General features: G+C 31.3%; 14 protein-coding genes and 1 long non-coding RNA gene across 21 annotated transcripts; 9 read left to right on the forward strand and 6 right to left on the reverse strand.

Moving 5' to 3' along the window:
• Positions 1-5,489: 5,489 nt before the first annotated feature.
• On the reverse strand, positions 5,490-7,260 carry LOC126843509 (uncharacterized). Its single transcript, XM_050581071.1, has 5 exons — positions 7,143-7,260; positions 6,827-6,983; positions 6,213-6,271; positions 5,908-6,094; positions 5,490-5,552 (listed from the first exon to the last, which is right to left on the reverse strand). Exons 1-5 carry the CDS (start codon positions 7,254-7,256, stop codon positions 5,500-5,502), a joined length of 570 nt encoding a protein of 189 aa, XP_050437028.1. The 5' UTR covers positions 7,257-7,260; the 3' UTR covers positions 5,490-5,499.
• A 5,285-nt stretch (positions 7,261-12,545) lies between these two features.
• Positions 12,546-14,632, forward strand: LOC126843330 (protein abrupt-like). Its single transcript, XM_050580773.1, has 4 exons — positions 12,546-12,940; positions 13,051-13,233; positions 13,353-13,487; positions 13,552-14,632. Exons 1-4 carry the CDS (start codon positions 12,755-12,757, stop codon positions 13,972-13,974), a joined length of 927 nt encoding a protein of 308 aa, XP_050436730.1. The 5' UTR covers positions 12,546-12,754; the 3' UTR covers positions 13,975-14,632.
• Positions 14,633-15,223: 591 nt separating this feature from the next.
• On the reverse strand, positions 15,224-18,296 carry LOC126843331 (CD82 antigen-like). The gene is made up of 5 exons (XM_050580774.1): positions 18,054-18,296; positions 17,290-17,484; positions 17,039-17,212; positions 16,746-16,967; positions 15,224-16,676 (listed from the first exon to the last, which is right to left on the reverse strand). The coding sequence occupies exons 1-5, from the start codon at positions 18,117-18,119 to the stop codon at positions 16,524-16,526; spliced, it is 810 nt and encodes a 269-aa protein (XP_050436731.1). The 5' UTR covers positions 18,120-18,296; the 3' UTR covers positions 15,224-16,523.
• A 168-nt stretch (positions 18,297-18,464) lies between these two features.
• Positions 18,465-19,764, forward strand: LOC126843031 (ubiquitin-conjugating enzyme E2-17 kDa). Its single transcript, XM_050580328.1, has 4 exons — positions 18,465-18,801; positions 18,879-18,959; positions 19,031-19,235; positions 19,308-19,764. The coding sequence occupies exons 1-4, from the start codon at positions 18,758-18,760 to the stop codon at positions 19,431-19,433; spliced, it is 456 nt and encodes a 151-aa protein (XP_050436285.1). The 5' UTR covers positions 18,465-18,757; the 3' UTR covers positions 19,434-19,764.
• Positions 19,765-20,497: 733 nt separating this feature from the next.
• On the reverse strand, positions 20,498-24,071 carry LOC126843095 (condensin-2 complex subunit H2-like). Its single transcript, XM_050580413.1, is given in 15 exon segments — positions 20,498-20,944; positions 21,021-21,124; positions 21,127-21,232; positions 21,328-21,476; positions 21,543-21,581; positions 21,728-21,751; positions 21,913-22,084; positions 22,193-22,334; positions 22,405-22,529; positions 22,624-22,735; positions 22,800-22,959; positions 23,057-23,205; positions 23,270-23,433; positions 23,498-23,613; positions 23,687-24,071. Coding segments are annotated over 15 exon segments (1,782 nt in total). The 5' UTR covers positions 23,769-24,071; the 3' UTR covers positions 20,498-20,806.
• A 3,938-nt stretch (positions 24,072-28,009) lies between these two features.
• LOC126843088 (uncharacterized) lies at positions 28,010-29,948 on the forward strand. 4 transcript variants are annotated; one of them, XM_050580403.1, is made up of 5 exons: positions 28,010-28,251; positions 28,428-28,502; positions 28,819-28,979; positions 29,213-29,625; positions 29,686-29,948. In XM_050580403.1, the coding sequence occupies exons 2-5, from the start codon at positions 28,433-28,435 to the stop codon at positions 29,906-29,908; spliced, it is 867 nt and encodes a 288-aa protein (XP_050436360.1). In that variant the 5' UTR covers positions 28,010-28,251; positions 28,428-28,432; the 3' UTR covers positions 29,909-29,948. The 4 variants fall into 4 exon arrangements, with proteins under 4 accessions (XP_050436360.1, XP_050436359.1, XP_050436361.1 ...); XM_050580402.1 differs by having other exon boundaries at positions 28,011-28,251; positions 28,350-28,502; XM_050580404.1 differs by lacking the exon at positions 28,010-28,251 and adding an exon at positions 28,297-28,315.
• A 526-nt stretch (positions 29,949-30,474) lies between these two features.
• On the forward strand, positions 30,475-32,456 carry LOC126842716 (uncharacterized). 2 transcript variants are annotated; one of them, XM_050579829.1, is made up of 7 exons: positions 30,596-30,610; positions 30,969-31,085; positions 31,174-31,353; positions 31,431-31,544; positions 31,621-31,752; positions 31,834-31,976; positions 32,060-32,456. In XM_050579829.1, the coding sequence occupies exons 2-7, from the start codon at positions 31,008-31,010 to the stop codon at positions 32,226-32,228; spliced, it is 816 nt and encodes a 271-aa protein (XP_050435786.1). In that variant the 5' UTR covers positions 30,596-30,610; positions 30,969-31,007; the 3' UTR covers positions 32,229-32,456. The 2 variants fall into 2 exon arrangements, with proteins under 2 accessions (XP_050435787.1, XP_050435786.1); XM_050579830.1 differs by lacking the exon at positions 30,969-31,085 and having other exon boundaries at positions 30,475-30,610.
• LOC126842715 (DNA polymerase epsilon catalytic subunit 1) lies at positions 31,931-47,919 on the reverse strand. Its single transcript, XM_050579828.1, has 29 exons — positions 47,681-47,919; positions 47,470-47,602; positions 47,179-47,397; positions 46,878-47,107; positions 46,221-46,543; positions 45,920-46,157; positions 44,898-45,144; positions 39,997-40,549; positions 39,474-39,915; positions 39,157-39,394; positions 38,426-38,628; positions 38,189-38,339; positions 37,622-38,020; positions 37,258-37,560; positions 36,277-36,710; positions 36,001-36,202; positions 35,756-35,928; positions 35,516-35,682; positions 35,043-35,382; positions 34,826-34,965; positions 34,421-34,631; positions 34,258-34,342; positions 33,979-34,182; positions 33,619-33,753; positions 33,288-33,550; positions 33,089-33,218; positions 32,809-33,020; positions 32,580-32,712; positions 31,931-32,487 (listed from the first exon to the last, which is right to left on the reverse strand). The coding sequence occupies exons 1-29, from the start codon at positions 47,734-47,736 to the stop codon at positions 32,326-32,328; spliced, it is 6,726 nt and encodes a 2,241-aa protein (XP_050435785.1). The 5' UTR covers positions 47,737-47,919; the 3' UTR covers positions 31,931-32,325.
• On the forward strand, positions 42,261-44,877 carry LOC126842717 (LIRP-like). Its single transcript, XM_050579831.1, has 3 exons — positions 42,261-42,420; positions 42,585-42,750; positions 44,629-44,877. Exons 2-3 carry the CDS (start codon positions 42,591-42,593, stop codon positions 44,820-44,822), a joined length of 354 nt encoding a protein of 117 aa, XP_050435788.1. The 5' UTR covers positions 42,261-42,420; positions 42,585-42,590; the 3' UTR covers positions 44,823-44,877.
• A 6,242-nt stretch (positions 47,920-54,161) lies between the features above and the next one.
• Positions 54,162-59,391, forward strand: LOC126842893 (uncharacterized). 2 transcript variants are annotated; one of them, XR_007686381.1, is made up of 3 exons: positions 54,162-54,365; positions 58,419-58,533; positions 58,627-59,391. It is a non-coding gene; the product is annotated as an uncharacterized LOC126842893 (long non-coding RNA). The 2 variants fall into 2 exon arrangements; XR_007686382.1 differs by having other exon boundaries at positions 58,422-58,533.
• On the reverse strand, positions 59,322-62,448 carry LOC126842892 (NADH dehydrogenase [ubiquinone] 1 beta subcomplex subunit 7). Its single transcript, XM_050580107.1, has 4 exons — positions 62,174-62,448; positions 61,915-62,083; positions 60,807-60,948; positions 59,322-59,501 (listed from the first exon to the last, which is right to left on the reverse strand). The coding sequence occupies exons 1-3, from the start codon at positions 62,280-62,282 to the stop codon at positions 60,837-60,839; spliced, it is 390 nt and encodes a 129-aa protein (XP_050436064.1). The 5' UTR covers positions 62,283-62,448; the 3' UTR covers positions 59,322-59,501; positions 60,807-60,836.
• A 136-nt stretch (positions 62,449-62,584) lies between these two features.
• LOC126842888 (acyl-coenzyme A thioesterase 9, mitochondrial-like) lies at positions 62,585-66,612 on the forward strand. The gene is made up of 10 exons (XM_050580104.1): positions 62,585-63,007; positions 63,572-63,684; positions 63,746-63,864; positions 63,971-64,091; positions 64,155-64,267; positions 64,346-64,568; positions 64,726-64,928; positions 65,009-65,182; positions 65,545-65,695; positions 65,787-66,612. The coding sequence occupies exons 1-10, from the start codon at positions 62,961-62,963 to the stop codon at positions 65,843-65,845; spliced, it is 1,323 nt and encodes a 440-aa protein (XP_050436061.1). The 5' UTR covers positions 62,585-62,960; the 3' UTR covers positions 65,846-66,612.
• Positions 65,809-74,907, reverse strand: LOC126842886 (sodium leak channel NALCN). 2 transcript variants are annotated; one of them, XM_050580102.1, is made up of 28 exons: positions 74,547-74,907; positions 74,294-74,479; positions 74,012-74,235; positions 73,826-73,954; positions 73,611-73,756; positions 73,272-73,519; positions 72,943-73,164; positions 72,707-72,874; positions 72,275-72,466; positions 72,067-72,204; positions 71,782-71,988; positions 71,513-71,715; positions 71,096-71,227; positions 70,681-71,028; positions 70,352-70,604; positions 69,830-69,997; positions 69,547-69,755; positions 69,325-69,445; positions 68,809-68,942; positions 68,566-68,731; positions 68,298-68,492; positions 67,998-68,215; positions 67,393-67,616; positions 67,173-67,309; positions 66,968-67,104; positions 66,752-66,908; positions 66,563-66,679; positions 65,814-66,431 (listed from the first exon to the last, which is right to left on the reverse strand). In XM_050580102.1, exons 1-28 carry the CDS (start codon positions 74,676-74,678, stop codon positions 66,111-66,113), a joined length of 5,232 nt encoding a protein of 1,743 aa, XP_050436059.1. In that variant the 5' UTR covers positions 74,679-74,907; the 3' UTR covers positions 65,814-66,110. The 2 variants fall into 2 exon arrangements, with proteins under 2 accessions (XP_050436058.1, XP_050436059.1); XM_050580101.1 differs by having other exon boundaries at positions 65,809-66,431; positions 73,611-73,954.
• A 224-nt stretch (positions 74,908-75,131) lies between these two features.
• LOC126842887 (nitric oxide-associated protein 1) lies at positions 75,132-77,776 on the forward strand. The gene is made up of 5 exons (XM_050580103.1): positions 75,132-75,676; positions 75,808-76,595; positions 76,665-76,815; positions 76,877-77,449; positions 77,514-77,776. Exons 1-5 carry the CDS (start codon positions 75,289-75,291, stop codon positions 77,675-77,677), a joined length of 2,064 nt encoding a protein of 687 aa, XP_050436060.1. The 5' UTR covers positions 75,132-75,288; the 3' UTR covers positions 77,678-77,776.
• Positions 77,777-98,941: 21,165 nt separating this feature from the next.
• Positions 98,942-118,306, forward strand: LOC126842890 (elongation of very long chain fatty acids protein-like). The gene is made up of 7 exons (XM_050580105.1): positions 98,942-99,215; positions 114,209-114,307; positions 114,409-114,680; positions 114,830-114,886; positions 114,978-115,220; positions 115,460-115,609; positions 116,701-118,306. Exons 2-7 carry the CDS (start codon positions 114,253-114,255, stop codon positions 117,001-117,003), a joined length of 1,080 nt encoding a protein of 359 aa, XP_050436062.1. The 5' UTR covers positions 98,942-99,215; positions 114,209-114,252; the 3' UTR covers positions 117,004-118,306.
• The last annotated feature ends 24,808 nt before the right edge of the window (positions 118,307-143,114 follow it).

Raw genomic sequence — 143,114 nt, forward strand, 5'->3', positions numbered from 1 at the left:
ATATTACAATTAACGAAAATGTGTAAGGCTAAAAAATTACTTGCCTTAGGGCTGCAAATGTTTAAATCCACCACCGGCTTATTTTGTAGCGTATAAATCATTGTTTAAAAATCATTATTCTATAAAATGTGTCCCACGACATATGATGATCTAGAAATCATTTAAAAAGTATTTACATAAAAATCTATGATATTAGTACATACTGCTTATGTTCTCTCATTAAGTAATTTTTAACTCTTTTCTTGGTGACTCTACGGAATGTGTACGCAACTTTATAACCTTTAACCTTTATTTTTTTTTGAGACTCACGAACTATGTCATTATAAATTTTTTGGATTTACTAAAATCATAAAATTTTGTTTTTAATACACGATGTGAAAACTACTATTATAGAAATAATTATTCTAGAATTATAACTATTATATTATTCACTAAGCGTATAGAGTATTTAATTATTATACATTTTTATTTTTAATTCGTCATAAATTAGGAAAAATCATAATTACATAATAAGTTAGTTTTGATGTTATTAATGATATAAATTCATTTTCTGACATTTCTCCTAGAAATCATTATAAAAGTACTCACATTAAAATTTACCAAAACTACACAGGGTGATCCACTTATCGTAAACCACTCAATATCTTATAGGGTTTAAGAATTTAATAAGAGAAGGTAGAGTTTATTTATGTACTTCTTTACTGTTCTCTCGGTAACACCCTTTTTCCAACCTTGTAACAAAATGGTATTTTTTTCCTTTATTTAAACAAAATTTTTTTTCAGATAAATTATTCTTTTTTTTAAATCACTTTCAAATCATTATTTTTATTTTGGACACATAGCTGATACTAGTGAGCTAACTCAAGTCAAGTTAGAAGTATTTGATTTATATCCACTGTTTTTATTTACACCAATGAATCAAGGTTCAAACATAATATCTTTGAATAATAGTTTCGTATTATACTGGTGACATCATATGGAAGATACAACAAAAAAACATTCACCTATATAATTGGTTAGGAAATTTAGCCGATTTCCAATTTACAATACAATTTAAATGAAGAAATTTAAAAATATTTTGTTGTTTTTGCAGAATTCGATTTTAAAATCATATGAAAAATACAACATAAAATTATTCATGTAAAACATTTTGCCAATTTCCAATGTACAGTTCAAATTTGAATTAGAATATTGAAAAAAAGATTTAAATTCCTGAAGAGTTCTAGTTTAAATAATTATAACATCTTCAACATTTCTGATAACCCATTTCATATAAATATAATCTTTAAAATTATCACATTATTTATAAATTACGAAATCAATACATTTGAAATTCAAGTAGTATAAATGTATGTATAACTATTATGGTGATGGACAGTGTAAAGCGTATAAAAGATGTTTAAACGCATATGTATTTTGTTTTTTCAATGTAGTTTAAAATTTATTCTTTAAATAAATAATCGTGGCTATAGCCTATGAATTTAAAAAAAAAATAGTAGTTGTTTTGCGTTTGACAAACAAGACGAATATAGCCCTATATATTTACCCTATTACCTACTCAATTATCAAACCTGGCTACGACACTTTAAGCTTTAATTACCATTTACATTTACATTTACATTTTATTTATTTCAAGCCGAGAATCGAATATGTCACAAAGCTAAGACTTGCATTATTTATTATAGGTACAAAAAAAGTTAATATCCTAACGAGAAGTATTTGTATAGTATATTAAATAAGATTCAAATCGATTAAATCATGTTCAGATGACCTTCATATTTTTTAGTTCAATATGAAAACATGATATTATTTGAACAATACTCGTGCAAAAACAATGTTCTGTTTATGTACTACAACTTGATAATGGATTTCAATTCCAGACGAGTTATTTTAAAATAATGATAACAACATAAAATGTACATTATTTTTAACACTACAACGTCAAAATGTTATAATATACTGATGGCTTAACGGAAATTGACCTTGTAAAAAAAGTTAATTAGAAACGTTTGGATGTTAAGTTATGCCATTTGAGCGATATTAAAAACTCGTTGCCGGAACAGTAGTATTATACAATATATATGGTTTACATTGCTTAATATAATATAGTTTTGGGGTAAAGTAAAATTTGTTTTTTGTTAATATCCTATCAAGAAGTATTCGTATATTATAATAAATCAGATAGATTAGTATCGTTTTTATAAAATGTATACTAGTAACATAGTACCTCTTGCTTTTTGTTTTTCAAAATGATTAATTCATATATAGGTCGTTGTCTAACATGGGCACAGCTGCGGCGGCCCAAAAATGCAATGTCCTGAGTTCTCTGTATTGTTTTTTTTGTCTTTTATGCCTTGTCGAAGCATGGTTGATAGTAAATGTTTATAAAATTTATAATAATAATAGTAATACACTTGCCTTCGCCGCTGTACAAACTTATCAGGCAATGACTTAAGATCTATGGGAGGAATCTGTTTCAAGGAATTTGTTAATTCACCCCATACAAGTTTCATCCATACGCAGAATTTAATTTATCTTAATAGATTTCAATTGAGTCGTATAACACTTCAAGTGCCGTTTTCATATAATTGTACACACAATTACTCAATTACTTTATAGCTAAAGTACCACTTTGGAGGCATTAAACCTAATAGTTTAAAATGGTTAAAAACGGTTGATTGTTTTTGCATTTGAGCATTGATTCACTTTTCCTAAATCTTTGAGTTTTCGTTTTGAATGCACAATATATTTTTTGATCAATGTAATATAAATAAAAACGTATTCAGATTAGACCTACACACACAGTCACAAAAGTTTTAAGACTGATTTTTTAAAAAGTTTACTGGTAGTGCTATCTAGCCGCTTACACTTGAGCCATATAAAAAAAACCAGTACAGTGGTGTCGAGGCATAGTGGGGACGGGGAGGTCACAGGTTTACAGGAATTTTTTAATTTGAAAGTGATGAAATCACTTTCGAAAAAACGCTTTGATGCAAATCGGTAGTTGGTATTTTCAAGCCAGTACAGTCCAAACCAAGCACAGTAGAAACCAGCAAAGTTAGAAAGTATTAAATTGAGGTGCTGTATTTACAAATAAGCATCAAAGCGTTTATTTGAAAGTGATTTTATTCAATTTTATCACTTTTATTTTTAATAATTCCTGTAGACCTGTGACCTCTTTGTCCCCTCGTTGCTTTGATTCCATTATGCCTATACTCTACTGTACTAGTCCTTTCGGATAAAATCAATCTGTTCAAATTAAAATGAAAAACAACTATAGTATAAACCGCTCATGTTATCATTTTTCGCGAAATCGCTGTAAATTTAGAGTTACTTATATTAAATTCAGTCAATCCGCAACAAGTACAGTTCTGTTCAAATCAACCTAATATCAACTGTAACTTAATAAAATCCATATCCAGTTGATTATATTATGTTGAAAAATTGTTGTTTAATTAAATAATAAAAATTGATAAAGTAAACATCAAACTACGTCATAAATTTTTACTCCGCAATACAAGTTACAACCAAAAAAAAAACTAGCGTTTTTATAGACAAGATTTAGAAATAATATTTGAAACAATATACAGTATTTTGTATCAACTGATTTCATATTTTCATTACATAGCAGATAGGAGCGCTCAACAACATGGCGTTCATACACACGATGATGCCAATAGAACAAAAAATAACACTATTTTTTTCGTTTCTCACATCTGATACATCACGTTTGTACTTGATTGGGAAATAGGTTTAATTTTAATTTAATACAACTGACGTGTGCGGGTATACCAAATAAATATTCCTTAAAAATTTCAACTCGATCCGACTTTTTTTTATCGAAATTATAGCCTTTAAAAGTTTTAACTTAAAAACTCGTACGGTTTTTTTTCAAATTTGGACTGTGAAGAAATAAACTTTTTCAACATTTACCCCCCCCCCCCCCCCAAAAAAAGTACCAATTAGATGAAATTTGTGATTTGTAGAGTTGCTACTCGAAGGAATTGGTTTAGTATTAAAAAAGTTACAGTGTATACAGATCGAAAAAAAGCCCACATCAGAGTAAAACCAATACCTTCGCCGCTCTACATCGAAGCTAAAAGCTTCCCTGTATCGATGTGACATTTTTTATCGATGTACATATCGTAGTTTAGGAGTTGTAACGGGGTTTTGTTTGTTATTTTACTGTGTATATCTCCAGTCTAATTTTCTAATCTTAAATCTTCATGAAATTCTTTTTTTTTTTTTATATTACTCTCAAATTTACAGTTAAAATTAAATACTATACTCATTTTTAAATGTAATTTTTTAATATCAGAAACAAAACTCAGGTTCATTTATATTTTTAATAAGCTGAAAACTAATTATATAACATTTTTATAAATTCATATTGTTTAAAACTAAAATTTACAATACACCCAAATAGTACATTAATCGATTTAAAACAAAAAAAAACACACACCCGTTAGGTTTTTAAGAATTAATACATAAACCTTGAATTTTTATTTTAATAAACTTAAATTTAACACTTGAAAAAGTTTGACTTTTTGGATACAGCTAATGGCGATAAGATGTTGTAATAAATTTGTAGCCCTGAAATATTGATATAAAAAAACAAATTTACAATGCGATAATAGTACATTATGTAAAACTTTATAAAATGTAATATCCTTCAGTTGAGGAAGTCAGGAGTCCTAAAGAATAATAGATAGGTGTAGTCAAAAGTGATAAAATTACTCCAAAAATAATTCTTTAGAAGATAGTAATAAGCATATAATTGTAATTTTGTACTTCTATATTTTTAGGGTTGATCGTGTGTTTACAAATATTGTTACTATGTTGTTACTATTCTCAGATATTTGTTGACCATTTATCTATTCTAACAAAACAACCCGAAATTTACCACGATTAAAAGGTAATTTTCCTCTTTTTCTCATTAGATACTATAAACTTGTTTACTCATTTGGATTAATTTTTTTCTTGATATTTGTTTAATTTGTCAATGCACACATAACGGTAGAGTAATATTATAGAGTTCAGACTCCATAGCTTAAAGAATATTTCATAAAACAATTTGCAATTAGTTGACTTTTTTTCAAAAAGCACGTTATTGTTTTAAGATGAAAAATATGTCATGTTTCGAGACGTTTTTTCGAATTTAAAAGATAGGAGTGTTTTTTTTAAAATAAAAAACAAAACATTTTTTAAATCTTAAACTTAAAATAACAGCGCGCTACGAAATGATTTAAAAATTATTTTTGTTCCATCTCCGTGATGCCCGGTACCTCTGTACTCGCTTTTAATTTTTGTATTCTCTATTTGGACACCTAATCATTAACTTAAAACGCCTAAATCATGTTCACTATTTTTATTTTTATTTATCACACTAAAACAAGTTATCAGCCAAAACAATATATTATAACTAAAACGGTATTGTGTAAGGGTGAAAAATTACTTGCCTACGGCTGCAAATGTTAAAATCCACCACCGGCTGACGTTTTAGTATTTAAAAATCATTAATTTATAAAATGCTTCCCAAGTCATATTGTAATCTAGAATTAATTTTAAAATTATTCACATTAAAATGTAACAAACTTTACAATGATGTAACGAATTGAGTGGTTGCAAATATTATTATTGTGTTTTTATGTACACTGTTTGGCCATAACGGTTATTATGAAAAGAAATCTAAAATCAATAATTTTGTCTGTCCGCTTATTCAGTTAAATAATTTTAAATCGTGCTTAAAAAAAATGTCATACGCAGTGTTATAAAATTAATATTTTGATATTAATTAAAATCAGTCTAATCGTCATTAAATTTTTTTTAATAAATTTTTGTAACATATTTCGTTAAAAAAGTGGACAAAAGCTTTTTACATTTTTAAAACTTGTACTGTCTACGTACCCTCTAATGGTTCAGTTATATTTTCGACATCCGTTACACTTAGATTATATTGTTCTTTTTCCCTCATCAAGTAACTCCTAACAATTTTCTTGGTAATTGGAAAATGGACAGCGAATAATTTAAGACTACCAATTTTCATTGGTTTTGCAGACTCATCATCAATGTCATTATAAATTTTTGCGAGTTGCTAAAATCATAAAATGTTAGTTTTTTAATACAAAATGTGAAAAATACTATTATAGAAATAATTTATCTATAATTATAACTATTATATTATTCACTAGGTTAAAAAAAATTATAATTACACGATAAGTAAATTTTGATGTTACTAATGCTACAAATTCCCTTTCTGTCATTTCTCCAACTAGAAATCATTAAATAAAAGTACGGACATTAAAATTTATCAAACTATATTTATTATACTGTAACGGAAGGAGGGGTTTTAATTATTATTATTTCGTTTTTATGAACAATATATGGCCATTAAGGGTACTACACCTAAAAACAATAATTTTATATGTCCGCTAGTCAGTTTTCTAACAAACTACAATCGCGTTAAAAATACAATTTCTTGGGGATTGTCGTAAAATGAATATTTCAATATTAACTACAATTAGTGTCGCCGTTATAAAAAGTTTAACACTCCAACACGAATTGTAAAAAACAAGATAAAAGCGTTTTATATTTTTATTGTAACTAGTTCTACCTAACAACCTTTACAGACGCCTTCTACATTTTTTTATCCTCGACGCATTTTTCATAATAGTATTAATACTCCGCAGAAATGCAGGAAAAAACAAACTACCCAATACTAATGGACATTTATTTATGTTACAACATCAAAGTGATTATTAGTTTTCACATTTCATATTTATATGTTTTACAATATGTATTAATGAATTAATATTATTCAACGTACCATACACGGAATCGATTATCTTTTTGGCATCCTCATTACTAAATCCAAATCTCTTGCGCGCCTCTGGTTTATTTATGTACTTCGTTACTGTAGCCTCGGTAACACTGTCAGATTGCGAACTATCATATAAAACCGCTCTAAAAAGATCCCTCAATCTCTAAAATTATTACATTCCTATTTTTAATACACAATGTGAATACTACTGTTATAGAATTAATGTGTCTCGATTTTTTATTATTATATTAATCAATAGATTTAAAGAGAATTACATTTTTCGAGTAAATCATATAATTAGATAGAAAAAATTTAAAATTACCCATGGATTTTCGCAAATTCCTGCATTAGCTGTATTAAAGTGAACAAACAAATGTAAAAACAATACACAAATTTTAAAATCCATTATTGTTTTTTTTTTCAGTGCATAAAACATTCGACTACTGTTTCTCAGTTGTTTAAAACTTAGAATGGCTTCTGTTATAGCAAATTCAGTGTAAAGCGTATAAAAGATGTATAAACGCATATGTATTTTGTTTGTTCAATATAGTTTAAAATTTATTTTTTAAATAAATAATCGTGGCTATAGCCTATGAGTTTAAAAAAAAAATAGTAGTTGTTTTGCGTTTGACAAACACAACAAATTTAGCTATTACCTGTTTACTCATCAAAAACAACAATACAAAACGGTATTTTTTAGCTTTATTATAACTAAATTTTTGTATGGACAAATTATTCTTTTTCTTAAATCACTTCCATAAAATTATTTTTATTTTGGACAGTTAATATTTGTATTAGGTTTCTAATACACATAGCTGATACTAGTGAGCTAACTCAAGTCAAGTTAGAAATATTTGATTTATTTCCACTATTGTCAAACTGTTTTTCTTTAAACCAATGAATCAAGGTTCATTTATAATTTCTTTGAATAACAGTTTAGTATTATACTGGTGACATATAAAAAAAGAACATAAAATTATTTTTAAAACTTTCTTGTTACTATAACATAATTAAGATATTATCGTATTTGCCGTGGCTAATTTCAAATTTGGTAGTTCAAGTTGGCATTGAAGTTACAGAATGTTAAATTTTGTTAAAATAAATCATTAATTTAAATTATGTACATAACGACAAATTTCTTTTAAGCAATAGAATTATATTTATACTAGTTGACCATTTTAAAATGATCCACTCACTATCTTATAGGGCTTAAACAGTTATTGATATTTTTTTTCCTAAAAGTTTCTATTTTCTGTTACCTTAACATTTATTTGTTTTTAATATAAAACATGTTAACAAGCTAAAACTTACATTATTTGTTACTACAAAAAGTAGTCAACTTTTGATAATGACAATGTTTTAATTAATAAAAAATTATATTTTAGATTAAAACACTTGGGTCTTAAAAAAACAACAACGGTTGTAAAACAACCAAAATGTTATTTCAAAAAAACTCTTGTGATTTGGTCGATAACACTTGTGTTTGTATCTTGCCAGGCATAACATTTTTAATTCCTGGCAAAATACAAAGCTAAACCTTATATTATTTGTTATAACTACAAAAAATGTTAATATTTAAACGTGAAGTATTCATACAGTATATTAAATAAAATATTTAAAACATGTTTTTGTTTGAACAGTACTCTTGCAATAAAATTTCTGCTTATGTACTACAACTTGATAGTGGATTTCAATTCCTGACAAGTTATTCAAAAAAAATGTATCACATCATTTCATTTACATTATTATTGAACACTACAAACAACGTTGATTAAAACGTTCATCATTTTTTGATCAATGTAATAAAAAAAAAGTATTCAGATTAGACAAATATATCCAGTCTAATTTTCTATTCTTAAATCTTCAAGAAATTAACTTTTTTTGGATTTTGGTAATATTCTTAACGTTCCAGTTAAAATTAAATATTATATTTATTAATATATGTATTTTTTTATTATCAGAAATAGAGACAGCAGCTTAGGTTAATTAGATGAATACTAATAATAATCAGAAAACGATTTATTTAACATTTTTATAAATTTATAACATTTAAAAATAAAATTAACAAGTCATAAAATAGTACAGTAATTAATTTAAAAAAATTGATACGCCCTTTAGAGTTTTATGAATTAATGAATAAATATTTAATTTTTATTTAAATAAACTTAAAATGAATACTTTAAAATGTTGACATTTTTAATACAGAAAACGGCGATATGATTTTGTAGTAAATTTGTAGCTCTGAAATTTTGATATAAAAATAAATTTACAATGCGATAATAATACAATATGTAAAATGATATAAAATATAATATTCTTTAGTTTCAATTCCTGAGGAGTTACTTAAAAAATATTTATCCGTCTACATAATTTATAAAAGTCATATTATATCATCTGATTTAAATATATGTTTATTTAAACTCATTTAAGGTGGTAAACGGTCTTCCAAAATAAGTAAATATTGTGTGTACAATTATAAGAAAACGGCTCTTAAAATGTCGAAAGACTTAATTGATCTCTGTTAAGATAATTCAAATTTTGCGCATGTATGAAACTCGTATGGGGTGAATGAAGATGTCAAACTCTAAGAGACAGGTGCCTCATATAGACGTAAAGTTGTAGTACATAAGCAGAACAATATTTTACACGTGTATTGTTAAAATAATAACATGTTTTCATATTAAACTAAAAAATATGTAAGTTACAGTCATTGCTAGATAAGTTTGTACAGCGGCGAAGGCAAGTGTATTACTATTATTATTATAAATTTTATAAACATTTACTATCAACCATGCTTCGACAAGGCATAATAAACAAAATAAAATACAGAGAACCCAGGGCTTTACGAATTTATCAATTTGAAAAGAAAAAGCAGCAGATATTATGTTACCAGTGCACATTTTATAAAAGCGATACCAAACTATCTGATATAATATAATGTACGAATGTTTCTTGATAGGATATTAGCAAAAACCATATTATACTTAACCCCAAAACTATATATTAAGCAACGTAAATCATGTATATTGTATAATACTATTCTACAACTCGTCGGGAATTGAAATCCATTATCAAGTTGTAGTACAAAAGCAGAAATTTAGTTTTGCACGAATATTGTTCAAATAATATCATGTTTTCATATTAAACTAAAAAATATGAAGGTCATCTGAACACGATTAAATCGATTTGAATCTTATTTAATATAAAATTGTAGTGTTTATTATCTGGCCAAAAGTAACTTAACATAGAGAATTAAACTATTTTGAATTTATTATTTAGTTCTAATTTGAGCGTTGAACGTACAACATATCTCTTATCTCATATCAGATAACAGCGTAACAGATTAATATTCGAAATGGATCCGATAATTGTCTTTCGTCGTCGCTTCGTAGTTTTTGTTACCTTGCGGCGCGTGACAGCGTAACGCTTTTTTGGTAACACTTTTTTTTGGTTATTTACCGGCTGATTCTCACCCCCAACCCCATTCCCATTCCCACCCCTAACCTCATCTTCAACCCTATTTCTTTTTTGGTAACGCTTTTTTGATAACGCTTTTTTCGGTTATGTGCCAGAGCTAAGACATGAAAATGTCAAAAACAGACGATCAACCTCAAAGGTATTGAAGTACTAGAAATACAAATATATGCTTTATACTATCTTCTACAAAGTTTTTTTAGAGTAATTTTATCACTGTTGGTTACACCTTGTTGCTCTTGAAGACTGCTGACTTCCCCTACTGAAGGATATTAGATTTTATATAATTTTACATATTGTACTATTATCGCATTATAAATTTATTTTTATATCAATATTTCAGGGCTACAACATCTTATCGCCGTTCGCTGTATTCAAAATGTTACACATTTTAAAGTATTAAATTTAAGTTAATTTAAATAAAAATTCAAGGTATATGTATTAATTCTTAAAATTCTAAAGGGTGTGTGTGTTTTTTTCTTGTTTTAATCGATTACTGTTATATTTGGGTGAATTGTAAATGTTTTTTTTAAACATTATAAATTTATAAAAATGTTGAATAACTAGATTTTAGCTTATAAAAAATATAAACTAACCTTAGCAGTTATGTCTTTGTTTCTGATAATAAAAAAGACATATCCAAAAATATATAGTCTATTATTTTAACTGTAAAGTCGAGAGTATTATCAAAATCGGAAAAAATTAAATTTTTTGAAGATTTTAGAGCTGAAAATTAGATTGGAGATATAGGTCTATTCTAAATACTTTTTTATTAATACTACATTGATAAAAAATTATATTGTACATTCAAAACAAAAACACAAAGATTTAGGAAAAGTCAATCAATGCTGAAATGCAAAAACAAAAGTCAACTATGTTTAACCATTTTAGGCTATTAGGTTTAATGCCTCCGAAGTGGCATTAACTTTTGGCTTTTGGCACTGTAGGTACGTTTAATTATTTGTATATTATTAGTATAATATTTTTAAGTTTCTTTCATATGATTACACTAGCGAACCAACTCAAGTTAAGTTAGGAATATTTTATTTATTTCCACTGTTGTTAAACTGATTTTTTTTTTAAACGAATGAATCAAGGTTCAAACATAACATACCTTGTACTTATAATATTACTATACCTTATATCCCACTATTTATTTTAAAGAACACAAAATTAATACCTTCTTAGCTTAGCATCGAAGCTAAAATATTTTTAAAACTATCTTGTTACAATAAAGGTATCACATTTTATGTGTTTGCCATAGCAAATTCCGAATTTGGTATTGGTTTTCAATTTTACCCTATACTTTTGGGGCGTGGTCCATTTAATACCTTCTCAGATTGGCATTTTACAGAATGTTCAATCATGTTAATTCGTTTAAATAAATCATTAATTTAAATTATGTACATAACGGCGTAGGTTGACTTGAAAATATTATATTATATTGCTGTTAAAACGAAATTTTTTTTCCAAAAATATTATAAATTAATGTCATAAAGTATAAACCACTAGCACTGGCATGTCTGTTATTGTCTCTTATTATATTTTATACCCATTTTACACTATTTTCACATATAAATTAAGCTAACAATTTTATATTTTTTGCTTTAAAAGTTGTATCAAGCGATATCACTCTATTTAGATTGTTTCTCTACTGTTTTAGACTAGATACACTAGAGTTGTTCCAAAATCTAAAATCCACATAATATAAACTACATGACAACTCGCTTGAGAATATTCTGCAACTTTTAAAACAATTTCCAGCTCTCTAGGAACTATATTTTAGCAATTATAAGGGTTTTAATGCATTTTTTTACTATCATTCCGGTTTTAGCGTGACAACAGTTGACAATAAATCCTATTGAGTAATTATAAAAATAGTCTAACAGTGTTTATTATACAAATGGATATGAATTCTTTTTTTTTTTTTTGTTATCCAATTATATTACTCCGTTATAATATGTAGTGTAGGCCGCACAACATACACGAACAATAACCGTGCATTTTCAAATAAAATACATATCGTATATTATGTTGGTACCCCTTCGAGTGGCTCTGTGTCGTGCACTTGGCAGTGTTGCCTGACGTACGGTAATTACCGTACGGTCTTATTAATGATAGTACATTACCGTACCTCCCACTCACCGTATTTGGTCGGCTTCCTTAACCACGGTTTTCGTATTCGAGTCTGAGAAAATAATATATTTTGATAAATGATTAACGATAGTAGTTATCTAAGAGATTTGATTGTTTGAACTTCTAAGTTCGAATTTTGTTATAATAATAATCTATATTTTGCTAACGAGAAAAAAATATAATATTGTATTAAATTATTATTATTATTATTACACATGACGTATAGAATAATACATTTATTTATAATAACTACTAGCTGTTAATAATCGTTGCACGTTTTGATACTATTTATTTACAACCGACTGTATTTGATTTGGCAGTCAAATGGAAACTTCTAGCCAGTATAGCATGCGATGGAAAGATTTCCCATCACATTTCATGTGTGAATTCGAATCTTTGCGCAATGACGAACGGTTTGTGGACGTGACGCTGTGCTGCGACGATCAGTTCATAAAAGCCCACAAAATTATTTTGTCCGCATGCAGTTCTTATTTTAAAAAAATATTATTGGTAGGCATATTACTCAGATTTGTTATTTAACAATTTTCAGCAGCTTTTTTAGAATTTATTGTTCAATCAATATAATATAATAATAGCTTTGCACGATTGCTTTTTTCCAGATGAATCCGTCAAAACACGTTACAGTCATAATGCACAATGTCGAATATGAACTTATGAAAATGCTGATAGATTTTATGTACTTGGGAGAGGTTCACGTCAACCAAAACAACGTCGACAGGTTTTTCAAATTGGCCAAAACGTTCAACGTACAAGGATTTCAGAACGATGTAAACAAAAACGAGGTACCCAGTAGACACATAATAATAATACTAATGACAGAACAGATATTTTCAACAAACGAGCCAACTTTTGGAACTTGTTAATCTTGCCAACTATCTTGTACTTTCATAATATATTTTAGAGTTCGGTTTCGCCTTCGCTGTGTGAAGCTATAGAACAAGACGTACCGAAAAATGAAATTGTCGATCCGGTAGACGGACACAGTAATGGATTGTTTTCTGGATTTAATCAGCTCGTCGACACTAATGAAACTGCTGTATGTTAATTATTTGATTTATTAAACCCTTTATAATGACCGACTTAAATTTATTTTCACTTAGAAACGAAGGAAAGTGGAAGGCAGTTATTGGCCATCGTCGGTTGAAGCGGCTCCAATGTCAACACCCGACAAGCAAAAATTCCATTCGTTGGACCCGAGGCCTTGTCCCGAGTGCGGACGACAGTATAGTAGCTTGTCGAATTTGAGGCAACACATTGAACTGATTCATAAACCAGGTTGTGTCGTCTGTCCTTTGTGTGGTAAAACATTCAAGAACAAGTTATATTTACGACGTCACTTTATAAGTTTTCACGAAATGTTACCATCTAAAGTTCAAAACCCATCCGATCCAAACATACCGTACACGTCAAATACTATCCATTATCAATCGGATTCGACAGAACGATTACAGTTAAAGCCCCAAACCAGTAGCCAGCAACAAATTACAGCATCTTGTTTTGATCAGAGTCTGCATCCCCATTAGTTGTGAAGAAAAATTAATATAAAAAAAAGTTTTGTAAAATCAAATTTTCGTTGACTATTTCTATTATTTTCCAAAATTGTTTTCAACTTGTAAATCAATTCAGTGCATTTATTGATTAAGCTGAGTTTTATCAAGTCAATATTTGATCACCGCAATTAATTATTGTTATGTGTAAATAGATACACAGTTTGATAATTAATTTCCAACACAACTATATCATATTGTACTAATAAAAACTAGATTTGTCTTCCAAAAATGTATGTGTTTTAGAGGCTATTTTGTTGTCTCCCTAAAACCGCCACTAACTATGTGCAATAAAAAACAAATTGAAAAGATCACACAAATTTTATTTTATTTTTGTTAGTAATTTGTATTTTTAATTTTATAATTTTTTTGATCTCGGAATATAAACTTAAATGTTTTGTTTTAATACACAATAATACGAATAACCTACATAAGTGACGACTACTGTTTAAACTACGGTCTAAAAATGTTTAGTTGTTGTTAAGACTGTTGGATTTGTAGTAGAGTATTTTCTATATTATTTATCTTGTAATTATTATTGTTTACTTGTAAAAGTTTATTTTTTAATATGTTGTTGTTGTAAAAAAAAAAACTAATAATGTACAAATATAATATATATTGTGTATATAAAAATTCGCGTTGTTGTCGTGTGGAAGATTTGGTTAAATATAAATTTAAGTTTCTCAAATCTTCTTTCTTTAGTTGTACTCATGTTTTATGGCGTATTTCATAGGTCGAGACATTTCTGTCGGTACGGTGATGATACTGACGACAAGATTTTGGAGACGATATATATTTTGAATAAAAACTTTTTTTACAAAACCCAGTCACAGTTTGAATATTACATTGTTGTCGACGCCTAATGTAGGTGCTGCATCATCATCATCATCATTAGAATGTCATCATCATCATCATCATCATTAGAATGTCATCATCATCATTATAAAGTCATTACCATTAGTGTAGCTTATATAGGCATAATCCAACCTAAACATGGGTTGAGAAACAATTTGATAAATGAACGGTTTTTTTGTGTTAGCTACAGAGTACAACTTTGATCCCAAAAAATAAACAGTATTGTATTTCACATCCATGTCAAGTTATCGAGAAGTCCAGTGCGTACTCAAAAATGGAAACAAAACCGCTCGATAATTAAGGATGAAGGTTGCGACTCGCAATCTGTCAGATGATATAATGAAATTCCAAGTACACTCGTTGTTTCTTATAAATTAGATATTATTAAATGTTTATTATGATAAAGCGGTATTATCGTTCAATGATTGTGTACAGTACACCATTGTAACTTAAAATACAATTTGGGTAATAATTACTCAACGACTCGGCTAAAAGTCTAGTTGTTGTTAACTCTAGTAAAATAATGTACATAATTAAGACTAGGAACTAGTGTTAGCTGAAATTAGCGATTATTATACAAAATAATAAAAATTAAAATTAAATGACTAATGTCTGCTATTTTAAATAATTATCAAGACTTAAAATATGACACGTGACTCGTGCGTTACACTGGCAAACATGAAATACGAACAAACAGTATAAAAATAATAAAAAAAATATTTAAAAACCACAATACATATTAGACAGCATTATAAATAATTATTAGTGCCTAATCTATTTTCTAAAAAATAACAATATAAATTATATAATAATAAAAAAAAACACACGAACACATTTGTGAATATTTATAGTTATAGTAATTAATAATAATAATAGTAATACAATTTTAATAACAGTCATGGAATTCTTACTTAAGAAAATTAAAGTATTTGTATTTCGTTTATAGAAATTTTACGGGGGGGGGGGGGGAAATAGGATAAAACTGTTTTATTACAAACTTTTAATAACTAAATTTAGTTATTACAAGCTGCTAGATAAAGATCAAAACCGTATCAGTACTACTAATAACAATGAAATAAATATTGTTCGACTAAAATTGTAATAATATAATAAACATCAAATAGAACACAAATCAGTGTTTATGTAAAACAAAAATAAAACGACGTAATACCTTTAAAAAATTGTAAACACGATATTTGACTCGTACGATATTTTTAATTTAAGCAAAACACAGATGCGATAATATATTGTAAAAACTCAAAATGTGATGTAACGTAAATAGGAGATTCTAGAATTGTTTAAAAACGTTTTCAGGCACAATAGATATAATTTACACACGTATGTTATCTTATATACATCGGAGGAATAATTTGATCTGATTTGTCATTTGTTTGCATTGATGTTAACCCGATCGGTCACAATTCGCAGTGTGTTGAACACTTTTTTTTAGACCAATTTTTTTTAATTGGTCTAAAAAAAAAGAAAAAGTTTTTACCAACTCCCGGTTAACAAATTTGTTTATCGGTCATAAACCTATCTACCATAATTCATAATATTATGATGGATAGAATTTGTTGTCTTGCTGTCTTATGATATTGACCACATAGTGTTCCAAGACTTATACAAGAGGGCGAGCGGACCGATTGGGTTGTTGTTGTTGTCTTCGGGTTTTAATTTTTGTAAGTATTAACAGCCCGTATGGCACAACACAGTATCAGCGCCAACACTAGGCCGAAGAACTCGACCGAACCGATTGCAACCAAAACCACTAAGAACATAATCATGCTTTTACGCGAGGTGTACAACAGCTTTTCGGTGCAACCCTAAAAACATGAATACAAAATTATAACTCGACCGTAATTGTAAACAAATGTTTTGCGCCTGTATAATACCTCGGAATAAATTAAATTTGACACCGGTCCAGAGGCCACGGCAGTTTGCGCTTCTGAACATTGTTTCGGTACAGCAGTGGCTTTACAACAGGACGCCGGTATTTTATACGACTGTTGCGGAGAGCTAATTGCTAGTTGAAGACTTTCCATTTTATCCGTCTCCGGATTATTATACTTGCTTCCAGCCCAATCAAAAGGTCCCGATCCGCCGCAACATTCAAGCTGAAATTAAATAACGATATTTGTTTACAATGCGTGTCATCAAGTATTGCTGCATCAAGGCTCAAACTTACACCACTTTGGATAGCGTCAAATGTTTCGGTACGACCCGGTATGACACCGTATTCTGATTGAACAGTTGTTTTTACAGTGTGTTTGACCAATTCTTCTAGTTTGTAGTTGTTGGCATACATCCAAATAGCAGCTGATATTTGGGCCACAAGAACGGTGAGCAATAAGCAAAAGTACTGAAAACCAAAGTCGAAAGAATATTGTAAAATAAAATACATTTACGTGAGTAATATAACTTGACAGCGGATGTTACCAGGACAAGTGAACACTGAGATTCACTGATGGCAGCGGCGCAACCGAGGAAGCCGACGATTAACAGCAAAGCACCCACAAATAGAATCAAATATACACCAGTATAGTAACTCGCTTCGTCCTGGGTCATACTTATCGAAAAAGTCGGATCCACCCACATCCATATTGCTAGCACCATCAACAGAAATCCGCATAGCTAAAATGACAAGAAAGGTTTTAATCACACAAATATTTTATTGTCGTTATTTATTTCCTCCCGTCGGTGAAATCTGCCTAAGACGGAATCACTCGAGCCAGTTAAAAAAAAAAAAACCGTATTAAGCAGTCGCTCGTCTTGTTCAATAAAAATATGTGCCAAGTGGTTATTACAGTTTTTAAAAAACCTGATAACCAATTGCAAGTTGTATTATTATAAATTACTGTTTTTCCAACAGATGGTACAACGTTTTAGAGCAAAATTTTTGTTTAGCCTATATTAATAACATTTGTTAGGTAAAATTATACAATTTAACGTAAGACACTGAATTTCAGCCATTGCATTCCAGCGTCACGACCTGACCGATTTATACGATTAACGCTTCTCCTAGGAGGAAACATATTATTATTTTTAAACGATTTTAGTGCGAATGCTATAATATTATCAGGACAGGCGGTCACCGTAATAATAATGAAACAATTTTCATAAAAAAAAAAAAAAAAAGTCAGCAGATGGTGGCCAGATGTCGGAACGGCTCGAGTCCTGCCCAATAATAGGCCGATACTTACCAAATAAAGAATATTGAGCAGTGTAACTACGTGCTTCATAAACGCATAACATCCGGTCAAAGCCATTTTCAATGTAATTTTCTCGTACCACAAAAACGAATAAAAACGTACGGCGGCGGGGGTCGAGCAAACTTTTGCTACTTTGACAGCTTTGCGCTTTCCTTAAATGGTCATGTCGTTGTCAGAACTGTCTAAGTTACGAGTACACAACTACAGTTTACTACACTACCCACGTCGATCTCATATTATTATTATCACTATATGTATACAACAACAACAAAAACAACACGCCCGTTATCACGCAACCGTTCGTCGGTTGGCTACACTGCGGGCGCGCCCGGGGCGGTCTCAGCGGCTGGCAGCACTGGCAGCGACGATATTTTCCAATATTAGTCTTGTGTGATAAATGAAAATATCATCGCTGCCCAGGATGACAATAACAACCTTGGGTCGTTTCCAATTTCCAAATAATATATTGTAGCAATAATAATAATAATAATAATACTAGAAAAAGAAAAGCAGAGGACAGCCGAGTTACATTTTTTTTTTTCATTTAGATTCAACTTGACAAAAGGTTATTACGGCAAAATGTCCGTTTGCAGTTGACATCGTCGTTGGTTTTTTCTCAGTCGCGTCGCACGTCACATTTCCATTGCACTATTGTTGTAGTTGTCGTAAAAGCCTTTCAGAGGAATCGCACGACAATGTCTACGCCAGCCAGGAGAAGGTTGATGAGAGATTTCAAACGGTAAGTACCTTTTTTTTGCAGTAGTAGTGGTAGATTTGCTGCAAATCTCTACCAGTGTTGTGTGTGCCCCTTTTTAGATTGCAGGAAGATCCGCCGACCGGAGTGAGCGGAGCGCCGACAGACAACAATATTATGATTTGGAACGCCGTAATATTTGGGTAACGTTCAATAGATTTCATTTGTTGTCGTCTTCAACATTGACTAATCAATTAATTGCATTGCATTACAGTCCTCACGATACACCGTTCGAGGACGGTACGTTCAAATTGACGATCGAGTTCACCGAAGAATACCCAAATAAGGCGCCGACCGTCAGGTTCGTGTCGAAAATGTTTCATCCAAACGTCTATGCCGACGGCGGTATATGTTTAGATATTCTACAAAACAGATGGAGTCCTACTTACGACGTCTCGGCCATACTAACTTCGATTCAAGTGAGTCATAAATCTAAATGTGGAAAATAGTATTATATTAACTTTGTTACGCTGTGCTTGTTTTTTTTTCAGTCTTTACTTAGTGACCCGAACCCGAATTCACCTGCCAATTCAATGGCTGCCCAACTATACAAGGAGAATCGACGCGAATACGAGAAAAGAGTAAAAGCTTGTGTAGAACAGAGTTTTATAGATTGATTTGTCGGTTTTAAATGTCTACAGCATTATTCACTTTTCATCTTTAGTAACTTCTGTATAATATGAAAAAAACTAAATATATATGCATACTTATATATTCACACATTTCCCGAAAAAGTCGATGTTTTCATTTGATGAATATGAATACATTATAATTATTGATTTGGCGAACCTTCGTTATTTTTTGTCGCTTAAAGTAACATAATACAAACCTAATTTAATACAAAAGAAAAATGTTTGTGATAGTTAATGTAAAAAAAAAAAATCACTTGTTGTTTTAATTTTTAATTTTATTTTTTAAGTTAATAATACCTAGTCTTGTATAAATAAAAAGTTGATAGTGACGGCAATAAGTCACTTTAGAACCAATTTTTTTTTTAATTATATATATATATATATTTTTATCATTATTAACGTTTTATTGGAAAAGTTATTTAATTAATACGCTCTATTACAAAGAAAAAAAAACTGTTCGACTTTGTTAAAAATTTTAGATATGAATAAACACTTAGTACACGAACATATATATTTTTTTCTTTTTTTTGACCTAACTATTATTATTTGACACTCGTCAAAACTTTCGGATAACATAACATTCCGATAAAATACGTTTAAAAAAAAAAATCTTTTACTTGTGAACAATTACTAAAATTGGAGATTGAAAAAGTTGGCAAGATTACACACGAGAACAAAGCGGTTAACATATTTATGAACCTTTTTTTAATCGAGTATTCAGTGTAATAGTTTATTTCAGTTCGAGAAATATATCCAGTGGTGAGCAATATCTAAATTATTTAATAGTTGGTAATTAATATTCAATTACAAATTACTTTTTATGAACTATTGCAAGTCCAATTCCTCTTCAAACAGGATGTTTTTTTAACAATTGCTACAACTAAATTCAACTTGTAAAGGGATTTTTAAAGAACCACCCAGTGTATTTGATCACAATGGTTTCTCGTCGTCGTCGATGGGATCGAAAACTAATAATATAATAACTAATTATTAAAAAATATTTATTATATTGGTAACAATATCAATTGTATTTACTCAAAGTTGTAACTTATAAAATGATTCATGTATGGCTTTTACGTTCAAGTGTTGTTTTTTTCTTATATAATACATAATATATACACACAATCGTCAAAAATGTATGCTTAAGTACATTTTTTGTCTTTTTATATCAAAAGTAAATTGTAAAACTCACAGAATTATAATTATATGACAATTTCTGACAATAATTATCTGAAAGGTATTCTTGATATGTAAATATTAATAAATATAATACATATGTAAAAAAAAAAAAAAAAAATGTTTACAAGAACCGGCAGTGTACACAAACAATTCGACCAAACACTAGTTCGGTTTATCGCTCATTGATTTACTTGGTTTCCAATATTGACTTGGAGTTCTTCGTGATGTCTTTCTTTTTTAAGTAGTTCTATGTCCATCAAGCCGACGGTCAAAGGATCGTCGGTGGGTTTCGTTATGCTCAAGTTATACGTATTGGCCTGCAGAATTTAAATATTTAAATTAAAAACAAACATTATTAGTTAAGTCACATGTATATATATATATATAATTTACCAGCATTAAAGAAGATAAAAAATATCTAGCCACTTCGCCCTGCATCAGTCCAGAAACTAGTTGCTCAAACGATTTCTTCACTCCTTTTTCTTCGAAACAGTCGAGTATTCGTGTATGTCGAACGCGGTCCTCCTCTCTTCGTCTTCCAAAATCGGTCGCAGATTATCGTGCCAAGCTTGCACGCGTTTTCGCATTTCCAGTTGTTCGTTCATCTAAACAATCAAAAGCCGTTTCACACAATATTAGTAAATATTATACATTGTGTTTTCCATTCTTGTCACATTAAATCAATTTTTTTTCTTCATACATGTTCAATTTGATTTTGCTCGTGTTTTTTCATATCTTCAATGTTTTTTTTGTACGTCTGGAAATCTTCAACCGCTACGTCGGGTTCTTGTAAGTCTGGTTCCCCGTTGTTTTCGTTGTCGACTATGTCGTAGAAACCTTCGAAACCGCCTAAAAAACACAAATGTTAAGTAAGAAATAATTATCTTATTAAAAAAATAAAAACACAAATTTTACCACCGTTCAATAAATTGTCGTATAAATCTTCATTGTGATCTGAAATGACAAATATAACATTGCATAAGTAATGAACAAAACTCGTAACGAGTCGAAAAATAACATATTAGTCTAAAACATTATCCGTAACCGTGCGACACAAATGTAGTCATGACAAAGCAGAATTTTGGCCTAAGTTTATTTACCTTCGTTATATATTATATCTTCATCTGTAAAAAAAAAAAAATTGCATTTGATTGTTAACAGACTGTTAGAAGAACTAATACTAATGTAAAAGATCTTTATTGATCATTAGAATAAAATTGGTATTTTATTACCATTATTGGTATATTATTTTTATTAATAAAAAAAAAATTCAATTCATGCGTACCTTTAGTATTTTTCGGTCTCTTTTTGGCAATGTCCGATCTCTGTATGCTTTGTGCTTTTGAAACTAATTCTCTAAACGCAGGATCGACTCCCAGGCCAGTTTTTAATTTGAAAATTTCCAAAAATAATTCAGAAATCACATAAGTCGGTAAGTATATGCCGTCGTTGTTGTCCTAAACACAACAAGTACGTTTCACTAAAATCGCTACGATGAATTTTATTAACGAAAAATGTAGTCCGACTTACTAACGAAAATTGTATAATTTTTTTAACACACGTACCATTTTTTTGGATTTCACTTTGAGATTTCCATTTTTATCCGTACTGTACATGTCCGATTTGACGTCGGTAACTGCAAGCCAACAATCGTCTATGCTCTTATTGGTTTCGGGTATTTGACTGACGTTCAACACGTTTGCAGGGCTGTAAGGAAAATAATACAATACACAATTAATTTGAATTGTCTAATTTTTTTTTTATTGATTACGCATACTTCATTGCCATTGCGTTGGCCACACATATTTCGTCGGCAACAGTTTGGTCGAAAACAACAGGTTCGGGCATTACATGCGAGTCGTCGTGGTCAGCGTTTATCTCGACGTCGTTTAAACTCTGTAACTGAAATAGACCAAAAAAAAAAAAAAAAAATGTAATAAAATTATTGTATTTATTATACATTTTTTAATTTCAGATTAATTATAACACTAATTACCGGGTGAATATTCTTTTGAAATTCGGGCGGAGGGTTGTTTTTCAGTTCGTCGTTAGTCGGACAGTCAAATTCTTCGTTCACCGCGTAAGTTCGGTTCAGGCAATTATTTACCCTGTGGATAAAAAAAAAAAGGACCGTATACAACTTTTTTTTTTATACTTATTTTTATCGCTCACATAAAATCGTATTTTTTTCAGATGTTTTCGCCGTTTCCGATAGATATATACGGTAGTATTTGATTGTACTTGTTGTCGACCTTTATGTTGGCGTTGAGCACCATCTTAGATACGGGCGGCAATTTCGTTAGATTTATAAGTTTACAGTCGAATTTTTTCACTAGACTAACAAAGACAATCGACCAATTAATATTATAAACGATACACTATTTTTTAATCAAATCAAAAGCATTTTTTATTATTTTTTTTACACGTACATTTCGACTCAGCAAATATTTGTCCTTTGATCGGTTCAAACGTGGGATAATACTTGACTTTTTTTTCTTTTTTATTTCTCTTGTTACCCTCCACGTTTTCTACATCGTCCCCTCCTCCTTCGTTTTCTCCATCTTTCTGGTGCACTCGACTGTACAAATATACACAAAGTATATAAAATATATGCATTATGTATATATTTAATAAAAACTTACTAGGCTCGAAATTTCCTGACTAATTTCATCATGGAATCGACCAAGTGGTCGACTCGTTTTTGATAAATCAGTGTTATGTTTTGAAACATGAGCGCGGCTTCGACAAAGTCAACAGAGTCGCCTTCCCGAAACTCTCTTAAATGGTATAAATACGAATCCAATTCCTAATGGGGAGGGAAAAAATAATAACAACAACAAAATATCGTCTAAACTATTATATTTTTTTACCTTGATTAGGTTGTACTCGTAATGGTTCGTCTTGGCGATCAACTCTATTGGTTGTAAGAGATTTTTAAACGCTTCGTCAAAATCGCTGTCGTCTTGATATTTTTGCACCGCTAATTCTTTATACGTATAATAAGTATGAATTTGCATTATATATATATATATATATAATTAATTTTTGCAATTATTTACCTTCGGGATCTTTCCGACCGTTCTTGTTTGTACTCGACTCGTTGTCTGCCCATCGTTTAGTACTTCTACGAAACGCAGCCATTATCAACTTGTCGCTCTTGGAGTGGTTTTATTCTGAAAATATGTGCATCGATAATGTGTTGTCGTTAGTAAATGATGCAAAGTGTAAAACAGTTTTTATTTAATTCAATAACATAATCTTTTATACAAAGTTGAAAATTATTCTAATTTTTTTTATTAAAACCCAATTCACAAAAATTATGTACTTAACTAAAGCAAATATACATATTTTGACAACTATGTTGTCGTCTTCGGTGCCGTAAAGTTTGGTTAATCAGTAAAATTAATTATTTTGATTAATTATAAATTAATAAGTTTGTGTTTGAATCACATATTTTCCCAATCTAACTGTAATTGTGTTGTATCTATTTCTTTTAAAGGTCAATAATCAATATATTATAATATATAATACAAACGTTACAAAAAATAAACCCATAGGTTTGATATAATTACTGTTACTTTTGTAGATAGTTTTTTGAAGCAGATAATTTTTAGGTGATAAACTAAATTACCATTACACACACACATTCCTTATGGTCATGGTTAGTCCGTATTGATTAGTTTTCATTTGTTTATTATTTAATTCAAGATAAAAAAACGTATATAAGATAGAACGAGAAATAAAATGCAGACAGTTTCGTATTGTACTCAGCTGCAGAAACACTTTTAATTTACAGGCCTTGAAAGTTCAACTAATTTTTTTTTTTTCGTTTTCTCAACTGTAGTTTATATTTTACTAGTAAGTAAAAAAAAAAAATTTAGCCCCCCCAAACCCAATTGGCTTTTTTTATTTCAGTAAAATTCTTATTTAATTTTCTATTACCTAAAAATGTATAAAAACCGTATTTTTTTTCAAATGTGCCTTTTTTATAATATATAATTCAATACTTAGGTTTTTTAGACTAGTTGGATAACGTTTGATTGTGGTGTCATTTTACACGAGGCAACTTCTGATGCTTTATATTATTCTGGTTGCGAACGCCAACCGTCTGGCGGCAAGACCTATTGGGAAGGTGGGGTGAAGGGTTGTTATTGTCATTTTAGACTACTTTTTCACAGCTAAGTATAAACAAATACAAAATATAAACATTGTATTAGTAGTCTTATAATGAAAAAAAAAATTTAACGATAAAAGAGATTGCTGTAGGTATATATATATATTAATAATAAAGCAAACTTGGGGGCGCGTAAAAACACCGAAAATAAATCGGCAGAACCGTATTTTTGCCGAAAAATAAATGATCAGAAACACAAACTAACAGAACTGTATTTCTACCGAACTATCAATTAACAGAACAGTATTGTAGCCGACAATATTTAAGTCGAAAATAAATCGGCCGATCCGTATTTTAGCTGACACATATTTTGATCGACACGCATTTTAGCCGACACGTATTTTAGCCGAAAATAAATCGTCCGAAAATATTTTGACAGAAACGTATTTTAGCCAACACATATTTTTTTTACCAGTTTTTTAATCATTATCTGATAAACTTTATACCTAATACCTAAAACTGATACTGCAAAACATTGTTTTTTAATTTAATTAACACTGTTTATGTACGCTGCATTAGTTTGTATCCACTGGCATATAATATCGATTCAGATATCAATGAATCCCTCTAAATTCATAAAAAAGGCCTTTTTGGTTAGATTATCTAAAAATAATAGATGTCACCAGCTCAAGTACTTCAGAAGGTCAATCACGCATGTGCTCAGTGAGCTTAGTCCGTTACAGTATAGCCAATATTTTATATTAAGAAATATTAATTATTGCTACCGATTCAATTGTCATACTACATAATATAATACATAATTTTTAATGAATATATCTTAATAAATATTTAATAAAATCCTCTACTATATTGAATAGAAATTTCATGATTAATTTGGTATCAAACCAAGAGATTGGAGATCGCAGTAATAGAAGTTACAGAACATTTTTTTTTTAGTTAGTGTTGACTTTTAATGATAATATTCAACTAAACAAAACTATAAAAATAAAAAAAGGGCCATAACAAGTGTATTGGACTCCGCCTCAAGTTATTTCATGCAAAAAAAAGCGAAGAAAATGATTTTCAAATGTGACTTCTTTATTGAAAACATGCAATTTTTAAAAATAGATGTTGCTTTATTAAATTCTGTTCAAATTACTAGACCGGTATTTAAGGCTACCATGACTAGGTTAAGGTCTTAAATAATGGCATTCCAGTTTTATGTTTATTTCTATTCAGTTTCCGATTTTAATACCTTTGCAGAAAATAAAGTATTGTTAAAAAGATAAAAATCATATTAAAGTTGCCAACAATTCCTAATGCCACATAATGATAGTGTTGCAATTATATTTAGATCAATAAAATATAACCTCCAAACTAAAATACTAAAATCTTGGAACTTTGAGCATCGTAAGTGAATTTTTAAAATCATTAGACTTCGTAGATATTATCCGAACTTTTGCAAACGAAAAATCGAAGACAAAAGTTATGTATGGATGAAGAGGATAAACAAGCAATAATAACTAGTGACTGATTTTATAATATAAATTAATATATACCTATAATTTAATTATTTCAATTTGACATGATTATAAATATTATTTATTTTCATAAATAAAATTATGCAACATGATATTTTGAATTATTAGTAATTGTAGTTTACACCCATCCCCTCATCACTCAACACTGAAAATGTCTTATAAAAATTGTAATATATTTTATTAGTATTAACAGAGTTGTCATTTGTTATTGGTACTTAAATAAATTTGTCACGATGTTAGCCTTGTTAATGTATATATACAAAGTATAATGATACCTACCTGGCAAAAAATATATAATATAAACACCATAAAAAGTTTTCATATTGTAGCTTTGATACAGAGCTGAAGGGGTAGTAGGTGTAAGTTTTACAATGATATGCCCTTTGAAAAATAATGAAATTTGGTCATAAAATTTTATAGAAATATGTATTTTTGGAATATTATGTTACTATTTTCAACTATAGGGTTATAATGTTCTGTATGTAATGTTTTGGTATAATCATATTTTTTGTTGTTGTATTATGGGTTGTCTACATCATATAGTATTGCTACTGCCCTGTAATTTGTAACGTAAAACCCGGATTTGCGTGAATACATACAGTGATTTAATACTATAAATTCACCAAATTTGTATAGACATTCAGTGAAATTAATTATTGAAAATTTAAAAACTCCTAATTACAGATTATAGCAAGACTATATTTACTGTGAAAATAAGGTTATTTTACAACAATTCCTAGACACTGGTTAGATTTGCTTACAATTATTTTAACGGGGAAAAATGTATTTAAAAATAAACTGATAAAGAATTCGTATCGCTGTATAACTCATTACTCGATTACATTTTACAAGTATAGAGAGATACTAACTTTTTTAGCCCAACAATTTGGGTTGCCAATCAATATAGCATAATAATCAATATTAAAATACTTAAGACATCAATTTAAAATAACATATCACAATTAACTAGAGACAATGTTTGCACAGTTAGGATACACAATACAATAATTAAATAAATATAATGATAATATTCGACAGTTAAGAATAAAAATATCATAAAGATAAATTAGTTCAAAGGAATCAATAGAACCATAGTTTAAAATCTAAAGTATTATTTTTAATTTTAAGAAATCGATATATTTTATGTATCTTATGTTTATATAATTTATGTTTTAAAAACTGATTTTGCTCTAGAGAACACTGATGTTTAATATTTTGAAATTTTATTTATAGTAAACCATTAACAAATATGAATGTAAAGTCAATAATGATTTGTTAGGAATTTAGCTGATCTACTCTATTTGCAAAAGATAAGACAATAAAAAACATAACAGAGCATTTTCAATAAACGAACATATCAAGATGTTTTTGTTTTTTAATATCCCGATTAGTTGATAAACTCTCCCACCATTAATAACCTAACCATAGGTAACGTAACCCAAATAAAAATAAAATATTATTTCGGGCATCACATGTTTTTTAGAACCTTTTTTGATAAAAAAAAGTAAACAATATAATTGTTCACCATAACCTTAATAAATTTTCGATTTTATTAACAGTACTTTTTAGATTTTTAACGAGTTTTAAGTTTTTTATACGTTAAAAATCCAAACGTACCGCCGGGCGCCGACCGCAGCCTGCAACGGGTACTGAGTGTCGGACACCGGGCGGAAAAATAGCGCGAATGCGCAGAAACCAAAACGAGTTGCTCAGCGCCTGCGCAGACACAATGAATCCGATAACAGAAGTGTCGGCTAAAATACGGTCGGCGTAAATATTATCGGTTACAATATTTTCGGAGATATAATTTTCGTCGTAAATATGTTTCGGCTTAAAAATTGTTCGAACAAAATATTTTCGGCGTAAATAATTTTCGGTAAAATTATGGTCGGACCAAATATTTTCGGCTAAAATATTTTCGGCTTTTTTATAGCCCCCCCCCCCACCAAACACCGGCAAAAGTTTGAAGGTTATTATAAATTGACAACATATCTATTTTTTTATTTTAAATACTCAACAAAAACATGTAACAGGTTACACGGATAATAATTAATAATTGAAATTTAGGTTTTGGAATGTGTGACTTAACAATATAACTCCAAGAGTAATACAACTCGATTATTTGACAATATAATATTGTTTTAGATGTAATGGCCAATCATTGGAATAAAATAGATCTTCCTCAGCCAATACCAATAAGTCACCGAGCCTTTGACAAAGGTGGGATAAATTACCAATAAATTAAAAACTCAGGAGATAGTATAGTTTATTATATTAATTACTTTTTATATACTCACTTTCGTTTTCAATATTATAAATTGTTTCATGTGATAGCAATTGCAAAGATAATGATAATTTTACCTACATTTTTTTCTGCTATTTACTATTTGATTACCTACGATGTTAGTGTAGTAACACTATAACAATAGTAACACTTAATCGAAAAGAAGCTCAATAATTGTACCTAGCTATTAAAATGTACTATAAACTAATTATCTTTATTATTAAGAAAATATTAAAATGTAATATTTTTCAGGTGAATCTGTTAGAATAAAACATGATATTGAAAACATAATGCCAAAACAAGCTGAATGGGACATGCACAAATTATATGATGAAGGAGCTTTAATTTCAAGACTGTATTCTAAAGTAAAAAGGAAATTCAGGGGAGAGAAACTCTTTAGGCGCCTAAAACAGGTAACTAAGTTTAAACATTTTAATTACCTAGTTGTTTATTTTAAAATAGCTGTTTTAGATACAAATATATCTTAGTTTATAATATAGTAGTGTTGCGTATTGGTTGAAAAGTTAATGCCAACTCAATTGAAATGTACTACTACTAGTGTTTAGTTTACATTTTATTTAATTCTATCGCCTTTAATTAATATTTATTTAACCTATTACAAAAAAATTTTTTTTTTTTTTTACAGATTACTGTAATAGTTAGAAAACTTTATCATATTAATGTTCCACAAGTTATTTCATTGTTGTTATTAAGTTTTGAAGACGGCGGAATGCCCACTAAACAATTAGGCCAATGGGCAGGTGCACGAATTTTTGCTTCTTATAAGCTTATTGAAAGACTGCAAATATTCAGTAGAGGAGTGGCTGAATTGATAATCAAAGTATTTCAACATGGACAGTGTTGGGTAGAAATGGATATTGCACTTGCTATGGTCAGCAGAGTATGGATACTTTCTAAATCGTTGCAGAATTTTTACACCCGTTTGTATCAAAAATATTTACCCATTATTAATCAGTTAAGAACGGCTAAAACCGAATGGTTGTCAGATTTTGAATTACCAACTAGCGTTGATTGCAATGTTATTGAAAACAGTTTAAGGTAATATTAATTACAATAATTAATATATATTTATTAAATTAATAATAAATATTATTTTAGTGACTCTGATGAATCTGTTCAAGAATTAGTACCTATGCCTGGTGCAGTTATGAGTAGAAGACCTGATTTTAAAGATAACGTCAAAAAAAGAAAAAGACCCAATTTTAAAGATAATACAGTTAAAAAAAGAAAAAGACCAGGAAAGCAAGTTCGAAAGGCACATTTGCTTCATAAACATAAAAGCAAAGTTACGAATAAATGTAAAAAACTAAAAGTTGAATAATTGTATTTGTTTTTATTATTAATAAAATTGTTCTAGTTAATTTTTGTACACGTTAGTTTAAATAGTAAGATTCAAATTTATGGATAAAATATAATTACTAAATTTAACATTTAAATTCAAATACCTGTAAATTCCTAATATCTTACTTTGGAACGTATTATTTGGGAAATATTATAACAAAATGATAATTTCTATAGTTAGGAAAATCTTTTTGATAACTTTGTGTCAAATGCAAAACTTAAATCCTTAAAAGTTAAATTTAGACTACGCATAATAATTTAAATAAAAATGCAAATATTATATATATTTATTTAAAATTTTGCATACAATTTTATTTTTATTTGGATGAATTAGTATTTAAATAAGTTTTCAATTTCGCTTGATTTTTTTAATTTAAAATAACAGATTTTTTGAAACAGTCAAATATAATCAAACAAAATATTTGATTATTTAAAATAGAAAATTATTGGTTGTTCTATATAATAATTTGACTTAATACACGAATATTAATATACAAACTTAATATTAATATACAAATAATTTGAGACCAGTAAGAATGAAATATATTCTACAAGACAGTGCAATAATATATTACTGGACATTACCATAAAATCTAGCCATATTACTTAAAAACCTACTAGACAACTGGCAATTAAGTATGAACTGCTAAAGTGTATAATAATCATACATTAAAATATGCAGGTAATAACAACATATATTACCATAGAAACCAAACATACAACATTAAAATGTACAAAAAAATTGACCAACAATGCTAATACTATATTAGTTATTTCAGATATTACTAATAATAAAGTCAATTATTGAAAACCATTAAATAAGTTATATTTTTTCATCTAACTTTGTCTCGTGTTCAACGAGAGTTGACATTTATTTTATATTTTAGTAATACTAAAATTGGTAGGTATTAAAAACTACTCTACATTAATAAACATAACATTTGTTTGAAGCCTAGTAACACCATAAGGAAGAAATATAAAAAAAAATTTTTGAATCAACAAACATTTAGTCAATGGTGGTTTAAGTTCTCATTTTACAGTGTTGTTGTGGATTAACAAAGTAAAAAAAAAATACTATAATGGATGTAAAAGAAATGTACAATACATCTTACAACGTAGCCCATAAATATATACCCATGATAACGTTTGAACCTAAAGTAAGAGAAATAATCAGTTATGTATGAATTACATTGATGATTTTAAGTAATAGGCCAATTAAAAAATGCCCGTTTAACCGAATTTTAGGCAACACCTTTGGATCCCAATAAAGAATCGTTACCCAACACTCCCAATTTAAAACATTGGAACTATGATACGTCGACAAATGTTAATTATACCTACAAATCGGATACCATGGATCCGATTCAAAGACCTACGAGAGTAAATTTCAACAAGCAAGATTACATGATGCCTCAATGGGAAAAGGTTTGTAAAATTATTGACTTCTATTGTTACAACAGAATTATATATGTAGCTCGGATAAAGTAATAGTTTGATGACAGTTGTGGTCAGAGCCTTCCAAACCCATAAACATGCCGCCGACCGAATACTGTGATAAATACATTCGACCAGAAATGATGTCGCATGTTATAAAAACACCAAAACCAACGAGTTGTGTAAGAAAAATAAAAACTACATCAGTCACTTACGCATGATTTAGTACTATTGATGTATAAACAAATTAATGTGTAGTTTAAGCTAAAGCCAGCTATCCGGAAGGAGATTGTTGCAATGCAAACACCAAAAACTAGTGAACATAGTTTGATTCGATTACTGGACCCGTACGTGAGCACTCAAAAATTGTCATTTGTCAATTTGAATCCAGTAAATATTAATTATTTTCTATGATTAAGAACGTAACTTATTATATTAACGTTATCTGGACATTATAAAAAAAATGTTTAGGTTATAACACAACAGTTAAACTCAAAAATGTCAAAACACAAACAAGTTTTACCTGAATATGAATCATTTTATACCGAACCAATATTTAATCGCCAAAATACCATTCGTTTACTACCAACTACAAAGAAGAATGTACCTTACAAGTAATTAATGTTAATTATATATATGTATAATTTTTAATAAAATAAATAAAAAAATGTATAGTACAATATTATATTTCATATAGTGCCCATAAAACAGAGACATCAGCTTCGTACAAAATACCAATCAACACTTTAATAAATCTTGAAGATACAGTCGGAATGCCAATATCAGTTTCACCAAATCCGACATTGGCTCAAATATTTTCCATACCCGGGATGTATACAACCGAGTACTCAAAAATCAGTGGCTAATAATAGAAATTGATTAATACATAATTATATAAAAACTAAAAGTTAATACAGTTAAAAAAAACACTCGTTTGTGATTACAACTGGTAACATATCTGCCTCAATCTAGATACTGTTTTAACACTTGATTCAACATCGGCATATCATAGTAGTCTGCAATTGCTTTAAAGGTCTTTAAATATGACATAATATCTTTTCTTGGTATTACTGTTGTATAACTACCAGCACACGAACAGTATGCATTAAGATTTTCCATTTTTATCTATATATATATATATATAAAAAAAAAAAAAAAAATAATCAATATACTCAAATTAATAATAATTGTTAAATTTGTACAGAAAAAAGTAGTACCTGTGCACATGTTGCACATTGTAAATCTTGCAAAGTGTAAGCCATTGCTTTTCTACTGAGAGCGTCAATTAAATAATGCTCGATTAGAGAATTATCGTAATGAGTGCTGCAATTCGGACACGTCCATGTTTTTCTAAACACAAATTTGAGTAGATTACAATAATAATCAAATAAAAAACAATAAGTACTGCAATATTAGTAATTATTGAAATATTTATTGAGTCCTTACTTTCCTTCTACGACGCTGCGATGCGAGTCTTTACAAAGATCAATGTCTCTACAGTGGTTACAACCTTTACAAATTACTTCTGGCAATGTCCATGACAAACAAGGATCACTCCACTCGGCTTCATCACTAAAATCACCGATGCCAATTAACCGCAAAAGATTTCTTCTAAGTTTCATAACATCATCTTCAATTCCGTGATCCAGTGAGAGTACCTATTATTTTTATAATTAACAAAAATTATGTAAGTAATATTAAGTTAAACGAAAGCAAGCGAACTTACTTTACAAACAGTTTTGACAAATTGAAGGGCTGGATTTAAATGTTTTCCTCTGTTTTGTAAAAACGGAGACAAGGTATTGTGATGTTCAGTACCCAGCACTGGGTATTTTTTGTGTATCTTTTGTGTGATCCTTTATAAAATAATAAAATTAGAAAAAATAATGAAGACTGATAGTTAATTCAGATTAGTTTTCACTCACGTAAACAATTTAGTTGTCAGGTCGTCTGAGATTACACTTCGAGCGTACTCTGCAATTTGTTCACAAGAAGCGACACCCAACATATTACTTTGGGTAACTTGTGATAAAGATTCTGAAATACGTTTCATTGTAACAGAGTCAATTGATTTCATGTGTTTGTAAATGGAACTCATGTAAACAGCAATTGTCTCTTCAAAATGTTTTCGTGAATGACATACGTTAGGTAGGAATTCAGAAATGTTCCAATTCATTTCTATGCCTACCTAAAAACAATTGTCAGTAACCATCAAATTTCATTTCATTTCATTATATTTGAAATTACAAAAATTACTTCTTCAACATCTTGTCTGGAGACATCATGTTCCTTCAATAAATGCTCAACGTCTTCATTTGCCATATCAATAATATCTCCCATAGCTTGTTTTAGTTGTTGCGATAATTTAGCCTTTACTCCAGAATAATTCCACTAAATAATAAATAATTTAAATCAGCAAATAGAAAATTATTTTTAAATATATATCAGTCAGTTAACATATCAGGGTACAAGACCATTCTATAAATTAAATTCGAGTAATCTTTACACAAAAATGTTTTAAATTAATAAAAACATTTAACATAGTTGCGATAAAATAATAATACTATAACGTATAGTTAATTGTAATGATATTTAAGTATTAATGTATGAGCTTACCAAATCAAGCCACATTAAATATTCCCAACAAGGTCCTATTGATATTTGCAAACTGTGGAATAATTCTTTGTTGGTTATATTTTGTACAACGTAGCGTACATAAAATATGGCATCTTCGAGAGATTTTTTTTTTGTACATATGACAATTTTATTGAAATTAGCAAACACGATAGTAGAACCAAGTCTTTTGAACTCTGCAATCAGCTAAAAGGAAAAAAAAATGATTTATTATTTGGAAATAAACATTAGATATATTGTGTTTTATTTTATTGTACTTACCTGCATAAATAGTTTTCTCATAAGACTATACAGCGTCTTGCGTAAAGCTGGATCATACAAAAGTGCATTTGGCGATCTAAGCCATCTGCAGAGCAATATATAAGTAAGTCATTAAATAAATAACTAATAAATATACAGAGAAATCATTTCCGTTTTTAATTACCTGTAAAAATGTACCATTTGAAAATCCGCGTATGGATTATGATGTAACACTACGTCGCGAAACCAGACATTTACCATAGAACGTAATACCCGGAATGCAGCTGAACATAACGCCATTTCATCATAAGTAGGGTTGATGTATGTTCCGCCATCCATAATTTCTTCGAGCGAAGCTTGAGGTATTTGATCAAACGCAACACCAGTACTTGTACCTAATAAATCGTAACAGTTATATAATTAAATACTATTGTTTTTATAATTTATGTCTTTAAGAAACATCATTGCCCCCGAGGAAGAGAAAGTTGTTAAGTGTTTCATACTTCACGACTAGTCTTTGACCGTCAACATCATCACATTTATGTGTGTTCATAAATATACTTTAAAAATTGTTACATTTTAAATATACCTTCAAAATCATGAATATGATGAGACTGCAATAATGTCGTAACTGGCAAAGCATCAATTTCGAGCTCAATACAATAAGAAGTGTAACAACCTTCGTTATTCACGAGCATGCTAGAACTCTCTTCTAAATCCATTAACATTCTACAAAAGATTTGAAATTAAAAAAAAAAAATTCTATTTAGATCGACTAGTATTATTAAAATTTACATATTAGTTACCTATTGTCGTCTGTTTCACGTCCACCCAAATCTGGTTTGTCAGTTTCTGAAATCCATAGTACAAAATTATGTTTCATCAAATGCCTAGCAAAGAAAATATCCGAAGCAAATAGTGTAACGTCAGTCGGCAAGTTTCCAAGTGGTATTTGCAAGTATCTACACTGTTCCAGCATAATTTTCATGTTTTCTGGACTGTTTAAAAAATGATTGACAATTAAGCTACAACCGAAACGTTGCCATTCCAATTGAGCATATATTGAGCTAGTTGTGTCTTGTACATGCAACGTAACGATGGGGAATTCGGTCATTATTGGAATGTTAGATATTAAAACCTGGTTATCTGTGAAGAAAATATAAATAAATTAAACTCCTATAAGTTTACATTTGTAATAAATAAAAAAACTAACACAGTGGGTTAGAGTAAAATAGGTCTTGATCGGAATTAAAAAAAATTATGTTTGTTTATATTTTACCAATTTGTGACTGAAGTAGAAGCATTGTAGGCCCACGTTTTTCATCTCTGTAAGCTTGGAGTGCTCTATGGATTTGCCTGTATACTTGCCTTTCTTCAGTTTCTATTCGAACCTCAAAAGTAATATCAGATGGAGGAAGACTTGATTCGTCATGACCTCGAGAAAGTCTTAACAACAAATTTGTACACATTTAATAATGTAATAATTGTAGTAAATCGACATGAAATCTATAACACTAACTTGGTACTGCGTTCCTTATTGTATAAAGTGTTCAAATTAGCCATCCGATTAGTACGAACCGTATCGGTGACCCATACAAAAGCTTTTTTATTAGGTGTCAAAAATAAAGCATACATGGCTCGTGTCCCCGTTGGTGCTTTGTTGGAGTAGAAAAATATTTCTTTCATTGAACTCTAAAAGGTATGAGGGAGTAATGATTATACTAAGTCTGTATATTGGGTAGAATAAAAAAAATGAAAACTTACATTTGTTAGGTATTTATGAGATGCTTGTTTCATCTGCTCTAAAGAAAAACTACCAACATCTGGCAACGCTGCCAATTTTTTAGCTGCTTCCAACGTAACAGAACAAACACAACCCAGATTTAACAAAGCTCTTAGTTCTGGTTTGATTTTAGTTTCGTAAATTCCCTCGATATCAGGTTTGGATAGGTCACAAATAAAATTACTAAGACAAAAAAATAATTAAATAAATAAGTAGTATATATTTATTGTAAAGTTTACAAATTAATTTTAACTCACTCTTTTGTTTCAATGAAATCTTTTTCGTTTTCAGTGTACCGATATAAGTTCATCATTGGTCTAGCTCTTGGCAATACCATATTCACTTTAGTCCAACTAACATCTTCATCAGTATCGTTCGACAGAGGATGTCTTTTATTCACATAAAATACTCTAGGTACATTCATTCTGATGTTGTGTAATTCATCGCCAACCATCGCCCAAATTTTTAATACACCCAATTCATTGGACTGACATACTTGTATTACTTGCCAGGGTTGACTCAATAAAGTGTGTTGTGCTCGTCTTAAGAAACCACCTAATGTACCAGCACGTCCCTTTGACATTTGCAAATTATTGTCTCGCATACGTTTACTATCATTTCCTCCAATTATCATTTTGGCTTTCATCATGAGTTGCCAATTCCATTTTTTCTTCTGATATACTATCCAATCCTAATTTTTAAAAAATATATCAATTCTAGATTGTACTAAAATGTTCAAAACACATCTAATGTTGGGTTTTATTTTGGAGTAAATAAGGTAAGTACAGTTTTGGGTAGGATCAATTTCCAAAAAAAATATTTGAAAAACTAATAAAAATATAACAATTATTCAAATAATTTAATACACAAAATCAAGTAATTTTTTAGTTTTTTAATTTTTTACTATAAAAAACAAGTTTAATTTCGTTAATTTCATTCCTTCTCTTTAAATGTTTTACTAGATTACTAGTATTCATAATAGTAATTTAAGCTATAATTTAAAGATGAGAAAAACATATTTTAACAATGTGGTTTTTTTTGTCTATTTTTCTGCAACCTATGAGCCACTAAACTGATTTACTCGATTAGCAACTCTATCAACCAGAAGTTGTATCCTATTATTGGGGTAAATATTATTTTATCTTTAAATTAAAAAAATAATAGAGATAATTTTTTTATCTAAATAGTAAGTAAGTAAATGTTTAGGAATAATAAAAGTATTTCAGAATGATACTAACCTTTACATTAGTGGCTGGTGGAGCAGGTCCTAAAGCTTCTTTCCAGTTTCTAGCGTCAATGGGCGACTGATCGCGTTTACGTTTCTTTGTGACCATTGGCCTAGGTCTAATTTCTACGAGATCGTTGTCAATGTTTTCTCCAATATCTTCTATATCTCCGACCTGTTTTGGTCCTTCATCTTGAACAATAGGCGCTGCCTGAAACATTGTTGTAATTTTTTTTTGTTTCATCGGGTCGGCTTTCATTAACATTTTTTTGTGCAACCAATCAGGATGTTTAACTCTTGGAACCGGGTTGGTGACCTAAAAGAAATTAAAAAAATTATCATTGAGTCGTCATATTATTTGTATTGTTTGTATTTACCCCTTGCAACGTTGCCGGTATAGTTATAATTTTCTGAATGGTACCGCTCAAACGTTCAATATAATAATCCCAATCGAGGACATCACGAATATCAATGTCCTCAATAGAGTTATCGTTCAGCCATCTCCTTAAATAATGCCTCTTTACACTCAATTCAGACTGGAAAATAGCCAGTGGTATTGCCCGTTGCGTAACTGGCGAGCCTTCTGGTTTTTTAGATATTATGAAACGACAAGCAAGACCTTTGTCTTTAACCATTTGGTCCCCTAAAAATTCAGCCAAACGTTTAGCTGTAGATATAGATGTCGATTTTTGTGTTCCGTACTCTTCAAGTTTTCGACTCATAGAACGGTTTTCAGATATAAGCTCAAATAATTCAGAATCTGGCATATTTTTGCCCTGCAACCACAAAATGTCCAAATAATAAATAACTACAGAAGAAATTAATTACAACATTTAGGTTTTGAAAAAATATTCAAATCTCAAGTCTAATTTTAATATTCATGTGAAAATTATGTATTGTAGTTTGTAGTACAAGAGATAAAAAGTTTAACACTTCATAATTACTTTGGAGTACAAAACATCCAACCAATAGTCAGCAACAGTGGCAACACTTTCGTAGCATTTTTCCAACGTATCACCTTTCAGAAACGCTTCAAACACAGATGACTGGAAAATTTTTATTATTTGCAGTTCTCCTCTCCTTTTTACTTCAAAACTAAATTTTAAAATATAAAAAGTTAGTAAATTATAAATTAAAGCATTGCATATTTTTGGCAATCAAGTTTTGATAGTAATTCTTACCCTTTGAGCTCTGCTAACGATTTATCAAAATTAAATACTGCGTAACGTTTTTTCAGTTTTTTTCCTTCTTCCTTGGAAGCAGGTAGCACCATTGCTAAATAAGGCCCATCGACTTCAAAAAATATAGAATTTTCACTCCTCATTTTATAAGTTAACTTTTCGGGATCAACTAGATCGTGATAAATGTGATTGGTGAAATGTTCCTAAAGATATACCGATTAGATTTCTTAAATATTTTGTTGGATAACTTATCGAGTAGAAACAGATTGGACAGACCCCGACCTAATGGACACATCTAAAAAGCTGGCGAACTAAAATAACCAAACCGTTAAACTTATAAATATTAATTGTTTAAGACTCATAAATTATGAGTTTTTACCAACTGTGTTATCTCATTCAGCAAGATTATGGTCTCGAGATTTAGCGACAGGCGATGACATTGACTTAGCTTTATATTTACTTGAATATTAAATAACAATAAATTTAAATAAAATAACGAATAACTAATAACTTTATTGTAAATAATTTAAAAAATAAATGATTCATTAAAAAAGATGTTTTATTTATCACATTATCTAAATAAATAATCATTCAAATAAAATGTTGGGCACTATCTATATCTGTTTTATATTTAGGGAAATATCCATAGATCTATTGCCCAGAGGGGGTACACCCTCAGTCCACTCTGTCCCTTCTGTTAGGATTACTTTTTTGTAATTAAAATAACTTACCTTAACCATAGAGTTTAAGACTGCATTTGGAAAAGATACAGTAAATTTTGATTTTTTCGCGTGTGTAGATTGTATTGTATAGTTTTCTGGGAACGTTGATGGCAATACACACCATATACCGTCTGTGTCCAATTCTAACGGTCTACCGACTTTTTCGATAATTTCACGAGCCTTTGTAATGATAGCAGCGCCGGTGCAACACACTATTCCAGCCATTTCCATACTATGCCAGCGAGCTCTACAAGATATTATTATTTTTAAGTAAATAATTTACGCTAAATTAAAAAAAAAAATAAACTTTTTAAAATATGAATTACCCTTTTCTCATGACGTATCCATAAAATGAATTAAGAATACACTTGTGAGCCAACTGTAGTGAATCGTACAACACTTCTCGATTTTTCGCAGACTTGATTTCAACTGGATCGCCGCTAGCAATGGCTTCAGAGATTTGTTTCTTAGCCACTTTGCAAAGTCCCTTGTATTCGTAACGTCTATCTCTGAATGCCCGTACTGTGTCGACATAAAAGGAATTCTCTTTCTGGCAAATAGTAGTTGTTCGCTCTTCAATTTTTGTCACATGAGTTTTTTTGTAAACTTTACGGCAGTATTCTGTTAAACGTTTTTTTTCCCACGTGGCTCTTTCGTCTCGATTCAGTTGATGGAAAGCTCTTGGAGGATCATCGGGTAATCGACCGGGGAATTTTTCTGTTTCCAATTGCTGCTGAATACGTTGATACTCCGTTCGTGACGCAGGCACTAACAAAACAATTAATTTAAATATTAAAAACAATTGTTTTTGGTATTAAAAATACCAAAGACAATTTATCAACAACTTACTCAATTCTCCTCTCCATTGCCAAGTCATACTCCTTTGGCATTTAGCTCCAGGAACATTAAAATCACAAGCGGCACATATTTCTTCATTGACCATGGCCGAAGGTTGTAATCTATTCGTAAGAATGATGTTTGGATACATGGCACCCACGTCCAAATGATAAATTAAAGGTTTTAATAACGGATAAGGGTCTTCTTTAAGTACGTTTAATTTTTCAATGACGTCTTTTAAAATTTCATCTAAATTTGTGACAGTATCCAAAGGGACGTTTTCTTCCTCTTCAATGGCAAATCTCAACACTTCTTTAGCTTTACCTATTAGCATTTCAAATGCCGCTGGGTCTAATCTAAACCTGCAAGGGATGTCAGCACGAAACACACCCGACTCCAACGCTTCTACATGGCCCCCAACATAAGTTTCTTGATCCAGAACGTGACCATCTTCGTGGAGTTTATTGAGTTCTTGTTCCTGTTTATTCGGAAATATTATGTTCACGTGGAATGCTTCGACCATCAAAAGACTTTCACATAATGTACCAGACCCTTTTCGTAAAACCTATGGAAAATGTCATAAAAAAACTCATAATATGTCAATGTTTTATAAAAAGTTCGTGGATATCATAACTAAAAACACTGAGAAATGAGAAGTAAATAAAAGAAATAATACCTGGATAACTAACAAAAAGTTCATAATAATTAATAGTCAAACAATCAGTAAAATCTATCTAACATCTAACTAAATCAGTAAAACAATTAGTAAAATCTAGGGTTTTTTTATATTGTGTTTTAAGGGTTTATATTATTAATTTGTATTGTTTTTCCAATAAATCTAACTAAAATTAATCTGAATTTACTAATTCTTAATTTCAAATCGGTCTTTTGGCAACCATAGAGACAGTAGTAAGCTATAAGAGTACAAATAAAGTTTAGATCCATCAAACAGATACGCCATAAAGCGACTTCTACAAATGTAATTTTTTATCAAAACTTTCATTTTTATCAAACAAAGAAATATAACTTATTAAAAATAAATATTGTATGAGAAAGTCAAAACAGATTTCGGATTAGTGTAAATTACATATTATTTTCTAAGGAGAAGAGCGATTTTATCTAATTTTTATTAACAGTCTGATAAGGGTGTACACTAAATGTTCAGAGGCGGACTGGGTAAGGAAAGTACTACTGTCCTTGAATTTGAAAAGGTCCCATTGGCGAAATTTATAGAGAAGGAATAATTGGGAGGGCCAGGTAATATTGATCGTGAAAAGGAATGGAACTAACCGGAAACCCAAATAAAACTAATTTTGGTTTAAGAATTTTATTCCAAACCCAAAACCCCGTAACATTGAAATTATAATTAAGAGGCAAAAACCAGAAATCAAAATTAGAATACAAAAAATGTATGAAAACTACACTGTGTCACTTTCACAACCAGTTTGTCAGGCAGACTGCCATAGAGACTGTTACGCTCTAGTTCTATTTTTAAATGCGATTTATAACTGATTGAGTAAACAGTGATTTTGAAAGTCTGTACTACAATTAATAAAGAATAATATTGTATTTTATTTTATTAGGATATTATGTCTTGATTGAACTGGACGAAAACTGTAAGAAAAACATAACTGAAAAAGATAATTTCACCTTCGTTCAGAGAACGGAAAACCCCCAGTTACAAATATACAAATTAAGACTAAAGCACCGAGTCACTTTCACAAGTTGTCTACCGAGCGATTTCAAAATTTTTTTTTTTTGTTTTGTTTTAAGATTTAACATCTCTTTTATGGAGGCTAAAAGGCAGATTATTAATTATTGTTTTCTTGCAAGTAGGATTCTGTTGGGCGGTAAATCAATATAGTCCAGCTTGTCCATGCGAGTGTAATGAAAAAGTCACGACTTTATGGAAATATCTGAGCAGCAAAAATTGTCAAAACCGGTTCGTTTTTTTTTTTTTTTTGCGAAAAATCGTGTAGCTTCAAGTGTATATTGTATAATTGGTATCGGAATTGTCAAAAACGTTTTGATTTTCGTTAATGTAAAGCCGTGACGTAAATTGCATCATGACGGAGGACGCATCCTTTGTGACATGCTATTAAAAGTAATTTACCCACTACTGTTGGTCGGTTAGTCAATAATTGGGTTATGAAAACTTAACATTATTCGGACCGTCAATCAAAAACAAATTACTAACGTGCGGCTTATAAATATTAATACATCATCTTCACCCTCGCCCTGTCGTCGTCCTAACATCATCTGATGTGTGTGTGCACGTGTTAACTGACAGTTACAAGATCATCTCCCACATCCACCCAACTCCTACGCAGTGTCCGCCAAGAGCAGCCGAGATTCTCTATAAAATAGGATAGGGCACACTCGGCCAAGTCATTCCGCCGGTTCAACAGTAACCGCAAGTCGACTTAAGCACCGGAGGTATGTATATAGTATCAATAGTAGACATATACGAGTACAGTATAAGTGGAATTACACGTAAAACTGTTGTACTTGTATTTCTGTCAAATTGTTTATAATTATTGTTCTATTGTCGAGTCACCGTGCACTATTATGTTTTTTTTTTTTTTTTGACACATTTCTAGAGCAAGATGAAAATCTCTTTATACTTGAGTTTGCTATCGGTGGTGTTAATTTTCAAAATCGTATCGGCCAACCAAAGGTTGCAATATTGCGGCTCTCGGCTAGCAGACGTATTAAGTACGCTGTGTCACGGGCAATACAACGAAAAATCAAAAAGAAATCAATTAGGTGAGTTTCGATGCGTGCATAATATCTCATATCTATACTTACACATAAAGATACAATGTACATCTTAAACGACACTTGCATCGACCAGTGTGGAGGGTTTCGCGTGGTTAAGATGTGCAAGGTTGAGATTAAGTACAAACACAAATAAGTCTAGCGATTACACTGTACAGTAAAATTTAACTTTCTGTAACACAATCCAAAATACGTTGATTTTTTTTTTCGAAGTTGGCCAAGATTTTTATAGCACGTCTAACTATTATTTAAATTTCTTCTAAATCTGTAAACAACGCACAGAAAAAATAATCACAACTTTGCAATTGTTCTTAACACCACGAAATGGCGTTTTTACAAGTTTTGGAGCCGATTTAAATAATGACCAGACTGGCTAGAAAATGTTATGCCTGCTGTGGATTCTTGTTATTGAAAAATCATGATGTACTGTGTAATGTATTCACCATAAAATTGTAATTTGATATTCAAAGTTATATTAAAGCTTTGTCAGTAGGGTTTCAATGTTTTGTTTTTTTCAAAAAAATAACACTTTCACCGCAGGACGCATTATTAATCATTGATTAAAGAAAAATCGTTTATTTCATCACCAGTTTTCAAAGAAACATTTGACAAATTACAAATTGTTCAAGTTAATTGCTCATAGTTAAAAAAAACAGAGTTCAATGCGCCTATAAGATCTTTGTTGTTTTCTATTAAAAGTTACATAGATGTGAGTAAGAAAGTTCATTTAGAAATGATTACCATTACAAAGTCCAGCCATCTCAAAAAAATATCAACACCCAATTACTTTACAAGAACCGTCAGGGCTTTTTCCCATTTAAAATCATTTTGCACCACTAAAACGGTTACAAAATTGTACACGCTTTAACACAATCAAAATTTGATGCTAAATATTGCTTTTTAATAAATAACCAGCGCAAACAATAATTATTTTCAAAAGGCATAATTTATAGTAAAAGATTGTCGACATTTTTTGAGAATGAAAAGAAATGACGATTTTATCCATTGTGATAACCATTAGTTAACAAGTACTTGTTTGTGTTACACTTGAGACATAATTATAATGTAAGAATATAAGTTGGGTATCCTACTGTTTTTTTTTCTTTTTTAAGATTTACACGGTCTAAAAAATATAAACATTTCATTGTCTAAATAGTAACTACCGAGTATTGTGAGTGGTACGAAATTGCACCTTTTTAATTTTTGACATAAGACTTTTTTCTAAACTAGAGTTTTGTAGGCAAACACTAAACTCACATAGGGAAAGTATCCAAGTAAAGTAGGCATGCATTTCTTATTATTTCTTATTGACAATTTTATAAATTACCAAACTGTCGATCTAATTATGATTTTTTTTAAATACATAACATTTATACAGGATCCCCGTTTAAAATCCAAGTTAAGATGTTAATAAATTACCTGAAACTTTGATCCAAACTCAAACCTTAATTACAACAAAATTATAGAATAAGACACGATAATAGTAAATGTTCTGCCTCGTTCTAGATCACAAGAAGTATAGCAAAAACATAATATATTGGAAGAGTTTGAGGAGATTTTTCAAATAATTTTTTTTGGTTATTGATTTTTTAAATTCATGTTTTTGCAAATATTGTAACTGTTATTATTTGCTTCAAATATTTTTTTCGCCCATGTAAATTGCTAGGAAATTTTATCAACGTTGTTTTTTTATCCATAACTCTCCAAAAATGTATGTATTTTCACGATGCTTTGCGTGCACAAGACAGACATAGGACTATGGTTATCTCTTACAATGCAAAACAATTGTAATTTTCATTTGAATACTTATTCATGAGAAAATTATTATTTTATCTATGTAAACAAATTGTATTTATTGTGAAACAGATTCAGATATGTGGGATTATAAAGAACTTGAAGACTACAATGAAATTTACTACCCATTCCGTTCTAAGAGGGATGCAATGTCGTTTATTACATACAAACAGCCTACCTCTAAAAATAATAAGATTATCGAAGAATGCTGCATTAAACCTTGTGATATGTCTGAAATTAAAAGCTACTGTCAAAACTCAAATTAAGAATTAGTGTTACGAATTTTTGAGTGCTAAATAAAATTTTAATTATTATTAAGTATTTTCAATTTGTTTGCTTACCTCATCGGGCTCCATCGGTATAATAGTGCACAAGGCAAAAATGAAAGGATGTACATATTTCATATATAAATAGTAAGTAGCAACAGCATCCGAGACTGAATAGTTACATAGTACTTGAGGCTCATCCGTTGCAAGTCGACACATATCTTCAGGATCAAGCTCGACAGGATCGTATCGAAGTTTAGCTTTAGCCACAGCTTTTAAATTTTGCGATCCAACTGGTAGATAAGAATCTCGTTTTACCCAACTACAACAAATTAAATAATAATTATAATATAATATTAAAATAAAAAAATTTGCGCAACGGACAAAAGTTTTACTGAAGAAAAAGAGTAGTTTATTTTAAAGTAGTTTAATCAGTACAATAATAAAAACCCTTTTTGGGTTGAATACTTTTTTTATTGACTATAATAGGATCTATTTTCATCATTTACCATACTATTTTGTCTGTAGCGGTCATAAAATCGAATAAAATATTTTTTTTAATTTTGACACTTACAAAACATTGTTATAAATCATTTTTTTTTTTTTGGTACTGTAGTAAAATTAATGTTATTAATTTATTTAAAAACATTTTAAACAAAACAAGTTAATTTTAAACAATTAATAAAAGTTATGCTTCTATAGATATTAACAAAAACTGACAACATACGGTATATAATAATGTTTTCTAAAAGTTTTTGAAATTTCAAACTATACAAAAACTATAAGGAAGATGACCGTTTAAGAAATAGCTAGATTTACATCTGAAATTTAGGCTATGTGATGTTACCTTAAGAAAACGCCAAAAATAATGCATTCGTATTTCAAATGCTAAGAAGTCTACAATAAATAAATTATCTATCCCATATAAGAGCACAAAAATCAAAACGCATCACTCATATATAAAACTGTTTAAACATTTCCAAGGTTATTAATCATTTATAAGGCCATGATAATGCACTAGATAAAAATTTTAATATTTGATTGTTTTACTGTTAAATGTTAATAGTTATAGCTAATGTAAAATTTTTATGAAATACCATAAACAGTCCATATGCATAGCAGGTCGACTGGCGTAAACACCTGCTGAATTTTTCGCAAATCCTATTTCTTGGGCCATATTCATATCATGTATAGCGGCTCGAGTTTCCACAAATGGCCAATCGAAAAAGTCACCATTGTATGTGACTATTATATGTGGCCGAACGTCCATTATATGTTCAAAAAATCGATTTAAAACTGCTGCCTCGTCAGCTTCATTAAATACAGTAAATAATCCTAAGCAAAAGCAAAATATGTAATAAAACATATTATAATAGTAACAGAGTTTTAAATTATTACCTTCATACTCAGGTGTTGGTGTGTACTCAAAATCGTCGACGTCGGCAGATATTATTTCACGGTTGTTGATTAAATACCCCTGACCGTCAATCATATATGAGATCATCATAATTTGATCAGTATTTGCGTCAGGAAATTTCAATGGGAGTTTAGTCGTCTCGATATCATAAGCCAAAACGATCATATCCGGTCTGTCAATGATGTCGTCTCGACGTGTAAAAGTAGCTTGGTTGTAGGGTCCACGACATTGGACTGTATACCATAATCCAGTAAATATTTTCAAGTCTGTCGATACCCGATTGTGATAGACAACGTCATATTCTCTAGAATCGTAATTAAATACATATTTATTAGGTCCATTAGGTCAAATTAGGAGACGCTTACAAAATTAGGGAAATGCATACTTAAAAAATAAAGTGAAAAAAAGGTAACTAGTCACATTAAATAAATCAACTCGACTATAAAAAAGTTACTTGACAGTAAGATGAAAACAAATAAATTAAAAAAGAAAATGTTGAAGATGGAGAAACGAGTGTTTCACAGCTGGATTCAATATTCAATTTTCTAATTAAAAAACTTTCTTAAAAATCAACTCTAAAATTCCCATTTATAGCATGCATCTGTAAGTATTTAATATCTCTAAAAACAATATATAACCTGATATCAATAATATTTTCCATATGGTCGACTTGTTTTTTAGTTGAAGCCACCTCTGATAAGTTTGCTAAAGATTCTGTCAACATTTCTGTATAATAGGAATTATTTTTTCGTGCTAAACGATTTTTGCGCACTGATGGCATAATGGATTGGCGTACTTTATTCATTTCAGTAACTGTAGCAAATGCCATTTTTATATATCTTTGTTTTAAACCTATCAAATGGTTTGGCTGAAAATAACTAAATTTATTATAACCAAATAAAATTTTCATATGCAATTTCAGTACTGAATTAGTTTTACCATATCTAAATCTTCTTTCATAACAGTTTCAATACTAGTAAAACTGCCAGCAAATTTTTTACTAATATATGCAACTACTTCTTGTATATATTCTTTTTTGGCTAATAGATAGAAATATGGTTGAAAAGGTTGTGTGACTCGGAAACGAGATCCATCATCTTTAATAAAGTAATAATCAACAGCAGCAACCAAACGTTTGTCTTCATCGACAATCTCCGTCTGAAACATTTGATTTTCTCAAATAAATACAGTGAACAATTTAAAACAATAAATTCAAAATTCCTTTCTTACACTGTGCATGTTAATGAGGTAGCCCGTGTGTTCTTGATAATCTTTAACTCGTATAAAACCATATTTATTATCTATTAAATCGTTTTCTATTGATTGCTTAAGTCGAACGTCATTTGAATCTTCTTTAAATTGGCTAAAAATAATAATTATTAAAACAGTATAATATTTAAAAATGTATCATTGATGTACAGTAATGTCTTGGATTAATTACTTGAAAAAAGACTTCTCCGGTGGTTTTACAAAACGTCCTGTATTAGCAGCACACATATTGGTTACAAACACAAAGAAACCATAAAACACAAATATAAATTATAGAAAAATATTGAATTTGAGCGATAAAAAATATCTTAAAATAATTTTTCAATTCAGGAAAATGGAAAAACTTCAAAAAGGAATTGGCAATTAGTATAAAAATCAAGTAATTAAAAAGTAAAAACAGAAAACTGAAAAGATTTCTCTGAACGTAAATGTGAATTGTGATTCGCATTCGATTATCAACTGTTTTGTTCTGATAACAAATTGTAAGAACTGGCGGGAAATGTCATCATTGGAAGATACAAATAAGATAATTATTATTGATAAGTCTTATCAGTAACGATAAAATTGATTTGATAATTGATATTCTACTGTCTCACACCGATTTTTTGCAGTAATATAAGCTAAACAAGCTACAAATTATTGCCTCTTCGGTCTTCCATCAATGTTAACTCTTTACAGTTCCTTTTAGATGCGACACAGAGTTGAGGAGGTATTAGTTTTAAAAATGTGTGCTTTTTATTTAGCCCACACGACAACTAGAACTGCTGACTCAATGTAAATCTAATAGACTCAAATGGATTTAGTTCTTATTAAAAAATGAAGGTCGATCTATTTAGTTTCTTTACAACTAGTAAAACCCAATCTAAACCTTTTGTATCTTAAATCCGAATTGTCAATTTTCTATGATTTTTTAACACGCTATTCACAATAATAAAATAGTGATCGATTTGTTTGAGAATTTAAAATAAATAAATAATAAACATTACATTAAGTCAACAAGTTTATTGTTAAATAATTCACTGATTTCTTTTAAATTTTTGCTTTGATGCGGAGCTGAGAAGGTATTGGTCTTACAACGATGTGTTACTCTTATTGTGTCTGGACCCACGATATCTTCTAAACGCTGAACCGAACCGAGTAATCGTACCTAAAAGGTGATTTACTGGGCCAAAAAGTTAAAATGTTTATCCCTTGGCCCTTCCCATAAAAAATCGAGAAAAACAGCAAAAAAAAAAATATATTTTTCAATTAATAGAATTATTACGGGCCTCTCTATACATATTTTTTTTAAGTAGTCGAATTACTTCCAAATTTGTATGGAATATTCGTTAGACGTATATAGTACAACCGATAAACGTTGACGAACCAAAACAATATCATAAACCCTTTCCCTATAGAATATTAGTATTTCTACCATTACCGCTTAGCATCGAGGCGTTTGTTTATAAGCGATTCTGTCTTCTCGAGTTGTAATAATAATTCTTACAGACCTGCGGATAACGAGTACCGTGTAGCAGCGCACCGGAACGCTGGATCAATTTCTTTTTTTTATTTAGATCTACAACCAATTGACGTGTTTTAATAAATGTCGACAGACAATAGCTACTCAAAAAATGCGTTTGTTAAAAAATGTTTTGAGCTTCTATACACACACACACATAAATGTTATATATACACACACATATATATATATATATATATATATATGTTTGTGTGAGTGTACTATATACCTACTTCATTTTCACCACCGTTACCAGCCGTCGTATATATATATATTATATTATTGTGATGTATAGGCTGTTTTCGGCGACAGCAGCTCTCGCCCGAGTGGCGGGTGCTCGAGACACTCACATTAAAAAGCTCCTCGTTATGATTAAAAATGCAAAAATCCCTGACGTGTGTTGAACACTGCGGGTTCTGACGTAGCTATTGTCTTAATTTGACGAAAAATTATAATTGACGACGTAGGGGTGAAGTGACGTTGAAACTGAACAAAAAAAAGAATCCTTTGTTACTGCCACGGGGGCAGTATTATAAGCCCAACAGACCCTATATAATATACGCCCAAGACATACGAGTACACTAGAAAGGCCATTATTTTTTAAAGCAATTTTTTACATTCTACCGTCTATTGCACTTTTTGACATTTCTCTCTTGAGGCACGTACATAAATTATAACCATGGCTTAATTTTTTTTTTTTTTTTAATGCACTTAAAACGTTTTCCACAGACAATCCTATAAGATGGTATCTCATAAAATAAAAACCGTAAATTGTATGCATACGCCATACATTTTGCACTTGCATTTTACGAAAATCATTAGTTGAAAAACAATATAGTACAAGAAAATGATTCAATTGGAAAGCTTGAAAGCTTATAGTAATAATAGCGACGTAATTAATTGGTTATACTCAATACTCACAATCGGTAACTATACCTACTTACCACCGCAGTTATGGTTTGCATATTATAAAATATATTGGTTTATAAGACGTTATAACGTACAATAGTTACTGTAAAACGATAATTAATTTGTGCTAAAGCTTATTTCAAAAACGTGTTCGAAGTTAACAAGTTTTACTTATACATTTATATGTATATACATAATATAATTCTAATTGATCCGTTAAGACTCGCATTATACGAAAGTCTCATAAAAGCAGTTTATAGGAAAATCCAATAGGACTTCGTTATTTCACAATGCAATTACCAGGAGATAATTGACTTTTACAATGAACGACACACATCGAAATTGGACATTTTAATTTTAAACGACATAATATCATAAAATTATATTAACTGCGTTGTTTATAATTTTGTTATTCTTATATTAATTGAATAATTCGTTTTTTTTTAATATTATTAGCAACGATGTTAAATAAAAACATTTCAAATACAAAAAAATATATTCTTGTTCGTTGGAAATGGTGATGCAAATATTTTAGGAACCCGTGGATGCGGTTTGTATACACAAGAGTAAAACTACGCGATATAAGGTGAGCACCTATTTATGACGTATAATTTCTACAACAGTTCCGTTTTACACCTGGACGGAATACAATTCACCCTAGTCCTTATAATATATTATGTATAGGTATGACCGCCGTATTTTTCTTCCTGTGAAAGACGTTATACGTAAGGAAGAACCGCCAAACGAGACCAGTTTTTTTAGTCAACATCTGCTCTCTTTTGTTCCACACCGTTCACCGATGTAGTAATAAAATGAAAACCTGGGTCTTTATTTTTTTCACGGAGGGGGGTGGGGGGGAAATATTCGAGGGTCCTCAGTGTACGCCATGCGTCCACATAATATATAAGATTTGTCAGTTGTATTATGTAATACAAACACTTTCGTCCGGTCGGCCAATATAAGTTATAATTATCAATATAATCCAATAATATTCTTAACATTTGTTTAATAAATAATTGGAATTATAATTTACAATCACAAGATTCTACCGTGTTAGCAGTAACGAAAACTTTACTGTGAAATTGCATAAAAATACATTTTAAAGCCATTCAATGGATGAGATCTGAAAACGGACATAATTATTATTTACAAACCTTGTGTTTGTACGCATAAAAACTAATGTAATTATTATATTAGGCCCGTAAAATGGCGGAAACTGCGATAAGTAGACCGCAGACAATAGTATTTACAAATGTATAATGAACTCTGATTATTTGTTTAAATACAATAGAGAAGCTAGTCGCTAGATTGGAATATTATGACTTATTATTTTATTATACATAACGTTATGATAACACCGGTATGGTTTGCGGCGAGTAAATCGAAAAACAACGGTGTTGGTCGTTTACAATAACGAAGATGTAATATTTAAGATAAATACTACACGGAAATGTCAGCTAACTGTTAAAACGGTGCGAACAAAAAACATACTTCACTAGCTTCACAGTAGCAATAAATTATAACGAGGTGGGCAAGAAACAATGGGCGATAACCGACCGAGAAGAAATGAATTGGGATTTAACTAAAATAAGTGGGGATGCTTAAGCGCTGAAAATAATCAGAAATACCATCTCCTCACTACTCTTATGGTGTGAGACACAAACAGTTTTAGGGGTGCTAAAATCAAAACTACAGGGGCACATCCAAGCTTCTCCCAAATTGCATCTATGCTATTAGTGCAAAATCACTTTATATTACCAAAGATTTGTTTCTCTGTAAAAGTATTTTTTCGAGTTTGTTGAGACTAAAATATAAAGCAAATGTAGGCAAAACGTTTGCCTAAACTACACCGTATAAACGCTTACTTGCTTGTTAGTTTAAAAGAACTCACATTAGACCAATCGAGACCAAAACAGTAACGATCGAGCGAGATCGAGACAAACCGTTGAAGTGTCATTCGATAGATCGGTTCAAGGCCTCAAATGTACTTCGTCAGAATTGCGCCTGAGGCGAGGGAGGGGACGGCGAAAAGGATTTTTTTATACCTACTGGGACTACCTACTGGGTCGATTTACATGCGGTTTTTTTTTAAATTCTTAACCTCTTTTTTTTCAGTTTTGGTTTCTGTACAATGCGTAAACAACACATACCGAGTCAAAAATTTATATTTGCATTTTTTAAAATTGAATGTACCTATAATATCAGGTAACTATACCTATCTATGTGGCTGTAGCTCTCACTACCACCCAACCCAATTGTTAATATTAAACCAGCAATTATAACATTAATAAAATCAGCCTTTATAAATAATTGTATAATTAAATAAACGTTCATGGAATAAAATCAAATATTTACCTACTTCAAATAAAAAAATAATTTTTGGAATTTTATATTATTATTATTATTTTTTATCAAAGTATGTATACTTACCTTATATATATAGATAATATTTAAAATTGTCTAAAAATTAATGATCAAATAAAAATGTATTTAAAATTGTTCGTTAGTTATTAATATTTGTTAAATTACAAATTTACCCGGTCTGAATAAAATATAATAATATGATGTTTCTCCATTAATAATTTTATTGTACAATCCAATAAATTGTTTTTTTCTCCGTAAACGCAATGGGAATGAATTAATACAAATCATTACCTCATCCGAAGTTCCCGAGGTGTTATTACATTTAACCTAAGCCTATTTGAGCCGCAGAGTTACACGAGACTTTCCGTTTAACCGTTTTAGAAAACCATGTCATAATATGGTGCAGGACATGGGTGACCGTGACGACGCCACCGAAAAGGTCGCAGACGACACCAAGGCGGCGGTGACAACTTATTACATTCATACCTATACATGTAGGTTGTACTATAATAAACATAGTAATCAGTAATGAATATTGATGAGTGCCAGACGCCGCCGCCGCTCTGCGGTAATAATATATAACAACAACATCAACAAAAACAAAGTACAGTACAAAATGGCCTTAACAACAAAAACTTTAATACAATGATTGAATGAATAAGATATTTACCGCTCAATCCGAATTAGACCTCAAATTGAGTGTAAATTACATATAATTAACACTAGTTTTGGCTTTTTCCAACAATTGAGGTTGAACAATTAAAAAATGTCTAAAAATGGATGTAAATATGAATTTTTTTAGATCTTTTTTATGTTGAATGCAGAACTATACACTATACACTATACCTATATCTTTTAAATGCACATTTAAAATAATTTTAGAAATTTAGTTTAATATATTTTTCGCTATGTTGAAATAACATAAAAAAAGTTGTCGAGTACAACTTTTAAAGCGATTTACAATAAAATCATTCTTGCCATACGGAAATAATATTATATTCGAACAAATGTATTTTTCAGCTGACACTTTTTGTGAAAAATTATTCCAATTCTAGAATCTGTTATAAAATATCAAAATGTATTGAATTATAATATTTATAATATTCTATTGTTCTAAAAAACGGCAGTGCTTCTGTGCCTACTTTATACGTCTTACTCGGATTGTAAAATATTTCGCTAGAACCCCATACCGAGAAAAGCACAAAGGGTGCTCGACTATTTCCCTACGTTTTTTTTCCTCCGGTTCTCAACACCCCTTATCCCCACTGGCCGCACTGTCCATCCCCTCCGCCGAATCGCAAACAATGCGAAAGGGATACCATTCCCCCATACAATACGACAGCCTGCACTACGGTAGGGGTGATAGCGATGGTGGTGGTGCAAGTATTTTGTTCCCAACATACACATATATATATATATTTCTATTTTTTTTTTTTTTTTTTGAAAAACCACAGTGGCGGCACAAGCGGCGACGCGAACAATACACCTCTACTCCGTCCGTCCGTTTCATATAGTGTTATCGGTTGGAACCTCAAAATAAAAAAAAATACAAATCTTAAATTCGAGTCATCTTGATTTTTCCCGACCAATGATTACCCATCGGTTTTTTTGATAATCGTTTTTCTTTTCGCCGGCCCACGGCCCCTGTCAGTCGATTATCGGGCGCGCGCGCGTTTGGCGTTCCGAACCCGTCCGTCCGTCCGTCCGACCCTTCTCCTCAAGGTTCCCACTCCGCACGGCGGTGGCGGCGGCGGCGGTGTGTTCATTCATCGAGCACGGCCGATCGGTCAAGTACGCCGTACGTCGGGCACGCACACGCATACACGCACGCCGCGGGAATCGAACGGCCGGGTATCGCGAGTACGCGGCGCGTGGCGCACCGATACGCCGGCGTGACGTCCGGGTTACGGTCGTGCCGCAAGTTATTAACCGCAACCGTGGTGCTCGTGGTTTTGTTTTCCAAAAATAACGAACGTTACAATAATAATAATATTGTCATCGATAAACGTTTGTAGTTGTGTGTTTTTTAAACTTTATTTTTTTTTTATCACAAGTTAAAGCACGTTATATTTTTTACCATCAGGTAAGTTCTGGACGTATATACTTGGGTTTTGATTAAAAAAGTCGATTTTTGTTTTTTGTTTTAAACGTTATAATATTATGCTTTTAAAGGCACGTTTGTATTTTGTTGCACAATAACAACACTGTGTGTTGTAATACTATCTGGAACTACGTTTTCACATTATACCTACGGCCTAGCTCATACGGGCAAGCGCACGACACTGTGCGGCGTGGAATGTATCGTGGGAACACAAGACACCGTAGGGGTTGGTTCGTAAATTGCATACACAATATTATACACTTACTATAGGTATGAGGTGGGCAACGTATAATATAATATGTACACCTATACACGAGGGAGGCCAACCACCGGTGGCTAAGGCTATTATTATTATATACATACACTCGAATGGCCCGACGTTTTACCTGCACAATGTAAGTATGTCGGGTAGGTAGGTAAGTGGGAAAAAACGTGTGCGAGTTTACAAAATCGCGCATGCAGGGGGTGTTAAAATTTGGATTTTGGATTTTTTGAATCGCAAACCAAAAGCAAAATTGTAGCAAAAAAAAAAAAAAATCTAGACATGTCGTTGGAATTTTAATGCCAAACCGAAACCAGTGCCAATTAACGGTAAAGCCAACGAGCGTTTTTCGCGGGGTATTCAAATCGAGATGGGCATTGCGGTTTAAATAACTAAACGATTTCGACATAATACCTATTATTATTTTCATTAGCGGACGATCGTTGCCAGCCTGTACTGTAAAACTTGTGGTGTTCAGTGTGTGTACACACGCTGATGCCTACTGTAATAATATGTAATAAAATAAAATACATAATATATTCATTATCGCGCACAACAAACACGGGTTTGTTGACGATGAGTACACACACACCGACTCGATAACGGGGAATTAAGATTAGGTTATACCTAACAACGATGTAGGTACTAAGTATATTATCATCATATTATATTATAGGTACAGCACACACAGCGGCTACACCACACACACACACACATAGTGTGATAATAGCGTAAGCCGAAAACCATTTCGAATAAACCGCCATCGAATTCGATCAGCAAGTTACGGGCAAGGGGGGGGGGGTGAACTTAATAAGTGGCTTTAGGTGTCAGTACCCTCTGTCAAATCTAACATGGGTAATTTTTATTTTAATAATAATTCGCTAAAATGAGTTGTTTGAAATACATTTTTATTTAGTGCATTAACTAAGTAAAACCTATTTATTTAAATACATTTTTCCTCGACCAACGATAGTAACAAATTTTTTTTATACACACTTAATCATGGTATAGGTACAGTTGCATAGTTTTGTCGACATGATTTCGATAAAAACAAGCTAAAATTCAATAAACGTTTTAATAATAATATTTTGTAGTTAAATGTAATATATATTTATAAAATAATTGTTTTGTTTTTATTTAAATACTTTTAGCTTCGATGTTTATCATTTTAATTATTGTTTCAATTTAAATTTAGATAGGTATATTATTTTATTTGGTGAATGAAAATGTATTCAAATTCATTGACGAAGATCAGGGGGGGGGGGTTACTTGGGATACTAAAACATAAAAACTTAAAATTAGTGCTTTTCAAAATACCTACATTTATATTTTAGTAAGTGATTTGTTGAAATACAAATAAATGTAGCACTAATTTTAGGTTTTAAGGTTTTTAGAATTCTGAGCCCCTTGCCTGATCTCCGCCAACGTTCAAATTTTGTTTGTTATTTAAATTTGTTCAAATAAAAATATAACTTTACTTATTATTTCACTTTGTATTTAAATAAAACAAAATCGTTTAAATAATGCACAGATCTAATACTAATAGTTCAGAGATGATTACATTTCTATCGTATTCGTTTTCAAAGCGTTTTTGAAACTTTCGGCCGTCAAGCTCCCAAGGGGAAATATTCAACATGGTCGCCACTAAATTAAATATCGCTGTTTTATGACGAAAATCCCATTTTAGGTACCTAATCTTATACGCTGCACTCAAAATGCATTTCCTAAGTCACACGGATCTAGTCTGTGGATTGCGGTGTAACCGTAGTAATAATAATATATGTTACACGGATATTATACTACGATAAGCTGTTAAAAGTGAAAAAAAAAAATTAGTATTCGTACCGGCCTTGAACGCGAATCCAGTAGACATATTGTAAAATATAATTGGTTCACTGTTACTATATAGTATATAGGTTTTTTGACCCAATAGGTCATTCGGAACGTCGTTGTTTGGATAGCATCAGCTATGCTCGCACGGCGCGGCGTTTGACAATGAAAATCGTTTAATCCTCTGACGCAGTTGTCCAGCAAAATACCGCGTGTGGACATAGCATAGCTCAATATATATATATATACCAACATTTATATTCATAATATTATATAGGTTTGCGACTTAACGGTATTTACCGGCGGGCAATGTAATACAATAATCGACATTAATACTACTGCGGGTGGATGTAATAATAATTGTTGTCAAAAGGTTTCCCATAACGCTTATAGCGGATTAAAAGTTATTATTATAGTGTTTTACTCGTTCCCCGCGGTGGCGATTAGAGCAAGGATAGGTACGCCTGTTATTAGTGTTATTAAGATACAGAAATAGGATAATTTTTTCCGTTAGGGAATCCGTCGTCCTATACGTTCAATAATAAACAATTTCCTGGAAAATAATCATTATTTACTTTAAAAAAAAAGTCTTTTATTTTCAGTAAATAATATATTAAGCCTACTTAAATACCTACTGTACAATTTGAGGGGGAGGGGGCTTTTCATCTTTCAAGGGCAATATGGCCCTTAAATAGCCTAAGACGGCCCTGGGGAGGGGGGCTATAAATTAATAGATTTCAAGTTAAATTTGAGTTATTATCTGAGTGTCGCAGAAATATAGATATCCTTTGATATACACAAAATTAATACATTTCTAGATTTATTTTTATCGAAGACTTTAATTCTCAGCTATGTATTTTAGGGAAGAAACACAATTCACTAAAATTCAAAAAAAAATATTGAGCTGACTTGACAGCTCTTTGTAATGGAAACTTCTGTTGTTCAGTATCTACTTACTAGAAGTATCATCCAAGACATAAGCAGAGAAAAATACTTAAGGAAGAGGACTTTTCCTGCTCTTAAAGTGGAAAATCCTATTTAAGGTCGACTTTGAAGGAGGAGAGGTTGAATGCATATTTAGCAGTATTAAGTATTGAAGCAGCATTATTTAAACAATTTTATTGATAGATACCATTAACAAATTTGACCATACAATTTTTATGATAAAAGACAAGAAAAAGATAACTGAAAATAATGGTTTATACTTAATTTGTTATATAAAATAAAATTATCAGTTGTCAATGATGTAAACGAGGTAATATCACATTTAATTTGCAATAATAGCGCAACCAGAAGTTATGTACTGTAATCATTTACATTTGATGCCTTAACCAAAACAATATTATGTACCTACACGACTAAAATAAATGCTAATGTTTATCAAACAATTTTTAAAAAAAATATCCTAACCGAAACGAAATTCTGTAAAAATTACTTTTTCCTTTTTATTTAGCTTCGATGTGGAGCTGAGAAGGTATTGTTTTTAATTTTTTTGTGTCTGGACCTACGACATCTTTTAAACCGCTGAACCGATTTCTTTGTGTAACAACACTATAGATCATAAATCGTAGCTGACAGGTATTTTATTGGGCCAAAAATTTTAAAAGTTCACACCCCTTCGGCCATCGCCTTTAAAATCGAGAAAAACAGCTAAAAAATGTACATATTTTTCAACTTGGTATTACAGCGCTCTCTATGTATTTTTTTTTTTTTTTAAATAATCCAGTTGCTTCTAAATTTGTATGGAATATTTTTTTAAACATAGTACTACCGATTAACATATTTTACAGACCAATAAAAATATCATAAACCTTTTCTCCCACCAGTATTTCCAGCTTAGATTTACATTTCGAACCGTCGTGAAAAGGCGAAGATGCGAAATAATACCAAATCAGTTATTATTTTTTTTTAAATTATGTATTTTCATTTTTGTTATTTGTTAGCAGACGAGCCGGGGCCCGCGTGTGGTGGCCGACGACATGTTGAAACAATGAAAGCGAGCGTTGGACAACCTAACCGCGTTTTCGCCAGATTTTAATCCACAGGAAAAACAAGAAGGTAGGTAGGTAAGAGAAGGTAACGTCAATTTTTTTATTTTATTTTTTTTCCGTACATTTACTAACACAGGAAACCTTATAATTTTGTTACCAGACACCGGAGGTAGGGAACCGTAAGCCACCGGCTATCGGGTTTCGGCAGCCGTCTAGCGTTACCGCGTTCCCATCGCATGTTACCAGGATATATTGTTGTACTCGCACGAAAGTTAAGGACAAATAATATGTATATATTTGTATGGATGTTTGTATTATGATATAAAACAATAAAATCGTGAATACAATCTCTCAAGTTTATACGAATTAAATAGGCGACGGAAACAAAAGGAGAGAACCGTACAATGATGCAAGTAGAGGTATTTTCCCCTCCGCGATAGAGAATATTATGGAAAACCACGTCCAGGAGTAAACGGATTTTTGTATAAATAATAATACAAAAACATCCACGCGAACAAGACCAACCGCAGTGTTTCCGAAACTCTTCTTCCGGCCATATCGCAAAATATGCATCATACACATCAGAGAGGAAAACTTTTTAAACATTTTTTTTTATAGTTTTTTACACATAAGTTACCGGAATCCCCGTGCACAAGTACTGGTTTCGTATTGGTGGGTGGAATGGTAATATTCAAAATCGTCTAGCACCATTTGAAACCAGTACTCAAAGATACGGGATGACTTCGTGTTATTAAGATTAAGATTTTCGTTACAACTGTATACCTATGTAATTGTTTTGATTCTGTGTAATTTGTTTAGTGTAAACATTAAAAAAAAAACAAAACCAAACTGTACTTGATTTATACAATTTATAAGACATATATTATAGAATTTAATTATGTAGTTTATTTATTATACAATCGGTGAAAACAAAAGTATAATTTTTATATGAATGTCTATAATATTTTCTATACATACTTATGTTATGCAAACATTTTCATTTGTGTACTTTTTCAAAAAAAAAACAGTTCTTCTCTGAAATCAAAATTCAATTTCACATAATTAATAGGTATTTTGTATAAACGTATTTTTTACAAACAATATTTAATGGTAATATTAAAATGTTGTATTTTATTAAATTCATTATACATATTTTATTATCATATATGATTTTTAGTTACACTAAGAAAAATATTTTTTTTAAATAAAATCGATCAAAGTTTTTATATGGGATAACTTATTGATACATAATATGCGAAGGTAAGTGACTTTTTTTACAACTTGAATTAAATAAATTAAAAAAACATATATACTATTAAAGTTATACATAAAATACAACTTAGCTTAGTTAAATATATTCTTTAAAATAAAAAACAATTTAAGTTTTCAGTTGAAAAACATAATAAGTAAATAATATTGCAACTTAATGTTATGATCCTCGGTACAATATTATGTTTTTCTAACTAAATGAATTTTTTTTTACATAATATAAAACTAAAAAAAAAGTTTTAATTTTACTTTTGGAATTAATTCAGGAGTTAAATGACACTTTTTTTGAATACCTAATAGTTTCAAAAGTGTGTTAACTTAGTTAAAAACTTTTAATAATTTTTTTTTTTTTTAAGAAATATGTGACAGCTGATATAAACATTTGAAATTTAAAAATTGTTAAAATTTCAAACACAGTCCTCTACTTAACATAAATGAATTTGCGTTACATCTTCTTATTGGGATATAAATTGATTTTTCGTCTAGAATCAGAATTCTTATCAAATCATTCATAATAAAATTTAGCAACTACATGGTTTAGAAGTCGAGGACTAAAATATATACTATTATCATAATATATGTTGTTATTTTCCGTTAAGCTTTGATATTATTGTACAATACGTTAGTAAATACAAATAAAATAAGCAAGTAATATGATGTATAAATAATACATTTTTTTTATTATGAAAACTGATGTAAGGCTAACATTAACTTTAGACCTTAATACAAAGAAGTTTTTCTTTTAAACAAAATAATAACAGCTTAACATAATTTCTACTTTAAGTAAACAAATTATATTGTTCTAGAGTACCAAAATTTATAAGTGTATTATGATAAGCATACTTGATTTAATATCTATTTTTAGTATATGTTGTCACTTTTTATGTTTTATTTTATAACCTATAAGAATTGACTGATTAAATATTTTTGTTAAAGGATGCCAAATATATTTTTAAAAAAAATACATTTTCCCTACCGATTTATAATTTTTAAAAAATAAGGTAATTTTTGTGAACATTTAATTACTTTGATAGGATTTTGAGATGGTCTAAATTGTACAAATTTTGTTACCTATAAATCTAAATGATATAACAGTATCATTTAAGCTGAAACAGTGCCCTCTTCGGCATTTGGTACACCTTGTTGCCTCAGCTTCTGTCTTCTCTGTAATAAACGTTTCTCTCTTTCATAGTCTTTCATACGATCAACATAACTGAAAATGGTCGTAAAAAATGATGTATTATATTTTAATAGAAAAAGATTACAAATTCGCTATTTGAAATCATACTTTTATTATTATAAACCTATACTCTGTTCTTATTCCAAACAGAGTATAGATTCTTTAATAATTAAAAAAAAAAAAATGTATTTTTTAATTTCAAAATCTGGATTTTTGTTTTTTATATTTATATTATTATAGTATGTAAACAAACAAAGATATTTGTGTGATTTTTCAATGTTAATTTGTTTGACTGAATTAATATTTTAATATAAGAGAGACTGCTTAACTTTTATAAATATAGTTTTAAAAATAATCGTACTTTAATATTGGTAAATTTATGTCAAAGTACAAATAATTAAGTTTATTAAATTGAATTTTAACCAAAAATAAATGTAAGTTTTTAGGCCTCACCTAAAAAACAATAAAAATCAATAGTAATTAATTAATTTTTTTGAAAAATGATATTTTAACTTCGGTGCGGAGCTGAGAAGGTTTTGTTTACACTGATGTGTTATTATAAAATTTTTTTATTTTTGTGTCTGGACCCACAATATCTCGTAAATCGCTGAATCGATTTCTTCATGTAACAACTCTATAGATCAGAAATCATACCTGGAAGGTACTTTATTAGGCTAAACATTTAAAAAAGTCACCCCTTCCCCATCAAAATTGAGAAAAACAAAAAAAGTTCCAAATTCATATGAATTGTTCTTCAAACAATAGATAGTACTATCGATAAACATTAACAAACCAAAAAAATATCATGAACTGTACTAGGGGTGAGACTTTCAAAATCTAGATTTACAAAAAAACAATGGATGCTAAATTTTTTTTTCCCTGAAAAAATACCTAAAAATTGTACCCATAATTAGAATTAAACTTTTTCATGGCTAAAACTATAGTTCAAATTCTTATAGTCCTACAACCACTAAACCCATATTATACTGTTTAGCTTACTCGTGATATTGACACTCATAATATTCTTCTCGCTCATGATGACAATGGTAATTGAACGGAAAATGTTCTCTTATACAACCTCTGAGATTCAACAACATGTGCGCACAAAAATCTCGAGCATCCAAAGGCATCTTCGCCGCTTCCATTTCAGCCAAAGACGCAATCATTTCTAAAGTACAAACATTGTAATATTTTAATTTACTTGTATACTTATTTCTACAAATTAGAAACACTAAACCAATATCGAATTAAATATTACTTTTTTCCCGTCTCTCCTGTGTAAAACCGAAATGTGGTTCGAACTGTGACGGCTGGTCTCGCAGCGGAGTGACTTCGGGAGCGACGTATTCAGACCAAGTATGACCCATTTTTTTTCTTTTTTATTATAAAAAAAAATTTGACGGTTGACAATCTGTCAAGATTGTCACATAGATGGGTAGTGACTAGTGTTTGTATTTTGTAAGTTATGAAAATCGAACAGAACTCGGATGCTTTAACTCGATGAACGTAAAATCTACAGTCGAGTGATAAGACTATCATGTACTTGATATCGAGGTGACCGTAGCGGTGACTGATAAAATTGCAAAAACTAATCAGCTGTTTAGGAAAACTTGTTGTCAGCTGGTTTTTTGCTATCAGTAAATACTAAATAGATAACGTCATAACGATAACAATTGGCAAATCTCTATTAATAACGTGAAACTACAAGAAATCACGGTCTAGGACAAGACAATAATTATCCTAGTCTGTGAAAATATTATTGTTTATGATTGAACTCTGAGATCCGATTATTAATTACTATTGATAAACCGTAAACGATAGAGTAATTAATTTAAATGTTGATAAACGATTGGTGGAGTCGTGGAGAATAAAAAGTGTATCCAATTTCAAGGGCGACTCATTTTTCAACGTATAGAAGGGTTTAATTTATATTAATTTTACGACGAGTATATCTAAAATTTCTTTGTTAGCCAAGTCACATTCTACGATTCCGTTGATCTGAAAAAAAAGAAGTTAACTAAATAGTCATTAGTAAACCAAACAAAATGAGTTTAAAAATCATACAAAACAGTTTTACGACTTCCAAGGTTTTGTAAGTATATGGGTGTCTTTTAATTTTTGACAAAATATTCGTTGCCAGTAAACAGTGAAAACGGCATATAAACATCTGCTTAAAAAATACTGTTTTTTGTCAGAAATTGTATGTGAAATTATTGTATACACAGCGTGAGATATTCTTCATATGTGCATATAAATATGTTAACCACATTACAGTATAATTAATATATGATTTTCATTTCAAATTCTAATTATGCCCATACTGAATGCACAACAAAGCTGTTGTATATATGTCACCTACAACGGTTTGTGCATTTAAATTGGTGTTTTTCTTATGTGTTTACACACTTATAGCGTAACAATCTAAACAAAAAAAATGATCTATGCTAATTGACATTTTTGCATATTACTTATAACTTCTGTAATTTTAATGTACAGTAACGGAATGAGACGTTGAAATATCGTTTGAGAATAAGCACTTATTCAGAGAACTTAGAGAGAAGATAGAGCCTGTTAAGATTGGAGAGAAGTGGTGAACGGAGTAGAGAAATTAATTATTTGAGATTATAAAATATTAATAGTTTTATAACTATTTTAGATTCAAACAAATGAATCCACTTTGGCCATGTTCAAAAATAATATCCAACAGATGCAGTACTACAGCAACGGAAACACCTATTGATTTTGACAACTTAAAAACTATGAAAGAGAGTAATAATAAATTAATTTAACACAAATTCAAGTAAATATTCATAAGGAATTTTGTATTTAGTCAGAGAAAAACTTAACAATATGATGGGCTTATCTGGGAAGTACGAACAAGAAGACAGAAGTTGGTTGTTAGAGCACTTGCCGAAAGCCCGAGATGAGTTACCGACCCGCACGATGAGTGTACATATCTGATATTTTAAAAATTGTTAAATACTTTAGTGTGTAAATTGTATTTGTATCTTAATTGTATTCAAAAAAATATTAATATGCAATTATCATTTTGTAGGACAGTTTCGATAGGGCCAAAGTACCGTTGAGTAGTGACATAATGTTACAAAACAAGTACACAACTACTTATAACAGTTTAAGACTTGGCAGGCTGTTGGAAGACATGGATTCGTTTGCGGGTAAAATGAGCAATTATTGTTCAATTACGTTTTAGTTGTTTATTTATAAATATTTCTGTATAGTATGGATTGTATTGAAGCATATTTACAATCCAAAAATTCCTAATGACGTACCAATTCCATACGTTGTTGTCACTTTACTAGTGGACGATGTTATCATCAGCCCCGAACGATATGTAACTAAAAAATATGTCAAAATCAAAATATATCATGTAGTTAGTAAATTTAATATTTATAATGAATATCCTTCACAGCCTGACAGAGATTTAATATTCAGTGGACTTGTATCTTATGTTGGGAAAACGTCAATGGAAGTTACCCTGTGGTTGGAACAGCTTCACGATAATAAATTAAAAAGAATCACAAAAGCTAACTTCGTATTTGTGGCCAGAGATTCCACAAATCGATTGTCAGTTCCAGTAAACTCGCTTGAGCCAAATGGAGAGTACGAGAAAAATCTTATGCATCTGTCATTAAGTATGGTATTTACCTAAGTATTTCGTTTTAACTATCTTATAGATTAAAATAAAATCAGCCCGCCAGTTGAGTTAGTAAACAATTTTTAAAAAATAAATGGATTGTTACAATTTATTATTTTATGTGCGACAAGACAAGCCAAATTAATTTTTTTCAGAAAGAAATGAAGAAAGAAAAAAAGCTCGCCAAGACTCGATCTTAAATAAAATGCCGACTCCTGAAGAACAATCACTGATTTACGAAACTTTTTTAAAAACTGTCAATGTGAACGAACCGATGTTGGGTAACAAAATTCTTCCACCGGGCAGTGTGTGGATGAATGATACTCAAATAGAAACCAATATTCTTTGCCATCCCGAAGTAAACTGCAGTTTTTATTAATGAATATTTTTCCAAAAATTAATTAACATCAATAAATATATTAATTTTGTACCTAATAGGATAAAAATTTACACAACACCATCTTTGGTGGCTATTTGATGCGTGTTGCTACTGAACTCGCCTTCCTAGTAGCGAGTGTTCATGGTAAAACCAGAGTTTCATCGAGAGCGATTAATAGTATTACATTCCGCAATCCTGTTCCAATTGGTAGCCGGCTAAAACTAATTGGAAAAGTAAGAGTTTGCATAGAAATCAAATTGTAGTTTTAAACTGTACGCCAAACTTGGGCATTATTTAAATAATTATTAAAAATAAAAATCTATTTAAGTAAAAACAAACATTAAATAACTTTTTTTTTTATCTGTTATTTTAAAAATAATAAGTTATTTGAAACAGTCAAACAAAAAATATTACTCGAAACAAAAAAAAAAAAATTTATTTTGAAATAAAAATTTTATTGAATTAAAAGTAAAATGTATTATTAAGTTGGATTATAGATAAAATAAAAAACTCATTATTTTCAAACAATTAGTTATTTATCATTAAAATTAAAAAATTTGCTTTACGAGTAAATTGCTATTTTATTTTATTTTAGATTTGCTACACTAGTGAAAATATAATGATAGTAGAAGTTATAGCTAAAGTCGAAAACATAGAAATGAAGAAGAGTTTAACTACAAATTCGTTTTACAACGTTTTCGTCACCCCAAACAATGTTGCTCCTGTGTTACCTCAAAGCTATCACGGTAAAGTTGTAAATTCTATAAAATGCAAATGAAAAGCATTTAAAGTAATGACATAGTAAAAGTACAATAACTGGGTCATTTTTGTTTTCAGACGCCATGCTTTATCTCGATGGTCGCCGAAGATATTTAGATGTCTACAATTCTTTGTGAACAAAGTTATGTGCAATTAAATCTATATTTATTTAGTTTAACAAAACATTGAACAACACATTGACTTAATATCACTATTTTGCTTACAAACTATGTTTTACCCTTTTAATGTATTACAATATTATTTAACAACAGGCTATTTTTTACTAGGCTATAATTCAAAAACCAAAATTTAGATTTAATACTTTCTTCAATGGCCTAAAGTTTAAGCTTGTACATTATTGGAATAATAACTGATCATTTTAAACTAACATAATTCTTAAATCTATAAATAACTTTCATCCTCGCTCGAAGACATGTCTGAAAAATGTTCCAATTGCTCTAACCACCATTCATGTATTTCTTTTACGGCACTAGACACTTTGGATGTATTAGTTTTTGTTTCACGCGTTGCAGAAGTTGAGGATACATTCAGATTTGACATATTCAAAGGTTTCAAATTTCTGTACGAAGCTTTACGATTCCTATCTTTGTCGGACGGGTCTGATAGCGTGGGCGTTAAATATCTACGCCCTGAACTGCTTCCAACACTATCGGAACGAGTTATTCCTGTAGTCGACTTCAGCTTTGAACGACTCACGTCAATCTAAAGGGAATAATTAAATTGTTTAATAATAATTGTACTTTGATTTGTCCAAGACAACCACATGTTAACAAATATTGTCTGTAAATATTAAGTATTAACCTGTTGTCTTAAAAAATAATAAATTAACATACTTTTATATCTTTGTCGTCAGGTTCCTTATCTTTGTTGGCCACTTGTTTCTCCTCGAAATCACGTAGTAGCATTTCATTGGTAGCCCGTAAGCCAGCTAAAAGGCTACCTTGTTGTCTCTGGTAAAAGTAAAATGATAAATGATTAAAACTTATTTTTTTTAGTTTGATTTGTATTTCATATTTATTTACATTAGCCGCTCTCATTTTGCGTAAACATCCTTCAAGCCAGTTGCGTATGGTTTGTTTAGCGACTTCTTCTTGAATGTTTAATTCAAAATCTTGACGTGCGACAAGTTCTTCGAGTTGAAGGGCTTTTGTTATGTCGACCGTACGATAAGACAACATGCTAAAACACAATCACAAATGATAAGTTTTACATTACATTACCGGTAATTTATACATTACTTTAAAACATCGTGGAACGTAACTTCCTGGCCGTTGTGAAGTCTTTCCAATTCGTAGCACATATGTTTTAACAGCATTTTACCTTTTTGTGGATCAGTCTCCAACCTGCCTTTCAGCAGACGTAGTAAAAACTTGACCTTTAATTAAAATAAAAATATATTAAATGTTACGTAATTTTATTATACCAAATTACTATCGGACATACTTTGTACACCTGAATGACACCGGCTTGTGTATCGTCAACAATATTCCAGGAATGTTGAAAATTTCTTATGTCTGCGTAAGACAGTAAGGCATCTTCTTCGTTGGAATAGAAAAGAGAAAAATTTTCCATAATAATAGCTATAGAAATAAAATAAAATGCCTATTTGATACTACTTATATTTTTAAAGGTTACACAGTATACTTTAAAGAGTTTTCCTCACCGACTAGAAGGTTAAGTACAATATATGTAATCATTACGTAAAACGAACAAAAATATATTAATGCGGCCGCATAATTTCCACAGTCTGTTTGCCAATAATTTGGGGCCGGCGTACATTGCGGCGGTAAGATCATACAATCGTGCATGATTTTGTTCCAATCTTCTCCCGTAACTATGCGAAACAACATAGCTACTCCAGTAACAGGAGTACCAAAATTTGCAAGTCTAGGTAATAAATATAATATAAAACAGTTTAGTTAAAAAAAGTGTGGTTGGGGAGGTTCAGAAATTATTATAGTGATATAATCACTTTTAGATAAATGATTCGATGCGAAACTGTAGTGATGGTAAATACTATTAAATATAAATAATTTCTTAAACAATAAATGTATTAATAGCTGTTGTCTTATTTTATTTTTTTCCAATAAAATACAGACGATTTCAATTAAAAAAATTATAATAATATGTTGTACAATTACATTTATTTTGATATATTTATAATTTATCATTTGTTTGAACGTCTTGAAAAAAACATTTTAAAAACACTACCTTTTCAGTTCCACATCTAAGCTAAAAATATATACTATTGTGTGATAGTTTACATACCTTCCAATACCTTCACCATATTTCACAGTACCAAATAATATAGTGCCGGCCAAAGCATACGAAAATACCAAAAGGAACATGCCAAATATAATAAAAAAACTCTTACAAACAGAAACGCCAACGGTCAACATGAGCATTTTTAGCGTTGCGTGTTTACCGGTTATGGTAAAAAATCGTAAGACAACGACTATGTAGCCAAATGAAAAGGACAGTTCATTCTATAACAAAATAAGATTATGGCTAAATAACGATCACAGTTCTAAATATTAATTTTATTTGTTTTAATTAAAAAAATCGTACATGGATTGCAAAATGAGTACATATCCAAATCACTCCCAAAACAGTGACTAAGAGATCGTAGCGATTACGGCGAGATTGCCAATAGCCGCGAGCAGTGAAAGCAATCATTTTCATAATTACTTCGACCACAAATATAAGTGTCAGACAAGCGCTGACCAACGACAATGATTCTGTATGTTTATCACCAGCTCGCCACTAAAAAAACAAACAGAAATAAAATTTTTGTCTTTGTTTCTCTTAAAAAAGTTAAAAGACATAAAAATTTTACCGAAACACACAACAGACAACTGTTAATGAGTACAATAACGGCAAAAAATCTCTTAAAATGTATCTTTTGCGTAATATCATAGATAAAAGCTCGAAACTTTCTGCGATCTGGTCGAGGAGGTAAATGAAGAGGTTGTGCAATTTTAAGTCTTTTCTTCAAGTCGCACCTATTATCACAACAAATTACATTATTATGTAGCAAGTCGTTTATTTTTCAAAATCCCTAATAAAGTAATTAATTTACCATCGCCTTTGGTCAACAGTCAAAAGGGCAGTTCCTTTGTTTTCTGAATAGTTTGCGATCACAACACCCACAAAAAGTGTAAGCCCAATCATACAACCCAAAAATATAAAAATGTGAATGTATATGGCGTGGACCTAAATAAAAGTAATATTAATTTAAATCTCATCATTAATGTATCTATTTTTTAAATATCATGCTTTTAAATACTATACTGAAAACAATAAATTATAAACGTAACAGCAAAAATAGAATTTTCAGATTAAAATAAATTTTGCCATATGGAATTTGTCGATAAAAAAACCCTATAAGCAAAACAGTAAACAAAATCATAACGAATTAAAAAAATCAAACATCTCCTCAAATGCATAAAAATAATATAAACAAACTTAAATATACAAATCATATACAATTTCAGCCATGCTTTTATCTATTCTGGAGCTAAACCCCTTCAGCATTTCAAACAACAAAGTTTTAAATATATTGCATGCTCGGTTATCCGAACAGAAAATATATTACTGGTCCTAAAGCGCTGATCAGTATATCCCGAACGTCCAGCCACCCTTTGAACGACAACACTTCAAACAGTGTCAGCATAGCATATCCTATATTATCGAAATTGAACCGTCTTGGGTTTGCCCTTCATTGGCAATACACAATTGCTCAAGTGATTTATTTTATTTTTTATGTTTTAAGTACGTATATTTTAAGAAAATTATTATTAAAAAAAATAAGATTTACCAAACTCTTGGCACTAGTATGGCAGGGTAAGATTCATTTGGCCCAGGTTTGATTTTCATTTTCGTGACAAACACTTGGCGCATAAATACTCCAACACAATCTTCACGTCGTTTAATATTTGGATCATTACAACGGGCTAATCGGCCCCCAAATATTTGTACGCCATAACTGGCAAATACAAACATTAAAACTATCAACAGAACAGATACCTACAAAAATACAATACAATATAATAATCATTTTATTATAAAAAAAAAATTGATACACTGCTTCGAATACTAACCAATAAGATTTCTTTGAAACCTCGACAAAGTTCATCGACTACTTTCCTCATGTGCGGCACTAGTGAAAATATACGTAATGGTCGTACACAACGACAAATCATCAGTAAATGTGCTGAAGAATTTGTAGCTACATTAGTTGGCATCCACCACAAAAACACTAAACTTGTCTGAAAAATAAAAACATTACAAGTAATCAGAATTGGATAAAAACTTTTCGAAAATGTATATTAAATAAGACTTAAATAACTGCTTTTTAAGTGAATGAAGAATAATTTTTATTTATGAGTAAAGTTAGGTTAGATTGGGTTAGCTAAGTTAAATGAACAGTTTTTCATATTTTATACAATTTATTTTTTATTCATGTATACATAATTTTTTTTCATGAACCATATTATTTATGAATAATATAATAATGAATACAATTTTTACTCATTGATAATTTTTTTTAAATAAAAATATATTGAATAATACTCATCTCTTCAAGTAATACTTAACTGAATAGTCACAAAAGAAATGCTTACCACATATACGAATACATCTAATATAGCGGCTACATCTTTCATGTACGCTTTCGGGGTGAAAAATACACCATCGGCCAGGATTTTTAGAGCTATTTCTATACTCATAAAGCAAACAAATACATATTCCGCTATTTGCAAAGCTGGTGTATTCATTACTTGATAAATGGGGGTTTCAAACATCATTGATATACAACTCAATGTTGTCACTAGTATCATTAACCAGTCTAAATAGGTGACTAATCCTAAGAAATTACTGAAAACCAATTTTAAAAGCAATTAAAAATTAATTTATAAATAGTATATAAATCATACTAAACCAATGAACTTACTGGAAACCTTTGTATTTAACCTGGCGTTCTTCGCCCGTAAGCGGATCTCTGAGTTTAAATTCATATCGAGCATACACGATCAATTGACAAAGTTTTCGAAATTTAGATTCCCTAGGAACAATGAATAAAGGAGTATCGAATAACGGATGGTTTTCACGCAAGTCTTCCTCTCGTTTGTTTCTTCTCATTTCGGCCTGTTGTCGTTTAGCCTGCAACAGTTTGATGTCAAGATCATGAGGCCGGGCTCTTGTCGCAGTAGCCAACCGATTCACATCTCCATTTTCCATAAGGTGCTCATAAGTCTGTTTAAGTTTTATGGACCCACGACGAATGCTTTGTCTCATCGATCTAGTGATATAACCATATTTATGGAAATAAAGAAATCCGCATAATTTTACGTGAGCAGCTTAATTACTTTTTGTGATCTATTCGGGTGTGCTGCATATTGTTGATGGTACCTTGGGTATGTAGACCCGCACCTTTGGGACCAGAATTTGGCGGCAAAAATGTTGAATCTCCCAACAGTAGACGTTGATTGTTAGAATCACTGTAATTGGTTAATCATAAAAATCAATTACAATTTTAATCCTAATAAATCTTAATTAAAAAACAATAATGGTAATATTAAAAATGTTAAAAGTTAATTGCTTAAATAATGCGGTATTTAAATTATATCTCTGAAAAATATATAAATATTATAATTCATAAAACTTAAACCTAGAAAAGTTTATGCGGTATTCATCTATACACTTCCAGATTAACATACCGGCCATAAAAGCGTTTTCACATTTTTAATTATTATAAGTTTTTTTTTTCGAATTTCAACACTTACTTGATTATGTTTGAAATTATGGCTTTACGATAATCTGGTGTTACTGTACGCACTTTTGGTGGATTAGTCAACAGTCTGACGGGATGGTGTTTGCGTGTCATCGATAGGGGTTTTAATGTTTCATTTGTGCTTTTCATACCTTCTAATGCAATTTCTTCATCGCTTTTGTCGAAGACAAATTGTTTCATAAAACTTTCTCGTACCTAAATATTTTTCATACATTTTAGAAACTATAACCAAACACTTTAAATTAATATTCCTAATTATACTTTTGGCAGGTTGAATTCTGACGGTTGTTTATGTATAGTGGTCATTTTTGGACGATCTGGAAACTTTTCGAAAATTCTCAGGCGAAATGGTAATGTTTCTTTGATTTCAGCACTTTGTTCACGGAAACGTAATTGTTTGAGCTTTTTTAATTCTTCGTCAAGCTCAAGATTATCCAAAATGACAGCAACAAAAAGACTCAGTACGATCTATAAATAAATATAAATGTGTCATAATTAAAAGCAGTGGTGGAAGAATGTATATTCTCATCTAAATTATAAACTTACCAAAGTCACAAATAAGTGGTAAAGTATAAAATAGACTGCGACTAACGGCACCAGGGCCTTGCGAGTACGTAACATGGTTTCATCCATTACATCCACCCACGCTTCTTGTGTAAGAATTTGAAACATTGACATAAAAGCCTGCAAACGATAAAATAAATACAATATTGATTAATATGAAGATAAATTAAATTAAATTAAATGCACTCACTTCAGGAAAAGTTTCAAATTTGGAAAAATCGCATAAGAAACAGAAAAGTTGCATAGAAATACTCGACGAAATTATCAATAGACACATTGTAAATATAATAAGACTGCCCAGTTTTTTACCAGGACCAAATATTTTGTAAACAAAATCTTCTAACATTGGTGAAGCTTTTATGAGTCTTACAATTCTTAAAACCTAAATAAAAATAAGTACAAAAATAAGGTGTTATAAAACTATGTTGTAACACTTTATATTACAGTACTATTAGAAGTTATAAATTATTTCAATAATTTAATACAATAAAAATAAATATATTTTATTGTTCGAATAATTGATTATTTTTAAATTTGTATTCTTGCTATTTGTTATTTAATTTAAAAATATCTATGTTACAATCTAACTATTGGTAAAAGAAATCACTAAATCATTTAATACCTGAAAATAAGTTAAACCCGACAAATAGAATTGAGGTACAATGTGTAGCGTAGTACCAATTGCAAGCATCAACTCAAACTTATGGTAAGAATGTTTAAAATATTCTTTAAAACCGAGTAAACCCATTTTGAATAGCGTTTCCAAATTGAATACCACAGTGTACACAACCTAAAATTAAAAACTTGTTAACACAATACTAAATAATAAAAACACAAAGTCTTAAAATAAAATATTACTTCAATGTAATAGTATTTTTCGTAAAAAGCATGACGGGGACGTCCATCGTGTTTAAAGTTCATAGTGGCCATCGCAATGCCATTACTAAGTATTATGCACATGACGAGTAATCGGAACCAAGCTGAGTTGAGAATTTTATGTCCTAACGGCGATGCTAATTTTCTATGTTTATTTTGTTCTGGGGTAACTAATCGCCATCCGTTTTCATCGCTAACAAGTATCTGAAATGAACAACGTTTTTAAAGTATTAAAAATATAAGAATAACAAAATTAAAAAACTAAAAACACGCTTGTTCCAATTTACAATGTTAAAATGTAAAACTATTACCTCGGTAGACGTTTTATTTCCAACGTGTCTTCTTTGGCCCCATAACTGTTGAAATTGAACTCGCATTTCATTGAATGTCTCCGTGATGACAGCAATGAACACATTTTTTACCAGCCAAGCGAGGAAAAATATTAATGTCGAAAAGTAAAATATAGCTCTCCAGGCAGGAAGACTGTCGAACGTTCGGAACATAATGTACACCCAACCTTCTTGCGAGGCTGCTTGATAGACGGTAAAAATACTGGTGGCTAAAAAAGTTGTATTACATTTTTTCTATATTATTATTAAATCCGTGTACATAAAATGAAATACAAAGATTAGTGTGGCAATTATACTTGCCGAATTCATCGAATCCACTGAAACCTGTAATGTATCTCGATAATTCTAGTTTCATGCATTTCATACCAGTTGGGCATTGATAACCTGCACCCGGTTCTGTAGAGCAAAACGTATCTGGTATAGCCAAACTGTTTATAGTGACATGCCTAATGACATTAAAAAAAAATGTAATACAATTAACCTTTGAAAAATGAAAAAAAAAATTATATTTATACTTTGGATCGGTTGTATTCAAAACACAGTGATGTTTCATTTCACCAAATAGTTGAACGCCGAGTACACCGTATAATGACATAAAAAACAGGAAGAACAATGTAACATTGTAAATTTGTTGACTCGAACGCCTATAAAATTAGGAATTATTATATTGTTATGCAAACCAATATTTTAGTAAGAGTTACTTGAAAATTTGGTTTATTCTAGATTTTGGCATGGAGAATTTAAGGAAGACTCGTATGAACCGGATCATAATGAATGGTCTTGGCGCACGTAATATCGATAAATAACTATATTCAGGCGAATCGACTACGATTTCGAAAATTTGCAATATTACTGACACCCAAAGAAAAAACACCATCGTGGCATCAAATTGGCACCAGTGGTCTTTCAAGTACGGAGAATCTCCCTGAAATAAGACAATTTATTGATGTTGATATGAATTATTTAAATTATTGTTACAATACCTTGTATATGCCACGTATGTGCATTTTGGCAATCATTTCGGCGGTGTAAAGACCGGTGACCGCAAAGTCACATACAAATGTGGCAAACTTCAAGTAATAAAATGTCTGGAATGTTTTCGGAGTGTTCAGACTAACACACAACAAGCTGAGCAGAGCGCAAAAGCGCATTAGTCTTCGAACCCATAACTGAAAACAACATCAATTGTAAATTATATCAACTCTTTGGACTAAAACCCAAAATAGGCAAAATTACCTTGTTGACCCAATCGATTTCTGCACTTTCGTTCAGCGATTCTTCCTGAACGTAGTCAGCAGCCATCATATCGATCCGAATACTTTGCTTACGGCCCAACATGCTCACACTCTTTGGGTTTACACTTTGCATGGAGGTTTACATTTCACATATAATAAATTATGTTTGTTAATTGTTATAACGTAGTTATATCGTTGGGAGACCGTCAAGTATGTCATCCATTCTAACATTTTTAACTTATTTCGAAGATAAACATTTCGTCGACAGACGTAAGTTCAAGTAAAGTTGACAATTATTATTGATTTTAACAAATAACAATTGACATTACTTGGAAATTGGTTTTTGGAATACTTAAAGATTAAAGAATCATTACTGATTACTATTGTCATATGACTGTTTTGATAGGGATTTTCACAATATGATAACGAAAACCATGGATGAAAAACCAAAATCAAAATTATTTTGCTAATAATGTTTTACCCATAGACCTATCTTTATAGGTCTATGTAAAGAATACACTATTCTTTATCTCGATGGCTGTCTATAATAATTGTTATCATATGAAGTACACCGGTTAAATGTTTAGTGATAACAAAATTAGATAACAGAAAAATACACGAGTTGTGCAAAGCGGCTATGATTCACCAGTTTGAAAATTGTCGGTAAAGTTTAACAAGTAAGTTAGGCTTTGTTTGAGAAAAATTGGATTTTTTTTGACAATGTATTTTATACTTAAGCCATAATGTACTCAGGTACAATTTTGCGCACGCACCTAAAACGTTTGTGTCGCACTTACTGTCAATCGTCTTCGCTGGCCAAAAATGACAGTATTTACGATAAAATAGTCTACAGTTCCGTGTTGGACAGCAAGAAGCTGGTAAAATATTGGCGGGATGTTAAAGTAAAACAAAAATCGAGAAAATTGGTTGCAAATAGATTTGACGTTGAACCCATATCGTTACAATACTTGAACGAGTACACTGAAGAAGATGCAGCAACATCAAATGAAACGGAAAGTGCGTCCCCAGCTAAGCCCTACGTGTTACCATTCAGTATTGTAAGCAAATATGAAAAAACAATGAACGATTCGACAGAGGACGGCCTAGTTGACAACAATATAAATCATGATTGTGAGTACTTTTAAAAAAAAATGTATTTAATATACCCATTACAAGATAAAATGTGGGTGTTAAGTAAAATAAATGTTGCTTTCAAATATGATTTGAATTAATGTCAGTATGTCTTTTTTTGTTTCTAATAGATGAAATGGAACAGTGGGGTGCAAAACGTTGGATGAGCGATTACGAATGCTACGAAGAACGAGATCTAGACTGCGAGGATATTCTGCCTTCGTGGTCATCTAAATATGGTACTCCTGATCCATTGATTGAGATTAGTGACGTACCGTGCGGAGGATGCGGGGCTCAACTACAATGTCAAAATCCGTCTATACCGGGATATTTGCCCAGTGAGTTGTTCTGCCATTGCGAACCGGCTGACTTGAAGACAATGGTGTGCCAACGATGCCATTTCATGCAAAAATACAATACGGCTCTAGCAGTACAAGTGGATCCGATTGACTACCCTAAACTGTTGGCTCCGTTGAAAAGCAAGCGAGCTTTAATTATTTTAATGGTTGACTTGACCGATTTTCCATGTAGCATATGGCCAAACATCTGCAATATAATTGGTAAAAATAAGCCGATCGTAGTGGTTGGTAACAAAATTGACCTGCTGCCCGGCGATTGTCCTGGTTGGATAGATAATGTACAAAAAACATTTGCTGATAGTCTACCCATGGATATCAATGTTAAGCATGTTGCTGTGGTTAGCGCCAAGACTGGATTCGGCATTGAAGAACTAATAAACAAATTACATAGTATTTGGCAAACCAAAGGAGATGTTTATTTGATTGGGTGCACAAACGTCGGCAAATCCACAATGTTTAACACTCTATTGCAGTCTGATTATTGTAGGACTAGGGCCGTGGATTTGGTTCAAAGAGCTACGACATCTCCTTGGCCTGGTACCACTCTCAATCTACTCAAAGTAAGCTTTCATTATTACATTCCCCCTCCCCCCATTTGTAGCGTTGATATAATTATCATTATTTTTCAGTTTCCTATAATGCGACCGTCAAACTGGAGACTATATTTAAGGACTCAACGTTTAATGCGGGAAAAGAAGCAACACATAATAGAAAAACAATTGGAAAACGATCAGAAGAGATTATCGAAAATGAAAATAAACAATGTGCCTTCAATTATTGGTAAAAAAAATTGATTATAAAAAAAAAATGTATTATTGACTGTTACAATTACGTGTAATAGGTCGCCTTGGTCAAACATTTTACAAGCCGAAAGGAGCTAGTCATGAAAATGAAAAATTGGATCCGTTTTCATCGGATTCCGCTATAATTGATCCGAATCGAGTTACTAGTAGCACAATAGGATTAGACGATAAAGACCCCACGCTTGCTCACAGCAAATGGTTGTACGACACTCCGGGCGTGGTTCATCCGGATCAATCCATCAACTTGCTTACAACCGAAGAGTTGATGTTGTCATTGCCTTCTGCTTCGATTGAACCTAGAACGTATTGTCTGAGATCTATGCAGACGCTATTTATCGGCGGGCTCGGACGTATAGATTGCTTGAAGACTGAAGCTAAGTTTGTGCGCTTCACGGTTTTCAGTGCTCGCACACTACCGATTACTGTTTGTCATACGAGTGACGCTGACGAGCTATACACAACACTGCTAGGTTCCGATCTATTAGCCGTTCCATGTGGTAGCAACGACAGGCTTTCCAAATGGCCAGGTCTACATTGTTACAAGAAAACCATTGAACTTAGAGGGATTAATGAAAAAACTAGTTGTGCCGACATTGTTTTGTCATCGGCCGGTAAGTCCTACAAAATTCTTAAATTAAACTCGACTGGCTTACAATATTGTGTGTATTTTCACAGGATGGGTTTCCGTGTCACCGTTTACGAATGACGTATGCAGCCTTCAGGCCTGGACACCCGAGAGAAGAGGCATTTACGTACGCATACCGTCGTTGTTGAAATTTGCAGTAAACAACAGAGGACCGAGAAAAAAATTCACTCCGACTTACCACCCAAAAAAATGAAATGCGAATTACATTTGATATTGTTACATAATATATTAAAATATAGTTTAATATTTTCTATTAATAAACCAACGGCCGTTTTTATACAATTGTAAAAAGAGTCATTTAAACTTATTTCAGTACATTTGGAATCACATTCGTTTTATTCAAATACATACGTTGGAGATTAATCTTAAAAAAACATACTTAATCTTAACTATACCGAAGGCAGAGTTACCACCTGTTATAATAGGTATTGTCAATTGATTTATTTTAATTTAGAAAAAAGTATAATGTATAACAGGTGTTTTTTTCTACTTTTCTATTTGAATATTTTGACCTTTTCGAAAACCTTAGACTTCTTTGGCCAATTTAGTCCAATTTACACCACTTGACTGACCTATTATTATTTTATTAAAGCATAATATGTATGCAGTATGCACACCAAATGATACTTTTGTCAACTCGGTTTTCAATGTGGGTAATAAACAGAAATTTAAGTGGTGATTCAGTTTTAATTTAGCACAAAGTTTGCGTAGAAGGCAAATTGAGTTAAAATGAAAACCTTGGGATTAAAATGTTTATAGAGTAACCCAATCGTAGAAAAGAATTTGTTTCTATTTTTTTTCATAATTTTTAGTCTAAAATAGTTTTTTCCTCAAAAAGTATTGGAAGTATTTTGTTTATTTTAAAACTAATAAGGGCTTTATAAAAATTATTAATTGTTATGAATAAAAATAAAGTTAAAAGTTGGAGCCTTTAAATCTAAATTATTATTTTTAAAAAATTAATTTTGTTTTAAAAAATACAATTATTTGCTTACGATTGACATAAAATACTTTACATAATCAAAAGTGTAGGTACTAAAATATATATATATATATTTTAAATATTAAGTATTTAAAATAAAAGCACATTAATATATATATAAAAAAAAAGAAATATATTAAGTATGAAAAAAAAAAATGGGTTGTTGAATTGAATTAACTAAATGTCCAGTCAACAATATTTATTCAAAGAAGTCTTCCAACATTTTTTGTCGCTAGTACATACTTACACATTATAACAAACATTTTGACCGGCTTGTTTTTTTTTATGTTACACACTTAATTATACATTAAGTTATAACATAAATTAAAAAAAACAGGACTTTAAACGGATTACAATATACAAAATCGGTAATACCTACCCAAAAAAAAAACACATCTCAATTTTTTCTAGTAACCGTTAAACGATATTAAAAAAAAAAAAATTAATAAATATATATATATATATTTATAATAAACAATTACAAATCGAGTATTGTTAATACATATATTGTATGTTTAGGTTTATTTGATTAAAAAATCAGTAAGCTATCCATACAAAAAAAATTAAATCCGTCCAACAGATGTGAGGTGATATTTTTTTATCATAATTTCGTTTTAACTTTAACTAAATTCAAGAAAATTGATTTGACTAGTAAAACATAGTGTTCATTTAGCCTTAAATAATTAGTTGGCATGTTTAAAATGAATCTTAGATTATCCATGATAAATATTGCCTATCTTTTGCTCCTTAATAAATTGTACTTGCCGTCCCCTTAAGTATAAAAGTAATTTGAGTGAAATCCGGGTTGCAAAAATCAAATGGGGTAGGTAGGTACCATTTTACGTGGAATATACCATATATATTTTTCGTTATAAAAAATAATCGATTACTTTTCTGTTAAATTGTTGGTGTAATGCGAAAATTCCATTGAAACAAATATATATATTATAATTATTAAAAAAAACTTGTACTAGATTTCACGGTCATTTACTGAACGGTAATAAATTTGTATTTCCGACAAGGCGAAACAACACGAACGCCAGATAGATGTATTGTTATCTAAATGGATACCTTAATAAAAATAATTCATAGTTATCAAATCGGTAATAAATAAGCAAAGTAAAAAAAGGCGAAATCAAACTACCGAAAGTGTTAATTTAGACGATATGAATTATGAAAATAAACACATTTTTGTCATACTTGGACAAATTAGTAGTGCAAATACCAGAAAGATAAAAAATTAGTACCTACACTGAACTTAAAAACTTATATAATTTTTTTACAGACTTGACATTACTATGCTCACAAGAAATAAAAGACAGAACCAAGAAATTAGTTGAAAAATACTTTAATGTTCTAGCAAACGAATTAGGTGAATTATCAATTTCCAACAATCTATTATAGAACTAAACCCCATAAAGGTCAGAAATAAAGTCACCAGCAAACTAAGAGAAAGAAAATGATTGCAACGTTTCCAAAGTTAGACACACAGCATTAAAATGTATTTAACAATTATTCTCCTATGTTCGGTATTTTAAAAAGAGTAAAGAATTATTCAAGCAATTCTTTTTTGCAGATAAAAATGTGTCGAGTTTAGCGTGCATCAGTGCAAATTAAGAATTGCTCGATTCTATGAATTTGAAGAGTTAGTAGAGAAGTTTGCTGCGTATAATTAATTCAAGAAAACGTAAAACAAAATAATTTAATATTAATTATTTGCGACAAATTGTGTACGTTGTATGTTACAACTTATAAAAATATTAAATTGTAGTTTTATTTATTTCAATGTGATTTTTTCTCTTGTGACTTGAAAAATCATTTTCTATCGTAAGGCGCTGTTTTTTCACAATATCTCGAGGGCCCAAATTAGATAAATCCCACGCTGCCGATATTACATTAAGTTAAACCTATGATTTTTGTATTTACAATGATGTGTTTTTATATTTTCGTATCTGTACCCACGATATCTTTTAAGCCAATGAACCGATTTCTTCGTGTAGCAGCTCTCGAGATCACAAATCGTACCTGGAAGGTACTTTAAAAGACTAAAAATTTAAAAAGTTCATCGTTTCCCCTTAAAAATCGAGAAAAACACCCGAAAATTTACATTTTTTTCAACTTAAAATTACGGCGCTCCATATATTTTTTCAAAATAGGTGAGTTTCAAATCTGTATAGAATATTCTTAAGACACAGTACTACCGACAAACGTTGAAAACCTTAACAATTGTCGTACACCATTTCTCCTAGAAGGGGTGGAATTGTTTTCTTTCTTTCGCTTTTTCATGCAAAGTTTTAGGGGTTTATGTATGTAAAATTAGACCAAAGGTAGATGTAGAATGGGGCTATGACATAATATACAATTTGCTCAAAAATCTGTAGTGAAACATTTTTTTTTTATTAAGGAAAAACCGAAAAATTACACTTTGACCGTAGTCGGTTTTCATCGGCCAATTCCCACGTGAGAGCTACTTAGATAGGTGCGCAGTAAGTCTGGCGTTCAATTTATCGGTTAAGTGCGATTCTGAAAAAACGCTGTTTGCTTTTGTCGCTCAATTTACACACTTCCGCCAGGCTTACCGCTATCTCCACTTACCCTATATTGTAATTGTCGGTTGTGCGCTGTACAATAATTTATTTTCCCACTGGCAGTTGCGCTCCGCACGTTTGTCGGCCTTGCCAAAACGCAGGGCCTGTAATTGGTCGCCCGGTTGCCTATTTATATTTTATTATCACGGCAATAGCTTGCAACGGCATGCCGCAATTGAATAATTGACCCGAGCGTTCGTCAATTGAATACGTCCGGTCCGCCGAAAGAGCCGCGCACATAGTCCCTGATTTTGTTCACTCTTGTCGAACAGTCTACGACGGACCGGCATCTCGACTTGTTGTTCTATTGCGGTGTGTAAATCTGAAATTCGCCTTCGCTTTGCAAAAAAGAAATCCGAAAAGTTTCATCGACAATGCGTTATACAATCCTAACGGCTTACGTCGTCGCCATGTTGGGCGCGCAATGCCGGAGCGACGCCGACGGTCTGAAGCACATGCTGTACAACTTCAGCCGTCTCAGCCATTACATGGACGTGCTGAAAGTGGACATGGACCGGCTCAAGCCGCTCATGGACGGGCCGCCCGACACGCGCATGGAAAACTACTACGCGGTGCTCAGCACCAACATGAACCGCGTGAACCGCTATTGGTATCTTTATCTGGACGAAATCGACAGGGAGGACGGCACGTACAGCGTCCCGGAGCGCATGAAACTGGTGTCGGCCTTCAAGGATCTGACGAGGAAACGCGAGGTGTTGTCCGCGTTCATGGACGAGCACAAGGTGCTGATGGACAGGAAGCGGTTGAAGGCGCAGCAGGCGCTCTACATGCGCAAACTGTTCGCCGAACAGTACACCACGCCGTCCGTCTCGGCGGACGCCGTCTAGAACGCGCGACGCACTACGGTGTTCGTAATATAGCAGTATGTCGTTTTTTTTTTTTTTAAATCTACCTATCGCGTCGTCGTCCTTGTAGATCGTCCCTGTTGGCGGACTGGCCTGCGGCGAGGCCATTATTGCACGAACCGGTGACTCGGCGCGGCGGTATGATCAACATTTATAATATCAACGCTTGACGACATATTTTTTATGCATACATATTAATATGTTTTTGAATTTACATTACATATTTTAGTCTATTAAGTACACTTTTATTCGATGTGTAATACAAAATAAATTAACCGTTTTCTGTACAAGAAATTAACTGTGTCGTCCATTTTATTACCATAAGTAAGACTAAGATGCAAAAAAAAAAATTAAAATAAAAACAGCCCGAAATAGCGTAAAAAAAAAGCTGTTGACGTGGAAAATAATGATAATTAACCCCGGTAGTCCGCGAGCAGCTTTAGAAGTTTGGCTATTGAAACAAAAACGTGATGTTGTTCAATTAATATTGTCGTCACAGACAGTTTTGATTGCCGTTTGTTGACATTTGGAAAAGTGTACTCGGGTACTTACGGTACAAAGCGATTTTTGAAACGACAACCAAAAATATATATTTTGTGAAAATATAAGACCGATTCGGACTCGGCGAGAATAATATATTCTATAAAAAAGGTTTTCGTTTCAAAAAAACGTTCAAATTTTGTTGAACTTCAGCGTTTTATCGCGACAGATTGTGTTCCAAAAAACAAACAATTCCAAATGTGACATCGAAGAACTGCCGAAGAGAGTTTGTTATTAATTTTGTTTACGAGTTTAATTGACAAAGCCAACAATTATCATTAACGCAAGTCGTATACCTGGTAAAAAATATTAAACATATCTCGTTCGATTATCTGGTCATTTATAAAGTTGAGCAAATTTTCATTCAAACAATATTGTTAATTGAACTTTTCAAACTGTTTACAAAAAAAAAAAAAAAAAAATTGACCGCTAAAATTGTCTAAGATAATTAATTATTTAGGTAAAATAACTTAATATCAAATTTTACACTTCAGACATCATTATGTTATGTCATTTTAGTAACTTTTTACTTCTGATGCTGAGAACGACGCGACGGCGAAGTCGGATTTGGTCAATCGGAGTTAAAAAAAACTTCATTCGCTTACTTTTTTTTTTAAATGTAACTTAAATTAATATTCAAGTTTTAATTTTCAAGTATGATAAAACGTAGATATTTTTTTTTTTTTTGGTCAAGAAAATTTGAGACCGTTATATTAAATAAAGTGCGAGCAGAAAAAAAAATTACTTTTCTACGGATTTAAAAAATTAATGCAATAAAAAAAAAAAACCGTTTAAAAGCTCATTTCTGATAACCGTAAAATTACTTGTAAGTCTCAGATCGACTTCCGCCGAGGGACAAGCACACACTTCTTACCACTGTGAACGTCATTTATAGAAAACTTCAAAGAAGCAAAGAATGCGGTAAGTATCTATGACGGAATTTTGTACCTAAAACACGTTAAAGATTTAGACCATTAGAGAAAAACGGCTTAAGTATCTACCTATAAGTAGGCCTAAAACAAGATAATTTTAAATTTTCAACGGTATTTGAAAATGTATCAATACAATTATACGGTTTATAGTAAAAGTTTAAGTCTATCGCAATCGGGTTTAAAAAAAAATATGAAACAGGTTTATTTTCGCCTCAAATTATAATTATTATACTGCGTTGTATCTAATTATGGAACGTCCATCAAAAAACCATTTCTGTCCTCATTGTTTTAATATATATATATTAATATTTAAATGTAATCCGGAAAATATGCATTTTTAAACTTAGAAATTGTTTCGGCGATTGTGTGATAATCTATTTTTTGTTAATTTAGAAAATATTGTTAAACATATACAGGGTGATCATTTAACCACTCATAGGATTAAACGAGAACGTGATCTCAATATCTCACAATTTTCGAATTGTAAAACAACAATTTCTAACCAGATTTGAACAACTGTTTGTTTAAAGTCAAAAGAGTTTAAAAGTTAGGGCTGGAGGAGAAGTGCAGTTGGGATAAAAATAACACTACAACACTCCACCTTTCCTCCTGCTCTAAACTTGAAACTTGAATAACTTCAAAAATAGTTGCCCAAAACTGGTTATAGACCAGTCAAAATATTCAGTGCGTTATTCTCAATGAAACGTACGCGTTACCATTTAAGTATAAAAAAATTGATATAAAAAAAAAACTAAGTTTGGTAAGGGGGTAAAAACAATTACAAATTGTGAAAAATTGAGATCACATTGTACGAAAACGTTATGAAAGGGTTTTGATAAAAACGATCACTCTGTATTATGTGGGTTATAATTAATTTAATTTGCTTAACCAAATCGGTAATCGGTACGAAAATGAATATAGAGCTTTACATATAGCAGTTGACAATAATAAAAAAATCATTTGTTTTTATCTAGTCATTCAAAAATCATTAGTGTACCTAATAGCACAGTGACTTGTATTTCGGAGTGAAATATATGTTCTACAAACTGTCATTATAAGTTAGGCACTTATATTAAGTATCAATAGTTAAATATTCCTGACGTGTAGTCGACATTAAACGTTTTTGGTATACTGTAAAATTTAGTTTTTTTTTTTTTTATCAACAAGACAAATTTTAATTAAAATCGTTTAAGCGTTGGTATTTTTTAAATTTTTTCTTTTTTTTTTGTTAAGGTAATTTAATCACTTCTACTTAGTTTATATCTGCAATGGTTCGTCTAAGGATAAAATCCCTGTTTTGATGAACGAGAGCTGATAGTGTTTACTGTGAGATGATTGCCGCCGGCCACTATTCCATATTATATTATAGTTAATTTTCGATCAAACTATAAATTGTAAAATATTACAATGTTTAACGTGTTCCTAACCTGTTTGCATAGCCTGACCGGAGGACGTCACACTCGTCTAGTCGGCTACAAGATATCCTTGCAATGGCCGACAAGCAGTCTTACTTGTATTAGAGTTCACCAACAATCGGCGCATATTAAAGCCATTAAATTATTTTATTTTGCAATTACACGAGTGGTCGGTGCTAGATGAGCGATCGAATTTCTTATCGTTTTACACAACAACCCAAGACATTACTATGGACAGAGCTGGGCAAAATCCAAATTTTCGGACAACCGACTTTTTACCGGTTAATTTATAATGGTCATTAAGTAGGTGGCAGTCCGACTACTATAAATGATAATACTAAACTGGTTCCACGTTTTTTTTTTTGGTATTTAAAGGATTTTGAAAATTCGATGATTTGCCAATATGAAACCGGGTTAAAGTTGAGAACTGAACGAGTAAAGTAATATCTTTGTTAGGTTAGACCAGTGTTGTTATTAACGTTTCTTTTGTAATTAATTTCTTTCCTCATTTTGCAAAAAAATAAAAATAAATATTAGCATATTTTATATTGTATACTATATAGTTTTGGAACAAATATATTTTATGGCCCAAACGACTTGTTTAATTTTTTTTTTATACTAAACAAGTATTTTTCTAAATGTTTCTGGTCACACTTGATTTTTAACTTTATCATACATTTAAAATAAATTGTAAAATTATGAATTATTCATCAAATTAACCCAGTGCCATACAAAGAAACTACTTAAAATGCTATTTTCAGAATGTGCAAAATGTTTAAATTGAACAATATTGATTGGGTTAAGGTAACGTGTCACTTTAGCCTTACCTTACCCTATGCTTCCCCTCTCCCCTTCTCTAACTTTCAGCCTGCCTAATGTCTTGATTACTAACGTTTATCGTTTTTTTTTCGCTTTTTTTTTCCATAATTCACATTACTCTGATCAGTCTCTTATCTTTTGTAATTTTCAAATAAGATTTCACATCATATAGTTCAACTAGAGACAAAAAATATTTCTAATATCGGCTACATTTGGCCAATTGTCTGGAAGTCTTAGCGGTGTTACAAAGTTAAATCTAGAGAGATCGGTATTTTTCAAGTTTTCTGGACTTGAGCGAAATGGGCATTAAACTCCTTAAGGTGTATTCTAGTTGTGCATCCCACCGAACTGATCAACGAAATCACCTACTTCCACGAAGCATTTTATAACTATTGTACCTAATAAGTGATTTTTGTTATATTATAATGTAGGTAATATAAAATAATTAAAACGTTAACGAGTTTTTAGTTAGAATAACGAGATAACAAGAGTAATGTCATATATTATTATAAGATACAAGTAGCATATTGTTGCTGAGTATTTGATGCTCAGCCTTGATATTATGATTTTTTAAGTTAATACCGGTATTTTCGACGTTTGAACGAATCAACTCTACTTTATATGTACTTGCAAGTAAAAAAAAAAAAAAAAAACTGGTATGTTGTGTAAAAAAAGAGGTACCAATCGTGATTTTTGTTAACAAACCGCATTCGTGTCGGCTAACTAATTCTATTAAATAAAAGTTACATTGTATAAAATAATATAATTATACCTATTGCTGTGTGAGTACCATTAATTATATTATATATCGAGATAAAAATTATGCAGTCAATTTCCAGTGAAATGATTTCATTACAAATTACATATAATCGACCTTATATTAACGCCTCGGGCAGAAATAAAGTTTGGCGCCTATGCACTAGATGATGCACATTATATATTTAAAAAACATTATTTTTTTTTCTCAAGGATTTTTGCTGTAGATACGTTTCGACTCTACATTGTAATGTGCTAAGCGAAACAACTGTTTTCGTTGAACTCGAAATACTTTTTCAGTTTAGAATAACATAATATAATATGTAATTCATACAGTAACCTACCTATAGTAGTTTTTGCTTAGAATTCTAGTTTTGGTCCAATGAAAAAAATCGATTTTCTTTAATAATTAAGTACCTACTTTAAAAAAAAAAACTAATTTACAATCTTTACAGTTTGTACATTAGGTAAATTATCTGAAAATTAGTGACGATTGACATGACAGTAAGATTAATGGCAAGACACTCGGCCGACTAGAAAATTAAAAAATTTGCTTACAAATAAAAAACAATATAGTTTGCCCGTTTTGTTCAACGCTTATTGTACATTGTTGTATACAATAATGATTATATTAAGTATCCCCGGGGCTAATTGAGATCTAAGTTGTTTGGGGTTGCTATTTAATTTGTGTTTGTAAACTTTTGCGGTAGGTATATCTTAAAATTGTACCCAAAATCGCAGTTTTGTCCACTGTGTGCAGCAACTGCAATTTAATTCTATATTTTTACCGTGTTGCATTTTACCCTGTAAAAGTGTGACCCGTGGCGATGACGGATCATGCGGTTGTCCTTCGACCAACTGCGTTTGGTTGCAGAATAGTTCAAATATATTCTCGATAGCAAATGGCATATTATTATAGGTAAATCTAGTTTAAAAAATGTGTTTCATATAAAAAAAAAAAACATAACGTAGACGGGTTTAACATATATGTATATATATATATAAACTTTAACGATTTTCGCAGAACTGGCTCTTGTTATACCTATAGAAGTTGTCTGCTCTGTGTGCGAGGAGTTCACCTTTGTATCCAAGGAGAACGCAGGTTTTATGGCAGAAATCTGCGCGACTCACTGTGGAGCCGACAAGTGCTATGACTATACAGGGTGATTTTATTATAGTCAATATCTCATTGGGTTTAATTAGTAATTGAATTTTTTTTTTACATTGTTTTTACATAATATAATCTCAATATTTTCCACAGATTTCTTATGTTCCCGTGCCCCTCCCAAACTAATTGTTTTTATATAATAAAATATGTACGTTACCATATATTTTTAAGTTTCAAAGGTTGATATAAAAATAATTAGTTTGGGAGGGAATTAAAAACGCATACAAATTTGCAAGATATTGAGATCACATTGTTTAAAAACACAATGCAAAAGAAAAATTCAATTATACTAATTATTGAGATATTGAGTGGCTCGCGATAAAAAAATTACCTGTATATGTATAATATAATGAAGCTACAGTAGATATTATTACATTGTGTCGAAGAACCAAAACTGGTTTGCCGGTCTCGAATGACTTCTAAAAAGACGATCCGGCAAAAATTTCAAGTACGACTGGCTACTAGTTTATACTTACCCGGATTAAGCGCAGATTAAATGGTGGTTACTGTTTACCGAGCTTTGAAGGTTACCACAATGGTAGTGGTGTGGTATGCATAAATCCTATTCCTAAATCGGTGAAGTCTATTCGCTCACTCAAGCCGACCTATAACTTTAGGATAAAAGGTGTTCTAACATATATTTTGATAAACTTGATTTTCGTATACAGTGAAACGCTCAGTTGGCTGTTTGTAAAACGTGGTTTATCTAATTTAAATCATTTTGGTAATGGTAAATGGCGTTCGGCTCTGTAATAGTATTTAAATATATTAATATTTGTATTATAATTTTGTCGTTTCTGTAATTAGTAATTATCACGATTGCCTATACTATTTTGGGCGTAGGTACAACCTTGAAATTCGACCGAAAGTCATAAAAAATGATTAAAATCACATATAAACAAAATTAAAATATACATTTTAATTATTTGAAATTATAATGAATAAAACTTGTTTAGTATTGAATTGTTATGTTCTAAAGTCTACAATATAAATCTAATCTAGTCTAAAGCATGAAGACCAATAATTATAAATCAAGGACTCTATATTTTGTTTTACTATTAACATCAATGTATGAAAAATCACTGTCCTTTTTCAAACGCAAATCGATAATAATTTCACCTAATTTTAAAGATGTGGTTTTATTTAGAGTCTTTTGTCGGGTATCCAAAATTTAAGTTTACAAGGTACTATGGACAGTTCTGATAGAGAAAAGCGAAAAGGACGCATGTAAGAATAATAAAATGTATGAATAGGTAGAAAGAGCGAAGACAGTGACAGTGTAAGTTCACCACCAAGTAGCATTAAGTTCACATTCGAATAGACTTACAAGGAAAACATGCTGAAGGCAATAATTGAAGACAACGTTGTGAAAACTGAAACCTGAGTAAACCAGTTTTTCAAATATTCGTGAACGGTTTTCGTTTAGGTTTTTCTTAACTTGTATAATTCACGCGTTAAATTATAATTATGTACTTAATATATTATTTTAACTACTGCGATACATTACGGGTTACATAAGGCATGCTAAAAACAAACACGTCTGTGTTGTGAAAATAATAATCATAAAACAACGTTATTGGTTCATATAAGACAAAGTAAATCCACTCTCGCCGACCGTCTTGGTGCCAACGACTAACCGGTCGACGGTCGAGTTGATCATTTTCATTTCCTCGTTGGAATAGGTTACAATCGCCAGAGTAACATAAAATCTCACAAAAGTAACTAAACTTATATTCATTACTTGTGAGCACGTTCTCACCTTTATTACTACCAAAGACGTTGTTTGACGTTCAGAGTTTTGTTTTTCCATAAGCTTTGTGTTAACTTCAAAGGATCTCTATTCAAGGAACGTGTAAAGGATGTTTTAATGTACATTTCTGAAAAAATGTTCGCCAAAAATATGTTTAAGGTTTGCCACCATAAATATTTAACAATAACAGCTCATCTACCTATTTATACAGCTATGAATGATGTAATACATCCGTACTGGGACAATAATAATAGCAAGCTATTTTCATATTGTAAATATAAATTCAGCCGAGACTTACACATAAGACTATAGTTCAGAAATATTGGCGTTGCTGGTTTTTTTTTTTTTTTAGAAATCTCCAATTGCTTAAAGACAAAATGTTATTATATTACAATTTTGAGTTACAAAACAGTGAATACCTTGTACTATTTTTTTGGGCGGTCGTAAATGTTCAAATAATGATTTGCAGATTCGCCTTCGCTTTCGAATTTTCAGGCTGACAACTACACATTTTCAACACTATATTGAGATGTCTTATTTCTTAAGATGACGCGATCGGTTTAAATTTGTATTTATTTTTTACCACTCACGGCCTAAAATTATTATTATTATTATTTTTTAAATACATGATTTACCGTCAGCTTAGTTTTCATATTTGAAGACTAAATCAGAAAACACACATATTATTTTGAATTCTACTTTTGACTAAACAACGTACCTTTGAGTACGATTTCTTAGTTTTCTAAAAAGTTTCACTATTTGTACTTGGCACCTTCGGTGTACAAACGATTAGTTTGTTTCGAATTGCCTACACATTACTCCTTAACATTGAACGCTGTTGTGGCGGTATTAACATACTGACCGGCCCCGAATCATAATAATATTGTGTAGATCTACATTCGTTCATGTGAAAATTAACTCTTAAAAAAAAACAGCTGTTAAATATGTTTTACACGGTTGTCGGTCGTTTTTTTTATTGCGCACGCCGTGAGGGGATTTTAATGTGAAAGAAACGATTACACTATTATATAGGTAATATAAACATGATGATTTGATAAATTGCTTTCAAAAAAAAAAAAAAAAAGCAAAATCATATTTTATTGCTATGCTTACTATTAAAAAAAAAGCTATTAGCATGACGACAATATCATACTGTTTTTGGTTAATCTTTTGGAATTTATATTGTTATACTGTGAGTTTTAAAGTACTTTTTTTTTTTATATAAGTATAAGTACGAGCATAATAGTTAAACACCTAGTACCTATAAAATGTTTTTTTACTACCGGCAAACCAGCGATAATATATTGCAAAAAAGGGTAACAGATATCAAAATTGGCTTAGTAGAGTATATTGAGTATTTAACCAAGTTAATCAAAAAGGTCTCCATTTAAGTACACATTATAATTCAGTTCTAGCTCTAAAAATAGTATTTTAGTGAATTTGTGTTCATAAAAATGTAAAGTGCGACAGTAATGAGGCCGTTAGCTTGTCGATTTAAACGGTTTTAAAACTATATTAAAACAAAGTGGGTTTTAATCATTCTTTTTCAACAAATAACATAAAATGTGTCGCATGTCACGTACAGTATAGTTTAGCTATATTATTATACATATATAATATCAATATAGGTTGATCAAATATGCCAATTGACGGTAACAGATAATTTTCTGAACTTACTATCTTGTGTGACGTTTTTTTTCTCGATTGGTACAGTTTTTCTTAGAATTTTATGGATATAGAATATTTTACAGAAGGTTAAGCATCAAAAGTGATGCGTGGCAATAAAATTGTCAAGGTTTTGGTCTATATCATGGTATTACATCACGAGTTGAACATTGAATCCAGTAATATGTAAATTAAATTTTAAATTTTGATAATATTTGATTGTGCTTAATTGCGACGCGTGGGCTCAAAAAACGCCCAGGACCATTTATGGTGGAAGTATATAATAAATAAAACCAACAGTTGTTTGCTTTTTTAAAAAATTAGATAATCCATAACACATAGTATAACGGTCGAGGAACACCTCATTCGATACAGTTGGCTGCTCAGGTCAAGTTGACTGAATTGAAACAATCGTTAGTTCGAGGAGGTCTCGGGTTATTTTATTTTTGTTGCACGTTTGCTGATTACGTTCCACTCTTTGCAACATTAACATTTATTACTTATACTTCCTGTTAGACCTTCTAGCTATTCTAGAACGTAGAATCGCAAAACGTATTAGTCCAATTGGCGTGGATGTACAAAAGAGCTAAAATTGATTGATGAACAAAAAAAAAACCTGTAAAACGGGAACTTTTCTTTTCGAGAAAACTGGTGGTAAACTTAAGTTGATCACGCCGTGCATAGTAATATATTATAAGTATGTGTGTATATTTTAGTTGCTATATTTGTGTGCGATATGCGAGAGGAACGGACGTTGAAGTCTCGAGACCTTGGACGCCCGGAATATAAATAGAATACATTGTCTATATTATTAGTGTTTGAGTTATCATCATCATTATTATTATTATTATCTTGGACGTAAATATTATTGTTATCGCCGGAACCGTCTTGGGTTTTGGAATACTAAAATTATTTTCTGCATATTACGGTATATTTGAAATTCTAGATGCATTTACATATTATTCCACTCGTGCGATACCGGATACGCAAACGCATTAATATCCATTGTTTATACACGCTACGATAATATTGTGATGGCCAACACAGTTTTTCTCTAGTAAAATAACGCGCGTTGTTGTATTAAAAAAAAAAATTAATAAATAATTGAAAAAATCTTTGTTTATAATGGCGTTATTAGGATATACCTAGATCCACAATCAGTGTAATGTTTAGACATCCAGTGCAATATCTAACTTTAGTCTTTACCAAAAATAATTGTAAGTATAATTTCACTTCTTGTAACTGTCAAACGAGGTACAAAGTTGTTATTTTCTGAGAGACTCTTTGCGTTTATTTTTTTTACAGAACCCTTCAAGCCTTCTTGTCTTGAGAATGCCGTTATTTATATTAGAATATACAACTTGTCAAATTTTGTATAACATGTACTTCGGGTAGGATAATAGGGTCATTGTGTGACATTAGCCTTTCTTGACTCGAACCGCAGAAATATATATCAACATAAATAATATAAGTAACTTCTTGGGGCACAGTTGGGTCGAATCGGTCACTGTGGTTTGGGTTTGATTATTTTTTTTTCACAATAGACTTTTTCTAATTAAAACAGATAGGTACTGTTAACATGAAGCTAACCGAGTTGACACAACCTGCGCCCTGCTGCGCGGCGCCTACCGTTGATGGTATTATGTCAATGTTTACACTAGTAATAACTTGTACCTTTCAATCTACACGAGGGCAATAAGGTCACATTTTAGAAAACTCTTATATTGTTATGTTTAAAACTAACAACTTCCATTTATGTTGCTAATTGTACTATAACTTTATTCACATTTTTAATTACCTCAGGAACGTTTTTTTTTTTAAATCAAAGTATAAATCTACATTTAATACATTTAATTTCACGTTACCGTTTGTCATTGTTATTTTTTATTTGTTTTATTTAAACTTAAAAGTCACATTCTGCTTACTTCCAAAAATCTCTCTTGAATATGACCTAACTGATGAGTGTCAAAATTTCAAGACAGTAAATATTTCATTAAAAAAAAAACATATCAAATGTTACTTAATTATTAAAGAACGAGTACAGGATACTTTCTCGTGTACCAATCCTATAACACACGCTGGCCTACTACAACTTTTAAAAATTTTTTTGAGTTGCAATTTTTCGAATATTCACTGCTGGATGTTCGTCTTGCATGTCTTCCAGTTTATGCCCAACTCGGCAACAGCTTTTTAGTATACCCAATTCATGAATTGGGCAATTTCACATGTGGGCCGTAATATAATATTATGTACTTTATTAAAAGGAAGAACAATGACGACAAGTGAGTAGCGTGCGGTTATCGACCCATCGGATAAAAACCACAGACGAGATTGTTGTTGGCTGTAGAAAGCAAAATATAATGTTTACTTTGTGTGTGCATATTGCATTTGTATAGTGGATATTACTATAATATTGTATGTGCAGTATGGGCATTGTGGTTTGCAACAAAACGCGGCAGGACGAATAGTTTCGCGATGCAATAAAGACAATAGTCAATACCGCCGTTGTTCAAGTGATTATTATAGTATTATAGTACAGTATTATATTATAATATATATTGTATAATATACGTAGGTTCGTGTATGTGTAGGTATAATTATTATCGGTAATAGCTCCTTCGCCATTAAATTGGTAAATAACGTTTAAATGATTAGGCATAGACAGACACACGCTGTGTTGCGTAATGACTCACTGTCGGTGGTCGTCTGATAGATAATAAAGCTTTGGTCATGATTTTATCGAGACCAGCAGCACCAGCAGCAGCACCAGCAGCTGTTGGAATGTTTGTAAACACAGACACTCATTATAATAACAAAGGAGAACCGTAAAGAGGCTTTGTGGTCTATGGTTGTATACATATTATCATCGTGAAGGTCGCGTGCCATGGGAAATGTATAATATCAAGCAGGTTGATTCTCCTATTAAAAACCGTATAACACATGACGACAATATACGAGTAGGTACAATTCATAGTTCGGTGTGTCAATGCATCTAAGTGTATGGATGAGCTTGTTTATTAGTATACTATATTTTGTAGTCTTTACATCTGAAAAATAGGTACACCGTGTTAGGTGCACGAGAAACAGACAAAAACTATATGGAATATCAACAATTTTCGTTTTAGCCAATATGTTTTGCGGTTTTTCATTCCAAGATAGTCAACATCCAAAAGTCATAGTCATATCACCTAACGGAGTCCGTAATTAAACAGAAATTATGCCATATAATATGATTATACTATACAGCTATTTGAGTCTTAACCTAACCTATTAATAAAGAGAAAAATTCACAATAATCAGATTATCTAAATAATCTAGATAGTAAGCTATACTAGAGTATAGCTTACTTTAGAAGTATAGATAGTAAGTCATTATTGTAGCGCATAGCTCATCAGATATTTAAAAAATATGTTGACTAGAGCAATGTATTATAGTTATTAGGACTACACGGTTTTCGACATTGACTTTACACCCTGAGGGTGTTTATATAATATCTTGCAAGTGCCGCGCAGTACACCGATTTACATAATACAAAATAATGGAATTTTACTTGATAGACATTACGTTTATGGTGAAATTACCATGTTGTTTTAAAATATTATTATTTTGTAGTCATTCGATGTGTTTTATTATGTATACAGACATACAGTATGTGTTTATACTCAAGAATTTAAGAGCCGACTATTGTTTTTTTTATAAAACAGTTTAACTAAAAACATGTATTTTTGGAATAACATACTCATAAAGAAATAATATAAATTGTAATAATATTTCACTGGGCAATTATATACAATATTTTATTATAGTTTATAATAGTCACAATATTAAAATAAAATATATATTTTTGACACATTTAAAGAAAATCCACACAGGAAACCGATATGAGAAAATGCGAGTAACAGATCTGCTTCTAATCAACTAAAATCAACAAATAATATGTAAAAAATGCATTTGATTTTTTAAACACCTACTATACTACTATTTATAACATAAAATTTGTATGACATTATACCGTCCTTACAGTTGTCTCTATCAACTATTCAGATTGTAGAGTAAGACATTATTTCACACATGTAACAGAGTAGATCATACAATTTTTAGTATAAAGTGTAATTATTGAGAAACATATTATGCCGTTCTGTACCAGTCTTACTACTTTACAATGTAAAACGAATCCTAGTATATAGCGAAACTTAAACAAGTACTTTATTATTATACAACGATTACACGTACAAATTATGTCTTTTGGTGGTTTTAATTTTACAAAAACTCGTTAGGTTATGTGTAATGTAGAAACGTAACAAGGTCTTTTAATCAGTGTAGGAGAGAGGTGGTTATAGCTCCAGAAATTTAATTATCAATTAAAAGTGTTTCCTTTTTTTTTGTTTTAATAGAAAAATATTTAAAACTCAAACGTAGTAAACATGACGAAGAAGAAAGGGGGAGGGGGGGCCAGGCTTAAACCAAATATCTATTTTTGTATTTAATTTATATTAGACATTTTAGATTTGTTAATTAACAACAAAACCAACCAATTGCTTTTATTTCAAAGCAAATAATTAAGGAATATCTTCGCGGATATAAAGAAAAAGTAACAAATAAAAAATTATCAAAAAAAATTTGTTTTAATTAATAAAAAGAAATGTCAACTTTAACGTAAAATTTGATCATTTAATATATTATAATATATAATATATTCATAAAAAATAATATTCTAAATCAAAACACAAATTAATTCCTCCTTTAACACAGTTTCTTACTTGGTCTCTATTTTATCTTCATCGATAGGGTCAAATAATTGAAAATAGACGAATGTAAATTATTATATATTCAATTTAATAAACAAAAAAAGTTCAATTCGCAATTGTATTGAAATCGCACTTACTTGTTAGTACTATTCTATTAAGAAAAAAAATAGAATTATTTTTTATAGATTTCAATACGTTTTTGGTTTGCGAAAAAATGGCATAAGCACTACTGTTTTTTTCTAGTTAAAGTAAAAAATGATATATTTTAGTAAGAAGTAAATATGTATATTGCAGTTCTATAATTTTTTGTATTACAAATTAACAAGTTGGTCAGGACTCAGTATTCTGAGGAATAATTTTATATTATTGCATGTAAAGTGCAACGGAGTACCATTTTATGATTAAAATCTTTCAATTAAAATTTCTATAAATGTTAATTTTTTTTTAATAACTAGAAAATAGCATTGACATTTGCTCTACTTGCTTACAATTGCCCTATTTGCTTACAATTGCCCTATTTGCTTACAATTGCCCTATTTGCTTACAATTGCCCCATATATTATCATGTCGGACGTAGAACTAAATTAATCTATGGTTGTTGCTTTTGTTTAAGTTTTTTTTCTTGACTATTCGACGGCCGTTTGAAATCATTTGAATATCGGTATAGTGTTATTTCATCATGTCATTAATATTCCGGTCAATACTTAAAATAATTAAATCTTCAAGCTTCGACCAACAAAGCTGCCATTCGTTTTTGTGTCGTTTTATAATATTTATAATTGGCACGAACGACAAACCTTGCTCGATACACGACGGTCCTAATGGACCAGCTTGATAGAGGTTAAAAATCCCACGTTGGCTTAATATGTTTTAAACTATTTTCATAAATTGTTTGACATATAAATATCATAATTTGCTCTCTGGGTCGAAAGTTTAGACTCTTAACTCACTTACTTTAATGTAAGTTTAAATAGACAAATACATACACACACACACATTATTGTAAAATCTACATCTTCTACGGCGTGCTTCACTTTAATTCTAACACTAATATTCCATATTTTGCAGGTACTATTTGGGGGATTTGGCTCAAACCTTTCCAACGCCCAAAATTCGTTTTCAAAATTGATATACTAATCGCGTGGAGGTAAGAGTGATTTACCTATTAAATGTAACTGTTTTGACCTCTTTTTGCATAATAGTAAACATATTTGTTATAATATCGTGTTACAATATCATGTTTCCCAACACAGTTGTATTTTTGAAACTTGAGTTTTAGGTAATTTTCAGCAATAGTTATAATGTTTACAGCTTTAAAAATATGCAAAGGAAGGGTTAATTTATAATATAACATGTCTGGTATAAAATATACTTATATAGATACATAATCTGATTTAGAGTTATTAAATCTTAAAATTGCAAATGTTATTATAAAAAAAAAGTCATTTTTTTGAGTAATAAGGTTATTGTTATTGAAAAATTTTGGTTGTAAGGCTGTTGAAGGTAAAATTGCACGCCTAATTAATGTTCAGTGAACGTCTCTACTGAACCTAATTATTTTTAACAACGTTTGAGCGTTTGAAAATTCAAATTTGAAAAAAATGAAGGTCACTTTGTCAGTATAACAACTTTAACACTATTAAAAAATAAAAAAACTATTGTAAAATCGACATCTTTTCAGCTTCACGTGGAAGCTATAAGAACTCTAAACATTAATACCTACTTATCTAGTATGCAGTTAAGTAATGTTAATGTTTTTTAAATATTGTCTAAAATGTGTTATTATTTTAAAATCATATTTGATTAGGAGATAAAGTATTATTTACAAAAATATGTTGTTATTAGCCAAATTGTGTTCAATGTTTTAAATTTAATAAGAATGTTTTTCTATATTTCAATAACATTTAAACAAAATTTCGCTTAATATTTCACTTTAAACATTTAATATCCTCTTAAAGTGCGATTTGAATATATTAAAAACTTTTTAATATTATTTTGGAAAATATTAAAATCATTTTTTTGTTGTTTTGGTAAGGTTTATAAAAAGACAAATGTAAATTTTTTTCTAAAAACACCAGTTAGACCAGTAAACGTGTAAATTCAAAAATGATTATCAAAAATCCAAATGCTGGGAAAATGCATCGCATAGAGCCTTTTGGAAAACAATAACTTTAATGTCAGAAAAATTTAGATTGGCTGCTTTTTGGCGACCTCTTCTACCAACAGGGACGTTGAATCGATTATTATTTATGAAAGGGGTTTAGTCAAAAAATTCTTATATACTTATTTAAATTTTGGAATACCAATTTTTTAAAATTTATTTTTTTAGCCAACAGTAACAAACGAGTTACTCAACTCCTAAGATAAATAAAATTACTAAATCATAAACGGGATTGTGTGCAATTGAGTGATGTAAACCACAACTACTTTACCAATATATTCTATTATGACTTAAATCGTTGATAGGAACTAAATGTTTGAATCGCCACAATAAAATGAGCTGTCGTAGAATTTCAAATATAAACGATCCGTCTACAGCCACAGAAAATAATATATTTTATTAAAAAAAAAAAAGTAATTTTCAACAAAACTGTGACTTATCACCTTTCGTAAAATTAAACGATTCAGTCGTGACATGCGTTGCCACACACCGGTCGTCGCGTATTACAATAATAGTATAATTTTAATATAATATTATGCGGTTGTGTCGATATTAACGTGCTTATAATATTACTATACTATATTATACCTAATAGCGGTGTAATAAACAATAATAATTATTAATTTCAATACTGGTTGGGCACTGTCGATTTCGTTTATGCTGCTAACGGAGTACACGGGTGGGTACGTTTCGTCAAGTCGATCCGAGGCTGTCGTCGCCAAACGCGTTTGGCGTCCGTCCAGTTTTTTTTTTTGCACTGCACTAAGCACTTGACTATATTGAGATATTATTATCTGAAAACTTTGTACGCGACATAGGTAGGTGTAATATCTACGAACGAGGGGCGGGAGAGAGGATCGAGGTTCGGTGTGGTTTTTTTATTTCCAATTTCTTGAAAATTGTTCCTATCGTTTTCCGCTGCGCCATTCCGGTTGTGTTTGCAATTGTTGCGAAGGAAAGTCCGGTTTCAGCGAAAAGAACGCCATCGTCCCCACCGGACGGGACCCGGCCGGACCGGAGGAGTAGGGAAGAGACGCAGAGGTCGGTTGCCTAAAGACGACCGTGCCGTCAGCTACTCGTGGTAATCGTACGGCGAACGCGCGACCGAACGACCGACGGTCCCGTCAACCCTATAATCGTCATCGATATAGCTCTATCGGCACAAGAGTCGATTTTTTTTTTAATTTTAGCTAATACCGTAGAGAATAAAAAAAAAAATAATAATAATTTGTTTTCTCGAAGAAAGTGTTCGGCGTCGTTGACACACCACTATACAGTCTCCCGCCAAAGTCGGATAACGTGCGCGTTCACCAAAAGGATATCGTCGTCGTCCAGAGTACGGTGAGTTGTAATTTACGGATTATTATTACATGTTGGATCTTAATACAAAAAAAAAACCATACCTTCCCGACATCGAAAGTCTAAATCTGGCGATTTTGTCTAGAAACCCCGTTGGAAAGTTCGTAGTATATACATTTTTTCTTAGTAAAATATAAAACACTCGTAATGCACAGTTTTGGACAATTTTCAAAAAAAAAAAAAATATATAAATAAATAAAACAAAGCGTTTGAACGGAATAATTCTCGATCGACTAGCTGTACAATTTGTACAACACTTCGAACTCATCGGCTGTAGTGGATTCTGAACTACTTAGATGGTTTGTCATAGCAGGGAACGACAGGGACGACTGTTGAGGTCGGTTGGGTGCATAGAATATAAAAGTCTGCGATACACAAAAGTGACCTACGGTACACGCAGACATAGGACAGGACTACGTCTATCGCGATATTGGTATAATTTGGTTAAATTAAAATAAAATTTTAACGTGTACTTTTAATGAAGTGCATGTCTTGGGAACCTCGGACTACCATTACCGAACATTTTTATAAACAACTATAACCGTTGCAAAAAGTTGTTTAATTTTTGTTTCCACTAAAAGCTCTTAACCGTTTTTGTCCAAAGCCATACGTAAAATGTTTTTGTAAATTGATGGGTCAAGTACAACTGTATAAATTGTTCGGTTGCACTTGTCCCATTTAATTGCAGTAACCCCTCCCCCCCCATCACTTTACTATAACATAACGCTAAAAAATTAAATACGTTTGATACAAAACGATGGAACAATAGTGCTCGGGTTCGATAAGGGTATAATACCCCACTGCCCCTTTTTTTTTCCATACTTGAGCTTTGGCAATTTTGACCGTTAGCATATTACAATAAGCCAAGGTCGCCTACTCGGGGAGCGGCTGAAGGGATGTTCATGGGAAGGCAGACACGATACCAGGCGCCGGTGTACTAGGTTGGTCGGCTTCCGTCCGGATTCGTCTGGGTCGCCCTGTGACCGCGAATACTCTTGGGGGTTTTTCCACTTAGGCTGTGTACACACACGGCGGAAACCTTGAAAACCGCGACCAAAACACAATAGGTCGACGAATCGAAAAAGATAATAATATTGTAACGATAATGTTTAGAATGATTTTTTGAGCGCGCGGGTCTCCTGTGTCGAAACGGCGGTAAACGTTGCAGGTCGTCGTCGTCGCCGGTTGCTCAAACGGTCAAACCTCCTGGCCCGGATGACCATGGTCCACTAATTAAATATTTTATCACACGTGTCTCGAGCCGTGATCGAAATGGATAAAACGAGCGGCATGCCACAACCGTGTCTATACAACACAGCGCAATGTACGTTTTTTGGTCTTGGACATTTCGTATGACTATTGTTAACTGTTATTATAGTTGAACCGTTTAAGTGCAAACAGAGGGTACGATTTTTTATTTTCCGGGTATAAGGAAAACAAGATTCGTTTATTTTTTATGTAAATTCCGAAAATATACAACCTACACAACGTCATTTATAACACAAAGGCACAAACAAAAGTACAACACTGGTGTGTAATATGGTTAATTCAAACTTCAACCCCAAATTGACATGTATGTCCCTTTTCACTAAAATTGTACACGCACATTAAACGGTTTACAAAAACTAGTTGATTAGCTACTCGAGTTCGTATATATATATGTGTATCAGATTTTGAAAATCACTGGCATTTAAAAAAAATCAATTTTTACAGTTTGGCCACAATAGCAAAATATATATGTCTATAACGAACAAAATTAGCTCGTTTGATTGACCTGGTTTACTGTACTACTTGGAAAATATGGTAATAATGTTTAATATTCGGATGAAGCACGTGTTTTTTGCACTTAACCTTTCGGGTGGCAAAATAAAATATGCAACCTGTCGCTTTGTTTATATCATCATTTACAATCTTATTAGCATACGTTATACCGTAATAATAATAATTAAACAATGAGAGCGTGCGCCAATTCTTTATCTTCTTCATTCGTAGACCATACGACGTTTTACATGTTATGTCTATTGATTGTGTATTATTTATAAAGGTTAAGTGTTTTGAAAAAAAAAAAATTAACGTATAATGTTTAATTCATTTTTTCAACAAAAAAATCATCTTACGGCTTAAATTGAATCGATCAATATTCATGATCACGATTGTGATATAATTATAACTTATTGACAATATACATACTACAGACGTTATAAAAGTGTTGTCTGCTCGTCCCCGTCACCTTGACACGGGTCGATTAAAACTACTTACAAGATGAACGTTTCGAAAAATATTATAAAATTATTATACTTAAACGTTATTATTGTGATTGGACAGCTAGCTATTGTTATATACAATACATCCGACGCCCGTTTTGTGAAAACATTATTTGCGTTGTAAATAATAATTTTATTAATATCAAATGGACAACAAAATGACCACATTCGCGTGCTATTTCACATAATATATCTATTAACATATGCTAGTTATGGTTTTTTACGATTAATTAATATCTGAAAAATGATCTAAAATCCATGCGTGGTCATGAGTTACAATAATTATTCCGAATAACGTTTTTCGCTTACGTCAGTATTGTTTACAACCGTTCTTAAGAAGTATATCTCAATATATAGAAAAGATATAAAATCTACTTGAACCCTATATCTCAATACATCACCTTGGTTACTTGCTAAAACCGTGTAAGAACACTATAGGTACATTTTATTATTATCGCGACCGAGAAAAAAAAATCATACATTACTTAATCTGGACGCGCATAAATTATTAATAACTCTTTATGGAAAACCCGTTTTTCATAATTAGCCATCCACTTATTATCATCATTATTATTATTATGGCGGTTATATTATTATTGTTACAGCAATGATAATTTCCGATGGCCGTCAACAGATAGTGATCACATATATATTTTTTAATATTATTATTAATGCCCAAAAAATTGTATTAAAATGCTTATAATAAAAAATAAAATAAAAGTATTATATTTTATACTTTGCTGTCCGCCTGTCCACCCCTCACCCCCCCCCCCCAAGTGTTATAGGAAAACATTTTCTCATAATTTAGGTTTGTTAGGTTAGGTCAGTTTATGTGATACATATTTTATAACGCGTAGAATGGCAATGAGTGTTTTATTATATAATTAACGTGCATTGTTTGTAAAAGTCAACAAACGATAAAAAACAACTTCACGACTTTTTTCTTTTCGTTGTTTTAGTTTTAATTTAACGGTTAATTGTCTCCAATCGAGTATTATACGGTCAAGTCGGGCAATTAAGTAAACGAATACAAGAAATGTAATTACACATATTTTTAAAAAAAAATTGGATGCATTCACATTTAACAATTAAAAGATTCCGTAAATGAAGTTTATTTAATTGAAAATGCGATTAAAATTTAACTTGTAACTAACTTAATATTCCATTGGAATTAACATAATTATTATTACAAACTTGTCCAGAATACAAACCCCAAGCCTAGGGGTGTATGTATAATGTTAGTGACTGGATTTTGCTATTGTTTTTTTTTTAAAGACAACTAAAACAAATGTGCGCAACAGTCCTTCGTCAAAGGGACCTAACCCGAAGTCGATTCAGTGTTTAGAAATGGAACTTAATTTTTTCTTCGACCTTAACAAACGTGTAATGGCGGTCTATAGTAACCTGTTCGCGTGTCGTTGACTCCGGACCGGCGACTTCTGTTTTGCCGTGGATAAAAAAATAATCCCCATAATGTACAAACGTACATTATAATACATCAAGTCAATCACGGCAAGTTAATACACCCGACCATAACAGCGGATCAGATCGACCGAGTGTGATGGACGGGCATAGCTGTGCTGTTCGCAAGGTCGAGCTCGGTATTACGCCGTGCAGAGTCCACCTTGACCCAATACGTGGCGTCCAAATCAATTCCAAGACGCTTGCGCCACTATACACCGATGACGGAATCACAATATACACGTAGATCTTGTACCCATATACATATATATATATCTTAACCTAACCTAACTGTAGATCTGCCGTCCGAGAAAGACGATATCGCTTTGTAATGGTCTCTCGAGAACGATATATATATACATATTGCCTCTGTTTTGTGCACTACAAGTGGTTTTTTTTCTCTGTAGACTTCCATTGTTGTCATCTGGAACTATGTGAAATAATCATTTCGTATTACCGCAATCGACTCCTTCCTCCACGTACCACAGGTGACAGCGTGGTGGCCCATGTTTTCCTACCCACGCCGAAGATCAATCTTGTCAAAAAACAAATAAAAAATGCAAAGAGAGAACAGATTGGCGAATAACTATTTTAAGGCGTTTCGGTTTGGGATTTTCAACATTTTAAATAATATCTGCATTTTGCCCAACATCGTAAAACGGAGTCAACGCCCGAACTCGGATTAGCTGTCGGCCTTGGGTACTAGGTGCTTGAGGGTCGATCGGACTATATATATATACATACATCGACTGGTTAGATTGGCGCCATTCAGGTGGGTAATCTGTCTTTTTTGACACCAAATTCGACCGATTTCGAAACCCTCTAATAACATAATAATATAGTGTTCAGTAGCCGGTCGGTCGTTAGTGTGTCGTTGGCGCTGTTGCGTTATTATGCCTACTCAGATGACTCGTGTAACGTTTGGCAATGTTGTTATTGCAGAGAGCACAATATTATGTAGATCATACACGGACTGCATCTATTTCGACGGGTGAACGGTCGCTGGTGTGTACTTAATTTTACAACGATCAATAAGGTGACGGTCCACAGTTAATTTTCTTTTTATTGGTCAAACTTGCAACGCACTGTCGAGCGCATTTCCATAGGTCTTGTTGACCCGGCAGATATCACGGTTCGAACCGAGGGCAAGGAGAAAGTATATGAATAGGACCAAATACTAGTTTATTATCGTGCTATTAGTGCATAAGCACACACGAAGCAAAACTATTTGTAAACAATACAAAACATAATATATATATATATATATATATATATATATATATATTTATGTATGCGATGACCAACAACTTCTGGCTGTTCACTGTCGGCCGTTTAACCGCAACGACAATTATTATTTACAAACCGAATTCGTTCAATAACAAAATCTGGTTTGGACGACGACAATAGTTTATTTCTAAGGTGGCATACTCGAAACGGTCAATGTTAACCGTCGAGGAGGGCTTGTGTTGATTGTGTGCCTATGTAGTCCAATCACTAGGCTGAGGAGCGATAGCTCGCAGTGTTATTTTCAAAATATGTATTTTGAAACCGTTTCTCTTGCCGGTAAGATGATATATTTATAGGGCTAGGCCGACCGGCCAACGCGCATAACGTTCTAATTATTATCGCAATAACTTAACAGAATGGCCATAGATTGTGTGCCACCTACGCACGACCCAAGCAAGATACTGTTGGAAAGGTACAATTAAATGTAATAGCGCTGTACAGCTGAGATATCACAGCTGTAAATTACAAAATTAGAGTGAACAGGCGCCGTTTGATCACGAGGGAAAGACCTCACAAATCAAACGTGGTCAAGAGTGACATGTCAGATAAGTGATACCAAATGGGAATGGAAGAAATTTGTTTTTGGCAGCAAAAAACCTTAATAATTTTCTACAACGCTTGTGGAAGCCGTCAGTGGTCTTTGTGTGTACAGCAACCGGTATTAATTGCTTCAAATCAATGATGTGAAAAACTTAAACGCACCTAAGCGTTTGAAATTTTCAAGTTTTTTTTTTCTTAACGCGGATGTAACACGCCTTCGGATTGAACTTGAGCGCAGATGGAAGAGATCTTGTCTATTTTTTTTTTTATTAATAAAATAATCGTAAATAATTTATTTATCTCCCATGCGGTGCCTTCCCGGTGTAATGAATTCAATGTTATTATATTTATTTATAATATATGTATGTGTATATTATACATGTAACGTAGGCACTACTATATTCGACAAAATAATTATACGTGTTTTTTTTTACTGTAATATTTGTTGTTTGGTTTCAGGCTTTAGGAAACTAACATAGTTTCAATATAATATTGTGCGATGTGTCGGTATTATAATTATAATTACTATTATTATACCCGCGCCGAGGAAAACTCATTATTGGTAACCTAACGACATTGTAGTGTACGACGTCTTTTTATCATTATAGTTTTCTTCGTAATTAAACCGCTTTTCAATGAGATTGCAACTGGTTGAAAATATAAAACGGATCAAGGTTCTTGCGCCGGAATCTCACACTCGATAATGGTATCGTGTGTTTAGCAGCTGATATTGTACACTCGTGTACTCCATTTTATTTATATATATATATTTCATATGATATACGGCTTGTACAATGCGAACGTATGTATAATAACAGCAATGGTACACTCGCATTTTATTCAATAAAAAGCATAATACGATTCGGACGAGGCACGACAATCGCGCCCGCAATTATTGAACTACATAATATTAATTTTTCGCCAACTAAAGACATTGTATTATATTATCATATAGTGAGACGACGTTTAGCCTCGTTCCATTTGCACAGTGCGTTTTCGTGAAAATAGTCAATCGAATGGAGCGTAGGTACCTTTGTTTTCCAGCGCAGTCCTTTCGAATCCATCTAAGGGTTTATTGGCGCAACACTAAAATTGCTTCTTTATCGAGAAACGTGTGTCAGTTTTTATTGCCATTTGTTTATCTACGATATATTAAAGTCGACCAGTATATTTTTATCTCCCAAGAATTCTTCCCGGACGTTGCACCGGGTCGCATTCATTTTTTTCGAGTCAACAAACGAAGAGAGTACTGGAAGAACAAATAAGTTTTCTAGACATTATACATGACTCGCTTCACCCCAAAAACCGCACCGTGCGTGACTTCAAAAAAAGTTAAATATTCTGATATATATATATATATATATATACATATTTGTATACCAATAAAAAAACAGCTCTGGCGCGTCTACTAGTATTTCCTGAAATTCACAAGGCGATCGTCTTTTGTCATTAACTTTGTTCTTGTCCGAGACAATAGTCGTTCATCCGAGGTATACAGGTTGCAAGGTCGGCCCAAGCGGTCTGGGTTCGAACTTAACACATAGTTATATAATGTAGTATAACATGTATGTGAAAATCGAACTTAAATAACCCGTTTTGCGAGACCGGTAGTGGCCGGGACTAGTTTTTGAGTAGTTTACAGGGTTGTTATTAGTTTTTTACATTATCTACAGCACAATATGCGTTGACGTTAAAACTAGGAAGAAAAAACAACAAATCATTATTACTATTATTATAATAACTTGACATTCCGACAACTATAATTCGAGCACGTGCCGGTTAACTGGCATCGACGACTTAAAATGAACGAATTAATTAAGGAAAAAAAAATATGTTCTTTATGTAGTTAAATTTGGTGTTGACCTCAACAGACAAGTCAAGCACCATCATATCGCATGTACATATATTGATATTGTATATTAATATATTGTATATTCAACACTGAACAAAATATGATAGTAAAGTTTTATAGATTTCTAAACAATCATACAGGAAGACTCCCGTTTCTTTCTCCCTCTCCTCTCGTCGTTAGGGGCCGTAGTAGTAGTTTTTGATTTCTTGTCCATATCATTTTTTTTCGGTTTTTTTAAAATACCTAATTGAAATCATCTCAACGCGGAGCACAAAAGTAATATATTTTGGATTTTATCTGCACCGTAGAACTTTCACTAGTCTTCAAATCGCGTGCGACCGCTTTGTATGTTTTGTTTACTCCGCACAAACACACACGACCGATTGCATAATATAAAATGGTCAAAAACCGTTTTGCTTTGGAAGAAAAAAAATATTTGCCTTCGTTTTAATAACGCTGCTCGGTCACGTTTCTTCATATTATTATTGTTTATTATTATTATTACTATTATACACAATACATATTATAGTACATATATGTATATATATATATATATATTATATTTACACACAAACAGAAATATTGTGCCTATGAGTAAAATATATAGTAGCGCGATGATAATTTTGTCAAGAGAAATGTGTCTCCCGTGCTAAAAAGGGGACAAAAAAAAAAAAAAATAAAACAATAGAGGAAGCGACAACACGGTATTGTTATACACACGCCAATGTCGTTCAGTAAAATTGTGCTAGAACGACACTTAAGTCCACGTGACACCCGACTTGGTTCGGGGGTGGGGTGGGGGGAAGGTAGCGGAGAGGGTGGGAGGCAATTCGAATTCCTGACGGGCTCGACAACACTTGCTGGACGTAAGTAGGTTGTAGACTGAACAAAAAAAAAAAAATGTTAACGTATACTCCGTTGTCAGCAATCCGCAATATCACCGTGTCAAAATATCATAATAGTCGGACGGTGTATAGGCGGCCACAGCCCCTATGTTTGCCCACAGAAGTCAGAACTAGCGCGTTTAAAGCGTGAACGGCAAAATTTGTGCTAGGAAAATTCAAGGGTGGTCGGGGCAGAAGATATGACTCCTCGATAAACGCACAACAATGTCGCTAGTGTTTTCCAAAGCTTACAAAATGTACCGTAATTGCCCATATTCGGTCTGTAAAATAATTCTCACTAATAGCTTCCTACGAGATGTGTACAAATTTAAGGAAACAGAGAGACGAGCATGAACATGTACTAGACAGTAGCCTGTATGCGAAAGTGAAGTAAACGTAAGGACTGAAACCAGTATGGCCGCACAAAAGAAAGAAAATGTCCTCATCGTTAAGCGATCGGTAGTCTGTAAATGATAAAATAAGTTTTTCCCCTTGATGTTAATTATATATTGTTATTGTTTTGTCCAAGATACCGTTGTCGTTGACGACTTATCACCATCGATATATTGAACGGTATTTTTTTTCCTTCTAATTAGGCATGCTGTAGTATTTAGTCCTACTGTTTGCGTCACATTAAAACCACCACTATAGCCGTTCGAGGTTCGAGGACATGCGGTGATTTTCTTAACACGTTTCCTGTGAGACAGATGCATTTAAGACACACACGTGTGCGCTATTCCGTCCGGTGTTTAAGTACGTCGGGCAATGCTAATTTTGACTTTGGCCCGAACGAAAAGCCTGAAGCCCGCGTAGGAGGTGGTTGAGACACGTGCCATGGGGGCCGTGCCCCGCGCGCAGATGGACCGCTTGACCTGTTAAGTGCCGCATTATTATTTTCAACGTAGATAAACTCTATGCATGTGTGTGTGTGTGTGTTTGCATGTTCTATTAAAAAGAAAAAACCGTGATATCTCGTTAAAGTGTGACCGATTGTCGTGCAGTCAAAATCGCCTCGGGACCGTGCCAAATTCGATAACCGGTCGCCGCTGCCGACCACTGACGTAACGACCCGACCGTAACGACAATAATTGTTGGTTGTATTGGAATACAAATTAAAAAAAAAAAAAACACAGTATCCTGTCTAAGTAGTCTTGTCCTCTTAGGTCCTCTAGGTTTTCCACGGACGGCCAAAGAACCGATGAGAAACGTATGTGTTTTATTCCTTCTCTTTCACCAATACGATTGAGTTGTATAGCTGTTGTGGGTTGTTTGTTTGCTGCCAACGACATGGCACTCGGACAGGGTTTGCGGTAAACCGAAAATACCCTAAAAAATAAAAAACTACAAACCCGTGTGTGTTTTTTGGAGTTAAAAAAAAAATCCGGCATCAACACGTGGTTTTATTTAAAACGGCAGTACCGACGATGGTCAAGGTTGTCCGGGCAAACTTTCTTCTGGCGTTAACGCACGTCCTTGAGTCAATCGACTCGTGGCGTTTATTATTAACTGCGTTAGCTGCACGACCGGGTTTAGCGATCAAACGGGTTCAAGCGATCCCGTAGACCATTAATAGCTGTTCTATCTAATATGAACGTGTTGAATACCAGTTTGTGGATTTTCGTCTAACCTCGCTAGACGACAGAAATCGCCTGGACGGCAAACCGAAGGGGTTCTAACCCCATGCACTATCTACATAGTATTATATCTATTTTTTTCGAATCCAAGAAGCTATAAACACTGATGTCAAATTTTCCTTTGTCGTTTGCAGCAAAGACCCGAATCCACTCGGCAGTTAGGGTTTGTACAAGAGAAAATTTCAGAGCAGTAGGGAGAAAGAAAGAAAAAAGAACTCTTTTTGATAATATATATGGTGCACGCAACGCTGTTTATTGGTAGGGTACTATGTTTTGCCGTGTATCTCATACGAAACAATTATGTGGATGTTAAAACGACACAACCATTGTACAATATTATTGTATTATAACATCTATATCGTCAACGCTGATTCGTCGGTCAAGTTGACGTGTATAACAAAATAATTACAGTAGAAAAAGAAAAAACAACAACAAGACCGACCATTCGACTCGACAAGCGTTTTCACTCGGATCGAATTCGCGTTCAGCGAAAATTAAGTAACAAACATAATATTATATTTATATTTACAATTGTGTATCGGTAAAAAAATACGTTTACCGGGAAGGGAAACCTCTTTTTTTTTTTTTTAATTTTTTATGTTTAACTTGCCCGAGACACTGCATCAATGAAAAATGTGTAAACGACAATTTTTTTTATTCATAAAAATAAATTCGATTAAAATGCGTTTAAACTCAGTTTGGAAGAAAAAATAAAATAATTCGTTGACAAAATTAAAAATATATAATAGGTATTCCAATGGTTTTTTTTTTACACGCATAAGAAACCGTTGCAATGTACAGTAGTATAGTACGAGTATGTGTACCTAAACGTTTATATACATTATTATGTATAATATACAACTCATATCGTTACGGTTGTTTCCTCTTTGTACCTATCCGAGCTGCCCACGTGGATCCGGGGAAAATTGTGTACGATGTTTGTGAAATAACAATAATAGTAATTATTATTGTAATGAGTTTATTTTTCTATCTTACACGCGCGCTTCAGTAATTATTATAAGACGTACTGTGCATTAACGGACTGGTCGGTATAAATAAGTAAGCGAGTACACGATACTATATTATGCACGTGTGGACATTGCGAATAGCTTGTGTTTGTTTACTTGTGTTTAATTTGTTTTTATCACACCCATTCGTATGTTTTTGCAGTAGATATCTACCATTAATAATTATAAACTACGGTTAGGTTAAATACCGTTACTGGTTAAGACTAGGAAAACTTCTTTTGCCATAACTAGAGATGATATACTAACAGGCAAAATATAATACATGACACATTTTCTTCATATCAGCTTAAGTATGGAATACAATTTTGTAGTAAGCATGTATGCTTATCGTATAGGTAAATAAATTAATTGACAAAGATATTGTCCGTATATAAGATATTGGATGTAACTGACAGACCTCTGAAAATAGTACTCGCGCTATGACCAAATTCATATTGTTTAGTATGCTGTACAGTATACATATAGTAATATTATGTAAATCAACCAGAAGATGTTTAGTCATAAACACGCCAAGGTGTTTTAATATTCAAGATAAGCAAGTATGAAGTAGATAGTATAATTTATAGGTATATTTTTGTATCGAATAAAATAAATCATAATTAATTTATACAAGCATTGGCTATAGTTCTTACCATACAATTTTTTAAAGATGTTATTTGACATTTTCGACCGATGACGTTATAATATAGTCAATGAACGCATTAAAGTATTTTTAAAATCGTTTTAAGGATAATTCGTCGTAAAATCAATATATTTTATTGAAATTGTTACAATATTTACATTATCGAATATATTCATTATAATTCATTAATGTTACATTGTCAAATAGTTTTTATTTTTCATATCATTTAACACTATCGTTAGGTTAGATAAATTTAATAACTATGTATACACGAATGTTTTCCATTAAACCACAACAAAAAAATAATTGTGTAGGATAGTAAACCAACGCAACATGACTGGCCGACAAGGTCACCAGAACAAAAATTAAGAAAAATAATTACTATTTACTTTGTACATCTAAAAACAATACATATTTTAATCGCCGACCGGCTTGTTAATTATTATAATTTTTTAGAAGTAATAATAATATTGTTTTTCTGTAAAAATCCAGTGTAAAATACATTGTGTACACAATACACATTAAAATAATAAATTGTGTTAATGGAATCGGTTGTGGCGAGTGGCGGCATAACTCATATTAGACGGCCTGTTTAATACACACAACCGCATACAGACAAGCTGTTAATTGACGGATATAATAGAATTTTTCAGCAATTACATTTCATAAAGCTCATAAGGCAATATAAGTGTTTTACATGAATTCCTTGAGTCACGCAATACATATGTCCAACGACCGTTCGCGGTTTCCTAGTTTGTGTACAATATTATACAGAATAGAGGTTGTTTTAAACTGTGTTTCTCTATTACATATAAAGTGTGTACAATTCTTAGATCTATTAAATATGGCGCCTCGCACACCTTCTCCAATATCTTTCCCCCGGTAACTAAAGTATCTTAACTGGTAGACTATAAGTCGGCTATGCCCGTCCCCGACAATGTAGATGTTTGTCGTATAGCTGTTGTATTGTACCGTTGCGGTTAAAAATCAGTAGTTGTCTCGTTCGTCTTCGTCTTGGCCGTGTATTTATTGATTTAGCGTAGAAGAATTCGTTGGAACAATAAAAGGAGCAGAAAGAAAGAAAAAAAAGTGATTTCCCGCAATGATTTCTCTCCCACGGCGGAATTCCGGCGACGCCTGTCCCCGCGGCCGTGTTTCTGTCGTAAATGGAAAATACATTATGATTTGACCATATTATTGTTTTGAGTTTTTAAAGATAAAAAACACCAGTCAACATCACGGTTGTGATGTACACAAAACACGGTACAATACAATCGCGTGGAACCGTCGCCGAACACGTTTGTCCTGTCCATACTTACAACTGTTAAAAAAAAAAATGTTGTTTAACTAACAAAGTTTACTTATGACCAAATTAATTATTTTCTACCAAAATTATTCATACTGATAATAATATTGTAATTTTGTTTTCTTTCCCTCTTAAAACAACCTATTTTTGACACATCGCAAGTCTAACCTAGTCACTGCACAATCACTTGTTCGTTCAACGCCTATAATAATAATGACCAAGTACCAATATTATGAAAGTTGTCTTGAAACGGTATTTCCAAATACTTTTTTTTTTTTTAACCATTTGTACAATAAAGTGTGCAGGTATAGCTAGTAAAATTTCAAGACGTTAAAGCTATAAACTGTTTAAAAAAAATAAAAATAAATTAAACTAAGACTTTTAATATTAAAATTGTAACAATTATTTCTTTTTAAGTAAAACTTAACTCAAGTTAAATGCGATCCCTGTTGAATTACATAATAAAATTGAAGATTCAAGAAGACAAATATTTTGAGTCTTTTGTGATTAAACTTTTTAGAAATTTGTAGTAATTTCAATCAGTTTGTTTATGTTTGAAACATATGGGCGAAATAATTTTTATATTCTGTTGGTCGGGAGATATTCAACGTATGAGAAATTATGGAAATATCTGCATCCTAAATTAGTTTGATACATTTTTTTTCGTTTTATAAAATCTATTTATAAGAAATATATTAATTCGATGAATAACTAACTGGCATAAATCGTTTGAAAAACATATAAAAACACTATATGTTAATTTTCCAAACGCGTGATTAAAGTGTGTAACCATGTAAATATTTGCTAGCTACCAACGGCGGCACGTTGTTGGCATACGATAGTTGTATGCAAATACCGAAAACATAATGATGTTTTACTACTGAAAAAAAATATATACACTCTTTTTCCGTAAGGTTAGGTTAGGTTATAACAAATACTACAAAACGCGATAATACCGGAAAGGTCAACATTCATTGACTCAGAATTTTCTCTCCGACGACAGGGTTTAACCGGGTATAACCAGTCATATTCAATATACACGTGTATAACTTATCTAGATTTTGTAGAAATTCCACAAGTGTGTCGAGGGGCCAATAATAATAATATACCGAAAAGTAATTTGTTGTTGTGGGCTGTGCGGCTGTAGCGGTCCCCGCGGTGTTTGGTGGTAACGTCGGGCAGACGGTTATTTGATTAAATTAAAAAAAAAACAAACCGAATAATAAAAAAAATTAAAAAATCTGCACGTACTCGGGCCGTGTGACGTTTGGTAATCGCTTGTTTAACCACTGCTGCCTGGCTCGACACCGTGTGCGAATTAAAAATAGCTATGACATCTAGAAGTTTCCTCTGACAAACGATGATAACGATATTGACAATTATTATCGCATATCCCAACTATCCTGTTAGCTAACCAAACAATACTTAAGGGTTGGACAACGAAAAACGACTCAAACATTGCTTTTCGCCGACACTGGGTCTAAGATATATTCAGCAAAAATTCTGTTACACAATCAAACGCACAAGACATCAGACAAAATTGTTTTGGCAATTAACTTTAGCATCACAATCCGGACTTACATAGCGTTGGACTATTCGCCGTTTTATACATTGTTTATGGTGTTACTGCGACAATATTATATAATATGTGTATGCTCATTAATTATTAACTGTACATACATAATATTACAATAACAAATATCTAGGTAAGATTATTTTCTACATGCCACAATGGATTGTCTTTGTTTTGATTAGTTGTCAATCACAATGGAAATTCTATTTATACTGAAATTATTATACTATGACTTTGTAAATAATATGTACTATGCGAATAATAAATAACGAATAGCAAAAGGTTAAGTAACGCAATCAACGTATTATAAAGTTGTACTAAGCTAGTTAAATAAATTAACTTTAATCGCGTTATTCGTCGAAAACTAATTTAATAAAAAAATACTCTTGTAATTATTGAATAGTGTTGAATATTTTTTGTTATAATAGCATTTTGAACATTTTTTTTTGTTTTGCTGTAGGGGATTAAGTAACGCAAAAAATATTATTTAAAACTTACGAATAATGTTTTTGTTTGTTTTTTAGATTTAATTTCTTTTAAAAAACTGTAAACGCCCAAAACAAACAAGATGGTGTTCAGTACAATCGCACAAGGTTACAACACGTTAATGAACGACTATAGTGGTAATTACATTTTTTTTTTTTAATAATTTATTAATTTAGATTTTATTATTTTCAATAAAATATCGAATCTGTGATTTAACGTTATCGTTGTGCTTTCGCAGACCCCAGGGTCAAAGATTGGTTTCTGATGAGCGGCCCTCTGCCCACGTTAATAACGTGTCTGTCGTACGCGTTCATCGTCAAAGTGGTGGGACCAAGACTGATGAGAGACCGCAAGCCGTTCCAGCTGAGGAAGACGTTGATCGTATACAATCTATTCCAAGTGATCTTCTCCACGTGGATCTTCTGGGAAGCCTGGGACGCGGCATGGGGCCGAGGCTACAGCCTCAGGTGTCAACCCGTCGACTATTCCACATCTCCCGAAGCCATGCGGGTAAGAAGCGTGTGATATTATTACTATTATTAACTGGCATGTCCGCCGCGCCGCGCCGTCACCGTTGTCGACCGACGGCCAAAGCACGGCCGTGTACCGAGATTGCATACCCGTGACGCCGTGTAACACTTTTTTTATCACTCGCGCAGGTAGCCCGAGGCTGTTGGTGGTACTACTTCTCCAAGTTCACAGAGTTCTTCGACACCGTGAGTATTGCTGAGACACTGCACTTAAAGCACATTTTGCACTTGGTTCGCACTTTTTGACGACCGTTTTGTTTGTCATCTTCTTCTGTAGTTCTTCTTCGTCATGCGCAAGAAATACGACCAAGTATCCACGCTGCACGTCATCCATCACGGAGTCATGCCCATGAGCGTGTGGTTCGGCGTGAAGTTCACCCCGGGCGGTCACAGCACGTTCTTCGGTCTGCTCAACACGTTCGTGCACATCATCATGTACTCGTACTACATGTTGGCCGCCATCGGACCACACATGCAAAAGTACTTGTGGTGGAAGAAATACCTGACCCTCCTGCAGATGGTAATTATACATGCGTTTAATGTAGGATGCAATGTGGATGAGGATGAGGTGATAGAGACCGTACAGGAGTGTAGTGCGAAAGACATGTGGGGGGGGGGGGTATTAGTTTGAGTGCATATAACGATATCAGATCCGGTCCGGTGTGCCCCGTAAAAAGCAGGAAGCGCTGCTGATAATGAAAAATAGCCTCCCGTGTAGTTGACAATATCGTATTAATCGCCAAACGATTGGCGTTTCAGGTGCAATTCATTATGGTGTTCATCCACGCGTCTCAGTTGCTGTTCATCGAGTGCGATTACCCGCAAGCGTTCGCCTGGATCATCCTGTTACACGCCGTCATGTTCTACTTCTTGTTCTCCAACTTCTACAAACAATCTTACAAAAAGAAGGTGAGCAACGCGCTGTAATAGTTATTGCCAAAAAAAAAAAACATATATATATATCGTAGAGTAATAATATAAAGAGACGAACTAACATATCATACTAGCTTGTATGATGCGATATTGAAGTAATTAGTAGGACTAAAACCAGTATGGCCACATAAGAAAAAAAAAGTCCAAATTGTTAAGCGATTGGTACTGTATATTATGACAAAAAAAAGTTTTTACTCCTTATCACAGACTATATGAAAATAGATAGCTCACCCGGCCGAGAACAAAGGAATTTTTTTTAAAAAGACTGATAAAGGCTGCGCAAAAGCATCGGTTTAGCCGCATGAATTAATATAAATTACTGTGCAGTTATTTTACAATATAACTGTACAAACTTCTTGTCAACCATAAGATTTAAATGATAACTACTATATTACACGATATTTTAAACTCGTTCTGTGGCCACACTGATTTCATTTTGGTCATGTGACGTCGTGGTTTTTGCTTACATGCCGAGTGAGCTATCGGTTTTCTTACAGTCTGTGTCCTTATGTTAAAATATTTTTGTTTTTTTCAAGATTGTGGTACTATTACCGTTGATATATTGAACGGTATTTTTTCTTCTTCTAACTAGGCAGACTGACTTTAGTCCTACAGTTTGCGTCACATTAAAACTACTGTAGCCACCCCCTGATAGATATATATATATACCAACGCTAAAACGCTAAAATAGTTGATGACCATAGTTTTGTTTACTTTCAGCTCGAAAACACGCCAGATTTAAAAGAAAATACATGTTTCCCTTTTTGCTTGTAACGACGGCCCTACTAAACAGCTTTGATTAAAAAAAAAAAAATACTTCTACTAAGAACCTAAACCCACCGCCTACTAGCTTAATCTACCATATTATTGATCTCCATTTTAGTTTTATTCGCACTTCCTCGACGTGTGTGGTCTATTATCCGTCGCACGTCCGTATTCGCTTTTGTTCCCACCGACTTCTTCTTGTTCTATCTACTATTATTTCCGGTCTGCGTGTTTCCCCCCCCCATTTTTTTTTCCACCCGCCGTGGCTATAATTTTGTCGGTTTTTTTCTGTGATCCCGCAGGACGCCAAAGACAAGGCCGACGCCAAGAAACGCGACGATACCGACCGGGCCAACGGCATCGAGCCCCGCAGCAGCAGCAACAGCGAACAGGCTAACCAGCCGCAGGAACCGCAAAAGTCCTTCTGGAGCAACCTGCAGACCCCGTGCTTCCTGCCGGCCGTCACCGACGAGGACGACCAGGAAGTCAACGGGCAGGCGTACTCCGACCCCACGGAAACCGCGCCCAAGACGGCATTCGTGTCCGGCGAGAACTCCATGCGAAACAGGGCGTACGTGTCCAACACGGTCAACGGATCGTCGTGAGATGATCTGGTCGCCGCAGAAAAAAAAAACAACAACAAAAACACAAAGAAGAAATTAAAAACTGATCGATTAAAAAAAGAAGAAAAAAATAAAAACGCCCGAATAGATCCTGCCTCCCCCCCCCACCTCCCTCCATTGGAAACCTTAAGGTTATTTCCGCCGTCGTTCCGGATATGTCTATATATATATATATATATATATATATATATATATATTATTACGACTGACTGTTTTTTTTTTTGTATAATAATTGTTATGTTTTTCTCTATCTATCTATATCACTCTCTCTCTCTCTCTCTCGCACTGTATTTACTGTATGTTTGTCTCTGTGTCTCTATACTATCTCTCTCTTTCCCTAATATGTGTTCGTTTTTGTGTAGTTTTTTTTTTTTTTTTAAACGGATCGACGGTGAAATATCTCGAAATAATTATTATTATTTTTTTTTTTCTCTCCCCCCTCCCTCCATTTCTCTCTCGCAGGTATGTCCCTCTCGACTCGACCGGGAAAAATGTTTGTAACCGAATCGCTTCTAAGACGGCGAACATACCAGGTCTTGTATTTATATAACGACGTTTGATGTTAAGAAATAAATACAAAAAAAAAATATATATATATATAGTTTCGCTAGTTAGGTCACTTTGTGTACAGTAACTGTTATAAATATATGATTTCTCTCTTTTTCTCTCTATTTTTTTTTAAATTTTTTTTTAGGCGTTATTCTCTCTTATATACAAATAAGTTGTGTTATGATAATTATTATTATTGTTGTAATCATAATTTTTTTACCGTTTAAGCGAATAACAATAGATCGCACAGTGCGTTACACACCAGGTCCCCGGGAATAAAATACAATAATAGTAGTAATAATTACTTATATTAAATAATATAAGATTTCTTTTTTTTTTAAATTTGTTTTCGTAGTCAATAAACATGACGAATACGAATTAATGTTTAATAATAAATAATAATAAAAAAAAAGGATAAATAACGACTGTAAAATGATTTTTCCAAAACGATTTGGGTTCGACTCGGTGAATTACTAATTATACCATATTATTTGTAGTCAATAAAAAATGTATATGTACTTTATTACCTAAGTATGTAAATTTCAATCGAGTCATGTTGTAGTGCGCAGTATCTCTTGCCTTGTTTAGTCGGTATACCTAGACTACCTAGATATAATATATACTATATAAATATATATATATATATATATATATTAATAATTGTAATTTTCAACTATATATCTATTTATATATCATATATTTTATATAAATAAACGTGTTAGATATTATTTCTAAACGAGCATTGTGTTTGATTGCGTTTATTTAATCGAATAACAAAACAAAAAATATTATTTAGCCAATATCCTTTAGTTATATAATATGCCTAGTGTGATTGCGAAGAAAAATTAAGAAAGCAAACTCCTAGACGTGGCACAATAGGCATTTGTGTCTGGTTTACAACTCAAAATTGAAAAAAAAAATTGTATTATCAATAAAAAATTATTGTCCCTGTGTTACATCCTTACTTTTGAGTAATATTTGTTATTTTTAGTTGTTGCGTTCGAACCGCATACAATTAAATACAGGTAAAAAGTGTCACAAAATATCCATTTGGATGATTTATTTAGTGAAAATGTGCATTTGAGAAAATATTATGTTTAAAACCGAAAATTATATATTTTTGATTATTATATGGAATATTTGCTTAGTTTGTAAAGTGTTTGAATTTTTTTCTTTGTACACAAATTGTGTCTTTAAAATGACGGAAAATTCCAAGGAATTTTAAAGAGATACTCAACAAATTTGAAAAGACCTATACCGAGTATACATTTTTACCACGAACAATTTGGCAGAATACACAAACAAGTTTTGTGGTTTACAAGTTTTTGGGTAGTTGAATTGAGAAAATATCATACTGTTATAGTAGGTAAAAAAATAATCATAAAATAAAGATACCACAATAAATACGATTAAATAACAATGCTAAAAATTGTGTACTCAGATGTTTAGCTACAAAAAGTAATGTTAATATTATGCAAAAAAAAAAAAATATTTACTATTAATTTTTAATAAAAATTGCCTATACGAAACTCCTTAACCAACTAAACAATTCATATTTCGTTGGTCTATGAAATATACAAAAACAAAATATTATATATATATATAGACCCTTAATATATATAATTAGGACCTTTAAAAAATATAACTATTTGGCTAATAACATAAACACTTATTTTGATAAATTACAATATTAATATCTTTAGAATTTGTTTGTACACTCAAGCACTAGAAATAATAGAAATTACAAGGCTAATATAATTTGATGACTTAAAATATTGAAGTCTGATTGAGTTAGTTTTTTGAACTGGCTCGAGCACAGTGTTGCTGGAATGTCTGGATACATTTCTGGTAGCTGTTGAATTAAAGTACAGACAAGTATATTCTGATCATCGCATTTGATTGGATGTATTGAAACAGTCACTATAATTTAATGCGTTGAATATATTTTAATTGCAAACACAAACCGGGTCACGGCGAATTTGATAATTTATGAATGAGTTTCAACTGTATAAATGCATTCAGTCCATTTGCGTAAGGGGACCTTATAACTATTGTATTTTGAATCTATTGGTGTGCTACCTGCATAATATATGTATATAATATATTTGCACCAGCTGGTACTTAGTATTCAACATTTAATGTACTGACAATATAACAAATACAAATTAATATATATATATATTTAAAATAATTCCAAAATCAATCACGTGACCTCTAGCTATTTGTCATTGATTCGTAGATTTTTATGTGTACTTAAATTATTTTGAGTTAGGACCATTAGACAGCATACGTTTTGAATTCTTAACTTAAACCGTTTTTAAAATTTTTTTTATTAAGATAAAATTATAGAGGAACTTTAGCTGCCTTTGCGTTGGTCACTAAATGGCGTTCTATAAAAATTATTTAAACAATAATTATCAATAGTCATTATACAACAACTGTCAACTCTTATAAGACTATAAAAGTAAAATATTTTTTGTTTTATTTGGCAATATTTACACAATTTATTATAACTAATATACATGTATACAAGTAAAAAATGTACACAGTACCTAATGGTGATAATAATTAAATTATTTTAGTAATAAATTAAAAATCTAAAACGTTTTTATTTTTTTTGCATTTTTGTAAAAGGAATGTTCCAAACATTAGTTTTGTTCAAACAATATATACATATATTCATATGACGTATATTATTATTGCTAATAATTTATAATTTCTATTATTATAAACAGATTATTGTTGGGTTTGTTGTTGCGATAAATAATAATAGTATATGTAGTTATTATTTTTTTTAAACATCACTCACGTGACCACTATATAATAATGGGATGACGTCATTGAAGTTTAAACGTTAATAGTTATTATAAAACGTGGTGTGAAACCTAATTTAAAGCAAATTACAGGTTTCAATAAGGAAATTTGCAACTTTAAGCCAACCTGCTTGCCCGACTGGTTCGTCAGGTTTCGATACTTTAGCTCTGACGTCATGCCCGGCTGAATTTTTTATTTGATCTCAGATTTTTCCGGGCAATAGCTAAGAAAAACACTGGCCTGCCCCGTCGCAAGGAGAAGTCATTGCGGTCGTGGGATACTTGTTTATTAAAATAAAAGCTTATACGTTTATAATATAATAAAATAAAACATATAAAAGCATAATATATTATGTTTTAAAATAAGATTTGTATAAGATAAGTATAAGAATTCTAATGGCTTCGGTGCATTTGAATTGAGTTGATATAGTATAAATTTAAATTCAAGGATTTTAAGCAAATGGTGCTAATAAATGAATAAAATAATAAAAATAAGTTTAGGGTCAAACTAAAAAAAAAAAATAAAAGATATTGTTGATGTCTTAAACGCACAGATGACGATGACTACTTTTTAATGAATTCTCGACCTCTGGTAAGAAACCTTAGGAACGTCATAGATTTTTTTTTTGGCACTATTTATAGCGTATATATTAATATTATGATTTATGACCTTCCAACAAACCCATTTTTCTTGTAAATTGTGTATATTGGAAGAAAAAAATGTTAAATAAATAAACAAAAATTACATACTCAACATAAAACTATTAAACTTATTACCTATACAGCTTAATAGCTTAATAGAGCTACTGTCTGCTGATTTTCTATTTTAAGTTGGGTTTTTTTTTAAACAAGTTATACAATTTCTATTATACAATTAGCATTGATTTATATTAAAACTGATATGTAAAAAAATATATATATATATATATATATATATATATTATATTATATTCTTATATTATATATAAAAAAATTGTAAAAATGTAGGGTTCTATTTTTTAACAGAGCAGCCAATCTTTGGATTAATGCAATTAGCGTGTACTGTTTAGTTATGTATTCTTATTATACCGTTTTTTATGCCCTATGGGTTAAATAAATAACTATTAATAACCTTGTATTTTGCTATTTACCCGTTAGTCTTTTATAATTTGGTGAACGTAATTTATAAAATAGAATATATAATACAATATTATTATACAATATAAATAAATTTATACACAAATATAAAACGGTGTTGTATACACACAATTTGTGCACCTAAACATGTAAATTATTTTCATAGAAATTTATAAATTTAACACGGGAAAGGTTTTCCTCCAATATTCGCCTTGAAGTGAATTGACAATGTCAAACAATTTGTTAAATTAAATTCAAACGACTTGTATCATTTTTTTTTTTTTAATGTAATATTCGTCGTTAATTGGTACTTTATAATAAAAATAAAAACTTTATACATATCAAGTGGCCAATCAGTTTATGTATTTAATATTATTATTGCGGTAATTGGTTAGCTTAATAATATTATTTAGTATTCGATATAATCACTTATGGTCGATGAAAAATCACACATATTTGCTAGCACACCGATTGTGTGTTTTATTTATATATATATAAAAAAAATATTATTTAATATTATACAATTTTTTTATATTATACAATAACATATTAGATATGCGAAAATAATAAATACCTCAACTATAAATATCTCCTACGCAGCTAGGTCGATAGAGACTTCGGCGTGGCATTGAATAACTAATATCATTATTCTTAAGTCTTGTTGAATAATAATTAAACGTGCACCGTGTTTAAAGCTAACCGACAACCGCATTTGTAGCAGGTGTATGTATTGCCTTAGTAGAGGTTTATTTTTAATGTATATTTCTTTATAATAATCATTTTTTTTTATGCTGCGTTTCACCTTCGTGTGTTTTGTTTGGGTAAAAAACAATAAAGTTTTAAATAACGAAAAAAAACCCCTAACAAATATTACATTAGCGACGCCAAAAACGTTTTCAAAATAATAAACTATAGAATAGAATTATTAACTATAGCGAAAAAAAAAATCAAACTGACCCGCCTTGACCTTGGTATTAAACTTTAGACCGGTTCTCTCGTTTCTTATAACTAGTCTGCGAAAACAGGAGTTGGCATATTATTGTCATGGAACCTACCTAACGCGACCGAAGAAACGTTTAAGAATTATATTTCTTGTTTGCTTAAAATTTAACTAAAAAAAAAAAGTCGTACCCTAACACAAGCACGTTATTGAATGGAAATGGCGATTAGATTGTAATTATAATCTATAGTGAAATTGTAATAGTTATTACAATTATTATTATTGTTGTTAGAAATTATAATTAAATCGAAGAAAATGTAAAAGAACAATTAACGCAATCATTTCATTAGTAAAAATAAAAAAACAAGAGCATTATTCTGTCTACCATAAGGTTCTATAGGATATAGCTATACGTTATATAGCATATTATACTCTTGCGGTTCAAGTTAAGTTCAAGGACACTGTCGAAAAATTAAAAAAAAAAACAATTTAATCGCACCGGTTGTAGTCTATATAGCTGTAAGGCTTGTATAATGCGCCAAACTGAACAGCGCAAGTTGCTGAATTTCGAGGTGATGATTTTAATGAAAAAATCTTTGTACCACCAGTAGTCTACAATATAAATAAAAAAAACAAACTACAACAACGAGTTGGACATATATTCGTGGAGGAAACAAGGTTCATTGATAAGTTTAGTTCAATGTAGTGTGATCCAGATACACATTGGAAGGAATTACTTCTAGATGGATAGATTCAATGAGCTTTGTTTGTCAAGGCCACAGACCAGAAGAAGAAGAAGAAAATATAGCATGTAAATATTAAGTATTAAGTTATATACAATTAGGGTATAATATGCATTTGGCAATAAGATATGTGTTGCATGCTAAATGTCATGTGCTTTATACTATGTTTTTTGTACTGTCCATAATTTTTGGAGAGTTTAAGCAAATTATTGCAATTATTATATTCAGATTCTAACTAGCGACTGAATATTCGTTTGGATAAGCTATTAACAACATCAAGTACGATGCAATTAGACCGAGATATAATTTCTATACTTAGCGTTATGATTTTTTTCGACACGCGACACAACGCAGCAGGTTAAGGTAAAACGCAGTCTTCTCGACGCTATAATTATTATATTATTGTATTATTATACACCCGATAAATATTATACTCAATATCGTTAATTGCTTGACCCGGGTAGTAATAATATTTACATTATAATGCTAGTCCGGCAATTTGTGTGCCAAGGTCCGTCAAACCTGTTTACGATTTTTTCCCTTTGCCATATTGACCGGCACGTAAAAAATAATGCACTAGCACATTATCGCTCCTAAGTCAATAATAACATTACTGGAACACTCGAAACGAACAAATCTAGCACGGATTGTTCCTTTAGAGATAATTAATGATACATTTTACTATCGATTATAAATAATATATAAAATAAGTATAGTTTTTAAGTCTAGAATATATGTTGAATAAATTGCATTGGAATCCGTCGAGTAGAAAAAAATTAAAGTGGTCACCGTCTTTGAGAAAAAAGTTATTAAAGTTTCACCAAATGGAGAAAACATTTTTTTTTTTTAATAAAATAAATTTTAAAACAAATATACTTCAAGAAGATACAAAAAAATAATAGAATTTTTGAATAATCTTCAGTAGGTACCTCCTTATGAACGTAACCCCTTAAAAAACGTTTAAAATTGCAATTTTCCCCATTGAAATTATATTAATTAACTAAAAATAATTTAAAAATTGTGCCACGATCGATACCTTTTAAGTGTTACGATGAGTCCAAATGTTTTTTTTTGCAAAAATAGAGCCATTTTAGAAATGTTGATTAAATTAAATGTCAAAACAGATTACTGTTTCCTGTGTTAATATTACCTACCTATATATTGACAACTTTTAGCTAAACGTTAACTTGAACTTTTTAGTGAAAATTTGCCTCTTAAACAACGATTTTCATTAATAATATGGATCTAGATAAAAGAAAGTACAAATAAAATATTATCTTAACAAAATAAGTTTTATTGCAGTGACTATGGTTACATAAAAACAACTGTTGAAACGTTTTAGACATTAAATTAGACTTGATTTAGATTGATGAAAGTGATTATTAACCGAGAATTTTATTTGTTGGAAAAATGAAAATTATCGATGGCCTGGACACGTCACTTGAATTGACCTACGTTATTGTTCTACCGGTCGACCGGGCCTGCAAGATGCAAAACGAACTAATGCGCCGGGGAGTGCCGGCACGCTGGATTAGCATGGCCGACAAACCTCCGGATTTTAAGTCCGACACGAAACCCGGACGTTGTTGTCTCGGTCGCACGGAAAGGTATATGCCTGGTTCGGTTAGGTTGGGCACGTGCGGCCGTGGCCTGTACGACGTGGTGATGCGTCGACGGTCGACACCGGAAGGTCGCGAAACGGTCTGGATCACGATGGCCGACAACCCGCCGACTATGGACAACCGCACAGTGATCACCGCCGGTCCGGTTAGGGTGCAGCCCGCAATGGCCATGGACAACCGCGCAAAACAATCGGCCGATAGCAGTAACTCATCCGGCAACGACGAACGGTCCAGAGAGTGTCGGATTACCGAGGTGCGGACGGCCAACGGCAGTGCTGAGCACGGCACGGAAACGATGACGCGGTGCCGGTGCGATACCGCGCAATGCGACTACTATCGGTCGGTATTGCGCGAGTATCTATCCGGCGGCAACGGCGAAACGTCGGATTGCGTGTACAAGAAAATGGTCGAGGTGTTGATGTCAAACGGTCACGCCGTCAACGCAAACGTCAAAGCTGACAGTCTGCCGGTGTCGTCTTGCAACAGTTACGCAGAATTTGTCTATTCGGCCAGCCTGCTGAACTCGGACGACGGGCCTGCTGCGCCGGTGGAACGGGATTCGTCGGGCAGCAGGAATAACGTTTGGATCGAAGCCGACCCAATGTCGTTGGGCTCATCGTTGGATCAGTCGGGCGGCAGTCAGGCGGTGGCACGGCATTTGTTCGAAGGCTACCTAAAGGTGATGAGACCAAAAGCCAAACGCCACGGATCGTGCCACGAAAACGGCGACGGTCCAAAGTCTGAAAAGTTAACTACCAGTGGCGTACATCATTCAAAATTACTTTAAATACTTTTACTTGAAGCGGTAGTTTATAGTAAAATAGTAGAAAAATTAAATATGTAAATGTTACGTAATAATATAGTTTTTATATGGTCGTTAGAAAATATAATCAAATAGACTTATATTTTTCTACTATATTGTTTCTTATTGTCGTACATTTTTAATTGCAATTATAGATTTTTGATGAGGTTAGGCCTTTCCTTAACGTAACAACACTTCTCGGGGTAATTTTTCTCACGGATATTTTTTTCGTTTACCGAAATAAATCACTATATTATATAATATATTTTATTGTTGAAGGGCACCTTGTATGTTTTTAAAATAAAATAAAAAAAACCATTATAAACTTGTAGGTTTTTTGTTGTACAAAAAAAAAAAGATCAAATACTTGTCCATACATATTGGAAGTGCCTATTATTTAAATGTCAGTATACTTTTGTACACATATAAAAAAAAAATTACTATAAAAAAGGTTTATAGATACCAGTTACGTGGGTAAGTTTAATATTTAATATGTATCCCGGAATCGAAACCAGCGAGTTCGGAATCCGGATCGATCAGTACCGGATTTCATACCTGTATTAACAAACTGGTTAACAACGATATAATTATTCTCATATATTAGATATAGCAATATCCATACACACACACGGACAAGTGCGCAGACCTACCAAGCAAAAATACAGGAAGTAAAATAATATGTGTACAGGTACAACACGAAGTTGACTTGACCAACACGTGCAAGTTTTTTCGATAAGGTTTGATGACAACAACAAAGCTAAAATCACAATTTTTTATCACACCGAAATATGTACAAAATTTGATCCTTTATTTTGGAGCAAACACCAAAATGTGTGTTTTTTACATACCTATTATTTTTCATTTTACTTACAATCTATACAGACTTCTACTATGCGAAGTTTAGCACATTAAATCGGTTCAGCGGTTTAGGAGATATCGTAGGTCCAGTTAAAAAAAAAAATAAAACAGCATTGAAAAACGTTAACAATGGATGTTTTTTTTTTATCATTATTATTTAAACACATCACACAACATTGAACATTAGCGTTAGCTTCTAAATTTGTATAATAATATATAGAGGTCTGTTTTTATATTCTATTATCGACGTTAGATTTGATCTACATGTTATTTTCCGGTCCGTTAATACTTATAATTTATTACTATTATCGCACACACCTTATGCATAAAGTTTATTATTTATTATCTAATTCTGACGTATAAGCGCTTATTGCTATAATTTGCCAGAAATTATAAATACAAATATGACCAATTAAAAAAAAAAAACAGATTACCTAATCGAAATTTAAACATAATATTATTATTATTATTAATATACATATCCGAACATATATTTTATGTTGTGTAACAGTTCACTCCGCAAGAAAATCCAATTAAATCGTTTTTAAATTATTATCTTGTACTTATACCAATAATGTGCTGACTATACCAGAATGCTTAAATTCAAATTTAATCGAATAGGTAGTTGTAAATCTAATCTAATGAATGTATAAACAACTAATTATTTTAATGAAGATTGCACGAAATACAAGATTTATGATTAACATTAGTGTACCAAACTACATACTTTCTTAGATATTAATTTTTAAAGCGAATAAATAAACGGTAAGTGTGTGACTTAATGAAATCCGGCAAATGTATAAATTATACAAATTTTATCTACACCGTGTCTCCTTTTCACAATGAAAATTTAATTTTGATAAAACCCCATCAGATGCTACTATAGAAACGACTACTTAAAAAGCCAACTCCAATTTTTACCTAAAAAATGCCCGACATGGGCCAATTTTTATTTATAATGAACAGTTAAAAAAGTACAAAACAGTCTTAGATTTTTAGTATAAAGTGTAGTTATTATTATTTTTTTTAATACTATTTATCTGGAAAAATACTTCCAGTTTTGAACATATAGCTAACTTAACTTGTACTTTTGGCCTAAAGGGCCTTTCTCATTTATATATATATAACATTTTTAACGGGTATTGTATTTGTGAACAAATATCTTTTTATCGCCGAAGAAATACCCGATATAAACTGGATACTGTTTTGTTCATTATATTTAAGTAGCAAAAAAACTTTTAACTACCCAACTCAGACAGTGTTAAGCTGTTATTTTAATAATTAATACATTAAACATCTGAAAACTTAAATGCACGAAAAAAGTTCAAAGGCGAATAACAATATTGATTTTAGCTACAAGCTTAATTTTGCAGTGACGTTACAGTAGTGTTATCCTGTTAGTCGGTTAATCAGCTTTGGGATTTCGAGCTTCCCCGTAAAGCCTAGTTTACGGCGCCACACCGTGCCACCGCCGCCGAGGGAAGAAAAGGCCGGCCGGCCGCCGGGTGCGGGCGTCGTCGTCGGCCATGGACGAATATCGCGATCCGGGCCGCTTCTTTTCCATGAGACTATCGGCGGCGCCGTCGTGTGATAACGTTTGCGCTGCTGGACGGGACGTGATAAGAAGACGGTCAACCGTGCGACAGAGACACACCGTGCGCGAGCGAGCGGAAATATATATATATTTATAACATATACTTAATATATAGTTGAGTAAAAAAAAAAAAAGGAAAAGCTGCTGAGAACTTACACAGAGATCTGGCCGTGTCCGAAACTCGTGCAAAATGGTTCGCTGATTAAATTTTTTATCGTGTTTTTGCGGTTTTTTTTTTTTTTTAACAAACGTTCGGTCACACGTAATATTATTTAATAAACACATAAAATCGTTCCTATCGCATAATATAATTATTTATACGTTAAACCGAACGGCAACCGCAATATTGTCGCCGCCTTTTTGCCTGGACGTTTTAAGGTACTTTAAGGCACTTCTCCGTGGATCCACCGCTGTTATTCCGGCAAATTTCGGACGACCACGACCATGTCCGCAGCCGGAACAGCGTCGTCTTAGGCCGATCCCGGGGATTTCAAGTGTGCATCTCGAAAACCATTTCAAAGTCTAGGTAAGCCGTCTTTGGTAGATGATAATATTATGTACACCTACTGTTTCCAACGTAATCACCTCTGGCCCTAAATAGTCGCAGACTTATCGCGGTCAGCCGATACGACCGACCGTATATGGGCTAATACCCAATTAGATACTTGATAATCTCACCCTTTGGACTAATAGAAAATCAATAATGGCAAAGGTTTCTTTTCCAAGTTGCGTTTGTACGTACTGAAACGTTTTACAATAATGGGTTTTATTAATATTTGGCCAAGTACAATTATTTTGACGAGATATATAGAAAATAAGATATGTTTTTCTGCAGTTATGTCACGTATAAAATTTCAACCCTTTCAGCGGCTGTAATCTAATTTATTGCTACAAAATTACCTATTACCTATAAATGTTGTTTGTGTTGAGGCTAATTGATTATTTGATATCAGTAGGTACAATATGCAAAATTAATAGGGAATCTTAGCTTGTTTTTTTTTACTAAATTAACTACGTTAATTAAATACGTTATTTATCGGTATATTAATAATGTATGATCGCCACAAAAGTAATCTCATTTACCTATTTTTTTGGTAATATTGTTTTCAGTGACAATACAATGGGCAAAGTACTATAGTTTTAGCTGATTTTAATTAAAATAATTAATTCATCATTTACAAATTATTGTTAAAGTACCTTAGTACGTTAAGTAATTTTTTATTTAATATTTATTTTAAAAGTGTTGGATATTGTTTTTTTTAAATAAAACACAATATTACTAATATTATTCAAAACTAATTTTTTAATGATCTTTATACTGTTCATCAAATTTAAAATAGTATATATATTTAAATATGTACACTATAATATGATGATGTTTAACTAGAAATAGGTAATTTTTAAATGATAATTGTATTAGGTCATAGTATATATTTTAAATAATATGTGATATACTTTAACTGTTTGTAAACATCAAACTGTAGCATTAACTGTACTGAATATATTCATTATCATCAGCTTAACGGGCCTATAAGACCCAACGCTGTCATTATGAGATGATGTTTACTGAATATATTACCATACTAAATTTGTATAGTATCTAACCAGTATGTAATTAGCTAGCTGTTATAATTATATGTGTATTATATTTTTATTATGTAGTTTATTATCCTGACTGCTTATCAACAGATTGGAATTTATGTATTGAAACTATGTTATTTAATATGGTTTTAGATTTAAATATTTTAGTACTTTTGTGTTAACAATGTTGAATTTGTTAACGTTAACTAGCTTATAGATTTACTCAACCAATTGACTACACACTCAAGTGTGCATTGAACTGTTAATGTTATTAAGATGTATCATTTTTATCAAATTCGATGATATAATATTTATTTAGTTTTTTATGAACAGCGTGAACGTTTTTTAAGTAATTTCAAAATAAATTTCAACAAACAATTATTTCTAGGATTAATTTTGCAATGATCTAAATTATAATAATTTTATTATTTCCAAAATATTTTCAATGACATATTATTATCTCTATAATAGCTATAAATTTTCTAAAAGTGAATACCCAGTCGTAGTAATGGTTATAACGATTAAATTGGCTTTCAAATATTATTAGTAAAACTTGTTTTTATATTGTAATAATATATTTTGTGTTGACTGATAAACAAATATAAACTTGGATCGCAACATCAATTACATATACAATTCACACTTTACTGTTTAACATATTATAAAAATCAATCTTGATACATGATTTTTATTATGATATTTAATGTTCCAAACGACCTCTAAAAGAATGAAATTAAAGATTCAAATCTATATATTTTATTACCCTATTCCAATCAATAAGCTAAAATGGACACAAAGTAACGTATCAACTTTGCCATTGTACCACAGACCTATATATTCTGCTCTCGGTTGTTTTGTAACGGATTGATTAACTGACTTGTCGATATTCAGTTAGTTGTGTATCGAGCTTGGGGTTAGAATATTACCGTGTCGACTTGTTAAGTTAATTTAGAAATATCATTGTTTTTCATAACAAAGTTGTGGGTTTTATTTGTTAGTCTTAGTTATTTCTCTTTAAACAGATTCTGTTTTAAATTCTCTTACAACCGTCAATGAACGAAATTTAAAAAATTCACGGTCAACAGAACTCAAAATAGGATTTTGCAGAGTCTTTAATAATTAAAATCTAGGAACTTTTCCTTCTGTCTAAAAAACGAAAAGATAAGAAAATGTATAAAAAGTAAATTTTTGAATGTACACAATTTTTTTGGAAAAAAATTGTTTTTATGACATTTTATTTGACTGAAAATAGTTAAAAGGACATAATATGTGTCGTGGAAGTATTTTAGTTTTTTTTCAAGAAACTGAGAACGAAAGTTTATTTATCTGCATTGTAAACATACTGTTAAATAACTGCGTTTTTTAATATTGTGGGTGTGCAATAAATATACTTAAAATCGAATTTTCTTCGAATTTATTTTTAAAGAACTCCCTTTTACAATGTGTAGAAAAAAAAAAAAAGTTCGAAAAGTTTATAAAAACAAATTAACACAGAACCTCATGGAAAATAAAAATCTAAAAAAATCATCTTTTGTCAATCACAAAAAGTCGACTCTAAACTTTTTGCATTGAACGGCCACGGTATATGTTTTAGAGTTTAAACAATTTTGGCAAAATTATAAGCGTTCAAACGAGGTCAATTGTGTGCAGTATAAAACTTTTGTAATTGTTCTATATGTACCCATCGCTGTGAACGGTGGTTAACACTCTGTGTAATTTTTAGCTCATAAAATATTATAGTGTAAGCTATAAAAAAAAATAAAAATTTAGTATTTCGCTACAGTTTAGCCGCTGTTAAATGCTTATACGATTTCGTGATAACATTATATACATAATTTATAATTTACAATTTCGTGACTTTCGGTTTGCCTCCCTCTCTTACTTTTACAGTTATGCCAGTTTAAATGAATTATTATGGTTTTGTGATTTTTGTATAACGTCATTTGCATTGTGTGTTGCATCAATACATAATTGTTGTTGTGTAACTCCTCGAAAAAGGAACACCATTTCCAAAATACACAAAATATGATTTCACGGCTAATATTTTGACGGATACAACCTTGAAATTCGACGAACGCCTTTGATAATCTTCAATTAATTATCCATCGTTGAAAAGTAATTGTTTCTTAGTACCGATCACAGATTCAGCGGTCTACCTTTGTTGTGTACTATTTGACAAGTTCTTTTTTTTTATTTAACGTATTTACTAAGTCTTTCTATGTACTTGACGGCAATTTTGAATTATAAACATTATATGACGTTCCTACGAAAAAAAAAACTTAATGTATGCAAGTTTCTTTTTCATGTTTTCTGATAATAACATATCAAGTCGTACGATCAAGTACTACAATTTGAGTTGACAAGAAGACATTCAACATTTGTTGCGGTGCTTAAAACTTAACGCTTACAAAGTCATAATTATAATAAACCGCTCAAAACTGGTTAAAGACCGGTCGCGCGACCTTGCAAAAATATTGTTGGCGTTTTCTCTCGAGAAATCTTACTGACGTTTAATTGTACTAATTAATGTAATATTAAGTGCTGTCCCGGAAGTACATTAAAAGAGCAGATACGAAAAGTCTATGTTGTTTGTCTTGTATAGTGTCTAGAAAAGGGTCATTGTTCTTCACCTGGCCGTCGGTTGTTTATGATTATGCAAAAAAAAAAAAAAAAACAAAAAACGTCTGGAATTAAAACAACCTGAATCTCGACCTTAACCACCTTGCCGCTAGAGTTGGCAAAATGCTTATGCTCTAAACCAACATTTAATCTTCAAAAGTCAAAATATTTGATTAAATATTAAATTTTGTTGTACAAACAATAGTGTAATTAATAATAATTTTGTATAATACAAAATTGTTTTAAAATTTGTTACACCCTATTGGAGGATATGGTCATAGGGAACATATAATATTCTGTAATGGACATTCCACTAAGCCTAATTATCATCATTAAAATAATATAAGTAATTCGAATAATTTGAATACCAATGATAATAATACAGTCAGTCAACACTATAGTCAGTGGCATATTCAGAATCGAAAACAGTATTTTTAATGTCATAATTTAGTAATAACTCAATTTCAGGCGGAGTTAACTACCAACTGCCCACTGGGTCAGCAATTGACTAAAGTCTGTATTTTATATAATTTAACTAGGTAACCTTTGTTTTCATACAAGTAATTTTTTAGAGGGGTATTAAAGAAAAAACATTTGAACATCGCCCTTAAGAATTAATTAATTAAATTGGTTTTCATTTGGCACTTCTGTAAAATGCTGTATAAGTTTCTTATACCCGCATGTTTCTCGTCACAGCTACGCTGTCATACCGCGGTATTAGCTGGTGTGTTTGTTGTCCATATACAGTGTATTAAATCAAACGAGTTATTAAAAAGTAGCTTTTTTATTTTATTTTTACAAATCACAATGTCAATGACAACATAACCTTAACATGGAGGAACGGTCGCTGTTTGCTTGCGCAGGCGCCAATTTTTACAATTTGTTTTGGTCGTATAACTCGCACTAAGAATCGAAATGTACATTTTCGCCTTGCCGAAAGTATACGTGACAAAAAATAAGTATAGAAGTAAAACTGTGGTTAAAAATATTACAAAAAGTGTATGTGTGTGTGTGTATTGAACTTGAAAAAAAAACGCCTAAAGTAAGTGTCGCTTTCCGCATACCGCTGTAGGTGCGCTGGAGGTGTCACCTGCAAACACTCATAATTCTATAGTAATAGTAGAAGTAGTAGTAGTTAAATATCAGAGTTTTTTTTTTTGTTTAGGACAGTAAACATTTGGTATTTACCTAAAGAAATAGATTTTATTGGGTTTATGATTACCAAAAAAAAAAACTTTGCTAAAGAAAGAAGTAGGTAGTTCTTGAAATTTGGAATTTTTTGTAAGTGATCAAAAGTTTGCTTGTAGGTATACTAAAGTTTTTTTTCTCAACAAATAGTTATTTAATGTAGGTATAATGTTAAAATACTAAAATTCTAAAAAAAAATTGTACACAGAACCATGTACTTATATCACTTATGTATATGTGTACAACAATATTAACATTTACTTAGCATTTGACATTTTTCAACTAGATTTTTTGAATGAAACATACAATACTTGTTTTTTGTAATTGTAGCATGTTTTTTATTTAAGTTGATTTAGTTCATTATGTTTCGAATTCCAAGTTAATTAAATGGGCGTATTACTTAAGATTCGCCTGCTGTGAAATATATCCATGTTTTTTTATAATTTATTATGCTTTATCTAAAGAGTTATTTTAAACGTTAAGTAATTAAAGACTAACAAAAAAATGATTTTGCTAATAATTTTCACATGTTTGATAATGAAAATTTTTAAGCGAAAAACTTGAAGGCTAACTAGTGACGGTTAAACTTGTTTTGTATTCCTGATACAAAGCGTTTGAAAATCGTTAGCTTTATTATTTTTTTTTATAGTACAAGATATATTACTACTGAAAATGTATATATCAATGATACATTTTATATTTAAGCGTCCATCATACTCAATTATCCAGTTTATTCACTTTAGGCTGTTGCAAAAGAAACTAGTCGCAGTTAATGTATCGAAGCAGTTTTAATTTATAATTACCATTTATACTTTATATTTGTTTTTGTGAATAAACTAGTTTGAGTTAAATAATTTAGATAATAGCATTTTGGCTTTCATTTTTATTTTTTAGTTGGACAAGTTTTTTGTGATTAAAATAGTATTTTTTTTTTTACCTATCGATTAGGATTATTATCTTTAAAGTTTTGATAGGTCGCAATCGACAGCTGCTATCTCATGAATTTTAATAATTTGGTTTTCACAAAAATTGATTTTTATGTAATTTTTTTTTTAATAATTTTGTTTTCAGCATTATTTTCGTATTTTATTTTTCAAACTGTATTACACTGTAAAAGTGTATTGAAGTTCATACAATTTTTTTTATATAGAATAATCTTTTTTTTCTATGTTTTCTTCTAAGTTCAAGTCATTTCGTTTCGTTAGTATCTTTAACAATGTTAAAAATCCAATTGAATAATACAAAACAAAAAAAAATCAGAGTTATATTTTAAAGAAAGGAGAACGGAGTTAAGGGTTTTAATTTTGAAGTAAATATAGTTGAAAAAAATTGTTTTATGTCTTACTACATGTCTGTTTAACTTTTTGAGTATTTTTCAACTAAATATTTCTATAATAAAGTATTTACCATAATTTACTGGTATACATAACTTTTTTTTTTATTTGCAAAAACCTATTTTATTTAATCTACTTTTGATGTTTAAAACAGTGCATACTGTGTCTAAAACTTGATTAATCCTTAGAGCGGATTTTGTTCAAAAGAATGTAAATTTATGCCAATGAATGTAACTCTGTTGCTTTAAACGATTACAGTAGTGCTTTAAATGTGTTGAATAGATTAAATGCGTCTATTCCCATTCCAAATTAAATCAGAAATCACTAATTATTTTCGGCGTGGGAGCGAGACATCTCTAGCACTCTTAAGCCGGGTTCACACGACTCGTCTATTTGCCGAATGTACAGAGAATACCTACAGAATATATATGTATAATTAAGAACTTAATTTACCATAATATGTAATAAATAAATTAAATACATTAAGATGAATAATATAAAAAAATAAAATATGATAAATAAAACAAAATAGGAGAACGTGTGTGACGGGAATGACCGTCAGTATTTTTTATAAAATTTTATCTGTATAAAAAAAATATATATATTAATAAAATGAAAAAAATCTAAAATTAATTAATTATATTCCGATTATATTATATATTTAAATCATCTTCCTTATTTAATTAAACATTTTTTAAATAAATATATCAAAATTTGAATTAAATTTTAAATTTAAATTTTAATTTGTTAATTGATTATTTAAATTTTGTATTATATAAAATGCAGGTAATAAAGTTTAATTAACTTTATTTCTACTTAATTTAAATATATTTTTAAAAATGATTAGGAGGGGTACTATAATTTTAAAAGAGGGAAAAAAGGAATAATTTTTTTTATGGTAAACTATAATCTAATTATAAATGTATATTATGACGTACTACGGTGATGCACGATAATGAACCTAGATAATATATTAATACAAGTATATTATATAATTAATATAAACTTGATTTGAATTTAAATATTTGACTATAATATATAATCAAAATTAAATGTAACACTATGACAGTTTTCTAATCTATCATAGGTTAAAGTCGACATAGTTGAACGCCCAACTGAGATAGTGCAAGAATTCTCTAGTATTTTCCAAACTATCATACCCAATCCGCACAGGCCTTGTTTTAATGTCCAAATCATCGCTCTTTATCGTACTTTTAAAAGGTGTCTTATATTCTTTGACGTTTAGGTTGAATTCCATGGTAGCCTCGCACCTGAGAGGCATACAAAGTGTTTTTAGTATTGGATTTATATAGCTAACTACACTGCTTATTGTTTTTCCTGGTTTAACGAGGTTATCGAGTAAAACTAGCAAGTCTATTACGTGTAAATATTCGGACAAGCTTAACATAACACCTAATTCTTGGACCAGTCCACTTGCACGTTAAATACGTCCTTTAAATCTTGTATGAAATCATCTTATGAACCTATATTGTCCAGAAAAAGACCTCCGATTTATGATAGTATTATTTGATTATTTAAGTTTTCCTCGGTAGTACAACGTAACTACAGTTAGGTTAAACTAGTACAGTATAAACCAAGCTTGATGAAACTTTTGAATGCATGGATTAGATCTGGATGGGTTAACGCGTACTTATTTTCTCGTTTGGGACCAAGTTTAGTCATCATTTTAGATTTGACTGGTTAATATTCTAACGCTATAGGCGACACACTGGCGGGAATATGAAAGCAGCACCACCGCCACCGATAACTTTAATTGCCACAACTTATCATTGATTTGGATCTAGGCAAAACGTCTTTTGGGATCAAAATGGCATCTTTGAAAACCAAATGCGCACAACTTTTCTAAAATGATGCCTTTCTCTCCGAAATTTTGTTCGACTGTTGTAGTGTTCTAATGTTTTTTTTTGTTTAACGCGCAATAGACGTTCGTGTAATATAATATTACTTCAACGATATAACCGCACTTCTGGTAAGGGGCCAAGCATGAATATTATAGAAGACCTTGATTACTAGCGAGAATAGGAAATTTTTTTGAAAATTTCGGTTTTGCTTACCAGAGTTTTTTTGTGTAAGAAATTGTGATTTTCGGTTTTAGATTTTTATACAAAATTATATACCTACAATAATGATTTTTCTATTACAATAAATTTATTTTTGGTTTTTCATGTAAATTTTAAACTCAAAAGTATACCATTGTAACTTGATGTCAAAAGGCTTAAAACTTTTTTCTGAGGAATTAACGTAAGACACTATATCTTAGACAATTTATGGATTATAAATTTTTAAAAATAATATAAAACAAATTTTACTTGTTATACACATTTATGGTGAGTTACGCTTGTTTAGTTTTTTAGAAAAGTTTTGGGTTTTCCTCTCTTTTTTTCCCCCCTTTTTTTATGTCCCTGTTTATCGGTTCATATAAAGATAATAATTATTTCTAAATGATAGATCGTTTGAGGAAATTGTGTTTACTTAATTTTAGGAATAGTCGCTGGGTACGAACAAAATTTAATATTGAGAATAGTATAGCGAACACAGCTATGGGGTTGCGTGGTTGCCACTTGCTATTGCCTATTTACCGACAGACGACTATATATTATGTAGGTTGACAATATGACTGCATAAAATAGTAGTGTCTAATTAAACTTTGCCGAACGAAACCCGTCATTAAGCTGCCGTGAGTACAGCGTATGTGTATTTTTTATGCCGACCTAGTGTCTTCTCGAAGGTAATTTTATGCCGTCCTATTTCATGTAATTATTATTATTATCCGAACCTAACCGTACGTTGTGTATCGGTTTTTATGTCGTCAAAACTGAATACAAATGCTCATTTGACCCATTTCGATGGCCATTGTTTGTCATAAAAAAATATATAGACCGGTTCATCATTTTTGCCGGGTCAATCCGGTGTCGTCATTATAGGCGTTGAAATGGTTACACTCTAGACCAGAGACTATAGACAGAGCTCGCAATAACCCAAAGAAAGAACAAACAACGAAATGAAATGCGTGCAATGCGATGATCCTCTAAGCTTTAGTGTATAGCGGCGACTATGCGAAATGTGTCGGTTTGTACGTTAAGTAGTATTTGATGTGTGCAAAATACATAGATCATTAGTATTATGTAATCGTGATTCGTGACCGCGTGAAATCGCCGAAACCTAGGTATGTGTTTATGTAAATTTTAATGTCTATATTATTTGTTATTACAGCTGGTGTTTCACATTCTATTGGATTTAATTGAAAATTAACGAATTAAAACATTAATTAACTGTTTAAACATAATGAATTGAAAGTAAAAACCCGCAATTAGCAGATAATTATACTTTATTATTGCGCTTTGTATTGTTAAATGATAGGCTGAATTGTCTTATTATTTAGTAATACGTCTTATGTAGTAATGAATGAATAATGTTAAGTGGCATTCGTTTATATTACCAGCTATTAAAATATTTTTGGGTTATTGTAAATTTCAATTTATTTGAACCCCGAGTTTTTATGTAAACTGTGTTTTTGGACAAGTGTATAATTTACTTCAAAACGATATTTTCGTTTAATTACTAAACATTTGCTTAAAGTGGCTTTTAACCAAAAAAACGCCAAGGGCTGATTTTGGTTTTTTTTGCCAGCTCTTTAATTTGTAATACGTAAAACAATTTTTTTTAAAAACTTTTTGTTATGTATAAATGAGACTACGTCATATATCATTATACTCGTATTTGTTTTTATTTATTACACCCATAATCAGTAATTAAGGTATAATTAGTTGAGCGCCCAAATAAAGTCTTGCATCTTATTATTGTTATTAGTTTATATTATGGTTATAGGTTTTGTTGTTAACCGATAATAACATATAGGGTCACGGGATAAAAGTCTATACACAAACTGTAGATTACTTAACAAAACACATAGTAGGTATTCAATGAGCGCTAACAATATTATTATATTATTATTATGTTATGCAATTGCCGCCGGTCTGTACTATTTAATTGTACAATGTAAGTAGTAAGGACATCACAAAATGTATTGTGTACTTTATATAATGATCGACGACGACGACGAAGACAACTCGTTATTTTTCTATTATCGTTTACCACCGTGTACTAAATGATGTGTACATAAATCTTATAATTTCAATTTAATGTTTGCTTGTTTTCAGATAATAATAATGAGCTCGGCGTTTTTTTTTTGAAAATCGTAGAAAGAGACAAGTGTTACTGACATAATAAAACTTGACGCAAACGCCGTCAATTTTTACTAGTTTTACTGTGACACCCATACAATACATGTAGGTACCACGTTAATAATAATTGTAATTGGCATAAACTTTAGCGGGTTAAGTTCGCCGAATCGACGTTGTTATTTGCTCGTTAATTTTTACACGTATGCAGTTATTGGTTTGCTCCAATTGGTTTCGCGATTGTCGTTCACGTTTCAAAACCGCTACCTATAAATAATTTATAATATGTTCTGATAATGAAATAACTATAGTGTTAGTTTTAATTTCTATGCAAATCACCGGAATGAGTTTTAAAACAACGTGTCTACAAAAAATCACAGCGTCTGTAGCGCTGCTGGTCCGAATTCTTAATAATAAATAGTCAGTCGCCCGGGAGTCATATTATTCGAGGAGATATGGGAGAGAGGTTGTTAGAGGTTTGGAAGAATATGAAAAAAAAATTGTTTTTTTCTAATAATCTGTGAAAATAGATTTAAGCATTATTTACTAGGAATAAATTACATTTCACCGGAGGGTAACATATTTTTTCAGTTTAAGAGCAAAATGTAAATTGTGGCCGTAGCGCGCTCGAAACATTTAAAAAAAAAACATTCTTCTTTCTAAAAAAGCAAGTCTGTGACATAATATTGACCATAATCCACTGGTTTAGAGGTTTGAAAATGATAAAAAAACTTTCAAGTAAACGCTGTGAGTGGTGATACTTTAAGTAATGCGGCAACATGGTCTTTCTTTCTCTTTGTTTAGATTATTACTTTGTATATTATTAACTTAGTTGCTATAAACTATTATTCTTTTAACACATGTTGACGTAGAACTTAAGAACTAAGAAACGTAATTTATGAATATTTTTACATTTTTAAAACGGTGGTCACTTCAACCAGGTTTGTCCCAGATTTAATAGTTATTTTTTACTTTACCAAGTAAACCAACTCAATTGAATATGTGGACATAAGACGCTCGTCGAACGCGATATAGTTATAATATAGGTAGTGTTTTTAATTAATCATACGTCATTCTTAATATTATGTCATTTGCATACGATATTAGATAAAATTTAATTATACAATTATTATGTAAATTGTTTTTGTTTGCCGAACGTCCCTGGTCTCCTATGCTTTTAGAACAGTATAATTATCGCGTTTACGACACGTGTAAATAATCGTCTTGCAACTGTCCCCTACCTCATGTGTGGTGTGTGTAAAGTATAATTTAGAACGTTTTTTGTAAATCTGTTCATCCTTGGTGCGACCGCAGTTGATTTTTGTTTGTATTGGCTGCGAATCGTCTATTCTCATACGAGGTCATCACTCATCACTAAATCAACGGCCGTATTTATCTGTATGTTGAACTCGCACAGAACGTCTTGAGACCATTCGAATGTCTCAGTTTACTTCTCACGTGTACCTGCGATGTTATAATTACATGTATAATAAATTTATCTGATTTGTTTGCATCCTTTTTAGAGCAAATACAAGTCATGCCGTTATTAAACTTGGACACTACTTGTTATAATTATGTGAGGAGGAAATAATGTCGAGGTTTGAAAAAACCGTCTAGTTTGACTTAACGCGATTCAGCAAAAAACTTGGTCTCGTCTGCAACGCTTTGACGAAGAGCATTCATATGTATGTCTTTGAACTTCCATGTTCCTAGCAGCAGACGCTATGAACCTCTACCACTCAACGATAAAATGAATGTGATTTATATATATGTTATTTAATACTCCTATTTGTGTAACAGTATAATTTATTATTTCAACAAATATGAACACCTATAGAGAATATGCAATGGCATGACATGTCTAAATGGTAAATCACACTTAAGGTTCGCTTTTTACTTTTTCCTTAAAAAAAAAACTCGACTTTTAGTTAGCATATATTTTCTGTACTACATTTCTTCATTTGAAGTTTGTTTATTAATATTGCGACAATATTAATTTACCTTGGAGTCGAGTATTCAAAGAAGCTCTAAAAGGCGAGAGAGTTGTAATAAAATAGATTTTGATTGGATGATATTCGTTACGCAGATGATTATGAACTCACTGTCTGCAGTTGAAGTGTTTTACAGAGGCTTCTAGATAGAATTTCAGATGTCCATGTGAATGATACGGCCTGAAGCTGAATAGTCGTAATAAAACAAAATATACGATTGTAAGCAAGTGCTGTGAAGTACGATAGGCAGGGGAATTCAAGTTAACGCCACCGTAAGAACAGAGAGCACTTGATGAACGAATGCCTTAAGGTACTGTAATGGTAGATGACAGCTGGAATGATATTAATGTTGAAAGGCAGGTAGTCGAACAGCATATCGGAAAAACCATGTCTGTTTTATTCAAGTAAAAATAATTTTGTGTGGACATGACTTGAATTTGAAACTACTAATAACAATTTTGAAGTGTTATGCGTTTTCAGTATATTTCATATGTTCTAGTATACTTTAAATACTGTAGATAAAAGTAAAAACAACGTCGATGGGTAATTTATAATTTATAACTATGTGCCAGGCCATAGCCTTCAATTTATTCTGTATACATGTATAACCACCAATTTGTTTTTAATATTATAGTATATTCGGTATCACCAGTACATACCAATTGTACAAACGCGTTGCGTGCGTTTAATATACTTACTACTTTATAATTTAAAATTCAATCGTAACGGTGATCTTACAATAATGCATTGTCCATATTACTAAATGTTATTGTGTTTGTATGAATTTTTGAATTATTCATTAATTTTTTTTGCAAGTACTCAAGCCGAGTTCGTTTAATATTAATTGCCCTGTTATTGTGTATTGTCGTTTTTATAAAACATGTATCCTAATTACAAATTAGAATAGTATTGTCTTGTAATTCAGTTTTTTATTTTGGATTAGACTATTGAAACCCTTTCGAGTGCAGTTTTATTACAACGTTGAATTTGTTTACAGTGTAATCCAATGTTAATGTCGCATATTATTATCTATGCTAATTGTCGTTTCTAATTGAGCACAATGCGTGATACATTATGTCATTTTTATTACCAAGTCACGAGCTAGGATTTTCAATTTTTCTTATACTTCCAGGATAAGAGGTTTACCGCTTTAATAAGGGAAAAGCTGATTTACTGACGGCTGTCCAGCACAAGCCCGACTTGTGTATCGAGTATATAATGTAACTCAGTTTATTATATGGTGTGTAATATAAAAATGCCTACTCAAACATTTATTGTCTTATTATTTTAATTTTATTAAAACTTATACGAGATGGTGTTCATGTCTACTATTGAAAACTACGGGCCGAATAAATGCATTCAAAAATTAAAATAATTAAACGGAATAAAATATATGATAAAATCGCTTATGATCAAAAAGAAACTGTTGAGGATTACAATATTATTCTTATAACATTGTAATATATGTCCATTTAGGTATACTTTATCTTGTACTTAACATTTTGTATACTGGTTTTTTTCCCCTGTATGTTGAAATTGATTATTTTGCATTTATATAGGTAATTATTATTACATAATTTTGTAATCCAGCGTTTGTTATCTAAGAGAAATGGTCAAAGAGTTTTAGATTCGGTTTTGTTGTATTTTTAACTAAAAATCCTGTTTCATTTTTGGCTACAGAACTTTTCTATTTCGGTTATTTTTATAGTACAAGACTATTAGTGCTTTGTTAATTGTACACCCGTATCAGCCGTGTTTCATTTTGTAACTCCTATGCGATATCAAGTTTAATGACTTGTTAGTTGACATAATAGTTTTACAAATTAATAACAAACAACGCACATAGGTCGTTGGACAATTTTTTAACACTTTATTCAACAGTGTATTATTATATTAAATTAAGAATGATTGTTGGCTCAAAATGAAGATTTTTTTATTATTATTTATTTTAAATCTAACACTAGTGACTATCTAAACGACCTTAAGTATTTTTAGTAAACACGATATATTGTAGTCATAATTACTGTTTAAACGATTCACAGATTTTCAACGTTTGACCGTGACATGACGAAAAAACAAATTTCTGGATAATGTGTTTGTTAGCAAATACCTTCGGAGTTAAAAGTATTATAAAAAAAAAA

The sequence above is a fragment of the Adelges cooleyi genome, unplaced genomic scaffold (assembly GCF_023614345.1).
Source record: "Adelges cooleyi isolate 19-005CV unplaced genomic scaffold, UGA_ACOO_1.1 ACOO_flye_CR_arks_rails_tigmint_CR_PRNA_574, whole genome shotgun sequence".
Classification (NCBI taxonomy): Eukaryota; Metazoa; Arthropoda; class Insecta; order Hemiptera; family Adelgidae; genus Adelges; species Adelges cooleyi.

What these genes read in the sequence shown, in the direction of transcription:
- LOC126843509 (XM_050581071.1), bottom strand. Translation starts at nt 7,256, where the DNA reads ATGTTTTATGCACTGAAAAAAAAAACAATAATGGATTTTAAAATTTGT. An exon ending in GAATTTGCGAAAATCCATGG is followed by an intron (nt 6,984 to 7,142) that starts GTAATTTTAAAT and finishes TAATAATTTTAG; the next exon opens with AGATTGAGGGATCTTTTTAG. An exon ending in TATAACTGAACCATTAGAGG is followed by an intron (nt 5,553 to 5,907) that starts GTACGTAGACAG and finishes AATTAATTCTAG; the next exon opens with ATTACAATATGACTTGGGAA.
- LOC126843330 (XM_050580773.1), top strand. Translation starts at nt 12,755, where the DNA reads ATGGAAACTTCTAGCCAGTATAGCATGCGATGGAAAGATTTCCCATCA. An exon ending in ATTTTAAAAAAATATTATTG is followed by an intron (nt 12,941 to 13,050) that starts GTAGGCATATTA and finishes GCTTTTTTCCAG; the next exon opens with ATGAATCCGTCAAAACACGT. An exon ending in TCGACACTAATGAAACTGCT is followed by an intron (nt 13,488 to 13,551) that starts GTATGTTAATTA and finishes ATTTTCACTTAG; the next exon opens with AAACGAAGGAAAGTGGAAGG.
- LOC126843331 (XM_050580774.1), bottom strand. Translation starts at nt 18,119, where the DNA reads ATGGCTTTGACCGGATGTTATGCGTTTATGAAGCACGTAGTTACACTG. An exon ending in TGCTCAATATTCTTTATTTG is followed by an intron (nt 17,485 to 18,053) that starts GTAAGTATCGGC and finishes TTGTCATTTTAG; the next exon opens with CTATGCGGATTTCTGTTGAT. An exon ending in TTGACGCTATCCAAAGTGGT is followed by an intron (nt 16,968 to 17,038) that starts GTAAGTTTGAGC and finishes ATTTAATTTCAG; the next exon opens with CTTGAATGTTGCGGCGGATC.
- LOC126843031 (XM_050580328.1), top strand. Translation starts at nt 18,758, where the DNA reads ATGTCTACGCCAGCCAGGAGAAGGTTGATGAGAGATTTCAAACG. An exon ending in TTGATGAGAGATTTCAAACG is followed by an intron (nt 18,802 to 18,878) that starts GTAAGTACCTTT and finishes GCCCCTTTTTAG; the next exon opens with ATTGCAGGAAGATCCGCCGA. An exon ending in CCATACTAACTTCGATTCAA is followed by an intron (nt 19,236 to 19,307) that starts GTGAGTCATAAA and finishes TTTTTTTTTCAG; the next exon opens with TCTTTACTTAGTGACCCGAA.
- LOC126843088 (XM_050580403.1), top strand. Translation starts at nt 28,433, where the DNA reads ATGGCCAATCATTGGAATAAAATAGATCTTCCTCAGCCAATACCAATA. An exon ending in TCACCGAGCCTTTGACAAAG is followed by an intron (nt 28,503 to 28,818) that starts GTGGGATAAATT and finishes AATATTTTTCAG; the next exon opens with GTGAATCTGTTAGAATAAAA. An exon ending in TCTTTAGGCGCCTAAAACAG is followed by an intron (nt 28,980 to 29,212) that starts GTAACTAAGTTT and finishes TTTTTTTTACAG; the next exon opens with ATTACTGTAATAGTTAGAAA.
- LOC126842716 (XM_050579829.1), top strand. Translation starts at nt 31,008, where the DNA reads ATGGATGTAAAAGAAATGTACAATACATCTTACAACGTAGCCCATAAA. An exon ending in CACCAAAACCAACGAGTTGT is followed by an intron (nt 31,545 to 31,620) that starts GTAAGAAAAATA and finishes ATTAATGTGTAG; the next exon opens with TTTAAGCTAAAGCCAGCTAT. An exon ending in AAGAAGAATGTACCTTACAA is followed by an intron (nt 31,977 to 32,059) that starts GTAATTAATGTT and finishes TATTTCATATAG; the next exon opens with TGCCCATAAAACAGAGACAT.
- LOC126842717 (XM_050579831.1), top strand. Translation starts at nt 42,591, where the DNA reads ATGAAAATCTCTTTATACTTGAGTTTGCTATCGGTGGTGTTAATTTTC. An exon ending in ATCAAAAAGAAATCAATTAG is followed by an intron (nt 42,751 to 44,628) that starts GTGAGTTTCGAT and finishes ATTGTGAAACAG; the next exon opens with ATTCAGATATGTGGGATTAT.
- LOC126842715 (XM_050579828.1), bottom strand. Translation starts at nt 47,736, where the DNA reads ATGTGTGCTGCTAATACAGGACGTTTTGTAAAACCACCGGAGAAGTCT. An exon ending in TCGTTAGCAGAGCTCAAAGG is followed by an intron (nt 38,340 to 38,425) that starts GTAAGAATTACT and finishes TTTAAAATTTAG; the next exon opens with TTTTGAAGTAAAAAGGAGAG. An exon ending in CTCATAAATACCTAACAAAT is followed by an intron (nt 35,929 to 36,000) that starts GTAAGTTTTCAT and finishes CATACCTTTTAG; the next exon opens with AGTTCAATGAAAGAAATATT.
- LOC126842892 (XM_050580107.1), bottom strand. Translation starts at nt 62,282, where the DNA reads ATGGGTCATACTTGGTCTGAATACGTCGCTCCCGAAGTCACTCCGCTG. An exon ending in ACAGGAGAGACGGGAAAAAA is followed by an intron (nt 62,084 to 62,173) that starts GTAATATTTAAT and finishes TTTGTACTTTAG; the next exon opens with AAATGATTGCGTCTTTGGCT. An exon ending in TATGAGTGTCAATATCACGA is followed by an intron (nt 60,949 to 61,914) that starts GTAAGCTAAACA and finishes GACCATTTTCAG; the next exon opens with TTATGTTGATCGTATGAAAG.
- LOC126842888 (XM_050580104.1), top strand. Translation starts at nt 62,961, where the DNA reads ATGAGTTTAAAAATCATACAAAACAGTTTTACGACTTCCAAGGTTTT. An exon ending in CTTAAAAACTATGAAAGAGA is followed by an intron (nt 63,685 to 63,745) that starts GTAATAATAAAT and finishes TTTTGTATTTAG; the next exon opens with TCAGAGAAAAACTTAACAAT. An exon ending in GGCTAAAACTAATTGGAAAA is followed by an intron (nt 65,183 to 65,544) that starts GTAAGAGTTTGC and finishes ATTTTATTTTAG; the next exon opens with ATTTGCTACACTAGTGAAAA.
- LOC126842886 (XM_050580101.1), bottom strand. Translation starts at nt 74,678, where the DNA reads ATGCAAAGTGTAAACCCAAAGAGTGTGAGCATGTTGGGCCGTAAGCAA. An exon ending in GAAATAAAACGTCTACCGAG is followed by an intron (nt 73,165 to 73,271) that starts GTAATAGTTTTA and finishes TGTTCATTTCAG; the next exon opens with ATACTTGTTAGCGATGAAAA. An exon ending in ACCACTTATTTGTGACTTTG is followed by an intron (nt 71,989 to 72,066) that starts GTAAGTTTATAA and finishes ATTTATTTATAG; the next exon opens with ATCGTACTGAGTCTTTTTGT.
- LOC126842887 (XM_050580103.1), top strand. Translation starts at nt 75,289, where the DNA reads ATGTACTCAGGTACAATTTTGCGCACGCACCTAAAACGTTTGTGTCGC. An exon ending in CAACAATATAAATCATGATT is followed by an intron (nt 75,677 to 75,807) that starts GTGAGTACTTTT and finishes TGTTTCTAATAG; the next exon opens with ATGAAATGGAACAGTGGGGT. An exon ending in CAATGTGCCTTCAATTATTG is followed by an intron (nt 76,816 to 76,876) that starts GTAAAAAAAATT and finishes TACGTGTAATAG; the next exon opens with GTCGCCTTGGTCAAACATTT.
- LOC126842890 (XM_050580105.1), top strand. Translation starts at nt 114,253, where the DNA reads ATGGTGTTCAGTACAATCGCACAAGGTTACAACACGTTAATGAACGAC. An exon ending in GTTAATGAACGACTATAGTG is followed by an intron (nt 114,308 to 114,408) that starts GTAATTACATTT and finishes GTGCTTTCGCAG; the next exon opens with ACCCCAGGGTCAAAGATTGG. An exon ending in ACCTGACCCTCCTGCAGATG is followed by an intron (nt 115,221 to 115,459) that starts GTAATTATACAT and finishes TTGGCGTTTCAG; the next exon opens with GTGCAATTCATTATGGTGTT.